General features: G+C 42.3%; 1 protein-coding gene across 3 annotated transcripts; it reads right to left on the bottom strand.

Annotated features, from left to right (window-relative positions):
* Nucleotides 1-54,750: 54,750 nt before the first annotated feature.
* On the bottom strand, nucleotides 54,751-141,810 carry PHKG2 (phosphorylase kinase catalytic subunit gamma 2). Of its 3 annotated transcripts, none has more exons than XM_053694733.1 (9): nucleotides 141,605-141,810; nucleotides 123,394-123,569; nucleotides 112,824-112,878; nucleotides 112,590-112,655; nucleotides 102,023-102,186; nucleotides 101,720-101,810; nucleotides 98,163-98,316; nucleotides 83,760-83,885; nucleotides 54,751-55,334 (listed from the first exon to the last, which is right to left on the bottom strand). In XM_053694733.1, exons 1-9 carry the CDS (start codon nucleotides 141,697-141,699, stop codon nucleotides 55,074-55,076), a joined length of 1,188 nt encoding a protein of 395 aa, XP_053550708.1. In that variant the 5' UTR covers nucleotides 141,700-141,810; the 3' UTR covers nucleotides 54,751-55,073. The 3 variants fall into 3 exon arrangements, with proteins under 3 accessions (XP_053550708.1, XP_053550710.1, XP_053550709.1); XM_053694735.1 differs by lacking the exon at nucleotides 141,605-141,810 and adding an exon at nucleotides 141,439-141,509; XM_053694734.1 differs by having other exon boundaries at nucleotides 55,116-55,330.
* Between the last annotated feature and the right edge of the window lie 2,369 nt (nucleotides 141,811-144,179).

Genomic DNA, 144,179 nt, shown 5'->3' with positions numbered 1-144,179 from the left:
AATTATTCCTATTTAAAACTAAATACTTACCTGTAAAATAAACCCTAAGATAGCTACAATGTAATTAAGAATTACATTGTAGCTATTTTAGGATTTATATTTATTTTACAGGTAACTTTGTATTTATTTTAGCTAGTTAGAATAGTTATTAAATAGTTATTAACTATTTAATAACTACCTAGCTAAAAGAAATACAAAATTACCTGTAAAATAAATCCTAACCTAAGTTACAATTAAACCTAACACTACACTATCATTACATTAATTAAATAAATTAACTACAAATAACTACAATTAAATACAATTACATAAACTAACTAAAGTACAAAAAATAAAAAAAGCTAAGTTACAAAAAATTAAAAAAATAAGTTACAAACATTTAAAAAATATTACAACAATTTTAAGCTAATTACACCTAATCTAAGCCCCCTAATAAAATAACAAAGCCCCCCAAAATAAATTTCCTACCCTATTCTACATTAAAAAAGTTCAAAGCTCTTTTACCTTACCAGCCCTTAAAAGGGCCTTTTGTGGGGCATGCCCCAAAGAAAACTGCTCTTTTGCCTGTAAAAGAAAAATACAACCCCCCCAACATTAAAACCCACCACCCACATACCCCTAATCTAACCCAAACCCCCCTTAAAATAACCTAACACTAATCCCCTGAAGATCATCCTACCTTGAGTCGTCTTCACTCAGCCGAGCCACCGATGGAACTGAAGAGGAGATCCGGAGCGGCAGAAGTGATCCTCCAAGGGGCGCTGAAGAAGTCTTCCATCCGATGAAGTGGTCCTCCAAGCGGCGCAGAAGAAGTCTTCCATCCGGGCGATGTCATCTTCCAAGCGGCGCTGAAGATCATCTTCCATCCGGGCAATGTCATCTTCCAAGCGGGGTCTTCAATCTTCTTGCTTCAGGATCCATCTTCATCCCGCCGACGCGGAACATCCTTCTTCCCCGACGAACTAACGACGAATAAAGGCTCCTTTAAGGGACGTCATCCAAGATGGCGTCCCTTCAATTCCGATTGGCTGATAGGATTCTATCAGCCAATCGGAATTAAGGTAGGAAAAATCTGATTGGCTGATTGAATCAGCCAATCAGATTGAGATCGCATTCTATTGGCTGTTCCGATCAGCCAATAGAATGCGATCTCAATCTGATTGGCTGATTCAATCAGCCAATCAGATTTTTCCTACCTTAATTCCGATTGGCTGATAGAATCCTATCAGCCAATCGGAATTGAAGGGACGACATCTTGGATGACGTCCCTTAAAGGAGCCTTCATTCCTCGTTAGTCCGTCGGGGAAGAAGGATGTTCCGCGTCGGCGGGATGAAGATGGATCCTAAAGCAAGAAGATTGAAGACCCCGCTTGGAAGATGACATCGCCCGGATGGAAGATGATCTTCAGCGCCGCTTGGAAGATGACATCGCCCGGATGGAAGACTTCTTCAGTGCCGCTTGGAGGATCACTTCATCGGATGGAAGACTTCTTCAGCGCCCCTTGGAGGATCACTTCTGCCGCTCCGGATCTCCTCTTCAGTTCCATCGGTGGCTCGGCTGAGTGAAGACGACTCAAGGTAGGATTATCTTCAGGGGATTAGTGTTAGGTTATTTTAAGGGGGGTTTGGGTTAGATTAGGGGTATGTGGGTGGTGGGTTTTAATGTTGGGGGGGTTGTATTTTTCTTTTACAGGCAAAAGAGCAGTTTTCTTTGGGGCATGCCCCACAAAAGGCCCTTTTAAGGGCTGGTAAGGTAAAAGAGCTTTGAACTTTTTTTAATGTAGAATAGGGTAGGGAATTTATTTTGGGGGGCTTTGTTATTTTATTAGGGGACTTAGATTAGGTGTAATTAGCTTAAAATTGTTGTAATATTTTTTAAATGTTTGTAACTTATTTTTTTTATTTTTTGTAACTTAGCTTTTTTTATTTTTTGTACTTTAGTTAGTTTATGTAATTGTATTTAATTGTAGTTATTTGTAGTTAATTTATTTAATTAATTTAATGATAGTGTAGTGTTAGGTTTAATTGTAACTTAGGTTAGGATTTATTTTACAGGTAATTTTGTATTTCTTTTAGCTAGGTAGTTATTAAATAGTTAATAACTATTTAATAACTATTCTAACTAGCTAAAATAAATACAAAGTTACCTGTAAAATAAATATAAATCCTAAAATAGCTACAATGTAATTATTAATTATATTGTAGCTATCTTAGGGTTTATTTTACAGGTAAGTATTTAGTTTTAAATAGGAATAATTTATTAAAGTATAGTGTAGTGTTAGGTGTAATTGTAACTTAGGTTAGTTTTTATTTTACAGGTAAATTTCTCTTTATTTTAGCTAGGTAAGCTATTAAATAGTTAAAAACTATTTAATAGCTATTGTACCTAGTTAAAATAAATTGAAAGTTACCTATAAAATAAAAATAAATCCTAAGATAGCTATAATATAATTATTATTTATATTGTAGCTATATTAGGCTTTATTTTAAAGGTAAGTATTTAGTTTTAAATAGGATTAATTTAGTTAATAATAGAAATATTATTTAGATTTATTTAATATTTAAGTTAGGGGGGTGTTAGGGTTAGTGTTAGACTTAGGTTTAGGGGTTAATAAATTTATTACAGTGGCGGCGGTGTAGTGGGGGGCAGGATAGGGGTTAATAAATGTATTATAGGTGGCGACGGTGTAGGGGAGGCAGATTAGGGGTTAATAAATTTAATATAGGTTGCGGCAGGGTCCGGGAGCGGCGGTTTAGGGGTTAAACTATTTATTTAGTTGCGGTGAGGTGCGGGATCAGCAGGATAGGGGTTAATAACTTTATTATAGAGGGCGGCGGTATAGGGGGGGCAGGATAGGGGTTACTAGGTATAATGTAGGTTGCGGCGGTGTCCGGGAGCAGCGGTTTAGGGGTTAATACATTTATAAGAGTTGCGGCGGGGTCTAGGAGCGGCGGTTTAGGGGTTAATACATTTATAAGAGTTGCAGTGGGGTCTAGGAGCGGCGGTTTAGGGGTTAATACATTTATAAGAGTTGTGGCGGGGTCTAGGAGCGGTGGTTTAGGGGTTAATACATTTATAAGCGTTGCGGCGGGGTCTAGGAGCGGCGGTTTAGGGGTTAGTAACTTTATTGAGTTGCGGGGGGCTCCGGAGGCGCCGGTATAGGGGTTAGAACAGTGTAGTTTAGTGTGAGTGCTTAGTGACAGGCTAGCAATAAAGCTGTCAAAAAGCCGAAGAGCAGCGAGATCGGATGAGTGATAAGTCTCACAGTCCGCTGCTCATCGCCCCGTACTTGGTGCGCGGCTTTTTGACAGATTTATTGATAACTTAGGCGTATTTTTTCAGGTCCGCGGCGGCGAAGGTAGGCGAGCTTAGGCGGGCGTATTGAACCGGCGAAGGCAGTAAAGTTGACACGTTGATAAGTACCCCTCACTGTCTCTGCGCGACCCCGTCTGTATTAATAACATGTCTGCGTGACCCCGTCTGTAGTAACAACCTGTGTCTGCATGACCCCCGTCTGTAGTAACAACCTGTGTCTGCGTGACCCCCGTATGTAGAAACAACCTGTGTCTGCACGACCCTCGACCCTCGTCTGTAGTAACAACCTGTGTCTGCGCTGCCCCCGTCTGTAGTAACAACCTGTGTCTGCGCGACCCCCGTCTGTAGAAACAACCTGTGTCTGCGCGACCCCCGTCTGTAGAAACAACCTGTGTCTGCACGACCCTCGACCCTCGTCTGTAGTAACAACCTGTGTCTGCGCTGCCCCCGTCTGTAGTAACAACCTGTGTCTGCGCGACCCCCGTCTGTAGAAACAACCTGTGTCTGCGCGACCCCCGTCTGTAGAAACAACCTGTCTGCACGACCCCCGTCTGTAGAAACCTGTGTCTGCACGACCCCCGTCTGTAGTAACAACCTGTGTCTGCGTGATCCCCGTCTGTAGTAACAACCTGCGTCTGCGTGACCCCCGTCTGTAGTAACAACCTGTGTCTGCGTGACCCCCGTCTGTAGTAACAACCTGTGTCTGCGTGACCCCTGTCTGTAGTAACAACCTGTGTCTGCGTGATCCCTGTCTGTAGTAACAACCTGTGTCTGCGTGATCCCCGTCTGTAGTAACAACCTGTGTCTGCGTGATCCCCGTCTGTAGTAACAACCTGTGTTTTTGTGTCACAAGTGGGAAATTTCCTTTTGAGCTAAAGTGCCGGTAGCCATAGTAACTGTCTGTGCTGTGACACTTTATTTCTCCCAGCTCCTGAGCACAGCCTGTACAGTTGGTGTATAACACGTAGCTAATTTGTAACAAGCCATCTGTGTTGCCAGGAACAGACCAAATGATCACGCAGGGCCACTGTACCTATATGCATTGCTGCACAGTCAGTTTATTATCGGTGTATTTACTGCCGTCATGCGGGGAGTAGAGGGGGTTACTTTCGGAGCTCATCACGCCCCCCCCCCCCCCTGCACTCGTACCTAATCCCTTGAGGTCTAGGACTTCGGCATTGCTTGGGGAATCTGGGGATGCTGGTCATGTCACCAAGTCCTGGAACTGGCGGAAAGATGAAGAGGGCTTAAAGGGATAGAAAAGTTAAAATTAAACTTGCATGATTCAGATAGATGTCACACACATTTGTCTCTTGTGATTGGCTGACTAGATGTGTTCAGATAGCCACCAGTAGTGCAATGCTGTTCCTTCAGCAAAGGATAACAAGAGAATGAAGCACATTTTTATAATAGAAGTAAATTGGAAAGCTGTTTATAATTGTATGTTCTATCTAAATCATGAAAGAAAATTTTGGGGTTTCCTGTCCCTTTAAAGGGAAATAAAATCATACATTTTTCTTTCACGATTCAGATAGAGAATACAATTTTACACAACTTTCCATAATTATAAAATGTTCTTTGCTTTCTTGTTATCCTTTGTTTGAAAGCAGACATTTAAGTTCAGGAGTGTGCACGTTTGCAGCAGTTTTACATTAGCAAGAGCACTAGATGGCAGCACTATTTCCTGTCATGTAGAACTTCATGCATGTGCACACTACCTACCTACGTATCTCTTCAACAAAGATTAACATAAGAACAAAGCAAATTTGATAATAAAAGTAAATTGGACACCTTTTCTGAGTCATGAAAGAAAAATTTTGATTTTCGTATCCCTTTAAACTCTTACACCTAGATTATGAGTCTTGCGTTAGGGTTAAAAAGCAGCGTTGAGAGGTCCTAACGCTGCTTTTTAACGCCCGCTGGTATTACGAGTCTTGCAGGTACAGGTGTACCGCTCACTTTTTCGGCCAGACTCGTAAATACCACAAATCCACTTCTGTCAATTGCGTATTCTATTTTTTCAATGGGATTTGCCTAATGCCTGTATTACGAGTCTTCCTAAAAGTGAGCGGTAGACCCTCTCCTGTCAAGACTGGTACAGCATTTGAAAGTCAGTTTTATGGGCTAACGCCGTAGTATAAAACTCTTAACTAAAGTGCTAAAAAGTACACTAACACCCATAAACTACCTATTAACCCCTAAACCGAGGCCCCCCACATCGCAAACACTAGTTAAATTTTATTAACCCCTAATCTGCCGTCCCTAACATCACCGACACCTACCTACATTTATTAACCCCTAATCTGCCGCCCCCAACGTCGCCGCCACTATACTAAACTTATTAACCCCTAAATCTAAGTCTAACCCTAACACCCCCCTAACTTAAATATAATTTAAATAAATCTAAATAAAATTACTATCATTAACTAAATTATTCCTATTTAAAACTAAATACTTACCTATAAAATAAACCCTAAGCTAGCTACAATATAACTAATAATTACATTGTAGCTAGCTTAGGGTTTATTTTTATTTTACAGGCAACTTTGTATTTATTTTAACTAGGTATAATAGTTATTAAATAGTTATTAACTATTTAATAGCTACCTAGTTAAAATAAAGACAAATTTACCTGTAAAATAAAACCTAACCTAAGTTACAATTACACCTAACACTACACTATAATTAAATTAATTACCTAAATTAAATTAATTACAATTAAATAAAATAAACTAAAGTACCAAAAAAAACCCCACTAAATTACAGAAAATAATAAAATAATTACAAGGTTTTTAAACTAATTGCACCTACTAATCCCCCTAATAAAATAAAAAATCGCCCCAAAATAAAAAAGCCCTACCCTATACTAAATTACAAATAGCCCTTAAAAGGGCTTTTTGCGGGGCATTGCCCCAAAGTAATCAGCTCTTTTACCTGTAAAAAAAAATACAATAACCCCCCAACATTAAAACCCACCACCCAACCCTACTCTAAAACCCACCCAATCCCCCCTTAATAAAACCTAACACTAACCCCTTGAAGATCACCCTACCTTGAGAAGTCTTCACCCAACCGTGCCGAAGTCCTCAACGAAGCTGGGCGAAGTGGTCCTCCAGATGGGCAGAAGTCTTCATCGAAGCCGGGCAGAAGAGGTCCTCCAGACGGGCAGAAGTCTTCATCCAGACGGCATCTTCTATCTTCATCCATCTGGCGCGGAGCGGGTCCATCTTGAAGCCATCTGACGCGGAGCATCCATCTTGGCCGACGACTAATGACGAATGAAGGTTCCTTTAAATGACGTCATCCAAGATGGCGTCCCTTGAATTCCGATTGGCTGATAGAATTCTATCAGCCAATCGGAATTAAGGTAGGAAAAATTAGAACAGCCAGTAGAATGTGAGCTCAATCCTATTGGCTGATTGCATCAGCCAATAGGATTTTTCCTACCTTAATTCCGATTGGCTGATAGAATTCTATCAGCCAATCGGAATTCAAGGGACGCCATCTTGGATGACATCATTTAAAGGAACCTTCATTCGTCGTTAGTCGTCGGCTGAAATGGATGCTCCGCGTCGGATTTCTTGAAGATGGACCCGCTCCGCACCGGATGGATGAAGACTTCTGCCCGTCTGGAGGACCTCTTCTGCCCGGCTTCGATGAAGACATCTGCCCATCTGGAGGACCACTTCGCCCGGCTTCGTTGAGGACTTCGGCCCGGTTGGGTGAAGACTTCTCAAGGTAGGGTGATCTTCAAGGGGTTAGTGTTAGGTTTTTTTAAGGGGGGATTGGGTGGGGTTTAGAGTAGGGTTGGGTGTGTGGGTGGTGGGTTTTAATGTTGGGGGGGTATTGTACTTTTTTTTACAGGTAAAAGAGCTGATTACTTTGGGGCAATGCCCCGCAAAAAAGGAAATTTATGCTTACCTGATAAATTTGTTTCTTTTACGATATGACGAGTCCACGGATTTCATCCTTACTTATGGGATATCGCCTCCTGGTCAGCAGGAGGAGGCAAAGAGCACCACAGCAGAGCTGTATAAATAGCTCCTCCCTTCCCTCCCACTCCAGTCATTCGACCGAAGTTAGGAAGAGAAAGGAAAAGCCAAAAGTGCAGAGATGACTGAAGTTTAATAAAAAAAAAAGACCTGTCTTTAGAAAATGACATGGTGGGCCGTGGACTCGTCATATCGTAAAAGAAACAAATTTATCAGGTAAGCATAAATTTCCTTTTCTTTTACAAGATATGACGAGTCCACGGATTTCATCCTTACTTATGGGATACAATACCAAACCTATAGGACACGGATGAAAGGGAGGGACAAGACAGGAACCTAAACAGAAGGCACCACTGCTTAAAGAACCTTTCTCCTAAAAATAGCCTCGGCCAAGGAAAAAGTATCAAATTTGTAAAATTTAGAAAAAGTGTGAAAAGACAACCAAGTTGCAGCCTTGCAAATCTGTTCAACAGAAGCATCATTTTTAAATGCCCATGAGGAAGCCACCGCCCTAGTGGAATGAGCTGTAATTCGTTCAGGAGGCTGCTGTCCAGCAGTCTCATATGCAAAATGAATGATACTCTTCAGCCAAAAAGAAATATAGGTAGCCGTAGCTTCAGGGCACGGACTACGTCCAAATTATGTAACAGACGCTCCTTCTTAGAAGAAGGATTAGGACACAATGAAGGAACAACAATTTCCTGATTAATATTCTTGTTAGAAACAACCTTAGGAAGAAAACCAGGTTCGGTACTCAACACTACCTTATCGGAATGAAAAATAAGGTAAGGAAAATCACATTGTAATGCTGAAAGCGCGGAAACTCTGCGAGCAGAAGAAATAGCAACCAAAAATAAAACTTTCCAAGATAACAACTTAATATCTATGGAATGCATAGGTTCAAATGGAACCCCTTGAAGAACATTAAGAACTAAATTCAAAGTCCAAGGAGGAGCAATTGGTCTAAACACAGGCTTGATTCTAGTCAGAGCCTGGCAAAAAGGTTGAACATCCGGAGCATCTGCCAGACGTTTGTCTAACAAAATAGATAGAGCAGAAATCTGTCCCTTTAAGGAACTTGCTGACAATCCTAATCTTACTCCATGAGTAGCCCTTGGATTTGCAACAATAAAGATATTTACGCCATATCTTATGGTAAATTTTTCTAGTAACAGGCTTACGTGCCTGACTCAAAGTATCAATGACCGAATCAGAGAACCCTCGCTTAGATAAAATCAAGCGTTCAATCTCCAAGCAGTCAGCTGTAGAGAAATTAGATTTGGATGATGGAAGGGTCCCTGAATGAGAAGGTCCTGCCTCAATGGAAGCTTCCACGGTGGCAGAGAGGACATGTCCACCAGATCGGCATACCAAGTCCTGCGAGGCCACGCAGAAGCGATGAGAATTACTGAAGCCCTCTCCTGTTTGATCCGAGCAATCACCCGAGGAAGGAGAGCAAACGGTGGAAAAACATAAGCTAGGTTGAAAGACCAAGGCACTGCCAAGGCATCTATCAGTTCGGCCTGAGGATCCCTTGACCTTGATCTGTATCTCGGGAGCTTGGCATTCTGACAAGATGCCGTGAGATCCAGCTCCGGCCTGCCCCATCTGAGAATCAGGTCAGCAAAGACCTCCAGATGGAGTTCCCATTCCCCCGGATTAAACGTCTGCTCAAAAAATCCGCTTCCCAGTTGTACACTCCTGGGATGTATTGATGTTGAGAGTGTGGTATAACCCAGCATAAACCACACCCTTAGGGGGCGCCTCCAAACACAAATGACAAAAAATAGTAGTGTGAAAGGAAAAAGAGAAAATGGATATACAACTCTATAAGCACTATATCTACCAAACAATGTCCATAGGAGATATGTGAAAAACAAGTTCCAATGTACAATAGTCCAAAAAAGTGTGGCAGCGCTCGGTTGTAGGATGGTCTTCCTATGATGTTAGATAACTGAAAAAAGAAAAAACAGAGGCACCGACATGGCCTAGTAATGCAAAGATAAGTGGCTCCAATAAACACAAATCCAGATGTATACTCACAAGAGCAGCGCACCCTGTGGTGCTATTGATGCAGGCCGGAGCCTCGCAGTGGTCCAGCTCACTGTGGGATTGAAGTGGATACCCAGAAGATGTCCCTGAGGGGATTGATAGTAGATATGCTATGTGGACACAAAGTATATGCACATAGCCCAGTATTGTTAAGACAGAGAGACAAGTAAGTAAAGAATAAACTTACAAGATCCAATGCACCTCTAGGTGCATTAACAGCAGGCTGGGACCTAACAGTCGCCCAGCAGACTGGAAAACTCCCAGCAGGTCCTGGTCTTCCTCAGGTGGCTAATAGCAGCACAGCCCAATTATGTACTCACAAAAAATACACCAAAGGGCAAGCAAGTGTATTAAAATGTATAAAACTTTAATAAAAAGCGACGCGTTTCTCAGCTGACTAAGAGCTGTTTCCTCAGGCTAAAAAATATATCTCATAATGAAAATACACTTGCTATTTAAAGGGACAGTATACTGTAAAATAGTTTTTCCCTTAATGTGTTTACAATTGCTTTTTTACCAACTGCAGAGTAAAAAATGTATGAAAATTAGCTTTTTAAGGTTTATTTCTGTATATTAAAACTCTGATTTTGTGTTTTGAAGCCACAGCCTAATAAAATAGGTTGAGCTTGTAGGTATAATCAGATCTCATTACTGTATCACATTGTGCACATATACCTGCTTCTTTATCTTATATCTGTCCTTAAAACAATCACCAATACTTTGAGAGAACAATGGAAAATCAACATTTTATTACCTTATCACTACTTTATCACACTGGGAGTGTAATTTCTTCTGCTGGCTGTGTTTACAAAGCTTATCTATAGCTGGTACGCGCGGCCACAAACTTTCAGAATAGGTGGGGATACCACATGCTAAATTAACAATTTCAAATGCCAATATAAGGGTAAAGGAGCTACTTGTAAACAATTTAATACACTCCAGCAGGTAAAGTGGGAACAAATTAAAGGGGAGAAATTTTTTGAGTAAACTGTCCCTTTAACAGGATATGCATAATGAGAACACAATCTGATAGGTGCAACAATTAAGACAATTCATTCGTCACAACTGTGTATAATTAGTTGGTATGGTAACCTTTGTAAACAATCCATTCACTGCAGTCTTCAAAAACATAAGCAGACAAAAGTTATCCCATTTAAATGCACACAATTATTCAGAGATGTCATAAATACATAACATTTGGTAATTGTGCAGAGCCCCACTACCAGTGCTATTCTGAGAGCCAATCAAACAAATATTTTTGTACATAATAAAGGTAAATATATACAAAGGAGTGAATATATAAAAATAAATACACAAGACCAAAGTGTGATGTAACATAACATCACTAGAAAACATTGTTTTAACATCAAGCACACTATGAGCTTCTAGTGATGTTATGTTACATCACACTTTGGTCTTGTGTATTTATACTTGTATTTATTTTTATATATTCACTCCTTTGTATATATTTACCTTTATTATGTACAAAAATATTTGTTTGATTGGCTCTCAGAATAGCACTGGATGTGGGGCCCGGCACAATTACCAAATGATATTTATTTATGTCATCTCTGAATAATTGTGTGCATTTAAATGGGAAAACTTTTGTCTGCTTATATGTTTTTGAAGACTGCAGTGAATGGATTGTTTACAAAGGTTACCATACCAACTAATTATACACAGTTGTGACAAATGAATTGTCTTAATTAGATTCTATGAGGAAGTAAGTAAAAATATAGATAAAGGGGAATCAGTTGATGTGATATACTTAGATTTTGCAAAGGCATTTGATACAGTGCCACATGAGAGATTAATGCACAAAATTAAGGGACTGGGAATAGCTGAAAATGTTAGCTCATGGATAAATAACTGGATAAAAGATAGGGAGCAACGAGTAGTAGTAAATGGATCATACTCAGATTGGACAAAGGTAATCAGTGGCGTCCCCCAGGGATCAGTACTGGGCCCTGTTCTTTTTAATATTTTTATAAATGACTTGGAGCAAGGATTAAATAGCGACATCTCTATTTTTGCAGATGATACTAAGTTAAGTAAGGTCATTAGGTCAGAGCAGGACGAACTCTCTTTACAAAGGGATTTGCTAAAATTAGAACTATGGGCAAGTGAATGGAAAATGAGATTTAATACAGAAAAATGCAAGGTTCTACATTTTGGAAGTAAAAATAAGCAGGCTACGTATTTTTTAAATGGGACAAGACTTAGCCAAACACAGGAGGAAAGGGATTTGGGAGTAGTAATAGATAACAAGCTAAAGATGGGTGCACAATGCAGGGCAGCGGCTTCAAAGGCTAATAAGATACTAGCATGTATTAAAAGAGGCATTGATTCAAGGGAGGAAAGCATAATTCTGTCATTATATAAAGCCCTGGTAAGACCTCACCTTGAGTTTGGAGTGCAGTTCTGGGGACCGATTGCTAAAAAAGATATTGCAGAACTAGAAAAAGTTCAGAGAAGGGCCACAAAGCTAATAAGGGGATTGGAGAAATTAACCTATGAGGAGAGGCTAGCCAAACTGGGTCTGTTTTCTTTAGAAAAAAGGCGCTTGAGAGGTGACATGATTACTTTATATAAATATATTCAAGGCCCATATACAGAGATGGCAGAAGCTCTGATTATTCCAAGAAAATTGTTTCTGACAAGAGGTCATAATTTAAGGTTGGAGGAAAGGAGATTTAATCTCCTGCAACAGAAACGTTTTTTCACTGTAAGAGCAATAAAATTGTGGAACTCATTACCAAAGGAGGTAGTGAATGCCAATACCATAGATACATTTAAAAATAGTCTGGATACATTTCTGTATATAAACAAAATTCATGGATATGATTGCTAGTATTAAATGGGTCACATTTTAATGGGGTTATTTAAGCTTAACTGGAGCTTTTTGTAAGTATTTTAGATTTGTATAGGTTGAACTCGATGGACTTCAGTCTTTTTTCAACCTTATCTACTATGTTACTATGTTAATTGTTGCACCTATCAGATTGTGTTCTCATTATGCATATCCTGTTAAATAGCAAGTGTATTTTCATTATGAAATATATTTTTTAGCCTGAGGAAACAGCTCTTAGCTGAGAAACGCGTCGCTTTTTATTAAAGTTTGATACATTTTAATACACTTGCTTGCCCTTTGGTGTATTTTTTGTGAGTACATAATTGGGCTGTGCTGCTATTAGTCACCTGAGGAAGACCAGGACCTGCTGGGAGTTTTCCAGTCTGCTGGGCGACTGTTAGGTCCCAGCCTGCTGTTAATGCACCTGGAGGTGCATTGGATCTTGTAAGTTTATTCTTTACTTACTTGTCTCTCTGTCTTAACAATACTGGGCTATGTGCATATACTTTGTGTCCACATAGGATATCTACTATCAATCCCCTCAGGGACATCTTCTGGGTATCCACTTCAATCCCACAGTGAGCTGGACCACTGCGAGGCTCCGGCCTGCATCAATAGCACCACAGGGTGCGCTGCTCTTGTGAGTATACATCTGGATTTGTGTTTATTGGAGCCACTTATCTTTGCATTACTAGGCCATGTCGGCGCCTCTGTTTTTTCTTTTTTCAGTTATCTAACATCATAGGAAGACCATCCTACAACCGAGAGCTGCCACACTTTTTTGGACTATTGTACATTGGAACTTGTTTTTCACATATCTTCTATGGACATTGTTTGGTAGATATAGTGCTTATAGAGTTGTATATCCATTTTCTCTTTTTCCTTTCACACTACTATTTTTTGTCATTTGTGTTTGGAGGCGCCCCCTAAGGGTGTGGTTTATGCTGGGTTATACCACACTCTCAACATCAATATTTAGTATTAGGTCACCAATAGGGGCTGCTGTACTCCATGATTTGATTTAGGTTTATTTTATAGTTGCAGTAATTATTGTGGAGAATACTTCTAACACTATATATACTTCTCTTTTCACATATATCTCTACGAGCAAAAATTGTTTTATAATGTTATCTTGCTCTGAACGAGCTAATAAGAGGGCATGTGCTGAACAATATGGCTCGGGGGTGTCCAACCCACCTCAGTCTCTACAGTCCTCCTTTAACAAACTAGAGGTATTGTTGAACACTTGTTCCATGACACTCATGGATATTCTGATCAAACACAGACAAGTATTGGTTAATGAAGTGGGTGTAGAAATTGACGATTTACAAAAAGAGATTGATGTGCACAAACTATCACCACAATTTGAGAATCTTATGAAAAGCACATATGACAAAGCTGACGAGTATCAACAACAAATTATTCTAAATAAAAATAAAAAAATGGATAGGGATAATGAGGATTATTCCAAAGGTCAAGTATTTACCTATAATCGGAATAATCGTACATCGAGATCCAATCATCATATGGATCAGACAAATAACAGGTCTGGTCACCATAATAGGGAACATATACATGGGAGGGGATACTCAAATAGAGAAACTAGTTCCCCAGGTCCCCAAGTATACCACCAGACTAGTGGTGGCAGGGCACCATTGAATTTTAATAATTCACATACCTCCCACTATACCAATCCCCGTTATAGAGAACCTTACTCCAATCAATCACAATATAGGAATAGGGCATTGATGAACATCTCTAACACACACCAGACATATGTAGAGGGTGCACAGAATATTCCACCACCCAGTCATTATAATGACAACAAACCACCACAACAACATTATAGGAATAGAGATTCAATGCGCACTCCTAATATGCACCAGACTTGTGCAGAGGGAGTACCCAATACCACACCACATAGTTATTACAACGAGAACAGACAACTACTACAACACAATACTCCAGTGTTACAGGATACTGATCAGAGAGTACAGCAACATAACTATGTACACCCCAATAGATACCAAGCATTACAACACATCGGGAATGAAGTGGATAATGCAAACACTAACATCTCACATGGGACTTTTTTAGGGGTGGGCAGTCAACATCAGGACCCCCCGGTATGGCAAGGCCCTTTGGGACCTCCCCTTTCCCAAAGACACAAAAGGCCATTCGGAAACGAGGAACTAGAGGCAAATCCATCACTCGCAAAAAGGAAAGAGAAACTAGAGAAACTTAAAAAAGCTATTTTTAATCTTTCATCACACACCCTCTCTGAGGATGAAATTCGAGTACTGGGTAGGGGGCTATCCTTCAGTCCATCTAACCATTTTAATATGTATGAGATGTTTGTCGATATTAACAGCTATGTCAGGAAACAGTCATTGCAAAAATACTTCGCAGAGAAAAAGATCAAAAATGATAACCTTAGACCTATCGTAACTGATCTAATGGATTCCCATCTAAATGAGGGATTCCTCACTTATGAACCTTCCTTGCTTGTGGAGGATTTATTTGATGGTTATATCCATACTAATTTGAGACCTAAATCCTCCTTTGTTCTTCCCAAAACTAATGGTAGCCATATTGATATTTTTTCCAACCTAGTCCTTGAAGATTTAGAGAAATTGGCTAAGAAACAGAAAAAACTAAAATATAAGAATAATCTAAATTATAATGAACAGAAAGCTTTGGCTAACCTTATCAAGAGATCAGACCTGGTCATCAGACAGGCTAACAAGGGTGGGGGGGGGGTTGTCTTGCAAGATATGCAGGACTATCTGATGGAAGCAGATCGGATTCTTAATGATAGGGTCTATTATAAAACTCTGTGTGGTGACCCCGCAATCAGTTTCCAAAATCAACTTCAAGATCTCCTGCAAAAAGGTCTAAATATGGGCATTATGACAAAATCAGAAAGACTATTGTCTCCCAAAATACCCCTGTACTGCCTTTTATTACCACCTGCCCAAGGTCCACAAGGACCCCCTGAAACCCCAAGGGAGACCGATTATAGCAGGGATTGGTAGCCTCACAGACTCTTTATCAGCCTACACTGACCAATTTCTTCAAAAATTTGTAATCTCTTTACCTTCCTATATAAGAGACTCCTCTGATCTATTGACCAAACTAAATGATTGCACTTTGGATGAACATTGCTGGTGGGTGACCTGCGATGTTGGAGCATTATACTCCAACATCCAACATGAGTTGGGGACCAGAGCAGTGCGGTCCTATCTTGTGCAAGATCAATACATGCCATCATCACAAGTGGATTTTCTTATTGATCTCATTAGTTTTATATTAACACACAATTACTTTCTGTATCAGAGTAAATATTATCTGCAGATCAAGGGAACGGCCATGGGCACCAGGTTCGCTCCAAGCTTTGCTAACCTGTTTATGGGTAGCTTTGAAAACACTTAAATTTATAACTCTCAGTTTGCAGCGAGCCTGGTGTTCTATGGCCGTTACATTGACGATCTCCTCTTTATCTTTAAAGGATCTAAAGAAGATATTTCTTCATTTATTGATCACCTTAATAATAACAATTTTGGAATCTCTTTTACACATAACATTCAACAGGACCAAATTGAATTTCTAGATCTGGTTTTGGGCAAAACCTCAGATTGTCGGGTTTCATCGAAAACCTTTTTCAAGACTGTCGATTGTAACAGTTTCCTTCACTACCAAAGTAATCATTACAAGTGTTGGAAAACTAATGTCCCTTATGGACAATTTAGGAGAATTAGGAGGAACTGTTCCTCAATTGAAGATTATGATGCACAAGCATTGGTTATTGGAAATAGATTTCTTGAGAAGGGTTATCCTCTGGACCTTATTACCCGTGAAATCAAAAGAGTAAGAAATGAGGATAGGTCTAATTACTTTAAGAAAAAAAGTAAAGATCAAGGTGTGTTCAAATAATTAAATTCCCCTTTATCTATCCTTACCAATGATCCGGTCTTGAAGGGAATTTTGGGTGATAAACCAAAAGTTGTTTATAGGAGAGCAACCACTCTGAAAACGGCTTTAGCCCCCAGTAAAATTGTCAGAGACAAATATTCCAATAGAAAGATTCCAATACCTAACCTTATGGGCTGTAACAAACAGAAGTATATGATCTCTAAATGTTATAAGAAACGGTGTGGGATGTGTAGTTTCATTTCCCATAGAACTTCCACCTTTACATCTTTTACGACTGGTGAAATCTTTACGATTAAAAGACACATGACATGTGAAATCTCTTTTGTAATTTACTTATTAAATTGCAGTTGTGGGGTCCAATATGTGGGCCGTACCTGCCGTAAGGTCAAGAAAAGATCAAAAAACTTTCCAAATCCCATAGTGTATCTAGACACTGTCGGCATTACCATAGGACCCAGATGAACCCTATGAGTATACTACCAATTGAAATGGTCTCTAGATTTAATAGGGATGCGTTTGTCACCCTTAGGAGGAGAGAATCCTTCTGGATCAAGCAGTTGGGAACCCTCCAACCTAGAGGGCTAAACGAGAATATGGGCATGGCATCATTTTGATGTGACAAGTCCTGGTACTATCAGCACTTTGGAATATTGATGCCGTCCTTTTGGCATGTGTCTCTGAATCACATGGGGTGTGAGACATCCTTTTTTTCTCACTATTCTCTTGTATTAGCTATTTTGAAGAATACCTGGAGAAGGTAATATCAAATATTACTTAATCCATCAGTTCATATTAGATTAGGAAATGTTAATAAATTCTTCTGCATCTTTAACACTATCCTTCTATTATCATTACACAATTGTTTAAATATTGACCATTAAATAATGATCATGATCAGCTAGCTCACACTGATTAGCTAGCTCACACTGTGTATTTATTATATGAACACTTTCATTTTTTCTTTTTAGTTAACACACTTTTACCTCTATTCACAATATTTTATAATTTCACGACTGCTCACTGGCAGTCTCTTAATAATGATGCTGCAATAGGGTTAGACTAACTATCTCACACTATTTGAATCAGAATCCATTAGTTCATATGAGATTAGGAAATGTTAATACATTCCTCTACATCTTTAACACTTTCTTTCCATGATTGTTACACAATTGTTCAAATATTGACCACTAAATAATGATCACGATCAGCTTGCTCACACTGATCAGCTAGCTCACACTGCATATTATATGAATATTCTCATCTTTTCTCATGAGATTAGGAAATGTTAATACATTCCTCTACATCTTTAACACTTTCTTTCCATGATTGTTACACAATTGTTCAAATATTGACCACTAAATAATGATCACGATCAGCTTGCTCACACTGATCAGCTAGCTCACACTGCATATTATATGAATATTCTCATCTTTTCTCATGAGATTAGGAAATGTTAATACATTCCTCTGCATCTTTAACACTTTCTTTCCATTATTGTTACACAATTGTTCAAATATTGACCACTAAATAATGATCACGATCAGCTAGCTCACACTGATCAGCTAGCTGCATATTATATGAACATTCTCATCTTTTCTCATGAGATTAGGAAATGTTAATACATTCCTCTACATCTTTAACACTTTCTTTCCATGATTGTTACACAATTGTTCAAATATTGACCACTAAATAATGATCACGATCAGCTTGTTCACACTGATCAGCTAGCTCACACTGCATATTATATGAATATTCTCATCTTTTCTCATGAGATTAGGAAATGTTAATACATTCCTCTGCATCTTTAACACTTTCTTTCCACTATTGTTACACAAATGTTCAAATATTGACCACTAAATAATGATCACGATCAGCTAGATCACACTGCATATGATATGATCATTCTCATCTTTTCTCATGAGATTAGGAAATGTTAATACATTCCTCTGCATCTTTAACACTTTCTTTCCATTATTGTTACACAAATGTTCACGATCAGCTTGCTCACACTGATCAGCTAGCTCATATTGCATATTTATTTTATGAACATTCTCATCTTATCTTTTTAGTCAACACACTTTTACTTTCATTCACCATACACACATTATTTAACAATTTTACGACTGCCTACCGGCAGTCTATTAATCACGATGCTGTAATAGGGGGAGCCCAACTATCTCACACTATCTGATTATTGGATTATCCATGTCTTTAATGTCACATACGTACACAGTATAATGTGAGCCCACTTTGAACATTAAGTGTCTCATATTTAGTACATTTTTATCACATTTAGCCTCTTTATTTAGTTGCACAAATTACTGAATATATCCCCACGATGATTATGAGAGTAACACTTAGGGAGAGGCCCATGTACGATCAATCTATAGGGCACCTATATCTATACATACCTGTCAAGTGTTATGTGGGGGCGGATTCCTTCCATGACAACAGCATACATAAGGTTCTGATTGGTGGATGGTTATCCACCCATCCACATACGACCTATGAGAGGAGCTCATTACCTAGAGCATAACCATATCATCAGGTTGGTTCTGATGGCTACTAAATATATTAGTTGAAATAAATAGAGCCATTGTATCGTATTTTAATATCAAATAAAAACAGTTATATAACATATAACATCTATTGCTACATAGCTATCAATACAGGGCTAATAATAATAATACATATGAAAAAAACGTGCAGTCACTGCACTATTCATAATCAAGTAGCTGGGCTGCACACATACCAGCGTCTCCCCACAGGGCCTGTCATTTGCAAGCTGAAAAGCAAGGTCAGTGTTATAGTTTGTCTGGTCTCATCATGCTTTGGATCTCTATTAGGATTTTTTTACTATGTTTTTAAATATATTGTATTTATTCATTGTTTTAACATCAAGAACACTATGAGCTTCTAGTGATGTTTTGTTACATCACACTTTGGTCTTGTGTATTTATTTTTATATATTCACTCCTATGTATATATTTACCTTTATTATGTACAAAAATATTTGTTTGGCTCTCAGAATAGCACTGGTAGTGGGGCTCTGCACAATTACCAAATGATATTTATTTATGTCATCTCTGAATAATTGTGTGCATTTAAATGGGATAACTTTTGTCTGCTTATGTTTTTGAAGACTGCAGTGAATGGATTGTTTACAAAGGTTACCATACCAACTAATTATACACAGTTGTGACGAATGAATTGTCTTAATTGTTGCACCTATCAGATTGTGTTCTCATTATGCAAATCCTGTTAAATAGCAAGTGTATTTTCATTATGAAATATATTTTTTAGCCTGAGGAAACAGCTCTTAGTCAGCTGAGAAACGCGTCGCTTTTTATTAAAGTTTGATACATTTTAATACACTTGCTTGCCCTTTGGTGTATTTTTTGTGAGTACATAATTGGGCTGTGCTGCTATTAGTCACCTGAGGAAGACCAGGACCTGCTGGGAGTTTTCCAGTCTGCTGGGCGACTGTTAGGTCCCAGCCTGCTGTTAATGCACCTGGAGGTGCATTGGATCTTGTAAGTTTATTCTTTACTTACTTGTCTCTCTGTCTTAACAATACTGGGCTATGTGCATATACTTTGTGTCCACATAGGATATCTACTATCAATCCCCTCAGGGACATCTTCTGGGTATCCACTTCAATCCCACAGTGAGCTGGACCACTGCGAGGCTCCGGCCTGCATCAATAGCACCACAGGGTGCGCTGCTCTTGTGAGTATACATCTGGATTTGTGTTTATTGGAGCCACTTATCTTTGCATTACTAGGCCATGTCGGCGCCTCTGTTTTTTCTTTTTTCACTCCTGGGATGTAGATTGCTGACAGATAACAAGAGTGAGCCTCCGCCCACCAAATTATCTTGGGTACTTCTGTCATCGCTAAGGAACTCCTTGTTCCTCCCTTATGATTGATGTAAGCCACAGTCGTGATGTTGTCCGACTGAAAACGGATGAATTTGGCCGAAGCCAACTGAGGCCAAGCCTGAAGAGCGTTGAATATTGCCATCAACTCCAGAATATTGATTGGAAGTAGAGACTCCGACCGAGTCCACACACCCTGAGCCTTCAGGGAATTCCAGACTGCACTCCATCCTAGTAGACTGGTGTCCGTTGTCACTATCACCCATGAGGGTCTGAGGAAGCACATCGCTTGGGACAGATGATTCTGCGACAACCACCAAAGAAGAGAGTCTCTTGTCTCCTGATCTAGATCTATCTGAGGGGACAAATTTGCATAATCTCCATTCCACTGTCTGAGCATGCTCAGTTGTAGAGGCCTGAGATGAAAACGAGCAAATGGAATGATGTCCATTGACAACACCATTAATCCAATTACCTCCATGCACTGAACCACTGATGGCCGAGGATTGGACTAAAGGGATCGGCATGTATTCAGAATCTTTAACTTCCTGACTTCCGTCAAGAAGATTTTCATGGATACAGAGTCTATCAGAGTTCCTAGGAAAGGAACCCTTGTCTGTGGAATTAGTGAACTCTTTTCTAGATTCACCTTCCACCAGTGAGTCCTTAGAAAGGATAGGACCATGTCGGTATGAGACTTTGTCAGCTGATAAGACGACGCCTGGATCAGAATATCGTCCAGATAAGGCGCCACTGCAATGCCCCGCGGCCTGAGAACCGCCAGCAGAGACCCTAGAACCTTTGTGAAGATCCTGGGTGCCGTGGCCAGCCCGAAAGGAAGGGCCACAAACTGAAAATGTCTGTCCAGAAAGGCAAACCTCAGGAACTGGTGATGATCTCTGTGGATAGGAATATAAAGATAGTCATATATTGACCCTCCTGGATCCATGGAAGAATTGTCCGAATAGTCTCCATCTTGAAGGATGGGACTCTGAGAAACTTGTTTAGACTCTTGAGATCTAAAATGAGTCGGAACGTTCCCTCTTTTTTGGGAAACACAAAAAGATTTGAATAAAATCCCTGCCCCTGTTCCTGCTTTGGAACGGGACAAATTACTCCCATAGTGGAGAGGTTTTATACACAACGTAAGAACGCCTCTTTCTCTTGTTAAGTGTATTCAGTCCACGGGTCATCCATTACTTATGGGATATATTCCCTTCCCAACAGGAAGTTGCAAGAGGATCACCCAAGCAGAGCTGCTATATAGCTCCTCCCCTCACATGTCATACCCAGTCATTCTCTTGCAACTTAACTAGATAGGGCGTTGTGAGAGGTCTGTGGTGTTTTTATACTTAGTTTATTTCTTCAATCAAAAGTTTGTTATTTTAAATGGCACCGGAGTGTGCTGTTTGTTCTCAGGCAGTATTTGGAAGAAGAATCTGCCTGCGTTTTCTATGATCTTAGCAGAAGTAACTAAGATCCACTGGCTGTTCTCGCACATTCTGAGGAGTGGGGTAACTTTCAGAAAGGGAATAGCGTGCGGGGAACCCTGCAAACAAGGTATGTGCAGTAAATTATTTTTCTAAGGAATGGAATTGACTAAGAAAATACTGCTGATACCGATGTAATGTAAGTAAAAGCCTTTAATACAGTGAGAGCGACTGTTAGCAGGCTGATTTAAATATATACAGTAAAGTAATTTTCTAAGGAATGGAATTTGACTGAGAAAATGCTATTAATCCTGAAGGGATGTTATAAGCCTTAAATGCAGAGGACTGGTATCAGGCTTATCAATAGAGATACATACTCCTTAAAAAAAGGATGTTTAAAACGATTTTGCTGGCATGTTTAATCGTTTTGTGAGGTACATTAGTGATAAAACTTATTGGGGCATACATTTTTTCCACATGGCTGACCGGTATTTCTGCATAGAAACAGTTAACTGAAACTCCCAATGTTGTAATATTGAGTAGGAGGGGCCTATTTTAGCGCTTTTTTCACGCAGTAAAAATTCAGGCTCAGTCTTCCTGCTTCCTCCTGCATGACCCAGGTCGTCTCCAGAGAGCTTAAGGGACTTCAAAAGTCATTTTGAGGGAGGTAATCAGTCACAGCAGACCTGTGACAGTGGTTTTTGACTGTATTAAAAAACGTTTTTTTGCTTATAAAAAACGTTTGGGTATTGAGGGGTTAATCATCCATTTGCAAGTGGGTGCAATGCTCTGCTAACTTAATACATTTACTGTGAAAATTTGATTGCTATAACTGATTTGGTTCATTGTTATTTCAACTGTGACAGTTTTTTGTGCTTCTTAAAGGCACAGTAGCGTTTTCTTTATTGCTTGTAAAATTATTTACAGTGTTTTCCAAGTCTGCTAGTTTTATTGCTAGTCTGTTTAAACATGTCTGACACAGATGAATCTGTTTGTTCACTATGTTTAAAGGCCAGTGTGGAGCCCCATAGAAATATGTGTACTAAATGTATTGATTTCACTTTAAATAATAAAGGTCAGTCTTTATCTATAAAGGAATTATCACCAGACAACGAGGGGGAAGTTATGCCGACTAACTCTCCTCACGTGTCAGTACCTTCGCCTCCCGCTCAGGAGGCGCGTGATATTGTGGCGCCAAGTGCATCAGGGACGGCCATACAAATCACCTTACAAGACATGGCTAATATTATGAATAATACCCTGACAGAAGTATTATCTAAATTGCCAGAATTAAGAGGCAAGCGCGATTGCTCTGGGGTAAGAATAGAGCGCGCTGGTGCTACAAGAGCCATGTCCGATACTGCGTCACAGTTTGCAGAACATGAGGACGGAGAGCTTCATTCTGTAGGTGACGGATCTGATCCAGGGAAACCGGATTCAGAGATCTCTAATTTTAAATTTAAGCTTGAGAACCTCTGTGTATTGCTAGGGGAGGTTTTAGCGGCTCTGAATGACTGTAACACAGTTGCAATTCCAGAGAAATTATGTAGGCTGGATAGATACTATGCAGTACCGGTGTGTACTGATGTTTTTCCTATACCTAAAAGGCTTACAGAGATTATTAGCAAGGAGTGGGATAGACCTGGTGTGCCCTTTTCCCCACCTCCTATATTTAGAAAAATGTTTCCAATAGACGCCACTACGCGGGACTTATGGCAGACGGTCCCTAAGGTGGAGGGAGCAGTTTCTACTTTAGCTAAGCGTACCACTATCCCGGTGGAAGATAGTTGTGCTTTTTCGGATCCAATGGATAAAAAATTGGAAGGTTACCTTAAGAAAATGTTTGTTCAACAAGGTTTTATCTTACAGCCCCTTGCATGCATTGCGCCTGTCACTGCTGCTGTGGCATTCTAGTTTGAGTCTCTAGAAGAGGCCATTCACTCAGCTCCATTGGATGAAATTATGGACAACCTTAAAGCACTTAAGCTAGCTAATGCATTTGTTTCTGATGCCATTGTACATTTAACTAAACTAACGGCTAAGAATTCTGGATTTGCCATTCAAGCGCGCAGAGCGTTATGGCTTAAATCCTGGTCAGCTGATGTGACTTCTAAATCTAAATTGCTTAATATTCCTTTCAAGGGGCAAACCTTATTCGGGCCCGGCTTGAAAGAAATTATCGCTGACATTACGGGAGGTAAGGGTCATACTCTTCCTCAGGACAAGGCCAAATCAAAGGCCAAACAGTCTAATTTTCGTGCCTTTCGAAACTTCAAGGCAGGAGCAACGTCAACTTCCTCCGCCCCAAAACAGGAAGGAACCGTTGCTCGTTACAGACAGACCTGGAAAACTAACCAGTCCTGGAACAAGGGCAAGCAGGCCAGAAAACCTGCTACTGCCCCTAAGACAGCATGAAGGGATGGCCCCCTATCTGGAAACGGATCTAGTGGGGGGCAGACTTTCTCTCTTCGCCCAGGTGTGGGCAAGAGATGTCCAGGATCCCTGGGCGTTGGAGATCATATCTCAGGGATATCTTCTGGACTTCAAGGCTTCTCCTCCTCAAGGGAGATTTCATCTTTCAAGGTTATCAGAAAACCAGATAAAGAAAGAGGCATTCCTACGTTGCATACAAGACCTCCTAGTAATGGGGGTGATCCACCCAGTTCCGCGGACGGAACAAGGACAGGGTTTTTATTCAAATCTGTTCGTGGTTCCCAAGAAAGAGGGTACCTTCAGACCAATTTTGGACCTAAAGATCTTAAACAAATTCCTAAGAGTTCCATCATTCAAAATGGAAACTATTCGGACTATCCTACCCATGATCCAAGAGGGTCAGTACATGACCACAGTGGATTTAAAGGATGCCTACCTTCACATACCGATTCACAAAGATCATCATCGGTTCCTAAGATTTGCCTTCCTAGACAGGCATTACCAGTTTGTAGCTCTCCCCTTCGGGTTGGCTACGGCCCCGAGAATCTTTACAAAGGTGCTGGGCTCTCTTCTGGCGGTTCTAAGACCGCGAGGCATAGCGGTGGCTCCGTATCTAGACGACATCCTGATACAGGCGTCAAGCTTGCAAATTGCCAAGTCTCATACAGAGATAGTTCTGGCATTTCTAAGGTCGCATGGGTGGAAGGTGAACATGGAAAAGAGTTCTCTATCACCACTCACAAGAGTCTCCTTCCTAGGGACTCTGATAGATTCTGTAGAAATGAAAATCTACCTGACGGAGACCAGGTTATCAAAACTCTTAAATGCTTGCCGGGTCCTTCATTCCATTCCACGCCCGTCAGTGGCTCAGTGCATGGAAGTAATCGGCTTAATGGTAGCGGCAATGGACATAGTGCCTTTTGCGCGCCTGCATCTCAGACCGCTGCAATTGTGCATGCTAGGTCAGTGGAATGGGGATTACTCAGATTTGTCCCCCCTACTAAATCTGGATCAAGAGACCAGAGATTCTCTTCTCTGGTGGTTATCTCGGGTCCATCTGTCCAGGGGCATGACCTTTCGCAGACCAGATTGGACGATTGTAACAACAGATGCCAGCCTCCTAGGCTGGGGCGCAGTCTGGAATTCCCTGAAGGCTCAGGGATCTTGGACTCAAGAGGAGAAACTCCTCCCAATAAATATTCTGGAGCTAAGGGCAATATTCAATGCTCTTCTAGCTTGGCCTCAGTTAGCAACACTGAGGTTCATCAGATTTCACGACTGTGGCTTATATCAACCATCAAGGGGGAACCAGGAGCTCCCTAGCGATGTTAGAAGTCTCAAAGATAATTCGCTGGGCAGAGTCTCACTCTTGCCACTTGTCAGCGATCCACATCCCAGGCGTGGAGAACTGGGAGGCAGACTTTCTAAGTCGTCAGACTTTTCATCCGGGGGAGTGGGAACTCCATCCGGAGGTATTTGCTCAACTGGTCCATCGTTGGGGCAAACCAGAACTGGATCTCATGGCGTCTTGCCAGAACGCCAAACTTCCTCTTTACGGATCCAGGTCCAGGGACCCGGGAGCGACGCTGATAGATGCTCTAGCAGCTCCTTGGTTCTTCAACATGGCTTATGTGTTTCCACCGTTTCCTCTGCTCCCTCGACTGATTGCCAAGATCAAACAGGAGAGAGCATCGGTGATTCTGATAGCGCCTGCGTGGCCACGCAGGACCTGGTATGCAGACCTAGTGGACATGTCGTCCTGTCCACCATGGACTCTACCTTTGAGGAAAGACCTTCTAATACAAGGTCCTTTCAATCATCCAAATCTAATTTCTCTGAGACTGACTGCGTGGAGATTGAACGCTTGATCCTATCAAAGCGTGGCTTCTCCGAGTCAGTTATTGATACCTTGATAACAGCCTGTTACCAGAAAAATCTACCATAAGATATGACGTAAATACCTGTATTGGTGCGAATCCAAGAGTTACTCATGGAGTAAGGTTAGGATTCCAAGGATATTGTCCTTTCTCCAAGAGGGTTTGGAAAAAGGCTTATCAGCTAGTTCTTTAAAGGGACAGATTTCTGCTCTGTCTATTCTTTTGCACAAACGTCTGGCAGAAGTTCCAGACGTCCAGGCCTTTTGTCAAGCCTTGGCTAGGATTAAGCCTGTGTTTAAAACTGTTGCTCCTCCGTGGAGCTTAAACTTGGTTCTTAAAGTTCTTCAAGGAGTTCCGTTTGAACCCCTTCATTCCGTTGATATTAAACTTCTATCTTGGAAGGTTCTGTTTTTGATGGCTATTTCCTCGGCTCGAAGAGTCTCGGAGTTATCCGCCTTACATTGTGACTCTCCTTATCTGATTTTCCCTTCAGACAAGGTAGTTCTGCGTACTAAACCGGGGTTTTTACCTAAGGTAGTCTCTAACAGGAATATCAATCAGGAGATTGTTGTTCCGTCATTATGTCCTAATCCTTCTTCAAAGAAGGAACGACTTTTGCATAATCTGGACGTAGTCCGTGCCCTGAAATTCTATTTACAGGCAACTAAAGATTTTCGTCAAACTTCTTCCCTGTTTGTCGTTTACTCTGGGCAGAGGAGAGGTCAAAAAGCTTCGGCAACCTCTCTCTCCTTTTGGCTTAGAAGCATAATACGCTTAGCCTATGAGACTGCTGGACAGCAGCCCCCTGAAAGAATTACAGCTCATTCCACTAGAGCTGTGGCTTCCACCTGGGCCTTTAAGAATGAGGCCTCTGTTGAACAGATTTGCAAGGCTGCGACTTAGTCTTCGCTTCACACTTTTTCAAAATTTTACAAATTTGACACTTTTGCTTCTTCGGAGGCTGTTTTTGGGAGAAAGGTTCTACAGGCAGTGGTTCCTTCCGTTTAAGTTCCTGCCTTGTCCCTCCCATCATCCGTGTACTTAGCTTTGGTATTGGTATCCCATAAGTAATGGATGACCCGTGGACTGAATACACTTAACAAGAGAAAACATAATTTATGCTTACCTGATAAATTTATTTATCTTGTAGTGTATTCAGTCCACGGCCCGCCCTGTCTTTTTAAGGCAGATCTAAATTTTAATTAATACTCCAGTCACCACTGCACCCTATGGTTTCTCCTTTCTCGTCTTGTTTCGGTCGAATGACTGGATATGACATGTGAGGGGAGGAGCTATACAGCAGCTCTGCTTGGGTGATCCTCTTGCAACTTCCTGTTGGGAAGGGAATATATCCCATAAGTAATGGATGACCCGTGGACTGAATACACTACAAGAGAAATAAATTTATCAGGTAAGCATAAATTATGTTTTTTTTATCTAGTCTACAGACAATTGAGAAAGAAGAAACCTTCCCCTTGGGAAGGAATTTTTTAACTCTAACTGATACCCCTGAGACACGATTTCTAGTGTCCAGGGATCCTGAACGTCTCTTATCCAAGCCTGGACAAAGAGAGAAAGTCTGCCCCCTACTAGATCCGGTCCCGGGCCGGATCGGGGGCCGCCCCTTCATGCTGATTTGTGAGCAGCAGCTGGCTTCTTGGGTTGTTTACCCTTGGACCAAGCCTGGTTGGGTCTCCAGGTGGACTTGGTTTGTGCAAAATTCCCTTCCTGTTTAGCGGAAGAGGAAGAGGGGACTCCCTTGAAATTTCGAAAGGAACGAAAATTGCTCTGTCTACCCCTTTGCCTAGATGTTTTATCCTGAGGTAGTAGATGACCCTTACCTCCCGTTATGTCAGAAATGATCTCTTTCAAGTCAGGCCCGAACAGGATCTTTCCTTTGAAAGGAATAGCCAAAAGCTTGGATTTAGAGGACGCATCCGCAAACCAAGATTTTAACCATAAGGCTCTGCGTGCTAAAATGGAAAATCCTGCATTCTTAGCCGCCAATTTGGAGATCTGAAAGGCGGCATCCGTAACAAAAGAATTAGCCAGCTTAAGGGCCTTAATTCTATCCATTATTTCCTCTAAAGAAGTCTCAGTCTTAAAAGACTCTTCTAAGGCGTCAAACCAAAAGGCAGCAGCAGTTGTGACTGGCACAATGCAGGCCGTCGGTTGTAATAGAAAACCTTGATGAACAAAAAGCTTCTTTAGAAGACCCTCCAACTTTTTAACCATAGGGTCTTTGAAAGCACAACTGTCTTCAATAGGGATAGTCGTACGCTTAGCCAGGGTAGAAATAGCTCCCTCCACCTTAGGGATCATTTGCCAAGAGTCCCGAACGGTGTCAGCTATAGGGTACAATTTCTTAAAAATAGGGGAAGGTGAGAACGGGATACCCGGTCTTTCCCATTCCCGTGTAACAATTTCCGAAATTCTCTTAGGAACCAGAAAGACATCAGAATAAGAAGGAACTGCTAAGTATTTGTCCATCTTACACAATTTCTCTGGCGGTACCACAATAGAGTCACAGTCGTCCCGAGCCATCAAAACCTCCCGCAGCAACAGACGGAGGTGTTCAAGTTTAAATCTGAAAGACATGACATCCAAATCTGTCTGGGGCAAAGCACTTCCTGAGTCAGATAGTTCCCCCTCGGACAGGTTCTCCCTACCCCCCAATTCAGAGCCCTGGGAGGGTACATCGGAGATAGCCATCAAGGCATCAGATGTTGCAGGAACCACATGGGCTTCTGTCCTGCTACGTTTGCCTTGTAACACTGGCAACTTAGATAACACTTCTAATTACAATAGGAGTAGAACAATATTAACAAACGGCAGTGGATCCACGCATAAAATAACACAGACTCTTGATAAAGGCCTAGAGAGGGCCGAAACGCGTGGACCTGCACTGGTAAGCCTTATTTCAGTTGGAGGACTTATTTTTGATTATTCTACACATTTGTTTTTATCTTTTTTTCCACAGGTTTTTCCTCACAGTATCTTTTTTAATTTGGCCCAGCACCTGTTGGTATCGACAGCAGTAGGGGCAGCCATCATCACCATTGGACACAATAATTAAGATTGATTTATTCAACATTTTTTTGGATTTCACTCTTTTGAAATTTTTTGTACACTACACTACCCCACAGGATTGACACCACTTAATATCACATACATTTATTGTGGACCATTTTTTTGGATCTTTTCTGGTATTTTTTGGACTATTTTTTAAGTCATTGTTTTGTCATTTCTTTTTGTGATTTTTTCACCAATATTTTGTACATCTACACGCACTTATACACTTTGCCCTGTATTCTCATTTTGGTTTTATCTTTATCCATTGTTGCAGGATTTTATCTAACTGTTTTACATTTATTTTATATTGTCAATTTTATGCATTTCTGTGTTATTTTATGCGTGGATCCACTGCCGTTTGTTAATATTGTTCTACTCCTATTGTAATTATTGTGTATTAAATATCACTTATTTTAAACCTACCTTAGCCTGCACCTGTCGTAGTATGAAAACGACTCAGGCAGTGACACGGTAGTCGCAAAACAATTACCCCCTTATCTATTCTTGTTACGGTATAAACACCCAAATAAACCACAACTGACCCCAGCGTCCACAACACAACAATGTACCCCGTAATGTGAACGGGCTAGTGATTTAACAGCCCGCAACGTCGCACAGCTGAATTAAGCACACATAATACAGGGGGGAAAAACGTTCATGCACACCATCACACTTGCAGGTTGATTACCCCTTCCTGTTGCAGCAAAGTATGGCCAGTCTGTTCTGAGCTTGCATCGATTCCCCAGAAAGCAATAAAAGACTGCACATACCTCAATGCTGGTGCAGTCTGCACTGGTCCCACACAAATAAGAGGTCCTTCTTTCATCTCCTCTTGCAAATCTGTGGGGACAAATAGGGCTAATAACCGCTAAGACCATCAGCAGGGCAGCAACAGAATGGGAGACACGTAACACAGCAGCCTCTCCTCAATTCCCATTGTTGAAAACCTTGTAGCTTTGCCCCTGAGTAAAATAGTACTCACTGGTACCATTATAAAATAATAAACTCTTGATTGAAGAATCGAAATTAACACCTCACTTTACCTCTCTCCTATTACTAACACAGGCAAAGAGAATGACTGGGGTAGGAGGGAAGGGGGAAGCTATTTATACAGCTCTGCTATGGTGCTCTTTGCCTTCTCCTGCTGACCAGGAGGCGATATCCCATAAGTAAGGATGAAATCCGTGGACTCGTCATATCTTGTAAAAGAAAGCCCTTTTAAGGGCTATTTGTAATTTAGTATAGGGTAGGGCTTTTTTTTATTTTGGGGGGGCTTTTTTATTTTATTAGGGGGATTAGATTAGCTGTAATTAGTTTAAAAAACTTGTAATTATTTTATTATTTTCTGTAATTTAGTGTTTATTTTTTTTCGTAATTTAGTTTAGTGAATTTAATTGTAGGTAGTTTAGGTAATTAGTTTAATGATAGTGTAGTGTTAGGTGTAATTGTAACTTAGGTTAGGTTTTATTTTACAGGTAAATGTGTCTTTTATTTTAACTAGGTAGCTATTAAATAGTTAATAACTATTTAATAACTATTGTACCTAGTTAAAATAAATACAAACTTGCCTGTAAAATAAAAATAAACCCTAAGCTAGCTACAATGTAACTATTAGTTATATTGTAGCTAGCTTAGGGTTTATTTTATAGGTATTTAGTTTTAAATAGGAATTATTTAGTTATTAATATTAGGTTTTATTTAGATTTATTTTAATTATATTTAAGTTAGGGGGTGTTAGGGTTAGACTTAGGTTTAGGGGTTAATAACTTTATTATAGTGGCGGCGACGTTGGGGGCGGCAGATTAGGGGTTAATAAGTGTAGGTAGGTTGCGGTGACATTGGGGCGGCAGATTAGGGGTATATAAGTGTAATATTAGGGGTGTTTAGACTCGGGGTTCATGTTAGGGTGTTAGGTGTAGACATAAATGTTATATCCCCATAGGAATCAATGGGGCTGCGTTAGGAGCTGAACGCTGCTTTTTTGCAGGTGTTAGTTTTTTTTTTAAGCCGACTCTCCCCCATTGATTGCTATGGGGAAATCATGCACAAGAACGTTTAGCCAGCTCACCCCTACCATAAGCAGCGCTGGTATTGAAATGGGATGTGGAGCTAAATTTTGCTCTCCGCTCACTTTTCTGCGGCTAACTCCGGGTTTGTAAAAACCCGTAATACCAGCGTTGTTTGTAGGTGAGCGGTGAGCATAAACTGCCTGTTAGACCCGCACAGCTTTGCCGACAAAACTCGTAATCTAGCCGTTAGTGACCAGACCATTTTTCAATTTTCTTACCCTTAAAGGGACAGTATACATCTATTTACGTATAACTGCATGTTATAGACACTACTATACAGGGACAGTATACACCTATTTACATATAACTGCATGTTATAGACACTACTATACAGGGACAGTATACACCTATTTACATATAACTGCATGTTATAGACACTACTATACAGGTACAGTATACACCTATTTACATATAACTGCATGTAATAGACACTACTATACAGGGACAGTATACACCTATTTACATATAACTGTATGTAATAGACACTACTATACAGGGACAGTATACACCTATTTACATAGAACTGCATGTAATAGACACTACTATACAGGGACAGTATACACCTATTTACATATAACTGCATGTAATAGAAACTACTATACAGGGACAGTATATACCTATTTACATAGAACTGCATGTAATAGACACTACTATACAGGGACAGTATACACCTATTTACATATAACTGCATGTAATAGACACTACTATACAGGGACAGTATACACCTATTTACATATAACTGCATGTAATAGAAACTACTATACAGGGACAGTATATACCTATTTACATAGAACTGCATGTAATAGAAACTACTATACAGGGACAGTATATACCTATTTACATAGAACTGCATGAAATAGACACTACTATACAGGGACAGTATACACCTATTTACATATAACTGCATGTAATAGACACTACTATACAGGGACAGTATACACCTATTTACATATAACTGCATGTAATAGACACTACTATACAGGGACAGTATAAACCTATTTACATATAACTGCATGTAATAGACACTACTATACAGGGACAGTATATACCTATTTACATATAACTGCATGTAATAGACACTACTATACAGGGACACTATACACCTATTTACATATAACTGCATGTAATAGACACTACTATACAGGGACAGTATACACCTATTTACATATAACTGTATGTAATAGACACTACTATACAGGGACAGTATACACCTATTTACATATAACTGCATGTAATAGACACTACTATACAGGGACAGTATGCACCTATTTACATATAACTGCATGTAATAGACACTACTATACAGGGACAGTATACACCTATTTACATATAACTGCATGTAATAGACACTACTATATAGGTACAGTATACACCTATTTACATATAACTGCATGTAATAGACACTACTATACAGGGACAGTATACACCTATTTACATATAACTGCATGTAATAGACACTACTATACAGGGACAGTATACACCTATTTACATGTAACTGCATGTAATAGACACTACTATACAGGGACAGTATACACCTATTTACATGTAACTGCATGTAATAGACACTACTATACAGGGACAGTATACACCTATTTACATATAACTGCATGTAATAGACACTACTATACAGGGACAGTATACACCTATTTACATATAACTGCATGTAATAGACACTACTATACAGGGACAGTATACACCTATTTACATATAACTGCATGTAATAGACACTACTATACAGGGACAGTATACACCTATTTACATGTAACTGCATGTAATAGACACTACTATACAGGGACAGTATACACCTATTTACATATAACTGCATGTAATAGACACTACTATACAGGGACAGTATACACCTATTTACATATAACTGCATGTAATAGACACTACTATACAGGGACAGTATACACCTATTTACATATAACTGCATGTAATAGACACTACTATACAGGGTCAGTATACATCTATTTACATATAACTGCATGTAATAGACACTACTATACAGGGTCAGTATACATCTATTTACATATAACTGCATGTAATAGACACTACTATACAGGGTCAGTATACATCTATTTACATATAACTGCATGTAATAGACACTACTATACAGGGACAGTATACACCTATTTACATATAACTGCATGTAATAGACACTACTATACAGATACAGTATACACCTATTTACATATAACTGCATGTAATAGACACTACTATACAGGGACAGTATACACCTATTTACATATAACTGCATGTAATAGACACTACTATACAGGGACAGTATACACCTATTTACATGTAACTGCATGTAATAGACACTACTATACAGGGACAGTATACACCTATTTACATATAACTGCATGTAATAGACACTACTATACAGGGACAGTATACACCTATTTACATGTAACTGCATGTAATAGACACTACTATACAGGGACAGTATACACCTATTTACATATAACTGCATGTAATAGACACTACTATACAGGGACAGTATACACCTATTTACATATAACTGCATGTAATAGACACTACTATACAGGGACAGTATACACCTATTTACATATAACTGCATGTAATAGACACTACTATACAGGTACAGTATACACCTATTTACATATAACTGCATGTAATAGACACTACTATACAGGGACAGTATACACCTATTTACATAGAACTGCATATAATAGACACTACTATACAGGGACAGTATACACCTATTTACATATAACTGCATGTAATAGACACTATTATACAGGGACAGTATACACCTATTTACATATAACTGCATGTAATAGACACTACTATACAGGGACAGTATACACCTATTTACATAGAACTGCATATAATAGACACTACTATACAGGGACAGTATACACCTATTTACATATAACTGCATGTAATAGACACTATTATACAGGGACAGTATACACCTATTTACATATAACTGCATGTAATAGACACTACTATACAGGGACAGTATACACCTATTTACATATAACTGCATGTAATAGACACTACTATACAGGGACAGTATACACCTATTTACATGTAACTGCATGTAATAGACACTACTATACAGGGACAGTATACACCTATTTACATATAACTGCATGTAATAGACACTACTATACAGGGACAGTATACACCTATTTACATATAACTGCATGTAATAGACACTACTATACAGGGATAGTATACACCTATTTACATATAACTGCATGTAATAGATGCTACTATACAGGGACAGAATACACCTATTTACATATAACTGCATGTAATAGACGCTACTATAAAGGGACAGTATACACCTATTTACATATAACTGCATGTAATACACTACTATACAGGGACAGTATACACCTATTTACATGTAACTGCATGTAATAGACACTACTATACAGGGACAGTATACACCTATTTACATATAACTGCATGTAATAGACACTACTATACAGGGACAGTATACACCTATTTACATATAACTGCATGTAATAGACACTACTATACAGGGACAGTATACACCTATTTACATGTAACTGCATGTAATAGACACTACTATACAGGGACAGTATACACCTATTTACATATAACTGCATGTAATAGACACTACTATACAGGGACAGTATACACCTATTTACATGTAACTGCATGTAATAGACACTACTATACAGGGACAGTATACACCTATTTACATATAACTGCATGTGATAGACACTACTATACAGGGACAGTATACACCTATTTACATATAACTGCATGTAATAGACACTACTATACAGGGACAGTATACACCTATTTACATATAACTGCATGTAATAGACACTACTATACAGGGACAGTATACACCTATTTACATATAACTGCATATAATAGACACTACTATACAGGGACAGTATAAACCTATTTACATATAACTGCATATAATAGACACTACTATACAGGGACAGTATACACCTATTTACATATAACTGCATGTAATAGACACTACTATACAGGGACAGTATACACCTATTTACATATAACTGCATGTAATAGATACTACTATACAGGTACAGTATACACCTATTTACATATAACTGCATGTAATAGACACTACTATACAGGGACAGTATACACCTATTTACATATAACTGCATGTAATAGACACTACTATACAGGGACAGTATACACCTATTTACATGTAACTGCATGTAATAGACACTACTATACAGGGACAGTATACACCTATTTACATATAACTGCATGTATTAGACACTACTATACAGGGACAGTATACACCTATTTACATATAACTGCATGTAATAGACACTACTATACAGGGACAGTATACACCTATTTACATATAACTGCATGTAATAGACACTACTATACAGGGACAGTATACACCTATTTACATATAACTGCATGTATTAGACACTACTATACAGGGACAGTATACACCTATTTACATATAACTGCATGTAATAGACACTACTATACAGGGACAGTATACACCTATTTACATATAACTGCATGTAATAGACACTACTATACAGGGACAGTATACATCTATTTACATATAACTGCATGTATTAGACACTACTATACAGGGACAGTATACACCTATTTACATATAACTGCATGTATTAGACACTACTATACAGGGACAGTATACACCTATTTACATATAACTGCATGTAATAGATACTACTATACAGAGACAGTATACACCTATTTACATATAACTGCATGTAATAGACATAAGGGATTAAATGCCATATCCTCCTCTGTGGAAAGAATAACTTATAACTATATACATTCTTGGTTTAACATAAACTCAACTTAGTTTCTAAACGTAGAAATAAATAACACAACAAAATAACGACACAACAACTTTTTATGGTTAGAGAAAACCCGCAGGTCACGTTTATTGTGGCAACACAAGAACTAACGACCGTCTGAATAAACATGGACCAGGGGGGCGGCAATCAGGTACTAGCTAAACGTAGTAACCCATGCTAACAAGATGGGCAGTACCAGGGCGCAGGAGAAGAAGCAGAGCGTAGCTCAATACTATAAAAAACAGGGAATTCTCGGCATCGGAATCACACGGGCAGGGAACACCCCAGACGCGCGTCTGGGGACTTCATCCCTGGCCGGAAGTGCCGTCACTCTACCTCGATCACATCCTGCCCCCGGACACTGTCCACCCGCCAGCCCAGGGTGCAAACCACCACTCCGTACCAGTAAGGGCCAGGATCAAAAAGGTGCGTAAACCAGATTGAAATACCTGGGGAGCTGAAACTTAACGTCCTTGGACTTACAGAAATAGGCTGGTTAGCCCTCATCAAGCCTTCGGATAGCCCTAGTCCCTGGGGACCACCATAAGGACGGATCCCCCTACTGATTGCAAAATAATAAACAAAGGGAGGGAAGGGTGGGGAAAACTTTGAGAAAAACAGCAGAAAGAGGACATGTGCTTCCTGTACTGGGCTTAAAAAGGTAAGCTGGAACCCCTCCTCTCTTTCTGCAACATTGTTTCACACACACAACACAACACTCCCCTCCTCCGTCTTGGCCTTATCCCTTATGTGCATTCCAGGCAATTTGCCTTACATTTCCTTAAGGGATTAAATGCCATATCCTCCTCTGTGGAAAGAATAACTTATAACTATATACATTCTTGGTTTAACATAAACTCAACTTAGTTTCTAAACGTAGAAATAAATAACACAACAAAATAACGACACAACAACTTTTTATGGTTAGAGAAAACCCGCAGGTCACGTTTATTGTGGCAACACAAGAACTAACGACCGTCTGAATAAACATGGACCAGGGGGGCGGCAATCAGGTACTAGCTAAACGTAGTAACCCATGCTAACAAGTTCATTACGTGCATTGCTTGTCCTGGAATTTCCAACAAACCCCAGCTGGGCGTCTGCGAAATCTATTTGCGGGTCGAAACTGTGTTGCACCCGCCGGGGCACCAGAAGTACCTAGCGTTTTCTCGGGGCCCAGCCGGGCCCAGAGTTGCATTTCTACGCACCCGAAATCCAACAGTGGATTACCCACCATCTTTCTGCGGAACTCCTCATCATAATCCCGCCAGGCACCATCGCGATAATTATCAGCAATGATCTCCATGTTTTCCATGTATTTCAACACGGCTAAACACTGGTCCGGCCATTTTTGCAAATAGCAGGACGCATAGATCCTGAAACACCGGCGCCATTCGTGAAATGTATCTGGGCGCTGGTACTTCTTGGGGCCTGTCCCATCCTCCGCTCTCGCTTTCTGCCTTAGGGCTTCCACCGAGAGCTCGAAGATGTTAACAAATTTACCCTCTTGAATTCTCCGTACTGTCTTAGTCTTCAAATGCTCGTGCAGATCATAAGAAGACCAGGATCTAGTGTCCCCTTGGAGTGCCACCTTCCGATTAACGGGCCTCCCCACCCCACTTATGCGAAGTCTGGGTGGGGCAGCCCTGTCGGACCTGCCAGAGGCAATATAGTCATAACGGTCACGCAAACCCCCTTTTTCTGATCTCTTCTCTTCAGTTAACCATCTAAGCATCTTATACATTCGTTTATTGCCCTTCCCATGCAACCCCAGTTCCTTGTCATTTTCTGACCCAGAATCATCCGAGGATGAGGTAAAACCCCGCAACCCCACTGAAACTGAGGACTCACCATCTCTCACACCGGTCCTGTTTGGAATCGCCACGACTCCCGAAGTAGGACGCTCATCCTCTGACACCATGGAGTCCTGGCCGCTCTCAGCACCTCTCTCCAACCCGCTGCCTGAATCTCCTGACGTAGCCATGTCGTTTTCCTGCAAAAGAGATTGCCAGAGAGGAGTACCACGAAGGGGAAGGTCTGCTCTACCCCTCCCCCTTGTGCCCAGACCGCTCATGCATCCCCTCACACACATCATGGTTGCCTTCGCCACTTGCAAGGTCATCATACACACCCTGCTCATCTTCTGTAAAGTCCTCTATCTCTTCACTAAAATGTACTGACTTCTGAGTGATAGGGGTGGCTTTCTTACGCCTAGTGGACGCAACCGCTAAATCTAAACTCTGAAACTGTTCTGGTGAACCATGTTTGGTAGAAGACCTAGTTACTACCTTCCTCGCTGCTGCCGGGGATGCGCCCGGAGCCTGAGGCCTAGCCCCTACACTCCCACCAATTTGCGCGCCAAAAGCGCCGCCTGCACGGGCGCCGCCTTTGCCCACAGAAACCTCACTATTACTGCCAGCGCTCTTAGGCATACTCCTAGCGTGCCCAATAGGTGCTGCGCCACCTTTATAATTGCCCGATGGGGCCTTTGCCCCTTGACGAGGATTACTACCCGACGGGGCCTTTGCCCCTTGCCGGGCCGCAATACCCTTTGCAACCTGCTCACGGGGGCCTCCAACGGGGACCCCCGGGTTCATTTGGCTAGAGAAATGCCCCCCCTGAGGTAATTCCTCCATTGATTCACAATTAGCCCCCTCGTGAAAATCATCCCCCACAAGTGCGGCCCCTGTAGGCCCCATTGCATCAGCAGAATTGCCCCCCGGAGCATAAGTTCCCCCCCGCGGCACTCCTCTCTTACCTTGGACGCCGCGCGGGGAACTCGACCTGCTCCGCTTCGATGACCGCTGACAAATGGCGGGACCGGCAGTGAAGTCATCGGAAATGACGTCACCGGAAGTCCCGCCCTCGGAGGACCGCAAACCGGAAGTCGCCGCCGATGGAGGAACAGTCGACGCGGGAGCCTGCGCAACCACCGCCGGAGGACCAAGGACCACGTGGGACGCACCCGGAGACCCCGACAAAGACGATGCCCACATCTGAAAAAGGGATACCGCGGCCGCGATGGAGTCTTGAGACACCGGAGACGACGTCGGAGGTAAGGCCGAACTGCTCCCACTAAAACTACCAACTATTGGGGCAAAAGAGCAAGGCCCGTAGGGGCCGGGGACCGGAACGCCACAAGGCCGAGAAGGGCCCGCCGCGACCACGCAAGGGGAGGGAGGCCTAACCAGGGGGACCGGAGAGCAGGGAACTGAGGAGCTAGCGGCTGGAGACCGTATAGCGGGCCTAGCGGGAGGCCCAGCTTTACCTGCAACTTTAGGCGGACAAGTGGGCCTGCGAAGGCCAGAAACGGGCCCGGCAGGGCCCGACATAGTTACTAAATTGGGGCCTGTGTCAGCACTGACCCCCCGTAAAGAGGGCTCACTCCCGGCCGCATGGCCGACGGGCTCAGACGCACCATCTGGTTGCCCAGCACCACCCCCCATATTGCTCACTAACGCCAGCACCTCCAGTAGGGCCCTATCTGAAATTTCCCCACTACTACCCCCAACCTCCCCCGAAGATTGATCAAGTGAAGGGGAAAGGGAGGGAAGTAAAGGGGTTCGACCCACCGTTTCTGGCGATGGAGGAATCCACTCAGCTGCTTCATCGCTGTCTTCAACCACTTCTCTCTCTGCAGGTTCCTCCCCAGCCTCCATGATTCGCTTTGGAGGTGCTTTAGATCTCCTTGAACGTCTCATGTGAAAACTTTGAGAAAAACAGCAGAAAGAGGACATGTGCTTCCTGTACTGGGCTTAAAAAGGTAAGCTGGAACCCCTCCTCTCTTTCTGCAACATTGTTTCACACACACAACACAACACTCCCCTCCTCCGTCTTGGCCTTAACCCTTATGTGCATTCCAGGCAATTTGCCTTACATTTCCTATACTATACAGAGACAGTATACACCTATTTACATATAACTGCATGTAATAGACACTACTATACAGGGACAGTATACACCTATTTACATATAACTGCATGTAATAGACACTACTATACAGGGACAGTATACACCTATTTACATATAACTGCATGTAATACACTGCTATACAGGGACAATATACACCTATTTACATATAACTGCATGTAATAGACACTACTATACAGGGACAGTATACACCTATTTACATATAACTGCATGTAATAGACACTACTATACAGGGACAGTATACACCTATTTACATATAACTGCATGTAATAGACACTACTATACAGGAACAGTATACACCTATTTACATATAACTGCATGTAATAGACACTACTATACAGGGACAGTATACACCTATTTACATATAACTGCATGTAATAGACACTACTATACAGGGACAGTATACACCTATTTACATATAACTGCATGTAATAGACACTACTATACAGGGACAGTATACACCTATTTACATATAACTGCATGTAATAGACACTACTATACAGGTACAGTATACACCTATTTACATATAACTGCATGTATTAGACACTACTATACAGGGACAGTATACACCTATTTACATATAACTGCATTTAATAGACACTACTATACAGGTACAGTATACACCTATTTACATATAACTGCATGTAATAGACACTACTATACAGGGACAGTATACACCTATTTACATATAACTGCATGTAATAGACACTAATATACAGGGACAGTATACACCTATTTACATATAACTGCATGTAATAGACACTACTATACAGGGACAGTATACACCTATTTACATATAACTGCATGTAATAGACACTACTATACAGGGACAGTATACACCTATTTACATATAACTGCATGTAATAGATACTACTATACAGGTACAGTATACACCTATTTACATATAACTGCATGTAATAGACACTACTATACAGGGACAGTATACACCTATTTACATATAACTGCATGTAATAGACACTACTATACAGGTACAGTATACACCTATTTACATATAACTGCATGTAATAGACACTACTATACAGGTACAGTATACACCTATTTACATATAACTGCATGTAATAGACACTAATATACAGGTACAGTATACACCTATTTACATATAACTGCATGTAATAGACATTACTATACAGGGACAGTATACACCTATTTACATATAACTGCATGTAATAGACACTACTATACAGGGACAGTATACACCTATTTACATATAACTGCATGTAATAGACACTACTATAAAGGTACAGTATACACCTATTTACATATAACTGCATGTAATAGACACTACTATACAGGTACAGTATACACCTATTTACATATAACTGCATGTAATAGATACTACTATACAGGGACAGTACACACCTATTTACATATAACTGCATGTAATATACACTACTATACAGGGACAGTACACACCTATTTACATATAACTGCATGTAATAGACACTACTATACAGGGACAGTATACACCTATTTACATATAACTGCATGTAATAGACACTACTATACAGGGACAGTATACACCTATTTACATATAACTGCATGTAATAGACACTACTATACAGGGACAGTATACACCTATTTACATATAACTGCATGTAATAGACACTACTATACAGGGACAGTATACACCTATTTACATATAACTGCATGTAATAGACACTACTATACAGGGACAGTATACACCTATTTACATATAACTGCATGTAATAGACACTACTATATAGGGACAGTATACACCTATTTACATATAACTGCATGTAATAGACACTACTATACAGGTACAGTATACACCTATTTACATATAACTGCATGTAATAGACACTACTATAAAGGTACAGTATACACCTATTTACATATAACTGCATGTAATAGACACTACTATACAGGGACAGTATACACCTATTTACATATAACTGCATGTAATAGACACTACTATATAGGGACAGTATACACCTATTTACATATAACTGCATGTAATAGACACTACTATACAGGGACAGTATACACCTATTTACATATAACTGCATGTAATAGACACTACTATACAGGGACAGTATACACCTATTTACATATAACTGCATGTAATAGACACTACTATACAGGGACAGTACTCACCTATTTACATATAACTGCATGTAATAGACACTACTATACAGGGACAGTATACACCTATTTACATATAACTGCATGTAATAGACACTACTATACAGGGACAGTATACACCTATTTACATATAACTGCATGTAATAGACACTACTATACAGGGACAGTATATACCTATTTACATATAACTGCATGTAATAGACACTACTATACAGGGACAGTATACACCTATTTACATATAACTGCATGTAATAGACACTACTATACAGGGACAGTATATACCTATTTACATATAACTGCATGTAATAGACACTACTATACAGGGACAGTATATACCTATTTACATATAACTGCATGTAATAGACACTACTATACAGGGACAGTATATACCTATTTACATATAACTGCATGTAATAGACACTACTATACAGGGACAGAATACACCTATTTACATATAACTGCATGTAATAGACATTACTATACAGGGACAGTATACACCTATTTACATATAACTGCATGTAATAGACACTACTATACTCTTTATCTGGATAGTGCACGTCTGAAGTTTTATCTCGCATATATCCATATTCCTAATGAGCAGCACGTAGTAAATACTGCCACCATCACAAGTATGAGAACAAATAGGTGTGTATGACCTAGGCATGAGATTGGACAAACAAATGATGATGCAAACCAATCACTAGGTACCAAGGATAACCACACGCCCACGTACTAAACGACTCTGATTGGTGAATTAGGGGGCGTGTATGTGAATCAACACGCCATTGGTGTAATTACGGCTACCTAAGCTTTAAAAGCTGCAAGATTACGGCATCCGGTTTTTAAAAAAAAATCCTTTCTGATCACATTGAAAAAGGCCAGAGTGCAACGGCCAAAACGCGCTTGTGTACCGATTTTAAAGTTTTTTTTCCTCTAATTGTTGATATTAGACCATTCTAGCGCACTGTTTAAGCTACCCCTGGCACCTGAAGCTGAAGTTTCCAGTTATCGGCTAGTGTCAGGTTACTACTAGCGTCAGTACGTCCATTTGATATTAGTGTCAGGTTACTACTAGTGTCAGTACGTCCATTTGTTATTAGTGTCAGGTTACTACTAGTGTCAGTACGTCCAATTGATATTAGTGTCAGGTTACTACTAGTCTCAGTACGTTCATTTGTTATTAGTGTCAGGTTACTACTAACGTCAGTATGTCCATTTGATATTAGTGTCAGGTTACTACTAGTGTCAGTACGTCCATTTGTTATTAGTGTCAGGTTACTACTAGTCTCAGTAAGTCCAGTTGATATTAGTGTCAGGTTACTACTAGTTTCAGTACGTCCATTTGATATAAGTGTCAGGTTACTACTAACGTCAGTATGTCCATTTGATATTAGTGTCAGGTTACTACTAGTCTCAGTACGTCCATTTGTTATTAGAGTCAGGTTACTACTAACGTCAGTATGTCCATTTGATATTAGTGTCAGGTTACTACTAGTGTTAGTACGTCTATTTGTTATTAGTTTCAGGTTACTACTAGTCTCAGTACGTCCATTTGATATTAGTGTCAGGTTACTACTAGTCTCAGTACGTCCATTTGATATTAGTGTCAGGTTACTACTAGCGTCAGTATGTCCATTTGATATTAGTGTCAGGTTACTGCTAGTGTCAGTACGTCCATTAGATATTAGTGTCAGGTTACTACTAGCGTTAGTACGTCCATTTGATATTAGTGTCAGGTTACTACTAGCGTCAGTACGTCCATTTGATATTAGTGTCAGGTTACTACTAGTCTCAGTACGTCCATTTGATATTAGTGTCAGGTTACTACTAACGTCAGTACGTCCATTTAATATTAGTGTCAGGTCACTACTAATGTCAGTATGTCCATTTTATATTAGTGCCAGGTCACTACTAACGTCAGTATGTCCATTTGATATTAGTGTCAGGTTACTACTAGTCTCAGTACATCCATTTGATGTTAGTGTCAGGTCACTACTAACGTCAGTACGTCCATTTAATATTAGTGTCAGGTCACTACTGTCAGTATGTCCATTTGATAGGTCACTAATAACGTCAGTATGTCCATTTGATATTAGTGTCAGGTTACTACTAGTCTCAGTACATCCATTTAATATTAGTGTCAGGTCACTACTAACGTCAGTATGTCCATTTGATATTAGTGTCAGGTTACTACTAGTGTCAGTACGTCCATTTGATATTAGTGTCAGGTTACTACTAGTGTCAGTACGTCCATTTGATATTAGTGTCAGGTTACTACTAACGTCAGTATGTCCATTTGATATTAGTGTCAGGTTACTACTAGTCTCAGTACGTCCATTTGATATTAGTGTCAGGTCACTACTAACGTCAGTATGTCCATTTGATATTAGTGTCAGGTTACTACTAGCGTCAGTACGTCCATTTGATATTAGTGTCAGGTTACTACTAGTGTCAGTACGTCCATTTGATATTAGTGTCAGGTTACTACTAGCGTCAGTACATCCATTTGATATTAGTGTCAGGTCACTACTAGTCTCAGTACGTCCATTTGATATTAGTGTCAGGTTACTACTAACGTCAGTACGTCCATTTAATATTAGTGTCAGGTTACTACTAGTCTCAGTATGTCCATTTGATATTAGTGTCAGGTTACTACTAGTGTCAGTATGTCCATTTGATATTAGTGTCAGGTTACTACTAGTGTCAGTACGTCCATTTGATATTAGTGTCAGGTTACTACTAGTGTCAGTAAGTCCATTTGATATTAGTGTCAGGTTACTACTAGTGTCAGAACGTCCATTTGATATTAGTGTCAGGTTACTACTAGTGTCAGTACATCCATTTGATATTAGTGTCAGGTTACTATTAGTGTCAGTACATCCATTTGATATTAGTGTCAGGTTACTACTAGTCTCAGTACGTCCATTTGATATTAGTGTCAGGTTACTACTAGTGTCAGTACGTCTATTTGATATTAGTGTCAGGTTACTACTAGTGTCAGTACGTCCATTTGATATTAGTGTCAGGTTACTACTAGTATCAGTACGTCCATTTGATATTAGTGTCAGGTTACTACTAGTGTCAGTACGTCCATTTGATATTAGTGTCAGTACGTCCATTTGATATTAGTGTCCGGTTACTACTAGTCTCAGTACGTCCATTTGATATTAGTGTCAGGTTACTGCTAGTGTCAGTATGTCCATTTGATATTAGTGTCAGGTTACTACTAGTGTCAGTACGTCCATTTGATATTAGTGTCAGGTTACTACTAGTCCCAGTACGTCCATTTGATATTAGTGTCAGGTTACTGCTAGTGTCAGTTTTACAGTCTTTTGCTTTTATTCACAGCATTTAGGGACATATAATATACTATACCAATTATTTTATGATCATATAAGAAAAGTTTGAAAATGTGCTAGTCTCAGTACTTCCATTTGATATTAGTGTCAGGTTACTACTAGTGTCAGTACGTCCATTTGATATTAGTGTCAGGTTACTGCTAGTGTCAGTACGTCCATTTGATATTAGTGTCAGGTTACTGCTAGTGTCAGTACGTCCATTTGATATTAGTGTCAGGTTACTACTAGTGTCAGTACGTCCATTTAATATTAGTGTCAGGTTACTACTAGTGTCAGTACGTCCATTTGATATTAGTGTCAGGTTACTACTACTGTCAGTACGTCCATTTGATATTAGTGTTAGGTTACTACTAGTGTCAGTACGTCCATTTGATATTAGTGTTAGGTTACTACTACTGTCAGTACGTCCATTTGATATTAGTGTCAGGTTACTACTAGTGTCAGTACATCCATTTGATATTAGTGTCAGGTTACTACTAGTGTCAGTACGTCCATTTGATATTAGTGTCAGGTTACTACTAGTGTCAGTACGTCCATTTGATATTAGTGTCAGGTTACTACTAGTGTTAGTACGTCCATTTGATATTAGTGTCAGGTTACTACTAGTGTCAGTACGTCCATTTGATATTAGTGTCAGGTTACTACTAGTGTTAGTACGTCCATTTGATATTAGTGTCAGGTTACTACTAGTGTCAGTACGTCCATTTGATATTAGTGTCAGGTTACTACTAGTCTCAGTACATCCATTTGATATTAGTGTCAGGTTACTACTAGTGTCAGTACGTCCATTTGATATTAGTATCAGGTTACTACTAGTCTCAGTACGTCCATTTGATATTAGTGTCAGGTTACTGCTAGTCTCAGTACGTCCATTTGATATTAGTGTCAGGTTACTACTAGTGTCAGTACGTCCATTTGATATTAGTGTCAGGTTACTACTAGTGTCAGTACGTCCATTTGATATTAGTGTCAGGTTACTTCTAGTGTCAGTACGTCCATTTGATATTAGTGTCAGGTTACTACTAGTGTCAGTACGTCCATTTGATATTAGTGTCAGGTTACTACTAGTGTTAGTACGTCCATTTGATATTAGTGTCAGGTTACTACTAGTGTCAGTACGTCCATTTGATATTAGTGTCAGGTTACTACTAGTCTCAGTACATCCATTTGATATTAGTGTCAGGTTACTACTAGTGTCAGTACGTCCATTTGATATTAGTATCAGGTTACTACTAGTCTCAGTACGTCCATTTGATATTAGTGTCAGGTTACTGCTAGTCTCAGTACGTCCATTTGATATTAGTGTCAGGTTACTACTAGTGTCAGTACGTCCATTTGATATTAGTGTCAGGTTACTACTAGTGTCAGTACGTCCATTTGATATTAGTGTCAGGTTACTGCTAGTGTCAGTTTTACAGTCTTTTGCTTTTATTCACACCATTTAGGGACATATAATATACTATACCAATTATTTTATGATCATATCAGAAAAGTTTGAAAATTTCTTGAATATATTAAAGGACCAGTAAATACAGTAGATTTGCATAAACAACAACTGCATAATAAAAAGACAACACATTAGCATTTAGTCTGATCTTCAAATGAGTAGTAGATTTTTTTCTGACAAATGTCAAAGTTATGTATATTTCCACTCCTCCTGTATCATGTGACAGCCATCAGCCAATCACAAATGCATAGACGTATATTCTGTGTGTATAAATATAAAAAGACTGAGCACATTTTGTTAATGGAAGTAAATAAATTGTTGCTTAAAATTGCAGATTCTATCTGAATCATGAACGTTTAATTTTGACTTGAATGTCTCTTTAAAAAGGACAGTGTAGAGGGGGCGGAGCCGAGCAGCGCACATAGATGGATGTGAGAACTGAGCTCCGGTGAGGTATATACAAAGAAAGGTGGCCAAAGCTCTAGAATCGAGATGTGAGAGATAAACCCATACTATTCTGGTTGTGGACATTACCTCCTACTGATATTGGGGAGATTAAGGCGCAGGACTCCACGCAAGAAGCAACAAGTGGCGATCTGGAGAAAGTGATAACGCAAGCAAGCGCCATCTTTGGGAGCCTACGCAGTTAGCTTAAAGTTACAACGGGACAACTCAGAAGTCGATAGTGACGGTTGTGAACACGGCGGACACCCCAGAGCAAATTTACACTAATCGGACACCATATGGTAAGCTGCTTTATTGGGGGAGATATGATTAATGCATAGAGGATACAAGAGAGGCTGAGAGGCCCTGAATGAAAAGCGCTACGAAAAGCGCTATTACAATAAAAATCATTCCATAATAGGAAAAGACACTCTCCTATTTTGGCTGCAACACAGGCATTATGCATGCAAATATGCATACCCGCTATGAAACCTATGTCCATGAATATAAAGAGACAGGAGGGCACTAGCAGAATGTCTGCAGCATACATCTGACAAATAACGTTGGATAGCTAGAAACTTCTATAACAGGCCATGTGAAAGTTGTGTAACGTGTTTTGAGGGGCAGACCTTAACAGAGGATAGAGGAATAGCAACGGCAACAACAATAAGTGTTTTTAAAGTGGCAACTCCAGCTATTTCCTTACTAAATGAGAGAAGGCTGTAACTGAGCCCCTAAGACAACAGGCATTACATTGTTCTTTGAAGGGCACTAGGGTGCTTCACTACACCTCAAGCACAAATAGACATTAGAATCAGGTTACTCTGCCATTATACAAGCATACAGAATGTCTTCCAGAAGAGTTAAAGCAGATAAACCAGCTAAACCTAATTCTATGGACACATATCTTAAACCCACCACAACTCATAAATAACCAGATTCCATAATAATGGATACAGAAGACGAATCTCTTTCAGATCCTGTTCTAGGCGACTCATTGGATGCCCAAACAGCCGCGACCAAGGCAGATCTTCACATTTTGGTGTCAAAACAGGACATTGCTACTAATTTTGAGAAATTGTGGGATAAAATTGATAATCTCCATGCTACTGTTACCAGCAGTTTGTCTGATCTTAAAACTGAGATGCTTGAAATTGGGAACAGAGTAGAATCTTTAGAAAATGACAAAGATGACCTAGCGGAGAATGTGTTTGTCATGTCGCAAGCTGTGTCCTCTCAAAAGCAACAACTGATAGATCTTCAAGATAAGATAGAAGATATTTAGAATCGTGATAGAAGATCTAATATCCGATTAAAAAGTTTACCAGAGATTATCAATTCAATAGATCTGCTCCCCTATTTGCAAAATCTCTTTAAAGCTATCACATTGGGCACAGAAGATGCAGATTACCAGATTGAGAGAGCCCACAGAGCATTGAGGGCCAGACCTCAAAGAGATTTACCACCGAGGGACGTGATAGTCAAATTTCTCAGGTTTACTGATAAAGAAAAAATCTTAACTGCGGCAAGGAAGAGTCCCACGTTTAAATTTCAGGGGAATGTGGTGTAGTTCTTTCAAGATCTAAGCATAAGGACTTTGCAGATTACGCCCCTTAACATCACTAATTAGAAAACATCAAATTCCATATTGATGGGGTTTTCCCTTTGGCCTCAACATACTTAAAGACGGGAAAATTACTTCAATCAAGACAATCACCGAGATTCCTGAGGTATGCAGAATATTTGGTATGGAGATTCCGGAAATCCCCCCAGATACGGGTCCTATGGAAAAAACAGGAGAGTTGGCTCCAACCCAAAACCACAAAAAGTCAAATTGGACAAAAGTTAACAACAAGCGTCCTAAAACCTGACTTTACATTTAAAAGGGAGCTGAACAGAACCGCATCAAGAACAGCACTAAGCCAAGGATGGGGACTGGGAAGAAAATCTCACAACTAATACAAAAGATAATGCGAATAATGATATTTTCAGAGAATTGTAAGGAACTATTTGAATTTGCTATATGTTTACTAGATGACCTATAGAGACATAATTTAATATAATAAGAAGAGTTATATCACCTCCTACACTGGATTATATGTTATGTATTGTTATTTCCACGGTTCGATGTTATGCACTGATTTATGTTCATTAATGTTACTGTTTTGAATTGTACCAGTATCACTGTACGCCAAATAGAGGTTCCACTGAGAGACCAGTGGACAAATGATAGAAGAATGTTTGTTTTACAGAGATATAGTGAGTTAGACTGTTTGGTCGAGGGGGTAGAGGCTGACGGACAGGCTTTAGGTAAGAATCAACATGAAACCAATCGACGGCCATGGTATTAGTTCTCCCTGGAATTAACCTAGTCTCACATAATGTGAGAGGTCTCAATTCAGACATAAAGAGGAGAACAGCTTTAACACAATATAAAAAACTCAAAGCTAATATTCTGTATCTACAGGAGACTCATTTCTTGAAGGCTCAGATACCAAAATACTGGTCCAGGGAGTACTCACAGTACTTTCATGCAACATCAAACACTAAGACCAAGGGAGTATCCATATTGGTGCACACATCTCTAAACTTTGAACACAGGGACACAATAAGAGACAAAGAGGGTCGATATATAATCTTGAGGGGATGCATGCAGAGTATAGAAATCTTACTGTACAACATTTATGCGCCAAATGAAAAACAGGTTTTCTTTAGACATATATCTAACTTACTTACAAATTGGTCTAAAACAAGAATCATTTTGGCAGGGGACTTTAATATAGATTTAGCGACATTGGGGAAATCAGGGCTCGCGGGTTTAACAAAGAAGAAACTGCAACAGCAGAGTATAGCCAAAAAAATTGCCGAGCTAATCTCGTCACATGGTTTACAGGATGCATGGGTGACGTTATACGGAGACACAACGGACACTACATACTACTCCTCGGCACACAAATGCAACACAAAAATTGATTATGTATTTATCAGCCAAAAATTGCAACCTATATTACACTCTGCAAACATACATATGTGTGTTTGGTCAGATCACTCCATCACACAACTTTAGTTAGGGTCTATTGCAGAACCAGGAAGGGCTAAGACGTGGTCCTTTGACCCAGCGTGTTTGAAAAGCCCCATGACTAAAGCTAACTTGTTAAAGGAGATGAGTGATTACTGGAGGATTAACACAGACTCGACCGAGAATCTGATCTCTGTTTGGGCAGCACATAAATTAGTGATTAGAGGACTTTTAATCAAAGAAAAAGCTACCTATAGGAAAAAGACTAACACACAACTTACAAACCTTCAAATTGAAATAAATCTCTTGGAGAGAGAACACAAACAGACTAACTCCCAACTTATCTTACAAACTTTGCTAAAGAAAAAGAAAGACTTACTTACATTATTAAATGATAATTCAATTAGGACAGCCCAAAGACTTAAAACAAATTACTTCATATACGCAAACATACCAAATAAATACCTAGCTAGTAGAATCAGAGATGAATACCAAACAATGTCTATCCCTAACATACAAACTGAAACAGGACACATTACATCTCACCCACAAAAAATTGTAGACACCTTTGCCAAGTACTATAGAGACTTATATGACGGGAAAAAGGTTAAATTTAATGACCATACACATGCATCCCTTGGAAGTTTCATAAAGCAAGCCAAATTACCACATTTGACCACAGAAGACCAAGATACATTGAATGCTAGCGTAACACAGGCTGAAGTGGTGACAGCTATAAAAGAACTTAAACCAGGGAAAGCCCCGGGCCCTGATGGACTTACGGGAAAATATTATAGGCTTTTCAGACACATTTTGATCCCCCATATAGTCAAATTCGCTAATCATATTCTAGAAGGCCAGTCGATACTAGACGACCTCCTTCAGGCCAAAATAATAGGAATACCAAAGAAAGGTAGGAATGCTACAGTATGCTCTAGTTATAGGCCTATATCATTAATACATCAAGATATTAAAATTGTGACCAAAATCTTAGCTAATCGCCTGAAACATATATTGCCCTCAATCATTCACCCAGATCAAGTAGGATTTATTAAAAATAGGGAAGCCCCAGACAACATAAGACGAATGATCACGATTCTTGACTATTTACACCATAAAAGGATTCCTTCTCTGGTCCTCTCTCGTTCGAGAGAGTATATTGGATATATATGAATACTGTTCTCACAAAACTAGGATTTAGTGGATCGTTCATGACAGCACTTAGGGGGTTATACTCAAATCCTACGGCACACATTAGAGCAATTGGTCATCAATCTAAAACTTTCAGAATTCTAAATGGAACAAGATAGGGCTGTCCGCTATCACCCCTCCTCAATGCGATCTGTATTGAACCATTGGCGGCAATATCCGAAATTCCCCAGATATTACTGGGCTGCACTTGCAGGATTTTCATCATAAAATCACCCTATTTGCTGACGATTTATTATTAACGGTAACTAAGCCACTCATTTCTCTCCCTAACCTATACAAGATCATACAACAGTATTCTGATATTTCGGGATATAAAATAAACTTAGACAAATGTGAAGCGCTACTGATAAACCTACCAAATCATACTGCCAAATTGATAGAAATGAATTTTGATTTTAAATGGGTAAAGGATGATATAAAATATTTGGGGATCAAATTAACGAAACAGTCCACACAATTATACAAGGCAAACTACATCCCTATGTTTAAATCAATACGGTCAGACTTACTAAAATGGAAGAAATATAACTTCTCCTGGTATGGTAGAATGTCATCAATTAAGATGAATATCCTCCCGAGAATCTTGTATTTGTTTCAAACTTTACCCGTTAAAATAGATAAATCTGACCTTAAAAATCTTCAAGTAGATTTGCATAAATTTTTTAGAGACTCTAGACACGCGAGGATTCCTCAAGATGTGCTTACCCGACATAGACAACTGGGGGGAGTGGGAGTTCCCAGTTTGGCAGACTATTATTTGGTGCCAGACTAGCACAAAATTCCTTACTGATTAGGACACAAGATGATGTACTATGGCCCAAACTAGAAGCTTTTATAGAGGGGTTGGACTCCCCAGAGGATGTCGTATGGAATAAGGAAATTTATAAGAGTAAAAAGGGCTACCAACACCCGACTAGTAAGACAGCGATTAAGCAAATAGAAATGGCTAATAGAAATGGAGTGTTACTACCCATCAATTCTTTAAGTAAACCTCTGAAATACATATTGCCAGAGGAGTCCAGACGACTGATAGACAAATGGGCACACAAGGATCTATACCGCATAGCTGACTTTCTTGACGGTCAGAAGACTATGACTTTTAATCAACTACAACAGAAACTCGACCCCATACGCTTACCATGGTTTCTATATTTACAGATAACATCGGCTATTCGTACATATACTAGTGGTAGACCAGAACTTAAGATTAAGACCACCTTCGAGAAGTTATGCAGTGCAACACACAGGCAAAAACAGGCAGTCTCACAGCTATATTTCTCCACTCAGGGGACTCGTGCAACATCGAAATCTGCTGTTATCCTCCAATGGGAAGCTGATATAGGCAAAGTATTAGATCTAGAGGAATGGAACCAAATTTTCTTTAATTCCAACAGGGGTTTGCTTGGTGCTGATCTAAGGGAGAATACCATCAAAACTACATTTCGTTGGTACTTGACGCCTTTAAAAACAGCACATATGGTTAGGGGGGGTACTAGGCAATGCTATAGGGGCTGTTTACAACTTGGACATATTTTCATATGTGGTGGGAGTGTCCCAGAGTACAGAGAGTGTGGCTTGACCTTTCTGAGCTGTTAACTTCCATTCTAGATGACCAGATAATGTTAACTCCGATGCAGGCTTTGCTGAATGACAGAGACCCAAGATTTAACTCATCCATAAACACGTTTATTAGAATTTTATGTACAGTGACTCATATTTCTATAGCTAAGCACTGGAAAGTGGGGGTGCCTGAATGGCTGGAGGTGTTGGGTAAGATTAAGAATATATTTCGTATGTACTGTCAGGGTGCCAGGAATCAGACTGAGATGAGAAGTGCAAAAATAATCACACCTTTATTAATAGCAAAAAATAATAAAAAGTCCACAAGTCAAATAACAAGCCAGAAGTCAAAACCAGAGCTGGTAGTCAGACGAGCAGAGTCAGGAGCCAAAGCGAATAGTCAGACGAGCCGGAATCAGGAACAAGGAAAACAGCAGAGTCAGGAACAAGCCAGGGATCAGGAACCAGGAAGGACATCAGGCAGCCAGGTAATACACAGGAACTCTCACAAACAGGTCTGAGACAACACAAAGGCAAAGCATACTGAACAGAGGCCCTTTAAATAATAAGTGATGACATCACAATTCTGAGACTACATCCAGTCTCACATGGATGATGCACACCAGTCTGGTCATAAAAGGAAGTGCAGGAATTGAGCAGCATCCCCCACAATGCACCATAGTCAGCAAGAGAGGTGAGTAAAATGGCTGCCAGCAGCACATGGCAAACACAACAGGGAAAAAACCCTGACATATACGAATCAGCTGCATATATACAGGATACAGTGGAGTCTTTCAACAAAGTTTGGTTCTACTGAATTTTACATGAAAAACGTATATAGGATAGGTTTGCATATATATGAGGCGGGGATAGCAGGTATCATGTGGATGTTAATAGAAGAGAAGTGAAGGTGAGCTCAGTGGATGTTTTATGAACACACAGTTATTGAAATATGTTTAATGATAAATAATTAGATGTAGGCGTACAGTGAATCAGGTTATTGTTATTTTACGTAGAACATACAGAGTATAAATTTATGCTCTTATTAGAGCTCTAGCTTGAAATACACAATGTTGATCAACTAAAGGAGCAATTAGCATGGAGATGCGATAACCTTATACAGACTGAGAAATGGATCTGAACTATTTGTATTTTATATACTGTATTTCCGCTCCTACTAATTGTGTATTGAAAAGAATGTTCAATAAAAAATATTTCAATTAAAAAGGACAGTGTAGTCAAAATTAAACTTTCATGATTATCATGATATCATTTGATAAACAACTTTACTTTTATCATACAATTTTCTTTGTTCTCTTGGTATTCTTAGTTGAAAGCTAAACCTAGGAGGTTCATATGCTAATTTCCAAGCCCTTGAAGGCCACCCCTTATCTGAATGCATTTCATAGTTTTTCACAGCAAGAGGGCATTAGTTCATGTGTGTCATATAGATAACATTGTGGTCACGCCAGTGGCTAAAATTTAAGTCTGTCAGAAGATTTGAGATAAGGGGGCAGTTTGCAGAGGCTTAGATACAAGTTAAATCACAGAGGTAAAAAGTATATTAATATAACTGTGTTTTTTGTGCAAAACTGGGGAATGGGTAATAAAGGGATTAATATCTATTTTTTTAAACAATACAAATTCTGGAGTAGACTGTCCCTTTAACATCTTGTTTGATTAAATTGCTTTTGAATCACCAAACTCATTTTAACATTTATTTGTAGCAGCCAATTCACACGTGGTAGTGGAGTAGACACATTTTGCCACGGTTTCACTGATTTGCAGCATCTGCTAGGGTCAGTTAGGGTCAGGTATATGTGGCAGGGTTAGCCTTGTGAAGTCTGCACCTCCTATTCTGAAAACTGGAAAAACTGACAGTATACTGCAAGGAAGCAGAATTTGTAGTGATTCACAAAGCCGCTGTAATCTGGACAATTTATTTATATTACAGAAGAACAATGCCACAAATTAAATACAAAAAATACATAACATAAAAATAAGTCACTGAGGTCTACACCATGTGATAGGTCCATTGCCCCGCCCATGGTCAGTAGATACTCAGGGTCTGCCCCATCATGAGACAGACAATCTCTGGAAGTCACCAGTTCTTTTCCCTAAAATTATGAGGAAATAACAGTTGCAAGAGAGCTGCTCTCCTCCGTACCATCAGCAGCAGCACCCTGTAACAACTCTCGCTCCACGGACAAAAATACGAGTTGGTTCTGAATGAAGAAATCCTGTTACTCAGAACTCCGCATCTCGATCGTCTTCGTCACCCATGGTCAATAAGAGCGCTTTAGGCTGGTTCTGAAAGAGTGCAGCCCGGTTCTGCCGCTCTCCTTTCTTCACCCAGTGGCCATAGATACGAAATGCACAGGCATCAATTAGCCTCCGTACACCCTTCACCCCATATGGGTCGCGGGTTAGTAGTTCACTGGTCACAGGCCGAGCTCGTCGCCACCGGACCAAGATGTGCACACAGGCGAGTGCTGCCCACGCTGCTATCTGGAACAAATAGAGAGGGGACAGTCAGTGACCATACACACAAAACTCTATCGTCTGTGCTATTAGACTAACACCCTCTTCTACTCCTATCTTATTGGATTTCATTTACTAAAATTCACTAATTTCTCCATTTATTGATATGGATCAGAGGGGAGACTGGTGTCAGAGGAGCCTGAGGGAGTGAACAGGAGAGAGTCCATGGGTCAGTGATTACTGCAGGATCTATTTAATGGGCACACCAACTGTCTGATTTTACTGACCACCAGCCTAAAATCAATATTAAAAGGGACATGAAACCCAAAAAAACAGAATTTATGCTTACCTGATAAATTACTTTCTCTTGCGGTGTATCCAGTCCACAGATTCATCCTTTACTTGTGGGATATTCTCCTTCCCTACAGGGAGTAGCAAAGAGAGCACACAGCAAAGCTGTCCATATAGCTCCCCCTCTAGCTCCACCCCCCAGTCATTCGACCAAAGGTTAGGAAGAAAAAGGAGAAACCATAGGGTGCAGTGGTGACTGTAGTTTAAACAAAAAAATCTATCTGACTAATAGCCAGGGTGGGCCGTGGACTGGATACACCGCAAGAGAAAGTAATTTATCAGGTAAGCATAAATTCTGTTTTCTCTTGCAAGGTGTATCCAGTCCACGGATTCATCCTTTACTTGTGGGATACCAATACCAAAGCTTTAGGACACGGATGAAGGGAGGGAACAAGACAGGTACCTTAAACGGAAGGCACCACTGCTTGCAAAACCTTTCTCCCAAAAATAGCCTCCGAAGAAGCAAAAGTATTGAATTTGTAAAATTTGGAAAAAGTATGCAGTGAAGACCAAGTCGCTGCCTTACAAATCTGTTCAACAGAAGCCTCATTTTTGAAAGCCCATGTGGAAGCCACTGCTCTGGTAGAATGAGCAGTAATTGTTTCAGGAGGCTGCTGGCCAGCAGTCTCATAGGCCAAACGGATGATGCTTTTCAGCCAAAAGGAAAGAGAGGTAGCAGTCGCTTTCTGACCTATCCTCTTACCAGAATAGATAACAAACAAGGAGGATGTTTGTCTGAAATCCTTAGTTGCTTTTAAATAGAACTTTAAAGCACGAACTACATCAAGATTGTGTAACAGACGTTCCTTCTTCGAAGAAGGATTAGGACACAGAGAAGGAACAACTATTTCCTGGTTAATATTCTTGTTAGAAACAACTTTAGGAAGAAAACCGGGTTTGGTACGCAAAACTACCTTATCTGCGTGGAACACCAGGTAAGGTGAATCACACTGTAAGGCAGATAATTCTGAAACTCTTCGAGCAGAAGAGATAGCTACCAGAAACAAAACTTTCCAAGATAACAACTTAATGTCTATGGAATGTAAGGGTTCAAATGGAACCCCTTGAAGAACTGAAAGAACTAGATTTAGACTCCATGGCGGAGTCACAGGTTTATAGATAGGCTTGATTCTGACTAAAGCCTGAGCAAACGCTTGAACGTCTGGTACCTCTGCCAGACGCTTGTGTAAAAGAATAGACAGAGCAGATATCTGTCCCTTTAAGGAACTAGCGGACAATCCTTTCTCCAATCCTTCTTGGAGGAAAGACAATATCCTGGGAATCCTAATCTTACTCCATGAGTAACCCTTGGATTCACACCAACCCAGATATTTCCGCCATATTTTATGGTAGATTTTCCTGGTGACAGGCTTTCTAGCCTGAATCAGAGTATCTATAATTGACTCAGAGAAACCACGTTTTGATAGAATTAAGCGTTCAATCTCCAAGCAGTCAGACGTAGAGAAACTAGATCTGGATGCTTGAACGGACCCTGTATTAGAAGATCCTGCCTCATTGGCAGTGTCCATGGTGGGACAGATGACATGTCCACTAGGTCTGCATACCAAGTCCTGCGTGGCCACGCAGGCGCTATCAGATTCACCGAAGCCTTCTCCTGCTTGATTCTGGCGACCAGACGAGGGAGAAGGGGAAACGGTGGAAAAACATAAGCCAGATTGAAGGACCAAGGCGCTGCTAGAGCATCTATCAATACCACCTTGGGGTCCCGGGACCTGGACCCGTAGAGAGGAAGTTTGGTGTTCTGACGGGACGCCATCAGATCCAACTCTGGAGTGCCCCATAGCTGAGTCGGCTGGGCAAACACCTCCGGGTGGAGTTCCCACTCCCCCGGGTGAAAAGTCTGACGACTTAGGAAATCCGCCTCCCAGTTGTCTACTCCTGGGATGTGAATTGCTGAGAGCTGGCAGGAGTGATCCTCCGCCCACTTTATTATCTTGGTTACTTCCGTCATCGCTAGGAAACTCTTTGTTCCCCCCTGATGATTGACGTAAGCTACAGTCGTGATGTTGTCCGACTGAAATCTGATGAATTTGGCCGCAGCTAGTTGAGGCCATGCCTGAAGAGCGTTGAATATCGCCCTCAGTTCCAGAATGTTTATCGGGAGAAGCTTTTCTTCCCGAGACCATAAGCCCTGAGCTTTCAGGGAGTCCCAGACCGCTCCCCAGCCTAACAGACTGGCGTCGGTCGTTACAATGATCCACTCTGGTCTGTGGAAACATATTCCCTGAGACAGGTGATCCTGAGACAACCACCAGAGAAGAGAATCTCTGGTCTCCTGGTCCAACTGAATTTGAGGAGACAAATCTGCATAATCCCCATTCCACTGTTTGAGCATGCATAGTTGCAGTGGTCTGAGGTGTATCCGAGCAAAAGGGACTATGTCTATTGCCACTACCATTAATCAGATTGTCTCCATGCACTGAGCCACAGATGGCCGGGGAATGGAATGAAGAACTCGGCAAGTAGTTAAGAGTTTTAATTTTCTGACCTCCGTCAGAAATATTTTCATTTCTACCGAGTCTATTAGAGTCCCTAAGAAGGGAACCCTTGTGAGAGGGGAAAGGGAACTCTTTTTGATGTTCACTTTCCACCCGTGAGACCTCAGAAAGGCCAATACAATCTCTGTGTGAGACTTGGCTCTTTGGAAAGACGGCGCCTGAATTAAGATGTCGTCTAGGTAAGGCGCCACTGCTATGCCCCGCGGTCTTAGAACCGCCAGGAGGGACCCTAGCACCTTTGTGAAAATTCTGGGAGCAGTGGCTAAGCCGAAAGGAAGAGCCACAAACTGGTAATGCTTGTCCAGAAAGGCGAACCTGAGAAACTGGTGATGATCTTTGTGGATAGGAATGTGTAGGTATGCATCCTTTAGATCCACGGTAGTCATATATTAACCTTCCTGGATCATTGGTAAGATTGTCCGAATGGTCTCCATTTTGAATGATGGGACTCTTAGGAATCTGTTTAGAATTTTTAGATCCAGGATGGGTCTGAAAGTTCCCTCTTTTTTGGGAACCACAAACAGGTTTGAGTAAAAACCCAGCCCTTGTTCCATGATTGGAACTGGGTGGATCACTCCCATAGTATGTAGATCTTCTACACAGCGTAAAAACGCCTCTTTCTTTGTCTGATCTGTAGACAGACGAGAAATGTGGAACCTCCCCCTTGGAGGAGAACCCTTGAATTCTAGATGATATCCCTGGGCTACAATATCTAACGCCCAAGGATCGTGTACATCTCTTGCCCAGGCCTGAGCGAAGAGAGAGAGTCTGCCCCCTACTAGATTCGGTCCCGGATCGGGGGCTACCCCTTCATGCTGTCTTGTTGGCAGCTGCAGGCATTTTGGCCTGTTTACCCTTATTCCAGCCCTGGTAAGGTTTCCAGGTTGCCTTAGGCTGTGAAGCGTTACCCTCTTGATTTGCAGCCGGAGTGGATGAAGCGGGTCGTTCCTGAAATTACGAAAGGAACGAAAATTAGCTTTGTTCTTTGTCTTAAAGGACTTGTCCTGAGGGAGAGCATGGCATTTTCCTCCGGTGATTTCTGAAATAATCTCTTTCAATTCAGGCCCGAAGAGGGTCTTTCCTTTGAAAGGGATGTTCAAAAGCTTGGATTTAGACGACACATCGGCCGACCAGGACTTTAGCCATAGCGCCCTGCGCGCCAAAATGGCGAAACCTGAATTTTTTGCAGCTAACTTAGCTATTTGGAAAGGGGCGTCAGTGATAAAAGAATTAGCTAGCTTTAGAGCCTTAATTCTATCCATAATTTCCTCATATGAGGTCTCCGTCTGGAGCGAGTCTTCCAGCGCCTCAAACCAGAAAGCAGCTGCAGTAGTTACAGGAATAATGCAGGTAATAGGCTGGAGAAGAAAACCTTGTTGAACAAAAAATTTCTTAAGTAAACCCTCTAACTTCTTATCCATAGGGTCTTTAAAAACACAACTGTCTTCAATTGGTATGGTTGTGCGTTTAGCAAGTGAAGAAACAGCCCCCTCCACCTTAGGGACCGTCTGCCACGAGTCCCGCACAGGGTCAGGTATGGGGAACATTTTCTTAAAAACAGGAGGGGGAACAAAGGGAACACCTGGTCTATCCCACTCCCTAGTAACGATATCCGCAATCCTCTTAGGGACCGGAAACGTATCCGTGTAAACAGGGACCTCTAGGTACTTGTCCATTTTACACAATTTCTCTGGGATCACCAAAGGGTCGCAGTCATCCAGAGTAGCTAATATCTCCCTAAGCAAAACGTGGAGGTGTTCTAGTTTAAATTTAAAAGCCAATGTATCTGAATCTGTCTGAGGAGGAACCCTTCCTGAATCAGAGACTTCTCCCTCAGACATCAAATCCCTCGCTCCCACTTCAGAGCGTTGTGAGGGTATATCGGATACGGCTACCAAAGCGTCAGAATGCTCATAATCTGTTCTTAAAACGGAGCTATCACGCTTTGCAGGTAACGCGGGCAGTTTAGATAAGAAGGCTGTAAGAGAATTATCCATGACTGCCGCTAAGTCTTGTAATGTAAAAGGGTTAGACGCACTAGAGGTACTAGACGTCGCTTGCGCGGGCGTAACTGGTTGTGACACTTGGGGAGAGGCAGACGGGCTACCCTCGTTACCTTCAGTCTGAGAATCATCTTGGGCCACATTCTTAAGTGCAACAATATGATCTTTAAAGTGTATAGACATATCAGTACAAGTGGGACACATTCTGAGAGGGGGTTCCACCATGGCTTCTAAACACATTGAACAAGGATTTTCCTTAGTGTCAGACATGTTTAACAGACTAGTAGTATACACATGCAGGCTTGGAAATCACTTTAATCAAATAAAAAACACAATTTGAAAAAAACGTTACTGTGCCTTTAAGAGATAAAAAGAGCACACAATTTTACAAAACAGTGAAAAATGTATGTACCTAAAGCCTTAATAAGATTGCACCACAAGTTGCAAAACGATTAACCCCTTAAGCCCAAACCGGTGCAGCCTAAAGCTAACACCTGGTTAAAATTAGTACAGCACCTTGCCACAGCCTTGCTGTGGCCCTACCTGCCCTTAGGGATCAGATTTGGGGGAATATAGCTTCTATAAGGCCCTCAAACAGCAGCAGGACCCTCCATGAGAAGCAGCATGAACTTCTCTGCAATTCTAACTGCGCATCTGAGGCGCAAAATTAGGCTCCTCCCACTCTATTCCGGAGCTGTGAGGCCTAAGAAATCACTTCTAAGTGAATAAAAAATAGCCATGTGGGTAATAACCCCAGAAAGAACCCAAAAGGGCTTTCCAAGTGTCTTGCAAACGATATTTTCCTTAGCTAAACAATCGATTGCCCTGAATAAGTGTCAACCAGCATAATTAGCCCTATTATGTAAGCATTCAATTCCTTACTAAGTCTCTGAACATAGCTTACCCTCCCCTCATGGGGATATTGTCAGTCTCTTCTAGCATTATCTCAGTCTTGTCTAGAAATAAATGACTGAACATACCTTATTGCAGTTCACCCTGCAAACTGTTCCCTCCAACTGAAGTTTTCTGGTACTCCTCAGTCCTGTGTGGGAACAGCAGTGGATTTTTGTTACAACATGCTAAAATCATTTTCCTCTCAGCAGAAATCTTCATCACTTTTCTGCTAGAGAGTAAATAGTACAAACCGGTACCATTTAAAATAACAAACTTTTGATTGAAGATAATAAAAACTACAATTCTAACACCACATTCACTTTACCCTCCCGAGAGAGACCCTAGTGGTTAGAGCCGGCAAAGAGAATGACTGGGGGGTGGAGCTAGAGGGGGAGCTATATGGACAGCTCTGTTGTGTGCTCTCTTTGCCACTTCCTGTAGGGAAGGAGAATATCCCACAAGGACTGGATACACCTTGCAAGAGAAATGTATTTCATCATTCAGGTAGCGAATACAATTTTTAAACAAATTTGCTTCATTCTCTTGGTATCATTTGTTGAAGGAGCAGCAATGCACTACTGGTTTCTAACTAAACACATGGGTGAGCTAATGACAATCAATATATATATGCAGCCACCAATCAACAGCTAGAACCTAGGTTATTTGCTGCTCCTGAGCTTACCTAGATAAGTCTTTCAGCAAAGGATAACAAGAGAAATAAGCTAATTAAATAATATAAGTAAATGGGAATGTTGTTTAAAAATTGTATGTTCTGTCTAAATCATGAATGTCCAATTATGACTTTATTGTCCCTTTCATCTAAAATTAGCTAATAACTTAAATTATGCTTACCTGATAATTTTATTTTCTTCAAACGGAAAGAGTCCACAGCTGCATTCATTACTTTTGTGAATTCAGAACCTGGCCACCAGGAGGAGGCAAAGACACCCCAGCCAAAGGCTTAAATACCTCCCCCACTTCCCCCATCCCCCAGTCATTCTGCCGAGGAACAAGGAACAGTAGAAGAAACATAGGGTGAAAAGGTGCCAGAAGAACAAAAATAACAGACGCCCCCCCCAGAAAAATTACGGGGGGGGGGGAGCTGTGGACTCTTTCTGTCTGAAGAAAAGAAAATGATCAGGTAAGCATAATTTAAGTTATTAGCTAATTTTAGATGAAAGGGACAATAAAGTTATAATTGGACATTCATGATTTAATTTTTTCTTCATAAACAGAAAGAGTCCACAGCTGCATTAATTACTTTTGGGAAAACAATACCCAAGCTATAGAGGACACAATGCTAAAACGGGAGGGTACAAAAGGCGGCCCATTCTGAGGGCACCAGGCCTAAAACCCCTACTCAACAAAACCCAGCTTCGTCCAAAGCAGAGAAAAAAAACTTTGAAAAAAGGAAAAGGCCCATGGACACTGACCTGTAGATAGTCCATAAGCCTTGCTAGAGACCGCAGGAACTAGACTCAATTGAGCCAACAAGCCTCCAAGAGACACCGTCAACCGGCAGTCTCCGAATAACACACACCTTACCAGAGAAAGGGATCAAACAACCCTATACTCCAAAAGGAGAAAGGACACAGAGAAGACATCCAATAAAGAACCCTAAGCAGCGCACAAACGAAGACCATAAATAGGGCCCAAACAAGCCCCAAAGAACACAAGGCGAAAAACCCTAAGAACCAGGGCCAAGCCAACAGAGACACAACCGGTCTCGCAGAACAAGGGAGGCAACGCCCAGACCCCAGTTTGCACAGAATCCACGGGATCAAAACCCAGAGACAGAAACAGAGAAGAAAATCTTCCCCTAACAAAGTGCATTTGCACCCTAGAAGGTAACTGAAGATGAAGGACCCCCAAAACCGTTAAGACAGCACAGAATATCTAAATATTCAGAAACAGTAAACCTCGTGCAGCAAGCTCAGATAGGAAAACACCTGACGGCAACACCTGAAGAATCAACACTGCACGCTGCTGTCATTCAAAGATGACTCTAGAATCTTGAATACTTGCAAGCAAGTGAAAGCAGATGAGGTTAGATTCAAACCCTAACCTACCGCTTGCTAGGCATCCAGCTAACCAGTGGACGCCGCCAGTCCTTCCTACAAGATCCTGAACGTGGAAAGGAAGCAGAGACCCCAAAGAAGGCTCACCAAACCTCAAAGACCCGAGGACTAATTTAGAAGAGCAACAGATCTCAAATCCTGCTCCAAAACACTGGACCAGCCCAAGCGACAGGCATGTCAGATAGACAGGGGAAACAAAATGACCCCAAGCCCCCCAGGGAATGGAAGAATGGGGGGAAATCACCCACCTCAACAGAGCTTGGGTGCCAACCAATTCGCTCCTCCAATATGTAAGGCACTTCCAAGGAGAACCCCCAAGGACTTGGTATAGAGAAAAGTGCAAAAGAGATCCTTAGGAAGACCTGGCACAACTCTCTATGACAGTCTCAACACGGAGAGTTCACTTCTCCAAACAATTGGTCAAACAAGCCACAGAGCAGCAGACTGCTGCCTCTACATAAATAAAAGACACTTGCTCCGAGAACAAGTGCTTTGTTAGAGGCCTAAACACACGACCTTCAGATTATGAGACTGCCACGCTAACTTGTGCGCTAACAAGGTCCAGCTCCTCCTGAACACAAGGCAGGATAACAACCCTCCAGAGAGAGGAGACCCCACTTCTGAAGAAGTCAAACAACCCCCCCAAAGGGGAGGACACAAATAAGGAACAGCACACATGCCCGCAAGGACGTGAGAGGCCGTAATCTAATCAGTCGAAGACCGAATGAAGAATTACCCAGACACAACTGTTGATACAAACAGAGAAAAACTCCCCGTAAAAGGGAGCACACTCCATCCGAAGGACAAATCAGCCCCCATTAAAATACTGGGTCGTCCTGAACCAGTCCACAGGATCATAAGTCTCCAGACATCCATAAGGATCTGATACAAGAACCCTGGACCCAGAGCCGTCGTAAAACGAACGAAACCTCCAGGGAGCACAAGATACCCTGTCTGAAGAAATCAGACCTCACAGGGGACAAAATCCGGGCTAACCCGGAGAAATGGGTACAGGACTCACTCATAAATTCCCAGCCCAAAGGGAAGAGAATACCCCTAGCAGGAGGCCAACTCCCCACCATAAGGTTCTAGGCCGTAGTCACGCAACTACTCTAGAGCTCAAGGCACCAAAGACCACACACACGAAGTCCAAGACTAAGGGGAATAATTACGAGAATAGAGTTCACCCGAAGGGAGAGTAGAAATAGGATTAGTCTCCATAATCCTCTCAGATTAGTCTACCAGAGGACCACCCCCAAGGAAAGTATGTTGAGCATCCCGCACCCTGGCGGAAAAAATCCCCTAAGCGAAAGCTTGGCAAAGGGGGAAGACAACAGTCTATCGTCCCTAATATAGACAAACTCCCGGAAGCAGAAAAGAGCCGCATGGCCAACTTCCTAACTTAAAACGGCAAAAAAACTGCCAAAAAAGTGGGCGAAGTCCAGACAGTCTGGACACGAAGAAAGAGAACTCAATAGGAACAAGTCCTAAAAAGGACAATCCCAAGGAACCTTGAAAGGCAAGACCGCCAGAAAACTGTCAGCATGAAGGATCTAAGTCCTTCAACTTCTAACCCACTACGGGAAGTAAACACTCTAGATCACGCAAAATCGGGACCAACAGAGTATGTCGCAGCGGATCTCAACAGAGTCCCGGCCGACTAGATTGAAAGGCTAATGAGGATTGAACACAATCCCCCATGCCCCTAGGCAAACCACGGACTCAAATCCTCTCGGAATGCTAGCTGAAACTTGTAAAATAAAAGCAAATAGAAGTGGAAACCACTCGGCGCCCTAACCGGACCAGCCAGGCATAGCAGGCGCCACGTGTCTAAAATAGGCCTTAAAGATAGAAGGATTTGTACCCAGTCAGGACCAGCCTGAAACCAAGGGCCCCCAGCACTGACAATGCCACACAAAGTCACCCCCAAAGAGGGAGAGATAAACAACAGACAAACATAAGAATAAAACACATCCTCATGAACAAACTTCTGTAGAAGCAATCACAAAATCGTGAGTATCGATTCCAGAGAAGAAAATTCTTAAAGGAAATATTATAACAAACATGAGCTTTAAACCAAATAAAATCCAATAAGGCAACCCGTAGGTTATCGCCCAGGAAGAATGGACACTCCCGCAGGACCAGCCCAACAGGAATCCGAGTCTTCCAAGCTCAGAACTGAAAAGATACTCCATAAACAAGACTATAAGAAGATTACTTCATCCCCTTATGTCTTTTCATGCATGCCATTCGCAGCGGAAGACTGAGGATCCACCACCTCATAAAGAGTGGGATCCTCCAGCATCGACAAAACGTGCCTCAGTAGAACACGAAGGCGCGCCAGTCTACAACGAAAGGCAAAACTTACCTCCGCCGGGGCAAAAGCTAACCCTGGCCCCGAAGGTTGACCCCCTGACGCCTCAGGGACAGTCACTCCCTCAGAGGGCTGAACTGGACCAGGCGATCCCATACCTGACGAGCCCTGGTTAACGGAACATGGACAATATCGTAAACACACTCCTGGGAGATGTAAATGCGCCAGCGCCAAAGATATGGCCATGCGGAACCGTGTTGTAACCTCCGGAGGAAACGAGCCACCCTCCAGAGAAGAATAGGCCGCTTTTGGGTTACCCGCATGCGTCTTTTTGCCCATACACTAACACCAATTTCTTTGAGCTTAATAGGGACTTACAAAAGTTTTTTAGAAATGTAAAATTGAAATTATGGTTCCAGCATAACAATTGTGATGGGTATACAACAAAAAATACCGATACAGATTGGACGCTAAAAGAGTTGTCATTAAGAAATAAAAGTGCCTTTAACCCAGTGCTAGTAAACCATAGCATTAGCACATTTATGGAGTTATTGTGTAATGATGTAGAAAAATTGAAGGATAAAACTGAAAGGAAAAATAAAAATTGTTATTTACAACATAAGAATTTTAATTTGACACAAGGGGAATGTAAAGCGATTAAAACCCTGAAAGAGAAATCTAAGGAGGTGACCATTAAAAAAGCTGATAAGGGTGGAGCTACGGTAGTCTTGGATAGAACATATTATATTAAGGAAATTGAAAGTCAGTTGGGAGATAAGGAGACTTATAAGATACTAAACTTTAACCCCATTAATAACATACAGAAAGAAATCGAAAGAATCTTAAATAAGGCTTATGAGAACAAATTAATAGACAAAAAATTGAGGGAGTATCTATTTAATAAAGACCAAGAAATCCAATCTTTTATATTGTGCCGAAAGTACACAAAGATCTAGCTAGACCACCAGGGAGACCAATAATCTCTAGTGTAAACTCTACATTCACAAACATTTCTATATTTCTAGATAAGTTGTTACAGCCAGAGGTTATACAAATCTTGTATTTTGAATCTAATACATTTTTGTTGTATACAATGGATGTAAAGAGCCTTTACACAGCTATTAAACATGAGACAGGGATTGGAATAATAAAGAAGACATTGAAGCTCAATAAGAAGTGTTCTGAAGTACAGATTGAATTTATTTAAGACTTATGGAGACGAATACTTTATTGGAACCATTTCATCTTTCAAGATGACTGGTATATTCAGGTAAAAGGAACTGCTATGGGGACCAACGTTGCCCCATCATATGCCAATCTGTTTATGAATGAGATAGAAGAAAGGGTCATCTATGAAAATGAGAAATTCATAAAATATGGAGCCACATGGTGGCGGCTTCATAGATGACGTGTTTGGCAAATGGTGGGGCAGTGTTGAGTCCCTTGAAGATTATGTTAAGGAAATAAATGCAGCAGTCAGAGGTCTAGAATTTTCTGTAGAATATAGTGAAGAGTCTGTCACCTTTCTAGACACTAGAGTATTGAAGGAAGGTAACAAATTGATATTTCATTTGTACAAGAAAGATACAGACAGAAATACTAAGTTATAAAAGTTTCCACCCCAGATGGTTGGTAAATTCCTTACCAAAAAGCCAGTTATTAAGAGTTGATAGAATAGTTAGTTATAGCAATATTAAGAATTTAAAGGGACACTGAACCCAAATTTTTTCTTTCATGATTCAGATAGAGCATGCACATTTAAGCAACTTTCTAATTTACTCCCATTATAAATTATTCTTCGTTCTCTTGCTTTCTTTATTTCAAAAAGAAGGCATCTAAGCAATTTTTTTTGGTTCAGGACCATGGAAAGCACTTGTTTATTGGTGGGTGAATTTATCCACCAATCAGCAAGAACAGTGTGTTCACCAAAAATGGGCCGGCATCTAAACTTACATTCTTGCATTTCAAATAAAGATACCAAGAGAATGAAGAAAATGTGATAACAGGAGTAAATTAGAAAGTTGCTTAAAATGGCTGCACTATCTGAATCATAAAAGAAAAAAATTGGGTTCAGTGTCCCTTTAAGGGTGAAAGAAATGCAACAAAAATTTCTTAATAAAGGCTACCCCAAAGATCTAGTCAGTAAACATGTAACTGGTTTAAAAGAGAATAAAACAGCTAAAAAGAAAGATACATCTAATGATAGATTAGTTCTGGTTACACAGTTTAACCCAAATAGTGAGACAAATATCACGTATTGTGAAAAAACATACTGAAAGAGTGCAATAAAGATATGGAGATTCTCAGCAATCCCCCACTTATGGCGTATAGGAGAGTGAAAAACCTTAGAGATCAATTAACCAGCACAGATGTAGGGTCAAAAAATAAGGGGAAACAGATGTTTTTGAATAAAAATAATTTATGGTGCTATCCATTTAGGCTGCATGAGCTGTAACTCTATGATAAAAGGAAAATATTTTTCTTTTGCAAGATGTACCGAGTCCACGGATTCATCCTTACTTGTAGGATATTATCCTTCCTAACAGGAAGTGGCAAAGAGAGCACCACAGCAGAGCTGTCTATATAGCTCCCCCCTTAACTCCACCCCTCAGTCATTCTCTTTGCCGGCTCTAAGCAGAAAGGGTAAAGTGAAAGAGGTGATAAACTGTTAGTTTTATTTCATCTTCAATCAAGAGTTGGTTATTTTTAAATTGTACCGGTGTTGTACTATTTACTCTCAGGCAGGACATAGATGAAGATTTCTGCCTGGAGGATTATGATCTTAGCATTTGTAACTAAGGTTACAGAAAGGCTGACAGTATCCCCATTAGGGGAAGGGTAAGCAGTAATCCTAGTTTATAAGGGGCATTACTAGCTTGCATAATGGGCTAATTTCATTGGCAGTCAGTTTGATGATATATTGGCCAAACGTTTGTGTGTCTGGGAGTAAAACGTTTTTATTTTATGATGGGACATCTGTTTGAGGGTTCATTTGGCTTATTTAGGGTTTTTTATAACCCACATGGTTTACAAACAGGGTTTGATGGATTTAGTGTAGGCCCCAGCAACATCGAGTGAGATGGGAGGGGCCTATTTTCGCGCCTCAGTTGCGCATTTAGTTTATACAGACAAGCAGCAAGCAGCATTTCCAGAGGTCCTGGTACTCTTCTGGAGTCTAAACGAAGCTTTATCCTCATATTTTCGTCCCCTAAGGGCAGGTAGGCGCCACAGCAAGGTGCTGACGGGGTTTTTTACCGGTTGGGGCATTTATCAATCCGGTTTGCTCATTTTGGGGTTTATTGCCTATTTACTTGTGGTGCAATCTTTCTAAAGCTTAGTGGGTACACTGTTAAAATTTCAGAAAATTTGAAGCAATTTTAACCTGTTTTGCAGTTTGTGTTTTTTTCATTAAATAAAGTGTTTTTCAAGCTTGCTTGTGTCATTACTAGCCTGTTTAACACGTCTGACATTGAGGAAACTCATTGCTCAATTTGTTTAGAAACCATTGTGGAACCCCCTCTTAGAATGTGTCCCACTTGTACTGATATGTCTATAACTTGCAAACAGCATATTTTGACTTATAAGAGTTTGGCATTGGATGATTCTCAGACAGAAGGAAATAAGGTTTTGCCATCTAGTTCTCTCCAAGTGTCACAACCAGTAACGCCCGCACAAGCGACGCCAAGTACTTCTAGTGCATCTAATTCTTTTACCTTGCAAGATATGGCTTCAGTTATGAATACTACCCTCACAGAGGTTTTATCTAAACTGCCAGGGTTGCAAGGGAAGCGCAGTAGCTCTGGGTTAAGAATAAATGCTGAGCCTTCTGACGCTTTAGTAGCCGTATCCGATATTCCCTCACAATGTTCTGTGGTAGGGATGAGGGATTTGCTATCTGAGGTAGAGATTTCTGATTCAGGAAGGATCTTCCCTCAGACAGATTCAGATGTGACGGCATTTAAATTTAAGCTAGAACACCTCCGTTTATTGCTCAGGGAGGTTTTAGCGACTCTGGATGATTGTGACCCTATTGTAGTTCCAGAGAAATTGTGTAAAATGGACAAATATTTAGAGGTTCCTGTTTACACTGATGTTTTTCCGGTCCCTAAGAGGATTTCGGACATTGTTACTAAGGAGTGGGATAGACCAGGTATTCCGTTCGCTCCCCCTCCTGTTTTTAAGAAAATGTTTCCCATATCTGACACCATGAGGGACTCATGGCAGACGGTCCCTAAGGTGGAGGGAGCTATTTCTACTCTGGCTAAGCGTACAACTATACCTATTGAAGACAGTTGTGCTTTCATAGATCCTATGGATAAAAAATTAGAGGGTCTCCTAAAGAACATTTTTGTTCATCAAGGTTTTCTTCTTCAACCTATAGCATGCATTGTTCCTGTAACCACTGCAGCTGCCTTTTGGTTTGAGGCTCTAGAAGAGGCTCTTCAGGTGGAGACCCCACTAGATGATATTCTGGACAGAATTAAGGCTCTTAAGCTAGCTAATTCTTTTATTACAGACGCCGCTTTTCATCTCGCTAAGTTAGCGGCAAATAATTCAGGTTTTGCCATTTTAGCGCGTAGAGCGTTATGGCTTAAGTCCTGGTCGGCTGACGTGTCATCTAAATCTAAGCTTTTGACCATCCCTTTCAAAGGTAAGACCCTATTCAGGCCTGCACTGAAAGAGATAATTTCGGACATCACTGGGGGGAAGGGTCATGCCCTCCCTCAAGATAAGTCAAATAAGACAAGGACCAAACAAAATAATTTTCGTTCCTTTCGAAACTTCAAGGGTGGTCCCGCTTCCTCTTCCCCTGCTGCAAAGCAAGAGGGGAACTTTGCTCAATCCAAACCAACCTGGAGACCTAACCAGGCTTGGAACAAGGGTAAACAGGCCAAAAAGCCTGCTGCTGCCACTAAGATAGCACGAAGGGGTAGCCCCCGATCCGGGACCGGATCTAGTAGGGGGCAGACTCTCTCTCTTTGCTCAGGCCTGGGCAAGAGTTGTTCAGGACTCCTGGGCCGTAGAAATGGTAACCCAGGGGTATCTCCTAGATTTCAAAGATTCTCCTCCAAGGGGGAGATTCCATCTTTCTCAATTGTCTGTAAACCAGACAAAAAGAGGCGTTCTTACGCTGTGTAGAAGACCTTTTTACCATGGGAGTGATCTGCCCAGTTTCGAAAGCAGAACAGGGGCAAGGTTTCTACTCCAATCTGTTTGTGGTTCCCAAAAAAGAGGGAACCTTCAGACCAATTCTAGATCTCAAGATTCTAAACCAATTCCTAAGAGTTCCATCCTTCAAGATGGAGACGATTCGGACTATTTTACCAATGATCCAGGAGGGTCAATATATGACTACCGTGGATCTAAAGGATGCGTATCTACACATTCCTATCCACAAAGATCATCACCAGTTCCTCAGGTTTGCCTTTCTGGACAGGCATTACCAGTTTGTGGCTCTTCCCTTCGGGTTGGCCTCGGCACCAAAAATCTTCACAAAGGTGCTAGGGTCCCTTCTGGCGGTCCTAAGGCCGCGGGGCATAGCAGTTGCGCCTTATCTAGACGACATCCTAATTCAATCGTCAACTTTCCAACTAGCCAAGTCCCACACGGACTTAGTGTTGGCCTTTCTAAGCGTTCATGGGTGAAAGGTGAACGTGAAAAAGAGTTCTCTTATTCCTCTCACAAGAGTTCCATTCCTGGGAACCCTGATAGATTCGGTGGACATGAAAATTTTTCTGACGGAGGTCAGAAAATCAAAGATTTTAACCACCTGCCGAGCTCTTTATTCCATTCCTCGGCCGTCAGTGGCTCAGTGAATGGAGGTAATCGGACTTATGGTAGCGGCAATGGACATAGTTCCGTTTGCTTGCTTGCATCTCAGACCACTGCAACTATGCATGCTCAAACAGTGGAATGGGGATTATGCAGATTTATCTCCTCAGATACATCTGGATCAGGAGACCAGAGATTCTCTTCTCTTGTGGTTGTCACAGGTTCACCTGTCCCAGGGAATGTGTTTCCGCAGGCCAGAGTGGGTCATAGTAACGACAGATGCCAGCCGGCTGTGGTGCAGTCTGGAACTCCCTGAAAGCACAGGGTTTATGGACTCAGGAGGAGGCTCTCCTCCCGATAAACATTCTAGAACTGAGAGCGATATTCAATGCGCTTCAGGCGTGGCCTCAACTGGCTACGGCCAAATTCATCCGATTTCAGTCGGACAACATCACGACTGTAGCTTATATCAATCATCAGGGGGGAACAAGGAGTTCCTTGGCGATGATGGAAGTTTCCAGGATAATCCGATGGGCAGAGACTCACTCTTGCCATCTATCAGCGATCTATATCCCAGGGGTAGAAAACTGTGAGGCAGATTTTCTAAGTCGTCAGACTTTTCATCCGGGGGAGTGGGAGCTCCATCCGGAGGTGTTTGCTCAACTGGTTCGGCTGTGGAGCACCCCAGAATTGGATCTGATGGCGTCTCGTCAGAATGCCAAACTTCCTTGTTACGGATTCAGGTCCAGGGATCCTCAGGCAGTACTGATAGATGCTCTAGCAGTACCCTGGTCGTTCAACCTGGCTTATGTGTTTCCACCTTTCCCTCTCCTTCCGCGTCTGATTGCCAGAATCAAACAGGAGAGAGCTTCAGTGATTTTGATAGCGCCTGCGTGGCCATGCAGGACTTGGTATGCAGACCTGGTGGACATGTCATCTCTGCCACCATGGACTCTGCCACTGCGACGGGACCTTCTGATTCAAGGTCCGTTCAAGCATCCAAATCTAATTTCTCTGCAACTGACTGCTTGGAGATTGAACGCTTGATTTTATCAAAGCGGGGTTTCTCTGAATCGGTCATAGATACCTTGATTCAGGCTAGAAAGCCTGTCACCAGGAAAATCTATCATAAGATATGGCGTAAATATCTTTTTTGGTGCGAATCCAAAGGCTACTCATGGAGTAAGATCAGGATTCCTAGGATTTTGTCCTTTCTTCAAGAAGGATTGGAGAAAGGATTGTGAGCTAGTTCCTTAAAAGGACAGATATCGGCTCTGTCTGTTCTATTGCACAAGTGTCTGGCAGATGTCCCAGATGTTCGGGCTTTTTGTCAGGCTTTAGTTAGAATCAAGCCTGTGTTTAAACCTGTTGCTCCGCCTTGGAGTCTAAATTTAGTTCTTAATGTTCTTCAGGGGTTTCGGTTTAAACCCATGCATTCCATAGATATTAAAATTCTATCTTGGAAAGTTCTGTTTCTAGTTGCTATCTCTTCAGCTTGAAGGGTTTCTGAATTATCTGCATTACAATGTGACTCGCCTTATATTGTTTTCCATGCTGATAAGGTGGTTTTGCGTACCAAACCTGGGTTCCTCCCTAAGGTGGTTACTAACAGGAATATCAATCAGGAGATTGATGTTCCCTCTTTGTGTCCTAATCCTTCTTCTAAGAAGGAACGTTTATTGCACAACTTGGACGTGGTTCGTGCTTTGACGTTCTATTTGCAGGCAACCAAAGATTTTCGTCAATCATCTTCTTTGTTTGTTGTTTATTCTGGGAAACGTAGGGGTCAAAAGGCTACTGCTACCTCTCTTTCCTTTTGGCTGAAAAGCATCATCCGTTTGGCTTATGAGACTGCTGTACAGCAGCCTCCTGAAAGAATTACTGCTCACTCTACTAGAGCGGTGGCTTCCACATGGGCTTTTAAAAATTATGCTTCTATTGAACAGATTTGCAAGGCTGCAACTTGGTCTTCGCTTCATACATTTTCCAATTTTTACAAATTTGATACTTTTGCTTCTTCGGAGGCTATTTTTGGGAGAAAGGTTTTGCAAGCAGTGGTGCCTTCCGTTTATAGTTTCTCCTTTTTCTTCCTTGGCCTTCGGTCGAATGACTGGGGGGTGGAGTTAAGGGGGGAGCTATATAGACAGCTCTGCTGTGGTGCTCTCTTTGCCACTTCCTGTTAGGAAGGACAATATCCCACAAGTAAGGATGAATCCGTGGACTTGGTACATCGCAAAAGAAAGAAATTTATCAGGTAAGCATAAATTTTGTTTTTTCACCCTAGAAAGGGTAAAAAATATGAGATTAAGGAATACTACACATGTGGTATTACCTTATTAAATGTTCCTGTTCCCTGATCTATGTAGGGGAAACCACCCGCATGATCAGGTACAGGATATGTCAACACCAACACAGAAGCCCTTGTTTCCTACCACTTCTTAAAATGTGGACTTCAAATCAGCCAATTGAGATGGCAAATAATAGATAGTGCAAGTCCTCAAAGAAGTGCGGTTAATAGGGAAAAGCTTCTGAAACTGAAAGAAATGTTTTGGATTTATGAATTGGGCAGTATGATCCCTAAAGGTCTTAACAGAGACTATGATTGGTCAGTTTTCCTTTAATGTAATGTATTTACCCCAAATGTATTTACTTGGATAAGAGGCATAAAGTATATAAATTACTAAGATTAAAGGTATAATAACCATAGAATGATACTGTGTAAGCTATACATATTTGGTTACATTTTTTCATGTATTTGTGAATAAGGTTTTAAATATGTGTAATTAGTGTTTCTTTTTAATGACACGATGAGTCCACGGATCATCTAATTACTATTGGGAATATCACTCCTGTCCAGCAGGAGGCGGCAAAAAGCACCACAGCAAAGCTGTTAAATATCAATTCCCTTCCCTCCCAACCCAGTCATTCTCTTTGCCTACGTTAAGAGCAAGGAGGTTGTAAATTAGGTGTTCGAAAAGATTCTTCAATCAAGAGTTTATTATTTTTTGAGAAGTGCAAGATTGTGCTGCTTTGTTCTAGGGTGTAGCCGTAGTCCATATCAGTCTCTTCAGTAGAGCAGTGGTGGCTTTAGAGCAATGTTAACTGGTGGGACATAATTCTCACTGCGCCACCCATATATTGATGCTGCCCTAACTCTGAAAAACTGAGACATCTTACTCAGTCCTTTCTTTTTTGTCACAGGTCCATGTGAGGGAGAGGACCTCGCAAACCTTGGATCTGCCTTGCTGTCAGGCAGAATATGAGGTAAGTGCTGATTTTCTGGGATAAGGGAGCTCAGAAAAAGTTGGGCACATTACTTTATAGGAGGGACAGTCTTTATTAAAAAATGGGCACTTTATATTGTAACACATAAATTCTCTTTGTTATCAGGAGACACTATGGGGACTGCAGAGTCGCAGGCACTGGGGCAGGTAATTCTTTTGGCGGTGATTATATCTCCCGGCATTTACTTAAACAAGTATGCCGACCGGGTATCTTTGCATTGGCTACGCCCACGATGGGCGGGACAAGAGGAGGCGGCAATTGTGTTGCACGCCTTTTTCCCTTCACTTCCAACAATGGAGGGTGCTGGTCTCTTTCTAATACGCATCTCAGAATTCATATGCGTTTTTAGATAGAGACCGTCTTCTGCTGCTGCGAGTTCTGGATCTGACAGTGTGGGAACGGCTCCTTCTCAGAGGGTTCAACGGTCAGGTAGGCACCTCAGCAAAGTATTGCTGAGATGTAGAGGTGCTCTGCAGTGTTAGTTAAGCCTTCTATCCTGTCTAGCTTTAATAAATAATTAAAAGGAAAAAAAAAAAAAAAGTTACCGTTTAAAATTTAAAGGGACAGTAACGTTTTTTTTTGTATGCTTGATTTTATTAAAAGATTTTTACCTTTTATGAAACATTGGTGAGTCAGAATGAACCAAGATGCCAATGTTGAACCACCAATCCCTTTCTGTTCCTCATGCATTGAGAGAACTTTAAACTATAGGGATAGACTTTTTTCTGAGCCAACATTTTCCAAAGAGGATCCTGTTCAGAAATCCAATGACAATGCTCAATATATGCATTGTCTGCTTTCCCTATGTTGCAGGGAAAGCGTAAGAGGAAAACCAGACATTCAGTAAGTGAGATTTCTGACGCAGTTATTGCTATTGCAGATGCCCCCTCCCAGAAGCCTGAGGAGGGGATACCGTAGTAGCATCTGAAGGTGAAATTTCAGATTCTGACAGTGTAATTGCTCTTACTGATACTGAAGTGGTATCCTTCAGGTTTAAGCTAGAACACCTCCGTCTGCTACTTAATGAGGTTTTAGCTACATTGGACGACAACGACTCCACGGTCGTTATTAATACTAAGAAATACAGTAAGCTTAACAAATATTTCGAGGTCCCTTCCTCGAAAGATGTTTTCCGGTACCAGACCGAGCTTCTGAGACCATTACTAAGGAGTGGGAGAGACCGGGTATCCCTTTTTCTCCATCTCCTATATTTAAAAAGATGTTCCCCATAGCCGACTCTTTCAAGGAGGTTTGGCAAACAGTCCCCAAGGTGGAAGGAGCGGTTTCCACTCTGGCTAAGAGAACTACTACACCCATAGAGAATAGTTGTGCTTTTAAAGATCCTATGGACAAAAAAATTACACCAGGGTTTACAATGGCAACCAGCTGTGTGCATTGCTACCGTCACAAGTGCGGCAGCATATTGGTTTGATGCGTTGTCTGATGCTATTAGGACAGACACTCCCCTGGATGAGATCTAGGATAGGATAAAAGCTCTTAAATTGGCTTTATTACAGATGCATCCCTTCAAGTTATCAAACTGGGAGCAAGATTTCAGGTTTCTCTGTTCTAGCTCGCAGAGCCTTATGGTTAAAACCTTGGTCTGCGGATGTCTCTTCCAAGTCTAAGCTTTTAGAGATTCCTTACAAGGGGAAGACCTTGTTTGGACCGGGCTTGACGGAAATAATCTCTGATATTACGAGAGGTAAGGGTCATCTTCTCCCGCAGGATAAGAGAAACAAACAAAAAGGGACGTCAGAGTAATTTTCGTTCCTTTTGAAATTTCAAGGCAAATTCTTCCTCTTCCGCTTCCAAGCAGGAACAGTCTAAACCGTCATGGAGACCCAATCAGTCTTGGAATAAGGGGAAACAATCCAAGAAGCCTGCTGTTGAATCAAAGACAGCATGAAGGACATGCTCCCTATGGTCCAAGAGGGTCAATTATGACAAAAGTGGATTTAAAGGACGCATACCTGAATGTTCCCATTCACAAGAATCATCACAAGTTTCTGAGGTTTGCCTTTCTAGACAAACACTTCCAATTTGTGGCTCTTCCCTTCAGTCTTGCCACAGCTCCCAGAATTTTCTCAAAGGTTCTGGGATCGCTGTTGGAGGTGCTTCGGTTACGGGGCATTGCAGTGGCGCCCCATCTGGACGACATCCTGGTCCAGGCGCCATCATTACAACAAGCAAGATTCCACACAGAAATGTTGTTATCCTTCCTGCGATCTCACGGTTGGAAGGTAAATTTGGAAAAGAGCTCCTTAGTTCCAAATACAAGGGTAACTTTCTTGGGAACCATAATAGATTCCCTATCAATGAAGATTTTTCTGACAGAAGTCAGGAAATCAAAGATTATCAAAACTTGTCTAGTTCTGCAGTCCACTCCTCGGCCATCAGTGGCTCAGTGCATGGAGGTAATCGGGCTGATGGTGGCAGCAATGGACATCATCCCTTTTGCTCGGTTCCACCTCAGACCTCTGCAGTTAAACATGCTCAGGCAATGGAATGGAGATTATGCAGACTTGTCTCTTTGAATACTACTAGAGCAGAAGACAAGGGATTCTCTGCAATGGTGCTTGTCTCTGGATCATCTCTCCCAGGGGACCTGCTTTCGCAGACCATCTTGGGTGATTGTGACAACAGACGCCAGCCTTCTAAGATGGGGAGCAGTCTGAGGCTCCCTAAAGGCTCAGGGAGTATGGACTCAGTCAGAGTCTGTTCTACCTATAAACATTTTGGAGCTGAGAGCGATCTTCAATGCTCTTCTGGTCTGGCCCCAATTAGACTCGGTCCAGTTTATCAGGTTCCAGTCGGACAACATAACTTCAGTGGCTTACATCAATCATCAGGGAGGAACGAGGAGTTCCTTAGCGATGACAGAGGTAACCAAAATAATTCAGTGGGCGGAAGCCCACTCTCGTTGTCTGTCAGCGATCCACATCCCAGGGGTGGACAACTGGGAGGCGGACTTCCTGAGCAGGCAGACTTTTCATCCGGGCTAGTGGGAACTCCATCCGGAAGTGTTTTCCAGCCCGATTCTCAAATGGGGTCAGCCGGAATTAGATCTCATGGCATCTCGGCAGATTGCCAAGCTTCCGAGGTACGGGTCGAGGTCCAGGGACCCTCAGGCGGTACTGATAGACGCCCTGGCGGTACCTTGGACCTTCAGTCTAGCATACCTATTTCCTCAGTTTGCTCTTCTTCCTCGGGTCATTGCTCGAATCAAGCAGGAGAGGGCCTTGGTGATCCTCATTGCACCGGCTTGGCCTCGCAGGATTTGGTATGGAGATCTGATGGACATGTCGTCTCTGCCACTGTGGAGACTTCCGTTGAGGAAGGACCTTCTATTTCATGGGCCCTTCCTTCACCTAAATCTAGTTTCTCTGAAGCCGACTGCTTGGAGATTGAACGCTTAATTTTATCCAAGTGGGGCTTTTCAGACTCGGTCATAGAGACCATGATTCAGGCTTGTAAACCTGTAACTAGAAAGATTTACCATAAGATATGGCGTAAATATCTCTATTCATGTGATCCAAGGGCTACTCCTGGAGTAGAGTTAGGATTCCTAGAATTTTGTCTTTTCTCCAAGAGGGTTTGGAGAAAGGATTATCGACAAGTTCCCTAAAGGGTCAAATTTCTGCCTTATCTATTTTGTTACACAAACGACTGGCAGATGTTCCAGATGTAAAATTATTTTGTCAGGCCTTGGTCAGGATCAGGCCTGTGTTCAAGCCAGTTACTCCTCCATGGAGTCTTAATTTAGTTCTTAAAGTTCTTCAAGGGGCTCCGTTTGAGCCTATGCATTCCTTAGATATTAAGTTGTTCTCTTGGAAAGTTTTATTTCTTGTTGCTATTTCTTCTGCTCGCAGAGCTCTCGTCATTGCAGTATGAGTCCCCTTACCTTATTTTTCATTTGGATAAGGTAGTTTTACGTACTAAATTAGGATTTCTTCCTAAAGTAGTTTCTGATCTGAACATTAATCAGGAGATTGTTGTTCCTTCCTTGTGTCCTAATCCTTCCTCTCAGAAGGAACGGCTTCTGCACAATTTGGACGTGGTTCGTGCCTTAAAGTTTTACCTGCATGCGACTAAGGATTTTCGTCAGTCTTCTGCCTTGTTTGTGGTTTTCTCAGGAAAACATAAGGGACAGAAAGCTACGGCTACTTCTCTTTCTTTTTGGCTGAAGAGTATCATACGTTTTGCCTATGAGGCTGCTGGACAGCAGCATCCAGAGAGAATACGGCTCATTCCACGAGGGCTGTTGCTTCCTCATGGGCATTCAAGAATGATGCTTCAGTGGAACAGATTTACAAGGCTGCTACTTGGTCCTCTCTTCACACTTTTTCAAAGTTCTACAAATTTGACACTTTTGCCTCGGCTGAGGCCGCTTTTGGAAGAAAGGTTCTTCAAGCAGTGGTGCCTTCAGTTTAGGTTCCCTGTCTAGTCCCTCCCGTATCATCTGTGTACTCTAGCTTGGGTATTGATTCCCAATAGTAATTAGATGATCCGTGGACTCATTGTGTCATTAAAAAGAAAAGAAAATTGATGCTTACCTGATAAATTTATTTCTTTTTTTACACAATGAGTCCACGGCCCACCCTGTTTTTGATAGACAGGCTGTTGGTTATTATAAATTTCAGACACCTCTGCACCTTGTTACTTCCTTTCTCTCCTTTACTTCGATCGAATGACTGGGTTGGGAGGGAAAGGAGGTGATATTTAACGGCTTTGCTGTGGTGCTCTTTGCCGCCTCCTGATGGAGAGGAGTGATATTCCCAATAGTAATTAGATGATCCGTGGACTCAACGTGTCAAAAAAGAAATACATTTATCAGGTAAGCATATATTTTCTTTTTTCATCAGTAGATGGCAGCAGAGCCACATTGTTTGGTGGTTGGCGCAAAACTGAATTGTTTTAAAAGAGTGTAATAGAACACAATGTAACTAGCATGATTAAGAGTTAATATACTCGAAACGTCGCTATTTTTATGTCTGTACTTTAACAGAAAATAAAGAGATTAAAGAAGAAACACAGTGCTGTGGACATCCCTTATTGCAATATTGTGACTGGGGGAATTTGGCAGAATCCCCGTCTTCATGTGCACTAACTCACAGTGTTGCGGTTTTAAGTTGCTATACACTGTTGAATGCGTAGTAAGAGTTGGTTGTAGGGAACGCGCATTGCAGGAAGCAGAATCCCCAGAGGCGGATGGCTCAGCGGGCCCCTGGTTCCCTGATCCCGGGGGAACAGAGCACTCTAAAACGGCAGTCGGAACATAACTGATGGACATGTATCACCCGGGCCAATTCATATTCTTCGCAAGAAGTAGAATCCGAATCAGAGACATCCGTCTCCAAAAAAATTAGAATCCCCCATAACTGGATATTGATAAAAAAAAATGGAACAATAAGAAAAATCTAAAATGGCACCATACATCCCCAATGGCTGGGGCTCTCACCACCACTCCCATGAACTAGACACAGCGAACCAGAATTTCTCCATCACCACACGGTCAGGAATGCGGAAATGGAGAGCCAAAACATGACCACGCCTGGTCACAAGGTGTACCGCGCAGTCCATGAAAAAGCGCGCCCTACCGTAAAGGCTGCGTCACTTGCAATAGACCGTTATGTTCCAAATCCAAAATAGCCATGAGCCAAGTATCACTACACATTAGCAGACAGAATCGCATAACAAACATAATTAAAAAAACCTCTGTACAATAACCCCCTCAGGAGATATTAACCCTTGATTCAAAGGTACAAAAGGAGCCTCACTGAGACCCTGTGTTTAAGATATTTCCCGCATGGTTGTAGCCTCTCGGATAAACAGTCATAATTACAAGACACCCATGATGAAGAAAAATGAAAGAATCTTACCGGAATCTACGCCGTGGAACAGGAACACGGCCCTTCAAGTGTGACAGGGAGTAGCATGGACTTGAGAGAAGCAGGCAGCAAAACTCGTCAACGCTGATTGCTTATGGAGCTGTTAATGAGTCGGGATGGTTTCGCAGCAAGACTCTCCCTGCATCTCCGGTCTTTCATCCATGCTCTTACTGAGAGGCTGACAGGACTACTTAAAACTCCAGTCTCATTCCGAAGAGTACTACCCTCCATAAGAGACTATCAAAAGAACTTCTGACACTTCTCTGCCAACTTCCTGGGATGAAAGGCAAAGAATGACTGGGGAATGAGGGGAGTGGGAGGAGTATTTAAGCCTTTGGCTGGGGTGTTTTTGCCTCCTCCTGGTGGCCAGGTTCTGAATTCCCAAAAGTAATGAATGCAGCTGTGGACTCTTTACGTTTATGAAGAAAATTAAATGTTTTCAATGTTTGTTGCACAAATTATCATTAAATCAAATTATATTAAATGATGCAATTAATTAGTGCTTTGGATAGCTTAAAGGGACAGTATACACTCGTTTTCATATAACTGCATGTAATAGACACTACTATAAAGAATAATATGTACAGATACTGATATAAAAATCCAGTATAAAACTGTTTGAAAACTTACTTAGAAGCTCTCAGTTTAGCTCTGTTTAAAAGGTTACTGGAGCACCCGCTGCAAGTGGCAAATAAGACCCTCCCCCTTCCTCTGCATATGAAAAGACCCTTTACACAAACAGGAGCAAGCTGGAGTAGGTATACGTCGGTATTCTCCTAAAACCTTGGGGCTTGGTTAGGAGTCTGAAAATCAGAGCAATGTTATTTAAAAATAAGCAAAACTATACATTTATAGGCTATATAAATAGATCATCAACAAAACATTTATGCAAAGAAAAAATGAGTGTATAATGTCCCTTTAAGTAAAATTTATTTATAACACTAAGGGCTAGATTATGAGTGGAGCACAAACGCTTGCGCTTATCAGGCTTACCGTTCATGTTACAAGTTGAAAGTAAACGCGATCGTGTGAACGCAATTGCAATTTACTTTACAATCATTACCGTGACTTTTGAGCTCTGGTTAACTGATTTGAGAAACTTAAACGTTCAAAAATACACTACAAAAGTACAGTTACACTCATAAAAAACATCTAAATAAAAATTATTACAAAAAAATATTGCACACAAAAATAATAAGGGATGAGATCTCAGGTGTTGGGAAAAGAAAGGCATCCAAAAGGGCTTTAACAATGAGATACATAAATACATAAATATACAGATGTTTGAAGGTTCAGATGTAGGAAGGTTCCCTGGGTCTGAGTTTGATGGTTCAGCTGAGGAAGGTTCCCTGGGTTCGAGTTTTAAGGATCAGATGTAGGAAGGTTCCCTGGGTCCATGGAACCTTCCTTTATCTAAACCATCAAACTTGGACCCAGGAAACCTTCCTTCATCCCAGGGAACCTTCTTTAATCTGAACCATCAAACTCGGACCAAGGGAACCTTCCTTCATCTGAACCATCAAACTCGGACCCAGGGAACCTTCCTTCATCTGAACCATCAAACTCGGACCCAGGGAACCTTCCTCAGCTGAACCATCAAACTCAAACCCAGGGAACCTTCCTTCATCTGAACCATCAAACTCTGACCCAGGGAACCTTCCTTCATCTGAACCATCAAACTCAAACCCAGGGAACCTTCCTTCATCTGAACCATCAAACTCAAACCCAGGGAACCTTCCTTCATCTGAACCATCAAACTCAGACCCAGGGAACCTTCCTCCATCTGAAACATCAAACTCAGACCCAGGGAACCTTCCTTCATCTGAACCATCAAACTCAGACCCAGGGAACCTTCCTTCATCTGAACCATCAAACTCGGACCCAGGGAACCTTCCTCCATCTGAACCATCAAACTCGGACCCAGGGAACCTTCCTTCATCTGAACCATCAAACTCAAACCCAGGGAACCTTCCTTCATCTGAACCATCAAACTCAGACCCAGGGAACCTTCCTTCATCTGAACCATCAAACTCGGACCCAGGGAACCTTCCTTCATCTGAACCATCAAACTCAGACCCAGGGAACCTTCCTTCATCTGAACCATCAAACTCAGACCCAGGGAACCTTCCTTCATCTGAAACATCAAACTCAGACCCAGGGAACCTTCCTTCATCTGAACCATCAAACTCGGACCCAGGGAACCTTCCTTCATCTGAACCATCAAACTCGGACCCAGGGAACCTTCCTTCATCTGAACCATCAAACTCCGACCCAACCCTGGGTAAGAACCTGAAGATTAAGGTGATAGAATGGGCCCTGGGTCACAAGGCAAAGGTTAAAGTGAATGAATTGTTTATTTCAAACTCCTTTATAAAGTTACATAACTTTGTAGAAAGTTTCACCAGTTAACCTTTTGTTTGATAAATACAAAACTTCCTTTCCTCTAGAGTTAAAGGGACAGTAAAGTCAAAATGAAACGGTAATGTTCCAGATAGAAAACATGCAATGCTATACAAATGTACAATTTACACCTATAATCAAATTAGTTTTGTTCTGTTGGTATTGTTTGTTAAAGAGTAGGCTCAGAAGCAGTAATGTACTACTGATCTGCAGCTGAGTCTATGAAAAGAGGCATACATGTGTAGTCACCAATCAGCAACTAGTGCCCAGTGGTACATTACTGCTCCTGAGTAGGTGTTCTCTTCAATAAAGGATACCAAGAGAATGAAGCAAATTGGATAATATAATAGGAAAGTGGTTTCAAATTGAATGCGCTACCTGAATCATGAAAGTCCCTTTAACACATATTGTTGTACTCAGGGCTAGGTTCTTACAGTAGGACTTCCCATTCTTGCTACTCCGAGCTGTTTTATAACAATGTTTTCAGTATAGTCATCATTTATAGTTTAATAGGAGAGGAAGTGGTCAGGGACCTGCGATATTGCTCATGTAAAGTAGAATGTAACAAAGGCCTTTAGTAAACGCTCACTTCAAATTCACAACCAAACCTACCATCTCATTGCACTAATACTGTCAACTATTTATTTTACATCTCTCATGTTTCTGTGCTATATAAGCAGTTGTAACCAAGAGATCTAACAGATGAGATGCTGGAGACAGCCGGCGTTGTGACCATATTATGTGACAACAGCAAGGAGGCGAGTTGGTTTATTTATGTGCCACTTACTGAGCACCAAAGCAAAACGCAAGTCACACAGAGCACAAGTGAATCAGAAAGAGCACACATTACAAGGTGTGTGCAGGTTACAGAGAACATGACAGTTATCTTTAGAAACAAAAACATAAGAAAGAGGGACAGTGAAGAAAGGGGTAACAAGCACTAACCCGGAAGCGACGCAGTGGATAACGTGGACAGAGCTGCTCTATCTGGTGACTTTGGAAGAACGGATGCTGAAGAGCCTGCTCCGCTGTCAGACGCTTATCTGGGTCAACCTCCAGAAGACGAGAAATCTGTGTGGGAGACGGAATCAGAGACAAACTATGCTGTTTATCAGAGCCAAGGGGATCTGGTTTGTTCATTCTGAGGGGCTGAGGGCAACAAGAGAAAAGGGGTGGAAGAGAAAGACAGGAAAAGAAAAGTTCCAGCAAGAAAAGGCCGAGCAATAGAAAACAGTCAGGATAGGAACAGAAACAGAAGGAGCTGAGAGAAAATGTTGTAGCATAAGTACCAAAAGGAGGAAGAGTAAGAAATACCAAGAAAAAAAAAAAAAAGATAAGAGGAGAGTGGAGGCTTGCAGAAAAACACAAGGTCAGTGAAAAGGGAGGTGATGAATAAAGAAGAGAGACCAAGTGATTAGGGGTGAAGAACTTCAATAGATGGTGATAAGAAAAGAGAGATTAAAAAAAGAAAATTTATGTTTACCTGATAAATGTATTTCTTTTCTGACACAATGAGTCCACAGATCATCTTAATTACTAATGGGATATTCACCTCCTGGTCAGCAGGAGGCGGCAAAGAGAACCACAGCAAAGCTGTTAAATAGCTCCTCCCTTCCCTCCCACTCCAGTCATTCGACCGAAGTTAAGGATAGAAAGGAAAAACCAAGGTGCAGAGTTTTCTAACGTTTTTAATAACCAACAACCTGTCTTACAAGAACAGGGCGGGCCGTGGACTCATCGTGTCAAAAAATAAATAAATTTATCAGGTAAGCATAAATTTTCTTTTTTATGACACGATGAGTCCACGGATCATCTTAATTACTAATGGGATTCAATACCCAAGCTAGAGTACACAGATGATACGGGAGGGACAAGACAGGGAACCTAAACGGAAGGCATCACTGCTTGAAGAAACTTTCTCCCAAAAGCGGCCTCAGCCGAGGCAAGAGAGTCAATTTTGTAAAACTTTGAAAAAGTGTGAAGAGAGGACCAAGTTGCAGCCTTGCAAATCTTTCCACAGAAGCTTCATTCTTGAATGCCCATGAGGAAGCAACAGCCCTTGTGGAATGAGCCGTAACTTTCTCTGGAGGCTGCTGTCCAGCAGTCTCATATGCAAAACGTATGATATTCTTTAGCCAAAAATAAAGAGAAGAAGCCGTAGCTTTCTGTCCCTTACGTTTTCCTGAGAAAATCACAAACAAAAAAAGAAGACTGACGAAAGTCCTTAGTCGCCTGCAGGTAAAACTTTAAAGCACGGACCACGTCCAAATTGTGCAGAAGTCGTACTTTCTGAGAAGAAGGATTAGGACACAAAGAAGGAACAACAATCTCCTGATTAATGTTCTGATCAGAAACAACCTTAGGAAGAAATCCTAATTTAGTACGTAAAACTACCTTATCTGAATGGAAAATAAGGTAAGGAGACTCATACTGCAATGCCGAGAGCTCTGACACTCTACGAGTAGAAGAAATAGCAACAAGAAATAAAACTTTCCAAGATAACAACTTAATATCTAAGGAATGCATAGGCTCAAACGAAGCCCCTTGAAGAACTTTGAGAACTAAATTAAGACTCCATGGAGGAGTAACTGGCTTGAACACAGGCCTGATCCTGACCAAGGCCTGACAAAATGTTTGTACATCTGGGACATCCGCCAGACGTTTGTGTAACAAAATAGATAAGGCCGAGATTTGACCCTTTAGGGAACTTGTCGATAAACCTTTCTCCAAACCTTCTTGGAGAAAAGACAAAATTCTAGGAATCCTAACTCTACTCCATGAGTAGCCCTTGGATTCACACCAATAAAGATATTTACGCCAAATCTTATGGTAAATCTTTCTAGTTACAGGCTTACAAGCCTGAATCATGGTCTCTATGACACAGTCAGAAAGCCCCGCTTGGATAAAATTAAGCGTTCAATCTCCAAGGAGTCAGCTTCAGAGAAACTAGATTTGGGTGAAGGAAGGGCCCTTGAATTAGAAGGTCCTTCATCAACGGAAGTCTCCAAGGTGGCAGAGATGACATGTCCACCAGATCTGCATACCAAATCCTGCAAAGCCAAGCAGGAGCAATGAGGATTACCAACACCCTCTCCTGCTTGATTCGAGCAATAACCTGAGGAAGAAGAGCAAATGGAGGAAATAGGTATGCTAGACTGAAGGTCCAAGGAACCGCCAGAGCATCTATCAGTTCCGCCTGGGGGTCCCTGGACCTCAACCCGTATCTCGGGAGCTTGGCATTCTGTCGAGATGCCATGAGATCTAATTCCAGGCTGACCCCACTTGAGAATCAGGCTGGAAAACACTTCCGTATGGAGTTCCCACTCCCCCGGATGAAAGGTCTGCCTGCTCAGGAAGTCCGCCTCCCAGTTGTCCACCCCTGGGATGTGGATCGCCGACAGGTAGCAAGAATGGGCCTCTGGCCACTGAATTATCTTGGTTAACTCTGTCATCGCTAAGGAATTCCTTGTTCCTCCCTGATGATTGATGTAAGCCACTGAAGTTATGTTGTCCGACTGGAACCTGATAAACTGGACCGAAGCTAACTGAGGCCAGGCTAGAAGAGCATTGAAGATCGCTCTCAGCTCCAGGATGTTTATAGGAAGAACCGACTCTGACTGATTCCAAACTCCCTGAGCCTTTAAGGAACCACAGAAGGCTGACGTCTGTTGTCACAATCACCCAAGATGGTCTGCGAAAGTAGGTTCCCTGGGAAAGATGATCCAGAGACAACCATCATTGAAGAGAATCCCTTGTCTCCTGCTCCAGTAGTATTCGAGGAGACAAATCCACATAATCTCCGTTCCATTGCCTGAGCATGCTTAACTGCAGAGGTCTGAGGTGAAACCGAGCAAATGGGATGATGTCCATTGCCGCCACCATCAGTCCGATTATCTCCATGCACTGAGCCACTGATGGCCGAGGAGTGGACTGAAGGACTAGACAACTATCGATAATCTTTGATTTCCTGACTTCTGTCAGAAAAATCTTCATTGATAGGGAATCTAATATAGTTCCTAAGAAAGTTACCCTTGTATTTGGGACTAATGAACTCTTTTCCAGATTTACCTTCCACCCGTGAGATCGCAGGAAAGATACCTCCATATCCGTGTGGGATCTTGCTTGTTGTAATGATGGCGCCTGGACTAGGAGGTCATCCAAATAGGGTGCCACTGCAATGCCCCGTAACAGAAGCACAGCCAATAGCGATCCCAAAAATGTTGTAAAAATTCTGGGAGCTGTGGCAAGACCGAAGGGAAGAGCTACGAACTGGTAGTGTGTTTGTCCAGAAAGGCAAACCTTAGGAACTTGTGAATGGGAACATGCAGGTACGCGTCCTTTAAATCCACTGTCGTCATAAATTGACCCTCTTGGATCAAAGGGAGAATGGAACGAATAGTTTCCATCTTGAAGGACGGTACTCTGAGAAATTTGTTTAAACTTTTGAGATCTAAGATCGGCCTGAAGGTTCCCTCTTTTTTGGGAACCACGAACAGATTGGAATAAAATCCCAGACCCTGTTCCTGTACCGCCTCTCTCTTTGTCTGGTCTGCAGAAAATCTTGAAAGCAGAAACCTGCCTCTGGGAGGAAAACTTTTGAATTCTAACTTGTATCCCTGGGACACGATTTGTATCGCACAGGGATCCTGAACATCTCGAACCCAAGCCTGAGCGAAGAAGGTAAGTCTGCCACCTACAAGATCCGGTCCCAGATCGGGGGCATGCCCTTCATGCTGTCTTTGATTCAACAGCAGGCTTTTTAGAATGTTTTCCCTTATTCCAGGATTGATTGGATCTCCATGCAGGTTCAGTTTGTTCCTGTTTGGATGCAGTAGAGGAAAAATTTCCCTTGAAATTTCGAAAGGAACGTAAATTACTCTGTCGTCCTTTTTGTTTCTCTTATTCTGGGGAAAAGATAACCCTTACCTCCTGTGATATCAGAGATAATCTCAGACAAGCCAGGTCAAAACAAGGTTTTCCCCTTGTAAGGAATAGCTAGAAGCTTAGACTTAGAGGACACATCCGCAGACCAAGGCTTTAACCATAAGGCTCTGCGGGCTAGAATAGAGAAATCCGAAATCTTTGCTCCCAGTTTAACTTGAAGGGAAGCATCCGTAATAAAGGAATTAGCTAGTTTAAGAGATTTTATCCTATCCTGAGAAGTTTCCGTCCTGATGGCATCAGACAATGCATCGAACCAATATGCTGCCGCACTAGTGACGGTAGCAATGCACACAGCTGGTTGCCATTGCAAGCCCTGGTGAACATACATCTTCTTGAGTAAACCCTCTAACTTCTTGTCCATAGGGTCTTTGAAGGCTCAACTATCCTCTATGGGAATAGTAGTTCTCTTAGCTAAGGTGGAAATGGCTCCTTCCACCTTGGGAACCGTTTGCCAAGCCTCCTTAATAGAGTCGGCTATGGGAAACATCTTTTTAAATATAGGAGATGGAGAAAAAGGAATACCCGGCCTTTTCCACTTCTTAGCAATGATCTCAGAAGCTCGGTCTGGGACCGGAAACACGTCTGTCGAGGAAGGAACCTCTAAATATTTGTTCAGCTTACTGGACTTCTTAGGAACAACAACTACCGTGGAGTCGCTTAAGCCTGAAAGATACAACCTCAGTATCAGCAAGGGAAATTACACTTTCCGAATCTGAAATTTCGCCTTCAGATGCTACTACGGTATACTCCTCCTTAGGCTTCTGGGAGGGGACCTCCGAAATCTCAACAACTGCGTCAGAAACCATGCTTACTGATCTGATTTTCCTCTTACGCTTTCCCTGCAACATTGGAAAAGCAGACAATGCATCAGAAATTGTAGAAGACATGAGAGAAGTGATGTCTCTTAAAGTCACTCCAGCAGGAGCTATAGAGGAAGCGCAGGGCACTGCTTGTGAGGGCGGTAAAATTTGGGACGCTTGAGGAGACAGAAGCGGCATATATTGAACCTCGTCATTAGACTCCTGGACAACATCCGCTTTAGAAAAAGTTGGCTCAGAAAAAATCTTTTCCCTATAATTTAGAGTCCTCTCAATACATGAGGAACAGAAAGGGATTGGTGGTTCCACATTTGCATCAAAACACAAGGAGCAAGTGACATCTTAAAAGGCCTCTTGGTCCATTCTGAATCACAATAACACAATTATGAATTAAAAACTTTAATTTTGTTACAAAAAATGTTTAAGTGCAAAAACGTTACTGTGCCTATAAATTGAAAAGTGTAACTTTTTTACTGTGTATTTAAAAACGTACTTAAATGCCTAGAAAAAAAAAATATTGACACCCCTACACCTCAGCAGCCTTGCCTGACTCCAAGACCTGAGAACCTCTTTCTCTCTTATCCAACGATCCGGAATCGACAGGGGAACGTCAGCTCTATCCGTTCCTAGAAACGCATGTATATCAAGAACCATGCGCTTCTAGGCAAAGACTGAAATTTTCTGCCCCGTTTGTATATGTACACCGAGGCGCAGTGAAAAGGCACGCAATCGGAAGCTCCGCCCATCGTGGGCATTTTTAACAGTAACATCCTCTCTTGGTCGGCATTTTGTTCAGATAAGCCACGTGAGAGTAAAAACCACCAGAGCCATAAAAACCTGCGTCTCCTAGTCCCAGTGCCTGCTTAATGCTGTTCTGTTCCCTCAGACTCTGAGAGTTTACGTGTCACAACAATAAAGAGCATATCCTATGAGCCCTTGTATTGTCTGTGTGTAGAAGTAAAGTGCTCCCTTTTTCTCTGAGTGACTTTTAGCCCCAGAATAAAAAGTGGCACTTACCTCATATGTCTGCCATACAGCAAGGCAGCTCACCAGGTATGAGAGGTCCTCTCCCTCCCATGGACCTGTGAAAAAAGGAGAAATTCCTGAGTAAATATTCCTCAGGTATTCATGATTTAGGGCAGCATCAATATATGGGACGTGCAGTGAGAATTATGTCCCACCAGTTCCCATTGCTCTAAAGCCACCACTGCCCACTGAAGAGACTGATATGGACTACGGCTACACCCTAGAACAAAGCAGCACAATCTTGCACTACTCAAAAAAACATAATTTATGCTTACCTGATAAATTTATTTCTCTTGTAGTGTATCCAGTCCACGGATCATCTATTACTTGTGGGATATTCTCCTTCCCAACAGGAAGTTGCAAGAGGATCACCCACAGCAGAGCTGCTATATAGCTCCTCCCCTCACTGCCATATCCAGTCATTCGACCGAAACAAGCCGAGAAAGGAGAAACCATAGGGTGCAGTGGTGACTGTAGTTTAATTAAAATTTAGACCTGCCTGAAAAGGACAGGGCGGGCCGTGGACTGGATACACTACAAGAGAAATAAATTTATCAGGTAAGCATAAATTATGTTTTCTCTTGTTAAGTGTATCCAGTCCACGGATCATCCATTACTTGTGGGATACCAATACCAAAGCTAAAGTACACGGATGATGGGAGGGACAAGGCAGGAACTTAAACGGAAGGAACCACTGCCTGTAGAACCTTTCTCCCAAAAACAGCCTCCGAAGAAGCAAAAGGATCAAATTTGGAAAATTTGGAAAAAGTATGAAGCGAAGACCAAGTTGCAGCCTTGCAAATCTGTTCAACAGAGGCCTCATTTTTAAAAGCCCAGGTGGAAGCCACAGCTCTAGTAGAATGAGCTGTAATCCTTTCAGGAGGCTGCTGTCCAGCAGTCTCATAGGCTAAACGGATTATACTCCGAAGCCAAAAAGAAAGAGAGGTTGCCGAGGCCTTCTGACCTCTCCTCTGTCCAGAGTAAACAACAAACAGGTTAGATGTTTGGCAAAAATCTTTAGTAGCCTGTAAGTAAAACTTCAAGGCACGGACTACGTCTAGATTATGCAAAAGACGTTCCTTCTTTGAAGAAGGATTAGGACATAATGATGGAACAACAATCTCTTGATTGATATTCTTGTTAGAAACCACCTTAGGTAAAAACCCAGGTTTTGTACGCAGAACAACTTTATCTGAATGAAAGATCAGATAAGGAGAATCACAATGTAAGGCAGATAACTCCGAGACTCTTCAAGCCGAGGAAATAGCCATCAGAAAAAGAACTTTAAGAACCAAGTTTAAGCTCCATGAAGGAGCAACAGGTTTAAACACAGGCTTAATTCTAACTAAAGCCTGACAAAATGCCTGAACGTCTGGAACTTCTGCCAGACGCTTGTGTAAAAGAATAGACAGAGCAGAAATCTGTCCCTTTAAAGAACTAGCTGATAATCCTGTGTCCAAACCCTCTTGGAGGAAGGACAATATCCTAGGAATCCTAACCCTACTCCATGAGTAATTCTTGGATTCACACCAATGAAGATATTTACGCCATATCTTGTGGTAAATTTTCCTGGTGACAGGCTTTCGTGCCTGTATTAAGGTATCAATTACTGACTCGGAGAAGCCACGCTTTGATAGGATCAAGCGTTCAATCTCCATGCAGTCAGTCTCAGAGAAAGTAGATTCGGATGATTGAAAGGACCTTGTATTAGAAGGTCTTGTCTCAGAGGCAGAGTCCATGGTGGAAAGGATGACATGACCACTAGGTCTGCATACCAGGTCCTGCGTGGCCACGCAGGCGCTATCAATATCACCAATGCTCTTTCCTGTTTGAGCAAAGGAAACGGTGGAAACACATAAGCCAGGTTGAAGAACCAAGGCGCTGCTAGAGCATCTATCAGTGCCGCTTCTGGGTCCCTGGACCTGGATCCGTAACAAGGAAGCTTGGCGTTCTGGCGAGACGCCATGAGATCCAATTCTGGTTTGCCCCAACGGAGAACCAATTGAGCAAACACCTCCGGATGGAGTTCCCATTCCCCCGGATGAAAAGTCTGACGACTTAGAAAATCCGCCTCCCAGTTCTCTACACATGGGATATGGATCGCTGACAGGTGTCAAGAGTGAGTCTCTGCCCAGCGAATTATCTTGGAGACTTCTGACATCGCTAGGGAACTCCTGGTTCCCCCTTGATGGTTGATGTAAGCCACAGTCGTGATGTTGTCTGACTGAAATCTGATGAACCTCAGTGTTGCTAGCTGAGGCCAAGCCAGAAGAGCATTGAATATTGCTCTTAACTCCAGAATATTTATTGGGAGGAGTTTCTCCTCCTGAGTCCATGAACCCTGAGCCTTCAGGGAGTTCCAGACTGCACCCCAGCCTAGAAGGCTGGCATCTGTTGTTACAATTGTCCAATCTGGTCTGCGAAAGGTCATACCCTTGGACAGATGGGCCTGAGATAACCACCAGAGAAGAGAATCTCTGGTTTCCTGACCCAGATTTAGTAGAGGGGACAAATCTGTGTAATCCCCATTCCACTGACTGAGCATGCATAATTGCAGCGGTCTGAGATGCAGGCGCGCGAATGGCACTATGTCCATCGCCGCTACCATTAAGCCGATTACTTCCATGCACTGAGCCACCGTGGGGCGCGGAATGGAGTGAAGAACACGGCAAGCATTTAGAAGTTTTGATAACCTGGACTCCGTCAGGTAAATTTTCATTTCTACAGAATCTATTAGAGTCCCTAGGAAGGAAACCCTTGTGAGAGGAGATAGAGAACTCTTTTCTTCGTTCACTTTCCACCCATGCGATCTCAGGAATGCCAGAACTATCTCTGTATGAGATTTGGCAATTTGAAAGCTTGACGCCTGTATCAGGATGTCGTCCAGGTAAGGAGCCACCGCTATGCCTCGCGGTCTTAGGACCGCCAGAAGTGAGCCCAGAACCTTTGTAAAAATTCTTGGGGCTGTAGCCAACCCGAATGGAAGAGCCACAAATTGGTAATGCCTGTCTAGAAAAGGCAAACCTCAGGAACTGATGATGATTCTTGTGAATCGGAATGTGAAGGTAGGCATCCTTTAAGTCCACTGTGGTCATGTACTGACCCTCTTGGATCATGGGAAAATGGTTCGAATAGTTTCCATCTTGAATGATGGAACTCTGAGGAATTTGTTTAGGATCTTTAAATCCAAAATTGGTCTGAAGGTTCCCTCTTTTTTGGGAACCACAAACAGATTTGAATAAAACCCCTGTCCTTGTTCCGTCCGCGGAACTGGATGGATCACTCCCATTACAAGGAGATCTTGTACGCAGCTTAGGAATGCCTCTTTCTTTATCTGGTTTGCAGATAATCTTGAAAGGTGAAATCTCCCTTGTGGAGGAGAAGCTTTGAAGTCCAGAAGATATCCCTGAGATATGATCTCCAACGCCCAGGGATCCTGAACATCTCTTGCCCACGCCTGGGCGAAGAGAGAGAGTCTGCCCCCTACTAGATCCGTTGTCGGATAGGGGGCCGCTCCTTCATGCTGTCTTAGAGGCAGCAGCAGGCTTTCTGGCCTGCTTGCCCTTGTTCCAGGACTGGTTAGGTGTCCAGGCCTGCTTGGATTGAGCAAAAGTTCCCTCTTGTTTTGAAGCAGAGGAAGTTGATGCTGCACCTGCCTTGAAATTTCGAAAGGCACGAAAATTAGACTGTTTGGCCTTTGATTTGGCCCTGTCCTGAGGAAGGGTATGACCCTTACCTCCAGTAATGTCAGCAATAATTTCTTTCAAACCAGGCCCGAATAAGGTCTGCCCCTTGAAAGGAATGTTGAGTAATTTAGACTTTGAAGTCACATCAGCTGACCAGGATTTGAGCCATAGCGCCCTACGCGCCTGGATGGCGAATCCGGAATTCTTAGCCGTTAGTTTAGTCAAATGAACAATGGCATCAGAAACAAATGTTGAATTAGCTAGCTTAAGAGTTCTAAGCTTGTCAACAATTTCAGTCAATGGAGCTGTATGGATGGCCTCTTCCAGGGCCTCAAACCAGAATGCCGCCGCAGCAGTGACAGGCGCAATGCATGCAAGGGGCTGTAAAATAAAACCTTGTTGAATAAACATTTTCTTAAGGTAACCCTCTAATTTTTTATCCATTGGATCTGAAAAAGCACAACTGTCCTCAACCGGGATAGTGGTACGCTAAAGTAGAAACTGCTCCCTCCACCTTAGGGACAGTCTGCCATAAGTCCCGTGTAGTGGCACCTATTGGAAACATTTTTCTAAATATAGGAGGTGGGGAAAAGGGCACCCCGGGCCTATCCCACTCCTTACTAATAATTTCTGTAAGCCTTTTAGGTATTGGAAAAACATCAGTACTCACCGGCACTGCATAGTATTTATCCAGCCTACACAATTTCTCTGGCACTGCAATTGTGTCACAGTCATTCAGAGCAGCTAATACCTCCCCAAGCAATACACAGAGGTTCTCAAGCTTAAATTTAAAATTAGAAATCTCTGAATCAGGTCTCCCCGATTCAGAGACGTCACCCACAGACTGAAGCTCTCCGTCCTCAGGTTCTGCATATTGTGACGCTGTATCAGACATGGCTCTTACAGCATCTACGCGCTCTGTATCTCGTCTAACCCCAGAGCTATCGCGCTTGCCTCTCAATTCAGGCAATCTGGATAATACCTCTGACAGGGTATTATTCATGATTGCAGCCATGTCCTGCAAAGTAATCGCTATGGGCGTCCCTGATGTACTTGGCGCCATATTAGCGCGCGTCCCTTGAGCGGGAGGCGAAGGGTCCGACACGTGGGGAGAGTTAGTCGGCATAACTTCCCCCTCGACAGACCCCTCTGGTGACAATTCTTTTATAGATAAAGACTGATCTTTACTGTTTAAGGTGAAATCAATACATTTAGTACAACATTCTCCTATGGGGCTCCACCATGGCTTTTAAACATAATGAACAAGTATCCTCTGTTTCAGACATGTTTGTACAGACTAGCAATGAGACTAGCAAGCTTGGAAAACACTTTAAAGCAAGTTAACAAGCAATATAAAAAACGTTACTGTGCCTTTAAGAGAAACAAATTTTGACAAAATTTGAAATAACAGTGAAAAAAGGCAGTTACACTAACAAAGTTTTTACAGTGTATGTAACAAGTCAGCAGAGCATTGCACCCACTTGCAAATGGATGATTAACCCCTTAATAACAAAAACAGAATAATAAATGACAAAAACATTTTTTTTTATTTTTTTTGTTTTTTAACCCCTTAACGACCGAGGACGTGCAGGGTACGTCCTCAAAAAAAGGCAGTTAATGCCTGAGAACGTACCCTGCACGTCCTCGGTGTGGAAAGCAGCTGGAAGCGATCCTGCTCGCTTCCAGCTGCTTTCCGGTTATTGCAGTGATGCCTCGATATGGAGGCATCCTGCAATAACCCCCCTTGGCCATCCGATGCAGAGAGAGCCACTCTGTGGCCCTCTCTGCACCGGACATCGGTGGCCGGTATCGTTGGTGGGTGGGAGCAAGTCTGGGAGGCGGGTGGGCGGCCATCGATGTGCCCAGTGGAGTGGAGGGGGGCGGGATCGGGGGCGGGAGGGGCGGGAGCGCGCACGGGGGGCGGCGGGCGGGCGCGTGCACGGGGCGGGAGCGGGAGGGAACCGCTACACTACAGAAAAATCAAGTTTCAAAAGTACATCAAATAACTTTTTGAAAGCTGTAAATAACAGCTAAGAGATGTGGAAGGGGTGGGGGGTTGATCTTGGGGGGGGGGGAAGCTACACTGCAGAAAAGGGTTTTTTTTTTTAAAAAAGGCAAATTTTTTCACTAAACTGGGTACTGGCAGACAGCTGCCAGTACCCAAGATGGCGCCCATTAAGGCAGAGGGGGAGGGTTAGAGAGCTCTTTGGTGGGGGATCAGTAAGGCTGGGGGCTAAGGGGGGATCCTACACAGCAGCATATGTAAATATGCTAAAAAAAAAAAAAAACCAAATATAGCTTTTATTTTAGTACTGGCAGAGTTTCTGCCAGTACTTAAGATGGCGGGGACAATTGGGGGGTGGGGGAGGGAAGAGAGCTGTTTGGGAGAGATCAGGGGGTCTCATGTTTCAGGTGGGAGGCTGAGCTCTACACTAAAGCTAAAATTAACCCTGCAAGCTCCCTACAAGCTACATAATTAACCCCTTCACTGCTAGCCATAATACACGAGTGAAATGCAGCGGCATTTGGCGGCCTTCTAATTACCAAAAAGCAACGCCAAAGCCATATATGTCTGCTATTTCTGAACAAAGGGGATCCCAGAGAAGCATTTACAACCATTTGTGCCATAATTGCACAAGCTGTTTGTAAATGATTTCAGTGAGAAACCTAAAATTGTGAAAAATTTAACGTTTTTTTTAATTTGATCGCATTTGGCGGTGAAATGGTGGCATGAAATATACCAAAATGGGCCTAGATCAATACTTGGGGTTGTCTACTACACTACACTAAAGCTAAAATTAACCCTAGAAGCTCCCTACATGCTCCATAATTAACCCCTTCACTGCTGGGCATAATACACGTGTAGTGCGCAGTGGCATTTAGCAGCCTTCTAATTACTAAAAAGCAACGCCAAAGCCATATATGTCTGCTATTTCTGAACAAAGGGGATCCCAGAGAAGAATTTACAACCATTTAAGCCATAATTGCACAAGCTGTTTGTAAATAATTTCAGTGAGAAACCAAAAGTTTGTGAAAAAATTTGTAAAAAAGTGAACGATTTTTTGTATTTAATCGCATTTGGCGGTGAAATGGTGGCATGAAATATACCAAAATGGGCCTAGATCAATACTTTGGGATGTCTACTAAAAAAAATTATATACATGTCAATGGATATTCAGAGATTCCTGAAAGATATTAGTGTTCTAATGTAACTAGCGCTAATTTTGAAAAATAATGGTTTGGAAATAGTAAAGTGCAACTTGTATTTATGGCCCTATAACTTACAAAAAAAGCAAAGAAGATGTAAACATTGGGTATTTCTAAACTCAGGACAAAATTTAGAAACTATTTAGCATGGGTGTTTTTTGGTGGTTGTAGATGTGTAACAGATTTTGGGGGTCAAAGTTAGAAAAAGTGTGTTTTTTTCAATTTTTTCCTCATATTTTATAATTTTTTTTATAGTAAATTATAAGATATGATGAAAATAATGGTATCTTTAGAAAGTCCATTTAATGGCGAGAAAAACGGTATATAATATGTGTGGGTACAGTAAATGAGTAAGATGAAAATTACAGCTAAACACAAACACCGCAAAAATGTAAAAATAGCCTTGGTCCCAAACGGACAGAAAATGGAAAAGTGCTGTGGTCATTAAGGGGTTAAACACAGTCACAACAACTGCCACAGTCTACTGTGGTTGTTACCCTCCTCAAACACGACTTTGAAGCCTTTTGAGCCCTTCAGAGATGTCCTGTATCATGCAGAGGGAAGCTGAATGTCTCTGTCAGTATTTTTATCTGAACAGAAAAGCACTAAAAAAGGCCCCTCCCACTCATATTACAACAGTGGAAAGCCTCAGGAAACTGTTTCTAGGCAAAAATCAAGCCAGCCATGTGGAAAAAAACTAGGCCCCAATAAGTTTTGTCACCAAACATATATAAAAATGATTAACATGCCAGCAAACGTTTTATATTACACTTTTATAAGAGTATGTATCTCTGTTAATAAGCCTGATACCAGTCGCTATCACTGCATTTAAGGCTTAACTTACATTAATCCGGTATCAGCAGCATTTTTCTAGCAAATTCCATCCCTAGAAATATGTTAACTGCACATACCTTATTGCAGGAAAACCTGCACTCCATTCCCCCTCTGAAGTTACCTCACTCCTCAGAATATGTGAGAACGGCAGTGGATCTTAGTTACTTCTGCTAAGATCATAGAAATCACAGGCAGATTCTTCTTCTAATGCTGCCTGAGATGAAACAGTACACTCCGGTACCATTTAAAAATAACAAACTTTTGATTGAAGTTAAAAAACTAACTATAATACACCACTCTCCTCTTACTACGTCCATCTTTGTTGAGAGTTGCAAGAGAATGACTGGATATGGCAGTGAGGGGAGGAGCTATATAGCAGCTCTGCTGTGGGTGATCCTCTTGCAACTTCCTGTTGGGAAGGAGAATATCCCACAACTAATGGCTGATCCGTGGACTGGATACACTTAACAAGAGTAATAATAAACTCTTGATTGAAGAATCTTTTCTAACACCTCACTTTACCTCTTCCTATCACTAACGTAGGCAAAGAGAATGACTGGAGTGGGAGGGGAGGAGCTATTTAACAGCTTTGCTGTGATGCTCTTTGCCGCCTCCTGCTGACCAGGAGGTGAATATCCCATTAGTAATTAAGATGATCCGTGGACTCATCGTGTCATAAAAAGAAAGGACCCAGTGAGGAGATGAGGAACTAATGAAGGAAAAGCCTGAAGATGGGGAGACCAAGGGAGGGCAGATGAGAGGCTAGGTCTTGAAGAACAAAAGCATGAACAATGAAGCTGGTACGTTTAGGATTGGGTAACGTGTTTATGTACCAGATCTTTTACAGTAGCTGATCGGTCATCCCACTCAGGAGAACTGAACTGGAATCGTCCATCCATGATCATCCGAAGCATCAACATCTGTCTGCGGTGCCAGAAAGGAGGAGAACCAGCCAGAAGTGTGAATATGATCACTCCACATGCCCACCTAACGGGATAATGAGCACAGCAAGGAATTGAGTTCCCGTTTCACACATGTAAGACTAGAGGACAGTAGACGCACTTCAATTCTCTCTCTTTCTAACAGACCCACTTAAATCCTCTCTCTCCCACTCACAGACCCACTTAAATCCCCTCTCCCACTCACAGACCCACTTAAATCCCCTCTCCCACTCACAGACCCACTTAAATCCCCTCTCTCTCCCACTCACAGACCCACTTAAATCCCCTCTCTCCCACTCACAGACCCACTTAAATCCCCTCTCTCTCCCACTCACAGACCCACTTAAATCCCCTCTCCCACTCACAGACCCACTTAAATCTCCTCTCTCCCACTCAGACCCACTTAAATCCCCTCTCTCTCCCACTAAGACCCACTTAAATCCCCTCTCCCTCCCACTCAAAGACCCACTTTCCACCTGTCTCTCCCACTCAGACCCACTTAAATCCCCTCTCCCTCCCACTCACAGACCCACTTTCCACCTGTGTCTCCCACTCACAGACCCACTTTCCACCTGTCTCTCCCACTCACAGACCCACTTTCCACCTGTCTCTCCCACTCAGACCCACTTAAATCCCCTCTCCCTCCCACTCACAGACCCACTTTCCACCTGTCTCTCCCACTCACAGATCCACTTTCCACCTGTCTCTCCCACTCACAGACCCACTTTCCACCTGTCTCTCCCACTCACAGACCCACTTCCCACCTGTCTCTCACACTCACAGACCCACTTCCCACCTGTATCTCACACTCACAGACTCACTTCTCACCTGTATCTCACTCACAGACCCACTTCCCACCTGTCTCTCACACTCACAGATCCACTTCCCACCTGTCTCTCACACTCACAGATCCACTTCCCACCTGTCTCTCACACTCACAGATCCACTTCCCTCCTGTCTCTCACAGACTCACTTCCCACCTGTCTCTCACACTCACAGACTCACTTCCACACCTGTCTCTCACAGACTCACTTCCCACCTGTCTCTCACACTCACAGACTCACTTCCCACCTGTCTCTCACACTCACAGACCCACCTGTCTCTCACACTCACAGACCCACTTCTCACCTGTCTCTCACACTCACAGACCCACTTCCCACCTGTCTCACACTCACAGGCTTACTTCCCACCTGTATCTCACACTCACAGATCCACTTCCCACCTGTCTCTCACACTCACAGATCCACTTCCCACCTGTCTCTCACACTCACAGATCCACTTCCCACCTGTCTCTCACACTCACAGACTCACTTCCCACCTGTCTCTCACACTCACAGACTCACTTCTCACCTGTCTCTCACACTCACAGACTCACTTCCCACCTGTCTCTCACACTCACAGACTCACTTCCCACCTGTCTCTCACACTCACAGACTCACTTCCCACCTGTCTCTCACACTCACAGACTCACTTCCCACCTGTCTCTCACACTCACAGACCAACTTCCCACCTGTCTCTCACACTCACAGACCCACTTCCCACCTGTCTCTCACACTCACAGACCCACTTCCCACCTGTCTCTCACACTCACAGACCCACTTCCCACCTGTCTCTCACACTCACAGACCCACTTCCCACCTGTCTCTCACACTCACAGACCCACTTCCCACCTGTCTCTCACACTCACAGACCCACTTCCCACCTGTCTCTCACACTCACAGACCCACTTCCCACCTGTCTCTCACACTCACAGACCCTCTTCCCACCTGTCTCTCACACTCACAGACCCACTTCTCACCTGTCTCTCACACTCACAGACCCACTTCTCACCTGTCTCTCACACTCACAGACTCACTTCCCACCTGTATCTCACACTCACAGATCCACTTCCCACCTGTCTCTCACACTCACAGATCCACTTCCCACCTGTCTCTCACACTCACAGACTCACTTCCCACCTGTATCTCACACTCACAGACTCACTTCCCACCTGTATCTCACACTCACAGACTCACTTCCCACCTGTCTCTCACACTCACAGACTCACTTCCCACCTTTATCTCACACTCACAGACTCACTTCTCACCTGTCTCTCACAATCACAGACCCACTTCCCACCTGTATCTCACACTCACAGACTCACTTCCCACCTGTCTCTCACACTCACAGATCCACTTCCCACCTGTCTCTCACACTCACAGACTCACTTCCCACCTGTCTCTCACACTCACAGATCCACTTCTCACCTGTCTCACACTCACAGATCCACTTCCCACCTGTCTCTCACACTCACAGATCCACTTCCCACCTGTCTCTCACACTCACAGATCCACTTCCCACCTGTATCTCACACTCACAGACTCACTTCCCACCTGTATCTCACACTCACAGACTCCCTTCTCACCTGTCTCTCACACTCACAGACTCACTTCCCACCTTTATCTCACACTCACAGACTCACTTCTCACCTGTCTCTCACAATCACAGACCCACTTCCCACCTGTATCTCACACTCACAGACTCACTTCCCACCTGTCTCTCACAGTCACAGACCCACTTCCCACCTGTCTCTCACACTCACAGATCCACTTCCCACCTGTCTCTCACACTCACAGATCCACTTCCCACCTGTCTCTCACACTCACAGACTCACTTCTCACCTGTCTCACACTCACAGACTCACTTCCCACCTGTCTCTCACACTCACAGATCCACTTCCCACCTGTCTCTCACACTCACAGATCCACTTCCCACCTGTCTCTCACACTCACAAACTCACTTCCCACCTGTCTCTCACACTCACAGACTCACTTCCCACCTGTCTCTCACAGACTCACTTCCCACCTGTCTCTCACAGACTCACTTCCCACCTGTCTCTCACACTCACAGACTCACTTCCACACCTGTCTCTCACAGACTCACTTCCCACCTGTCTCTCACACTCACAGACTCACTTCCCACCTGTCTCTCACACTCACAGACTCACTTCCCACCTGTCTCTCACACTCACAGACCCACCTGTCTCTCACACTCACAGACCCACTTCTCACCTGTCTCACACTCACAGACTCACTTCTCACCTGTATCTCACACTCACAGATCCACTTCCCACCTGTCTCTCACACTCACAGACTCACTTCCCACCTGTCTCTCACACTCACAGACTCACTTCCCACCTGTATCTCACACTCACAGATCCACTTCCCACCTGTCTCTCACACTCACAGACCCACTTCCCACCTGTCTCTCACACTCACAGACTCCCTTCCCACCTGTCTCTCACACTCACAGACCCACTTCCCACCTGTCTCTCACACTCACAGACTCCCTTCCCACCTGTCTCTCACACTCACAGACCCACTTCCCACCTGTCTCTCACACTCACAGACTCCCTTCCCACCTGTCTCTCACACTCACAGACTCACTTCCCACCTGTCTCTCACACTCACAGATCCACTTCCTGGCTGTATCCTGGGTGTGTTTCATCCATTGAGCATTTGAGTATCTCAGGAGCCAAATAACCTGGGGTCCCACAGAGCTCTTTGAGACAGAGACACAGAGAGAGACAGACATAATGAACGTCATTATTAGCTCTACACTTGTTGTGCCGTCTGTGATATTTTTCATTCTCAGCGAATGATACAGATTAACAAGGTGGGAAAACACAATACAGACAGAGACAATGAATACATAACTAACGAGAGTGGAGACCAGGAAGGAAAAGAGAATACATGACTGACGACTAGATTCACCTCGCAGCTTGTTTGGCGGATGCAAGACACAGCTGAAACCAAAGTCAGAGAGCTTGATGTTGAGTGAATCATCCATGAGAATGTTTTCTGGCTTTAGGTCACGATGCACAATGTTATTACGATGTAAGAAAGCTACCGCCTCTAACAGAGATCGCATGATACACCTAAAACACAGTAAACAGATCATAATCAGGCCGACGGGTAAGGATTAAATGCTTAATTATTGGTTTTGTATCCAAGTAGGCTTGGGACAGAATATGACACATCTGGTAGTATTAGATGAGGCTAAGCAGGCTGGTGACAACATGCCATGTGTCTAGTGGCTTTACCTGAGGGTGATCAGGCTGGTGACAACATGACATATGTCTAGTGGTGTTATATGAGGGTGATCAGGCTGGTGACAACATGACATATGTCTAGTGGTGTTATATGAGGGTGATCAGGCTGGTGACAACATGACATATGTCTAGTGGTGTTATATGAGGGTGATCAGGCTGGTGACAACATGACATATGTCTAGTGGTGTTATATGAGGGTGATCAGGCTGGTGACAACATGACATATGTCTAGTGGTGTTATATGAGGGTGATCAGGCTGGTGACAACATGACATATGTCTAGTAGCGTTACATGAGGGTGATCAGGCTGGTGACAACATGACATATGTCTAGTAGAGTTACATGAGGGTGATCAGGCTGGTGACAACATGACATATGTCTAGTAGAGTTACATGAGGGTGATCAGGCAGGTGACAACATGACATATGTCTAGTGGTGTTATATGAGGGTGATCAGGCAGGTGACAACATGACATATGTCTAGTAGCGTTACATGAGGGTGATCAGGCTGGTGACAACATGACATATGTCTAGTAGAGTTACATGAGGGTGATCAGGCTGGTGACAACATGACATATGTCTAGTAGCGTTACATGAGGGTGATCAGGCTGGTGACAACATGACATATGTCTAGTAGCGTTACATGAGGGTGAACAGGCTGGTGACAACATGACATATGTCTAGTAGCGTTACATGAGGGTGATCAGGCTGGTGACAACATGACATATGTCTAGTAGCGTTACATGATGGTGATCAGGCTGGTGACAACATGACATATGTCTAGTAGCGTTACATGAGGGTGATCAGGCTGGTGACAACATGACATATGTCTAGTAGCGTTACATGAGGGTGAACAGGCTGGTGACAACATGACATATGTCTAGTAGCGTTACATGAGGGTGAACAGGCTGGTGACAACATGACATATGTCTAGTAGCGTTACATGAGGGTGATCAGGCTGGTGACAACATGACATATGTCTAGTAGCGTTACATGAGGGTGATCAGGCTGGTGACAACATGACATATGTCTAGTAGCGTTACATGAGGGTGATTATGCAGGTGCTAACATGACATATGTCTAGTAGCGTTACATGAGGGTGATCAGGCTGGTGACAACATGACATGTCTAGTAGCGTTACATGAGGGTGATCAGGCTGGTCACAACATGACATATGTCTAGTAGAGTTACATGAGGGTGATCAGGCTGGTGACAACATGACATATGTCTAGTAGCGTTACCTGAGGGTGATCAGGCTGGTGGCAACATGACATATGTCTAGTGGCTTTACATGAGGGTGATCAGGCTGGTGACAACATGACATATGTCTAGTAGCGTTACATGAGGGTGATCAGGCTGGTGACAACATGACATATGTCTAGTGGTGTTATATGAGGGTGATCAGGCTGGTGACAACATGACATATGTCTAGTAGCGTTACATGAGGGTGATCAGGCAGGTGACAACATGACATATGTCTAGTAGCGTTACATGAGGGTGATCAGGCTGGTGACAACATGACATATGTCTAGTGGTGTTATATGAGGGTGATCAGGCAGGTGACAACATGACATATGTCTAGTGGCGTTACATGAGGGTGATCAGGCTGGTGACAACATGACATATGTCTAGTGGTGTTATATGAGGGTAATCAGGCTGGTGACAACATGACATATGTCTAGTAGCGTTACATGAGGGTGATCAGGCTGGTGACAACATGACATATGTCTAGTAGAGTTACATGAGGGTAATCAGGCTGGTGACAACATGACATATGTCTAGTAGAGTTACATGAGGGTGATCAGGCTGGTGACAACATGACATATGTCTAGTAGAGTTACATGAGGGTGATCAGGCTGGTGACAACATGACATATGTCTAGTGGTGTTATATGAGGGTGATCAGGCTGGTGACAACATGACATATGTCTAGTGGTGTTATATGAGGGTGATCAGGCAGGTGACAACATGACATATGTCTAGTGGTGTTATATGAGGGTGATCAGGCTGGTGACAACATGACATATGTCTAGTGGTGTTATATGAGGGTGATCAGGCAGGTGACAACATGACATATGTCTAGTAGCGTTACATGATGGTGATCAGGCTGGTGACAACATGACATATGTCTAGTGGCTTTACATGAGGGTGATCAGGTAGGTGACAACATGACATATGTCTAGTAGCGTTATATGAGGGTGATCAGGCTGGTGACAACATGACATATGTCTAGTAGCGTTACATGATGGTGATCAGGCTGGTGACAACATGACATATGTCTAGTGGCTTTACATGAGGGTGATCAGGTAGGTGACAACATGACATATGTCTAGTAGCGTTACATGAGGGTGATCAGGCAGGTGACAACATGACATATGTCTAGTAGCGTTACATGAGGGTGATCAGGCTGGTGACAACATGACATATGTCTAGTAGAGTTACATGAGGGTGATCAGGCTGGTGACAACATGACATATGTCTAGTAGCGTTACATGAGGGTGATCAGGCTGGTGACAACATGACATATGTCTAGTAGAGTTACATGAGGGTGATCAGGCTGGTGACAACATGACATATGTCTAGTGGTGTTATATGAGGGTGATCAGGCTGGTGACAACATGACATATGTCTAGTAGCGTTACATGAGGGTGATCAGGCTGGTGACAACATGACATATGTCTAGTGGTGTTATATGAGGGTGATCAGGCTGGTGACAACCTGACATATGTCTAGTGGTGTTATATGAGGGTGATCAGGCAGGTGACAACATGACATATGTCTAGTGGTGTTATATGAGGGTGATCAGGCAGGTGACAACATGACATATGTCTAGTAGCGTTACATGATGGTGATCAGGCTGGTGACAACATGACATATGTCTAGTAGCGTTACATGAGGGTGATCAGGCTGGTGACAACATGACATATGTCTAGTAGCGTTACATGAGGGTGATCAGGCTGGTGACAACATGACATATGTCTAGTAGAGTTACATGAGGGTGATCAGGCTGGTGACAACATGACATATGTCTAGTGGTGTTATATGAGGGTGATCAGGCTGGTGACAACATGACATATGTCTAGTAGCGTTACATGAGGGTGATCAGGCTGGTGACAACATGACATATGTCTAGTAGCGTTACATGAGGGTGATCAGGCAGGTGACAACATGACATATGTCTAGTGGTGTTATATGAGGGTGATCAGGCTGGTGACAACATGACATATGTCTAGTAGCGTTACATGTTGGTGATCAGGCAGGTGACAACATGACATATGTCTAGTGGCGTTATATGAGGTTGAGTAGGCTGGTGACAACATGACATATGTCTAGTAGCGTTACATGATAGTGAACAGGCGGGTGACAACATGACAGTAGTGTTACATGTTGGTGATTAGGCTGGTGACAACATGACATATGTCTAGTAGTGTTACATGTTGGTGATCAGGCTGGTGACAACATGACATATGTCTAGTGGTGTTATATGATGGTGATCAGGCTGGTGACAACATGACAAATGTCCAAAGGCGTTATATGAGGGTGATCAGGCTGGTGACAACATGGCATATGTCTAGTAGCGTTACATTAGGGTGATCAGGCTGACAACATGACATATGTCTAGTAGCGTTACATGAGGGTGATCAGGCTGGTGCTAACATGACATATGTCTAGTAGCGTTACATGAGGGTGATCAGGCTGGTGACAACATGACATATGTCTAGTAGCGTTACATGAGGGTGATCAGGCTGGTGACAACATGACATATGTCTAGTAGCGTTACATGAGGGTGATCAGGCTGGTGACAACATGACATATGTCTAGTGGTGTTATATGAGGGTGATCAGGCTGGTGACAACATGACATATGTCTAGTAGCGTTACATGAGGGTGATCAGGCTGGTGACAACATGACATATGTCTAGTAGCGTTACATGAGGGTGATTATGCAGGTGCTAACATGACATATGTCTAGTAGCGTTACATGAGGGTGATCAGGCTGGTGACAACATGACATATGTCTAGTAGCGTTACATTAGGGTGATCAGGCAGGTGACAACATAACATATGTCTAGTAGCGTTACATTAGGGTGATCAGGCTGACAACAAGACATATGTCTAGTAGCGTTACATTAGGGTGATCAGGCAGGTGACAACATAACATATGTCTAGTAGCGTTACATTAGGGTGATCAGGCTGACAACATGACATATGTCTAGTAGCGTTACATGAGGGTGATCAGGCTGGTGACAACATGACATATGTCTAGTAGCGTTACATGAGGGTGATCAGGCTGGTGACAACATGACATATGTCTAGTAGCGTTACATGAGGGTGAGCAGGCGGGTGACAACATGACATATGTCTGGTTGGGTTACATGATGGTGAGCAGGCTGGTGACAACATGACATATGTCTAGTAGCGTTACATGAGGGTGATCAGGCTGGTGACAACATGACATATGTCTAGTAGCGTTACATGAGGGTGATCAGGCTGGTGACAACATGACATATGTCTAGTAGAGTTACATGAGGGTGATCAGGCTGGTGACAACCTGACATATGTCTAGTAGCGTTGCATGAGGGTGATCAGGCTGGTGACAACATGACATGTCTAGTAGCGTTACATGAGGGTGATCAGGCTGGTGACAACATGACATATGTCTAGTAGCGTTACATGAGGGTGAACAGGCTGGTGACAACATGACATATGTCTAGTAGCGTTACATGAGGGTGATCAGGCTGGTGCTAACATGACATATGTCTAGTAGCGTTACATGAGGGTGATCATGCGGGTGCTAACATGACATATGTCTAGTAGCGTTACATGAGGGTGAACAGGCTGGTGACAACCTGACATATGTCTAGTAGCGTTACATGAGGGTGAACAGGCTGGTGACAACATGACATATGTCTAGTAGCGTTACATGAGGGTGATCAGGCTGGTGACAACATGACATATGTCTAGTAGCGTTACATGAGGGTGATCAGGCTGGTGACAACATGACATATGTCTAGTAGCGTTACATGAGGGTGATCAGGCTGGTGACAACATGACATATGTCTAGTAGCGTTACATGAGGGTGATCAGGCTGGTGACAACATGACATATGTCTAGTAGCGTTACATGAGGGTGATCAGGCTGGTGACAACATGACATATGTCTAGTAGCGTTACATTAGGGTGATCAGGCAGGTGACAACATAACATATGTCTAGTAGCGTTACATGAGGGTGATCAGGCGGGTGACAACATGACATATGTCTAGTAGCGTTACATTAGGGTGATCAGGCGGGTGACAACATGACATATGTCTAGTGGTGTTATATGAGGGTGATCAGGCTGGTGACAACCTGACATATGTCTAGTAGCGTTACATGAGGGTGATTATGCAGGTGCTAACATGACATATGTCTAGTAGCGTTACATGAGGGTGATCAGGCGGGTGACAACATGACATATGTCTAGTAGCGTTACATGAGGGTGATCTAGTAGCGTTACATGAGGGTGATCAGGCAGGTGACAACATGACATATGTCTAGTAGCGTTACATGAGGGTGATCAGGCTGGTGACAACATGACATATGTCTAGTAGCGTTACATGAGGGTGATCAGGCTGACAACATGACATATGTCTAGTAGCGTTACATGAGGGTGATCAGGCAGGTGACAACATAACATATGTCTAGTAGCGTTACATGAGGGTGATCAGGCTGGTGACAACATGACATATGTCTAGTAGCGTTACATGAGGGTGATCAGGCTGGTGACAACATGACATATGTCTAGTAGCGTTACATGAGGGTGATCAGGCTGGTGACAACATGACATATGTCTAGTAGCGTTACATGAGGGTGATCAGGCTGGTGACAACCTGACATATGTCTAGTAGCGTTACATGAGGGTGATCAGGCTGGTGACAACATGACATATGTCTAGTAGCGTTACATGAGGGTGATCAGGCTGGTGACAACCTGACATATGTCTAGTAGCGTTACATGAGGGTGATCAGGCTGGTGACAACATGACATATGTCTAGTAGCGTTACATGAGGGTGATCAGGCTGGTGACAACATGACATATGTCTAGTAGCGTTACATGAGGGTGATCAGGCTGGTGACAACATGACATATGTCTAGTAGCGTTACATGAGGGTGATCAGGCTGGTGACAACATGACATATGTCTAGTAGCGTTACATGAGGGTGATCAGGCTGGTGACAACATGACATATGTCTAGTAGCGTTACATGAGGGTGATCAGGCTGGTGACAACATGACATATGTCTAGTAGCGTTACATGAGGGTGATCAGGCTGGTGACAACATGACATATGTCTAGTAGCGTTACATGAGGGTGATCAGGCTGGTGACAACATGACATATGTCTAGTAGCGTTACATGAGGGTGATCAGGCTGGTGACAACATGACATATGTCTAGTAGCGTTACATGAGGGTTGATCAGGCTGGTGACAACATGACATATGTCTAGTAGCGTTACATGAGGGTGATCAGGCTGGTGACAACATGACATATGTCTAGTAGCGTTACATGAGGGTGATCAGGCTGGTGACAACATGACATATGTCTAGTAGCGTTACATGAGGGTGATCAGGCTGGTGACAACATGACATATGTCTAGTAGCGTTACATGAGGGTGATCAGGCTGGTGACAACATGACATATGTCTAGTAGGGTTACATGAGGGTGATCCAGGGCTGGTGACAACATGACATATGTCTAGTAGCGTTACATGAGGGTGATCAGGCTGGTGACAACATGACATATGTCTAGTAGCGTTACATGAGGGTGATCAGGCTGGTGACAACATGACATATGTCTAGTAGCGTTACATGAGGGTGATCAGGCTGGTGACAACATGACATATGTCTAGTAGCGTTACATGAGGGTGATCAGGCTGGTGACAACATGAATATGTCTAGTAGCGTTACATGAGGGTGATCAGGCTGGTGACAACATGACATATGTCTAGTAGCGTTACATGAGGGTGATCAGGCTGGTGACAACATGACATATGTCTAGTAGCGTTACATGAGGGTGATCAGGCAGGTGACAACATGACATATGTCTAGTAGCGTTACATGAGGGTGATCAGGCTGGTGACAAACATGACATATGTCTAGTAGCGTTACATGAGGGTGATCAGGTGGTGACAACATGACATATGTCTAGTAGCGTTACATGAGGGTGATCAGGCTGGTGACAACATGACATATGTCTAGTAGCGTTACATGAGGGTGATCAGGCTGGTGACAACATGACATATGTCTAGTAGTGTTACATGAGGGTGATCAGGCTGGTGACAACATGACATATGTCTAGTAGTTTTACATGAGGGTGATCAGGCTGGTGACAACATGACATATGTCTAGTAGCGTTACATGAGGGTGATCAGGCTGGTGACAACATGACATATGTCTAGTAGCGTTACATGAGGGTGATCAGGCTGGTGACAACATGACATATGTCTAGTAGCGTTACATGAGGGTGAACAGGCTGGTGACAACATGACATATGTCTAGTAGCGTTACATGAGGGTGATCAGGCTGGTGACAACATGACATATGTCTAGTAGCGTTACATGAGGGTGATCAGGCTGGTGACAACATGACATATGTCTAGTAGCGTTACATGAGGGTGATCAGGCTGGTGACAACATGACATATGTCTAGTAGAGTTACATGAGGGTGATCAGGCTGGTGACAACATGACATATGTCTAGTAGCGTTACATGAGGGTGATCAGGCTGGTGACAACATGACATATGTCTAGTAGCGTTACATGAGGGTGATCAGGCTGGTGACAACATGACATATGTCTAGTAGCGTTACATGAGGGTGATCAGGCTGGTGACAACATGACATATGTCTAGTAGCGTTACATGAGGGTGATCAGGCTGGTGACAACATGACATATGTCTAGTAGCGTTACATGAGGGTGATCAGGCTGGTGACAACATGACATATGTCTAGTAGCGTTACATGAGGGTGATCAGGCTGGTGACAACATGACATATGTCTAGTAGCGTTACATGAGGGTGATCAGGCTGGTGACAACATGACATATGTCTAGTAGCGTTACATGAGGGTGAACAGGCTGGTGACAACATGACATATGTCTAGTAGCGTTACATGAGGGTGATCAGGCTGGTGACAACATGACATATGTCTAGTAGCGTTACATGAGGGTGATCAGGCTGGTGACAACATGACATATGTCTAGTAGCGTTACATGAGGGTGATCAGGCTGGTGACAACATGACATATGTCTAGTAGCGTTACATGAGGGTGATCAGGCTGGTGACAACATGACATATGTCTAGTAGCGTTACATGAGGGTGATCAGGCTGGTGACAACATGACATATGTCTAGTAGCGTTACATGAGGGTGATCAGGCTGGTGACAACATGACATATGTCTAGTAGAGTTACATGAGGGTGATCAGGCTGGTGACAACATGACATATGTCTAGTAGCGTTACATGAGGGTGATCAGGCTGGTGACAACATGACATATGTCTAGTGGCTTTACATGAGGGTGATCAGGCTGGTGACAACATGACATATGTCTAGTAGCGTTACATTAGGGTGATCAGGCTGACAACATGACATATGTCTAGTGGCTTTACATGAGGGTGATCAGGCTGGTGACAACATGACATATGTCTAGTAGCTTTACATGAGGGTGATCAGGCTGGTGACAACATGACATGTCTAGTAGCGTTACATGAGGGTGATCAGGCTGGTGACAACATGACATATGTCTAGTAGCGTTACATGAGGGTGATCAGGCTGGTGACAAAATGACATATGTCTAGTAGCGTTACATGAGGGTGATCAGGTAGGTCACAACATGACATATGTCTAGTAGAGTTACATGAGGGTGATCAGGCTGGTGACAACATGACATATGTCTAGTAGCGTTACATGAGGGTGATCAGGCTGGTGACAACATAACATATGTCTAGTAGCTTTACATGAGGGTGATCAGGCTGGTGACAACATGACATATGTCTAGTAGCGTTACATGAGGGTGATCAGGCTGGTGACAACATGACATATGTCTAGTAGCGTTACATGAGGGTGATCAGGCTGGTGACAACATGACATATGTCTAGTAGCGTTACATTAGGGTGATCAGGCTGGTGACAACATGACATATGTCTAGTAGCGTTACATGAGGGTGATCAGGCTGGTGACAACATGACATATGTCTAGTAGCGTTACATGAGGGTGATCAGGCTGGTGACAACATAACATATGTCTAGTAGCTTTACATGAGGGTGATCAGGCTGGTGACAACATGACATATGTCTAGTAGTTTTACATGAGGGTGATCAGGCTGGTGACAACATGACATATGTCTAGTAGTTTTACATGAGGGTGATCAGGCTGGTGACAACATGACATATGTCTAGTAGAGTTACATGATGATGAGCAACCTGGTGACAACATGACATATGTCTAGTGGTGTTATATGAGGGTGATCAGGAAGGTGACAACATGACATGTCTAGTGGTGTTATATGAGGGTGATTAGGCTGGTGACAACATGACATGTCTAGTACCGTTACATGATGATGAGCAACCTGGTGACAACATGACATATGTCTAGTGGTGTTATATGAGGGTGATCAGGCAGGTGACAACATGACATGTCTAGTACCGTTACATGATGATGAGCAACCTGGTGACAACATGACATATGTCTAGTGGTGTTGCATAATAATGAGCAACCTGGTGAAAACATGATATATGTCTAGTGGTATTATATAAGGGTGATCAGGAAGGTGACAACATGACATGTCTAGTAGCGTTACAGGAGGGTGAGCAGGCGGGTGACAACATGACATATGTCTAGTAGCATTACATGATAGTGAGCAGGCGGGTGACATGACATATGTCTAGTAGCGTTACATGATGGTGAGCAGGCGGGTGACAACATGACATATGTCTGGTTGGGTTACATGATGGTGAGCAGGCTGGTGACAACATGACATATGTCTGGTTGGGTTACATGATGGTGAGCAGGCTGGTGACAACATGACATATGTCTGGTAGCGTTACATGATGGTGAGCAGGCGGGTGACAACATGACATATGTCTAGTTGGGTTACATGATGGTGAGCAAGCGGGTAACATAACGAGTCTACTAACTTTACATGATGGTGCGTGCAGTGCGGGTAGTACAGTGTGAATGATTACGTATCTCTCTGTACCTTGTCTCTTTTTCGCTGAGTGTTACTTTCTCAGTCAGATAGTCAAACAGCTCCCCCCGCTTCATCCTGCAAGTGCAAAACACAAGAGAGAGATAAGAGGAAACAAAAAGAGAAGAGATAACACCCCAGAAACTGAGCTAAACCAGGAGAAACAGACTGACAGCTCACTCACAGAGAGACTGCAGAGCCTCTTATTCTATACCCTCTCCCCGTGCCCTAAATCATTATACTCACAAGTCAAATACAAGGAATATAAACGTGGAGGATTCATACGAATCAATCAGGGAGACTGCAAGAGAGAAAATCATTGTAAGACAGAGAATAAGGACGCCGATAATCTCAAGCTCTCTAATCTGGATCTAAAACATCTCATCAGTGCTGTGAGGTTAGTCAAACAATTATATAAACGGCAAATGTTGGCTTGAAAGCTATTTATCTTGCTTTACAACAGGGGTCAATAAATCTGTTTAAAATGTAAGAGCCAGAGAGTGGTATTTATATATAGATATATGGAGAATAACCCAAAAAGCTAGAAGCTGGGGTAACGTTCTAGGAGCCAATGGTTCCCTGGCTCCTGGGTTTCTCAAGACCTACTGGTTTCAATACATTTCAATTTTGTGCTCAAAAACCTCAATAAATTGGCACAGAGGACAAGAGCAGAAGGGGAAGAGCAGGCACAGAGGACAAGAGCAGAAGGGGAAGAGCAGGCAAAGAGGACAAGAGCAGAAGGGGAAGAGCAGGCACAGAGGACAAGAGCAGAAGGGGAAGAGCAGGCACAGAGGACAAGAGCAGAAGGGGAAGAGCAGGCACAGAGGACAAGAGCAGAAGGGAAAGAGCAGGCAAAGAGGAGGAGAGCAGAAGGAGAAGATCAGGCACAGAGGAGGAGAGCAGAAGGGGAAGAGCAGGCAAAGAGGACAAGAGCAGAAGGGGAAGAGCAGGCAAAGAGGAGGAGAGCAGAAGGAGAAGATCAGGCACAGAGGACAAGAGCAGAAGGAGAAGAGCAGGCACAGAGGACAAGAGCAGAAGGGGAAGAGCAGGCAAAGAGGACAAGAGCAGAAGGGGAAGAGCAGGCAAAGAGGACAAGAGCAGAAGGGGAAGAGCAGGCACAGAGGACAAGAGCAGAAGGGGAAGAGCAGGCACAGAGGACAAGAGCAGAAGGGGAAGAGCAGGCACAGAGGACAAGAGCAGAAGGGGAAGAGCAGGCACAGAGGACAAGAGCAGAAGGGGAAGAGCAGGCAAAGAGGACAAGAGAAGGCAAAGTGGACAAGAACAGAAGGGCAAGAGCAGGCACAGAGGAGGACAGCAGAAGGGGAAGAGCAGGCAAAGAGGACAAGAGCAGAAGGGGAAGAGAAGGCACAGAGGACAAGAACAGAAGGGCAAGAGCAGGCACAGAGGACAAGAGCAGAAAGGGAAGAGCAGGCACAGAAGAAGACAAGAGCAGAAGGGGAAGAGCAGGCAAAGAGGACAAGAGCAGAAGAGGAAGTGAAGGCACAGAGGACAAGAGCAGAAGAGGAAATGAAGGCACAGAGGACAAGAGCAGAAGAGGAAGAGAAGACAAAGAGGACAAGAGCAGAAGAGGAAGAGCAGGCACAGAGGAAAATAACAGAAGGGGAAGAGCAGGCAACAAAGACAAGAGCAGAAGGGGAAGATCAGGCACAGAGGAGGAGAGCAGAAGGGGAAGAGCAGGCACAGAGGACAAGAGCAGAAGGGGAAGAGCAGGCACAGAGGACAAGAGCAGGAGGGGAAGAGCCGGCTTAGAGGACAAGAGCAGAAGGGGAAGAGCAGGCACAGAGGACAAGAGCAGAAGGGGAATAGCAGGCACAGAGGACAAGAGCAGGAGGGGAAGAGCCGGCATAGAGGACAAGAGCAGAAGGGGAAGAGCAGGCACAGAGGAGGAGAGCAGAAGAGGAAGAGCAGGCACAGAGGACAAGAGCAGAAGGGGAAGAGCAGGCACAGAGGACAAGAGCAGAAGGGGAAGAGCAGGCACAGAGGAGAGAGCAGGCACAGAGGAGAGAGCAGGCACAGAGGACAGAGCAGGCACAGAGGACAAGAGCAGAAGAGCAGGCACAGAGGACAAGAGCAGAAGGGGAAGAGCAGGCACAGAGGACAAGAGCAGGAGGGGAAGAGCCGGCATAGAGGACAAGAGCAGAAGAGGAAGAGCAGGCACAGAGGAAGAGAAGGCAAAGAGGACAAGAGCAGAAGAGGAAGTGAAGGCACAGAGGACAAGAGCAGAAGAGGAAGAGAAGACAAAGAGGACAAGAGCAGAAGAGGAAGAGCAGGCACAGAGGAAAAGAGCAGGAGAGAAGATCGGGCACAGAGGAGAAGAACAGAAGGGGAAGAGCAGGCAACAAAGACAAGAGCAGAAGGGGAAGATCAGGCACAGAGGAGGAGAGCAGAAGGGGAAGAGCAGGCACAGAGGACAAGAGCAGAAGGGGAAGAGAAGGCACAGAGGACAAGGGCAGAAGGGGGAAGAGCAGGCACAGAGGAGAAGAGCAGAAGGGCAAGAGCAGGCACAGAGGACAAGGGCAGAAGGGGAAGAGCAGGCACAGAGGACAAGGGCAGAAGGGGAAGAGCAGGCACAGAGGAGAAGAGCAGAAGGGGAAGAGCAGGCACAGAGGACAAGAGCAGAAGGGGAAGATCAGGCACAGAGGACAAGAGCAGAAGGGGAAGATCTGCCACAGTGGACAAGAGCAGAAGGGGAAGATCTGCCACAGTGGACAAGAGCAGAAGGGGAAGATCAAGCACAGAGGAGGAGAGCAGAAGGGGAAGAGCAGGCACAGAGGAGGGGAACAGAAGGGGAAGAGCAGAGAAAGAGGACAAGAGCAGAAGAGGAAGATCAGGCACAGAGGACAAGAGCAGAAGGGGAAGAGCAGGCACAGAGGACAAGAGCAGAAGGGGAAGAGCAGGCAAAGAGGACAAGAGCAGAAGGGGAAGAGCAGGCACAGAGGACAAGAGCAGAAGGGGAAGAGCAGGCACAGAGGACAAGAGCAGAAGGGGAAGAGCAGGCACAGAGGACAAGAGCAGAAGGGAAAGAGCAGGCAAAGAGGAGGAGAGCAGAAGGAGAAGATCAGGCACAGAGGAGGAGAGCAGAAGGGGAAGAGCAGGCAAAGAGGACAAGAGCAGAAGGGGAAGAGCAGGCAAAGAGGAGGAGAGCAGAAGGAGAAGATCAGGCACAGAGGACAAGAGCAGAAGGGGAAGAGCAGGCACAGAGGACAAGAGCAGAAGGGGAAGAGCAGGCACAGAGGACAAGAGCAGAAGGGGAAGAGCAGGCACAGAGGACAACAGCAGAAGGGGAAGAGCAGGCACAGAGGACAAGAGCAGAAGGGGAAGAGCAGGCACAGAGGACAAGAGCAGAAGGGGAAGAGCAGGCACAGAGGACAAGAGCAGAAGGGGAAGAGCAGGCACAGAGGACAAGAGCAGAAGGGGAAGAGCAGGCACAGAGGACAAAAGCAGAAGGGGAAGAGCAGGCAAAGAGGACAAGAGAAGGCAAAGTGGACAAGAACAGAAGGGCAAGAGCAGGCACAGAGGAGGACAGCAGAAGGGGAAGAGCAGGCAAAGAGGACAACAGCAGAAGGGGAAGAGCAGGCAAAGAGGACAAGAGCAGAAGGGGAAGAGCAGGCACAGAGGACAAGAGCAGAAGGGGAAGAGCAGGCACAGAGGACAAGAGCAGAAGGGCAAGAGCAGGCACAGTGGACAAAAGCAGAAGGGGAAGAGCAGGCAAAGAGGACAAGAGAAGGCAAAGTGGACAAGAACAGAAGGGCAAGAGCAGGCACAGAGGAGGACAGCAGAAGGGGGAGAGCAGGCAAAGAGGACAAGAGCAGAAGGGGAAGAGAAGGCACAGAGGACAAGAACAGAAGGGCAAGAGCAGGCACAGAGGACAAGAGCAGAAAGGGAAGAGCAGGCACAGAGGACAAGAGCAGAAGAGGAAGATCAGACACAGAGGACAAGAGCAGAAGGGGAAAAGCAGGCACAGAGGACAAGAGCAGAAGGGGAAGATCAGGCACAGAGGAAAAGAGCAGGAGAGAAGATCGGGCACTGAGGAGAAGAACAGAAGGGGAAGAGCAGGCACATAGGACAAGAGCAGAAGGGGGAAGATCAGGCACAGAGGAGGAGAGCAGAAGGGGAAGAGCAGGCAAAGAGGACAAGAGCAGAAGAGGAAGTGAAGGCACTGAGGACGAGAGCAGAAGAGGAAGAGAAGATAAAGAGGACAAGAGCAGAAGAGGAAGAGCAGACACAGAGGAAAAAAGCAGGAGAGAAGATCGGGCACAGAGGACAAGAGCAGAAGGGGAAGATCAGGCACAGAGGAGGAGAGCAGAAGGGGAAGAGCAGGCACAGAGGACAAGGGCAGAAGGGGCAGAGCAGGCACAGAGGACAAGAGCAGAAGGGGAAGAGCAGGCACAGAGGACAAGAGCAGAAGGGGAAGAGCAGGCACAGAGGACAAGGGCAGAAGGGGAAGATCAGACACAAAGGACAAGGGCAGAAGGGGAAGAGCAGGCACATAGAACAGAGCAGGCACAGAGGAGAAGAGCAGAAGGGGAAGAGCAGGCACAGAGTACAAGAGCAGAAGGGGAAGAGCAGGCACAGAGGAAGAGAAGGCAAAGAGGACAAGAGCAGAAGAGGAAGTGAAGGCACAGAGGACAAGAGCAGAAGAGGAAGAGAAGACAAAGAGGACAAGAGCAGAAGAGGAAGAGCAGGCACAGAGGAAAAGAGCAGGAGAGAAGATCGGGCACAGAGGAGAAGAACAGAAGGGGAAGAGCAGGCAACAAAGACAAGAGCAGAAGGGGAAGATCAGGCACAGAGGAGGAGAGCAGAAGGGGAAGAGCAGGCACAGAGGACAAGAGCAGAAGGGGAAGAGAAGGCACAGAGGACAAGGGCAGAAGGGGAAAGAGCAGGCACAGAGGAGAAGAGCAGAAGGGGAAGAGCAGGCACAGAGGAGAAGAGCAGAAGGGCAAGAGCAGGCACAGAGGACAAGGGCAGAAGGGGAAGAGCAGGCACAGAGGACAAGGGCAGAAGGGGAAGAGCAGGCACAGAGGAGAAGAGCAGAAGGGGAAGAGCAGGCACAGAGGACAAGAGCAGAAGGGGAAGATCAGGCACAGAGGACAAGAGCAGAAGGGGAAGATCTGCCACAGTGGACAAGAGCAGAAGGGGAAGATCTGCCACAGTGGACAAGAGCAGAAGGGGAAGATCAGGCACAGAGGAGGAGAGCAGAAGGGGAAGAGCAGGCACAGAGGACAAGGGCAGAAGGCGAGGAGCAGGCACAGAGGAGGGGAACAGAAGGGGAAGAGCAGAGAAAGAGGACAAGAGCAGAAGAGGAAGATCAGGCACAGAGGACAAGAGCAGAAGGGGAAGAGCAGGCACAGAGGACAAGAGCAGAAGAGGAAGATCAGACACAGAGGACAAGAGCAGAAGGGGAAAAGCAGGCACAGAGGACAAGAGCAGAACGGGAAGATCAGGCACAGAGGAAAAGAGCAGGAGAGAAGATCGGGCACTGAGGAGAAGAGCAGAAGGGGGAAGATCAGGCACAGAGGAGGAGAGCAGAAGGGGAAGAGTAGGCAAAGAGGACAAGAGCAGAAGAGGAAGTGAAGGCACAGAGGACAAGAGCAGAAGAGGAAGTGAAGGCACAGAGGACGAGAGCAGAAGAGGAAGAGAAGATAAAGAGGACAAGAGCAGAAGAGGAAGAGCAGACACAGAGGAAAAAAGCAGGAGAGAAGATCGGGCACAGAGGACAAGAGCAGAAGGGGAAGATCAGGCACAGAGGAGGAGAGCAGAAGGGGAAGAGCAGGCACAGAGGACAAGGGCAGAAGGGGCAGAGCAGGCACAGAGGACAAGAGCAGAAGGGGAAGAGCAGGCACAGAGGACAAGAGCAGAAGGGGAAGAGCAGGCACAGAGGACAAGGGCAGAAGGGGAAGATCAGACACAAAGGACAAGGGCAGAAGGGGAAGAGCAGGCACATAGAACAGAGCAGGCACAGAGGAGAAGAGCAGAAGGGGAAGAGCAGGCACAGAGTACAAGAGCAGAAGGGGAAGAGCAGGCACAGAGGACAAGAGCAGGAGGGGAAGAGCAGGCACAGAGGACAAGAGTAGAAGGGGAAGATTAGGCACAGAGGACAGAAAAGGCCCAGAGGACAAGAGCAGACGCGGAAGAGCAGGCACATAGGACAAGAGCAGAAGCGGAAGAGCAGGCACAGAGGACAAGAGCAGAAGGGGAAGAGCAGGAACAGAGGACAAGAGCAGAAGCGGAAGAGCAGGCACAGAGGACAAGGGCATAAGGGGAAGAGCAGGCACAGAGGACAGAGCAGGCACAGAGGACAAGAGCAGAAGGGCAAGAACAGGCACAGAGGACTAGAGCAGAAGGGGAAGATTAGGCACAGAGGACAGAGAAGGCCCAGAGGACAAGAGCAGAAGGGGAAGAGCAGGCACAGAGGACTAGAGCAGAAGGGGAAGATCAGGAACAGAGGACTAGAGCAGAAGGGGAAGATCAGGCACAGAGGACAAGAGCAGAAGGGGAAGAGCAGGCACAGAGGACAAGAGCAGGCGCAGAACACAAGAGCAGAAGGGGAAGAGCAGGCACAGAGGAGGGGAGCAGAAGGGGAAGAGCAGGCACAGAGGACAAGAGCAGAGGGGGAAGAGCAGGCACAGAGGAGGGGAGCAGAAGGGGAAGAGCAGGCACCGAGGACAAGAGCAGAGGGGGAAGAGCAGGCACAGAGGAGGGGAGCAGAAGGGGAAGAGCAGGCACAGAGGAGGGGAGCAGAAGGGGAAGAGCAGGCACAGAGGACAAGAGCAGAAGGGAAAAAGCAGGCAAAGAGGACATGAACAGAAGGGGAAGAGCAGGCACAGAGGAGGAGAGCAGAAGGGGAAGAGCAGGCACAGAGGAGGACAGAAGAAGGGAAGAGCAGGCAAAGAGGACAGAGAAGGCCCAGAGGACAAGAGCAGAAGGGTAAGATCAGGCACACAGGACAAGAGCAGAAGGGGAAGAGCAGGCACAGAGGACAAGAGCAGAAGGGGAAGAGCAGGCACAGAAGACAAGAGCAGAAGGGGAAGAGCAGGCAAAGAGGAAGAGAAGGCAAAGAGGACAAGAGCAGAAGAGGAAGAGAAGACAAAGAGGACAAGAGCAGAAGAGGAAGATCAGGCACAGAGGAAAAGAGCAGGAGAGAAGATCGGGCACAGAGGAGAAGAACAGAAGGGGAAGAGCAGGCACAGAGGAGGAGAGCAGAAGGGGAAGAGCAGGCACAGAGGACAAGAGCAGAAGGGGAAGAGCAGGCACAGAGGACAAGAGCAGAAGGGGAAGAGCAGGCACAGAGGAAGAGAAGGCAAAGAGGACAAGAGCAGAAGAGGAAGAGAAGACAAAGAGGACAAGAGCAGAAGAGGAAGAGAAGACAAAGAGGACAAGAGCAGAAGAGGAAGATCAGGCACAGAGGAAAAGAGCAGGAGAGAAGATCGGGCACAGAGGAGAAGAGCAGGAGGACAAGAGCCGGCATAGAGGACAAGAGCAGAAGGGGAAGAGCAGGCGCAGAGGACAAGAGCAGGAGGGGAAGAGCTGGCATAGAGGACAAGAGCAGAAGGGGAAGAGCCGGCATAGAGGACAAGAGAAGAAGGGGAAGAGCAAGCACAGAAGACAAGAGCAGAAGAGCAGGCACAGAAGACAAGAGCAGAAGGGGAAGAGCAGGCACAGAAGACAAGAGCAGAAGAGCAGGCACAGAAGACAAGAGCAGAAGGGTAAGAGCAGGCACAGAGGACAAAAGCAGAAGGGGAAGAGCAGGCAAAGAGGACAAGAGAAGGCAAAGCGGACAAGAACAGAAGGGCAAGAACAGGCAAAGAGGACAAGAGCAGAAGGGGAAGAGCAGGCACAGAGGAGGACAGCAGAAGGGGAAGAGCAGGCAAAGAGGACAAGAGCAGGCACAGAGGAGGAGAGCAGAAGAGGAAGAGCAGGCACAGAGGACAAGAGCAGAAGGGGAAGAGCAGGCACAGAGGAGGACAGCAGAAGGGGAAGAGCAGGCACAGAGGACAGAGCAGGCACAGAGGAGGAGAGCAGAAGAGGAAGAGCAGGCACAGAGAACAAGAGCAGAAGGGGAAGAGCAGGCACAGAGGACAGAGCAGGCACAGAGCACAAGAGCAGAAGGGGAAGAGCAGGCACAGAGGACAAGAGTAGAAGGGGAAGATTAGGCACAGAGGACAGAAAAGGCCCAGAGGACAAGAGCAGACGCGGAAGAGCAGGCACATAGGACAAGAGCAGAAGCGGAAGAGCAGGCACAGAGGACAAGAGCAGAAGGGGAAGAGCAGGAACAGAGGACAAGAGCAGAAGCGGAAGAGCAGGCACAGAGGACAAGGGCATAAGGGGAAGAGCAGGCACAGAGGACAGAGCAGGCACAGAGGACAAGAGCAGAAGGGCAAGAACAGGCACAGAGGATAAGAGCAGATGGGGAAGATTAGGCACAGAGGACAGAGAAGGCCCAGAGGACAAGAGCAGAAGGGGAAGAGCAGGCACAGAGGACTAGAGCAGAAGGGGAAGATCAGGAACAGAGGACTAGAGCAGAAGGGGAAGATCAGGCACAGAGGACAAGAGCAGAAGGGGAAGAGCAGGCACAGAGGACAAGAGCAGGCGCAGAACACAAGAGCAGAAGGGGAAGAGCAGGCACAGAGGAGGGGAGCAGAAGGGGAAGAGCAGGCACAGAGGACAAGAGCAGAGGGGGAAGAGCAGGCACAGAGGAGGGGAGCAGAAGGGGAAGAGCAGGCACCGAGGACAAGAGCAGAGGGGGAAGAGCAGGCACAGAGGAGGGGAGCAGAAGGGGAAGAGCAGGCACAGAGGAGGGGAGCAGAAGGGGAAGAGCAGGCACAGAGGACAAGAGCAGAAGGGAAAAAGCAGGCAAAGAGGACATGAACAGAAGGGGAAGAGCAGGCACAGAGGAGGAGAGCAGAAGGGGAAGAGCAGGCACAGAGGAGGACAGAAGAAGGGAAGAGCAGGCAAAGAGGACAGAGAAGGCCCAGAGGACAAGAGCAGAAGGGTAAGAGCAGGCACACAGGACAAGAGCAGAAGGGGAAGAGCAGGCACAGAGGACAAGAGCAGAAGGGGAAGAGCAGGCACAGAAGACAAGAGCAGAAGGGGAAGAGCAGGCAAAGAGGAAGAGAAGGCAAAGAGGACAAGAGCAGAAGAGGAAGAGAAGACAAAGAGGACAAGAGCAGAAGAGGAAGATCAGGCACAGAGGAAAAGAGCAGGAGAGAAGATCGGGCACAGAGGAGAAGAACAGAAGGGGAAGAGCAGGCACAGAGGAGGAAAGCAGAAGGGGAAGAGCAGGCACAGAGGACAAGAGCAGAAGGGGAAGAGCAGGCACAGAGGACAAGAGCAGAAGGGGAAGAGCAGGCACAGAGGAAGAGAAGGCAAAGAGGACAAGAGCAGAAGAGGAAGAGAAGACAAAGAGGACAAGAGCAGAAGAGGAAGAGAAGACAAAGAGGACAAGAGCAGAAGAGGAAGATCAGGCACAGAGGAAAAGAGCAGGAGAGAAGATCGGGCACAGAGGAGAAGAGCAGGAGGACAAGAGCCGGCATAGAGGACAAGAGCAGAAGGGGAAGAGCAGGCGCAGAGGACAAGAGCAGGAGGGGAAGAGCTGGCATAGAGGACAAGAGCAGAAGGGGAAGAGCCGGCATAGAGGACAAGAGAAGAAGGGGAAGAGCAAGCACAGAAGACAAGAGCAGAAGAGCAGGCACAGAAGACAAGAGCAGAAGGGGAAGAGCAGGCACAGAAGACAAGAGCAGAAGAGCAGGCACAGAAGACAAGAGCAGAAGGGTAAGAGCAGGCACAGAGGACAAAAGCAGAAGGGGAAGAGCAGGCAAAGAGGACAAGAGAAGGCAAAGCGGACAAGAACAGAAGGGCAAGAACAGGCAAAGAGGACAAGAGCAGAAGGGGAAGAGCAGGCACAGAGGAGGACAGCAGAAGGGGAAGAGCAGGCAAAGAGGACAAGAGCAGGCACAGAGGAGGAGAGCAGAAGAGGAAGAGCAGGCACAGAGGACAAGAGCAGAAGGGGAAGAGCAGGCACAGAGGAGGACAGCAGAAGGGGAAGAGCAGGCACAGAGGACAGAGCAGGCACAGAGGAGGAGAGCAGAAGAGGAAGAGCAGGCACAGAGAACAAGAGCAGAAGGGGAAGAGCAGGCACAGAGGACAGAGCAGGCACAGAGCACAAGAGCAGAAGGGGAAGAGCAGGCACAGAGGACAAGAGCAGAAGGGGAATAGCATGCACAGAGGACAAGGGCAGAAGGGGGAGAGCAGGCACAGAGGACAAGAGCAGGCAAAGAGGACAAGTGCAGGAGGAGAGGAGCAGGCACAGAGGAAAAGAGCAGAAGGGGAAGATCAGGCAAAGAGGAAAAGAGCAGAAGGGGAAGATCAGGCAAAGAGGAAAAGAGCAGAAGGGGAAGATCAGGCAAAGAGGAAAAGAGCAGAAGGGGAAGAGCAGGCACAGAGGAGAGCAGAAGGGGAAGAGCAGGCACAGAGGACAAGAGCAGAAGGGGAAGAGCAGGCAAAGAGGACAAGAGCAGAAGGGGAAGAGCAGGCAAAGAGGACAAGAGCAGAAGGGGAAGACCAGGCACAGAGGACAAGAGCAGAAAGGAGAAGAGAATACAAGGACAACGAGAGCGGAAGGGGAAGAAAATGCACAAGAAAGCATGGATATCGAGATCGGCAGGAAGGTGAGAGTGTGAGGAGGTAGAGAGAATGGGGGAGGAAGTGAAAGTGATAAGGGGGGGGAGAATCATGTAAGGAGAAGACAACACTAGGATGGGGAGGTGTGCGCACTGATGGAGCAGAGCACACTCACTTATAGACGGATGATGAGACACGTGTTTAAGGATCTCCATCTCCTTGGCAGTGCTCGTCCTCACTTCTCTCAGCTGTTCTGGGCTGAGTCTCTCTGGAGTAACCTCTATAATCTTCACAGCAAACTGGCGCCCAGTCTCTCTGTGTATACATCGCCGAACTGTGCTGGAGATGCCCCTGAAAGGGAAAAAAAGGTGGTGTTACTATTTTATGCAAACCATGTGCATTCAACAATGTGATGTCACAACAACAAAGCCCTTTATTGTATATATAAATGTTACATCATGTGATAGATCAGACTGACGTGCTGAGACACCTGACACGGCGTGTGATCTAATGGCATGTAATTCTTTGTGTAATCTAACAAACAGACACCTGATGCAGCATGCGTTCTAGTGGCGTGTAAGGCTTTGTGTAATGCAGCATGTGATCTAGTGGTGTGTAAGGCTTTGTGTAATGCAGCATGTGATCTAGTGGTGTGTAAGGCTTTGTGTAATGCAGCATGTGATCTGGTGGTGTGTAAGGCTTTGTGTAATGCAGCATGTGATCTAGTGGTGTGTAAGGCTTTGTGTAATGCAGCATGTGATCTAGTGGTGTGTAAGGCTTTGTGTAATGCAGCATGTGATCTAGTGGTGTGTAAGGCTTTGTGTAATGCAGCATGTGATCTAGTGGTGTGTAAGGCTTTGTGTAATGCAGCATGTGATCTAGTGGTGTGTAAGGCTTTGTGTAATGCAGCATGTGATCTAGTGGTGTGTAAGGCTTTGTGTAATGCAGCATGTGATCTAGTGGTGTATAAGGCTTTGTGTAATGCAGCATGTGATCTAGTGGTGTGTAAGGCTTTGTGTAATGCAGCATATGATCTAGTGGTGTATAAGGCTTTGTGTAATGCAGCATGTGATCTAGTGGTGGGTAAGGCTTTGTGTAATGCAGCATGTGATCTAGTGGTGTATAAGGCTTTGTGTAATGCAGCATGTGATCTAGTGGTGTGTAAGGCTTTATGTAATGCAGCATGTGATCTAGTGGTGGGTAAGGCTTTGTGTAATGCAGCATGTGATCTAGTGGTGTGTAAGGCTTTGTGTAATGCAGCATCTGATCTAGTGGTGTGTAAGGCTTTGTGTAATGCAGCATGTGATCTAGTGGTGTGTAAGGCTTTGTGTAATGCAGCATGTGATCTAGTGGTGTGTAAGGCTTTGTGTAATGCAGCATGTGATCTAGTGGTGTGTAAGGCTTTGTGTAATGCAGCATGTGATCTAGTGGTGTGTAAGGCTTTGTGTAATGCAGCATGTGATTTAGTGGTGGGTAAGGCTTTGTGTAATGCAGCATGTGATCTAGTGGTGGGTAAGGCTTTATGTAATGCAGCATGTGATCTAGTGGTGGGTAAGGCTTTGTGTAATGCAGCATGTGATCTAGTGGTGTGTAAGGCTTTGTGTAATGCAGCATGTGATCTAGTGGTGTGTAAGGCTTTGTGTAATGCAGCATGTGATTTAGTGGTGGGTAAGGCTTTGTGTAATGCAGCATGTGATCTAGTGGTGGGTAAGGCTTTATGTAATGCAGCATGTGATCTAGTGGTGGGTAAGGCTTTGTGTAATGCAGCATGTGATCTAGTGGTGGGTAAGGCTTTATGTAATGCAGCATGTGATCTAGTGGTGGGTAAGGCTTTGTGTAATGCAGCATGTGATCTAGTGGTGTAATGCAGCATGTGATTATATTATATATATATATATATATATATATATATATATATATATATATATAGTTGAGTTTCAGAGTTCAGCGCACATAGAATGGAGAAAAACAAAAACAAACCTAAATTATGGTGCAGTATGTCAGTACTAGGCAATCAAAAACTAAATGTGAGATTTAAATGTGCTCACCTTGTTTAACCTCAAACATGTGAGGTATGTTGGAAGCATGGCGGGGATGTAATCCCTATCTGTGGTAAAGATGTTTCCAGCTGGTATGCAGAAACTTTTAGCAGGTGGAAATCTTGATATCCCTGGAGTAGAAATGTGTTGGTATTTCAGACAAACTTCTCCTCTCACATCTCAATTGATCTCATAGTATGTAAACTGAGCACTAATTGGTTAAGGTTTGCATACATAAAGTTTATACCATACTCCAGAGAGGAGAAGCCTTTCAAGTATAAAGAAGGGGGAAAAAAATAAACAGCAACAAGGAAAGAAATCCAGCAAAAAGAATTAAAGTGTCTCTACCTAACTCCAGAAAGGAGAAGTTTGTCTGAAATACCAACATATTTCTACTCCAGGGATATCAAGATTTCCACCTGCTAAAAGTTTCTGCATACCAGCTGGAAACATCTTTACCACATATAGGGATTACATCCCCTCCATGCTTCCAACATACTTCACATGTTTGAGGTTAAACAAGGTGAGCACATTTAAATCTCACGTTTAGTTTTTGATTGCCTAGTACTGACATACTGCATCATAATTTGGTTTTGTTTTTCTCCATTCAATGTGCGCTGAACTCTGAAACTCAACTCCATACCTTTTTCCTTCACATTCCATTTGATGATAGTGGAATATTCAAAAACTAGCTGCCATTGAAATCAGTGGAGGCTCCTCCATATGTGCACTGTCGCACGTGAACCCCCAGGGGGCAGAGGAGGGGGGGAAATGAGCAGAAGAGAAAAAAAAAATTATGAAAATATTTATTTTTATTTATATTATTTTATATTATATTTATTAATAAATGTATTATTTTCCTGTGTGCTGTCTGTGTCTGTGAGACTGTGCAGTGTAACTATCATCATGCATATATTAGGCTGAAACCTGAAAGTGGAAAGGGCTGTTTTGCCTATACTTCTATGTATCGCACATGCTGTGCAGTGCGATACATAGAAGTATAGGCAAAAGCACTTTCCACTTTAAAACTGCATTGACTGCAGCGCCACCTACAGGCCAGCCCACAGCCTTCCTGTTCGCACAGCTCTTAGTGTGTGGGAGCCAGCTGTCACGTGACACTCGCACACTAAGAGCTGAGCTGACTAGAGATTCTCCTACCTAACTGAGCTCTGTACTACAAAGTCCAGCATACATTGCGGAGTTTCCAGGAAGTACAGTGGCCATATTGGATCCCATTGAGATCGCTCCTGATTGAATCAATTGATTCATAAGCAAGCAGATTGCGAGACGACTGGTGGCAGAAGCATTCACCAAAGCATTATGGCTGCGATTGATGTAGAGAGGGCTTCTGTAAGTACCCATTATGCTAAATATAAATGTACCGCAAAGGCAGGGGTAGCAGTCACCCATGTTTAATCCAACCTCTGAAGGAGCGGAGCTGGCAGCTGAATTAACTTTCTATAAGTTGTTATATGAGTACTACTAGAAAGTTAATTCAGCTGCCAGCTCCGCTCCTTCAGAGGTTGGATTAAACATGGGTGACTGCTACCCCTGCCTTTGCGGTAAACTACATTTCCCATATTGTATAGGAAATTGAGCCTGCACAAGTGCAAAGGCGCCACCTACAGACCACCCTTTTGCAGCTTCTTTTGAAGTTCATCGTAAATGCTAGCCGGCAAGTAGTTTATTTTATTTATTGTGAAATGATATAACACTACCCCAGCTCTGTATTACTAAGGCCCAGATGGCAGCTATGCACTGAGAACACAGTACAGCAACCGGACTACCCACGCTGTACCTGCCTGAGCCCGCACACACAGCCTGCCGCACCTTCGTCATCATTGGGCAATGCTGAGGTGACACAGTGGGTCACGGGTGTAAAAATTGCACACTCTGAACTGGTTTGCCCTGTGCTGTGAGGCTTACTGTAGTCAAGGAGTACTGGGCACTGAGAGGCTGGCAGCGGCCAGACAGGAGCAGCTGTAGCAGGAAGCAGAGGGAGAGATGCAGTGCACTGGAGGTCTGTACCTAAGGGCTCACTGGGGTGGCTGACAGGTGTCATGGCACTTGCAGGAAGAGGGTTGTCGTGTCTTACATATTTCTCAGATAGTTGCAGCTGTACCCACTGTGCCAGACAACATGCAGTATTAAACACTAACCTTACAGTGCCAGTGTGTTATGTATATGTATATATAGATCTGTGTCTGCAGTGCATTTACTTTCTAAGATTTTTTTCTAAGATTTGTTGGCATTTTTTATTAGAAATCATCATTTTATATACATAAATTATATGTATTTCGTTTTATTTATGCTGAGAAAAGGAACATACTTTTCAAAACATTGAATACCTATATTTAGAATGTGAGTGTATACATAAATAAGATAAAAGTATAATATAATATATATATATAAAATATATGTATATATATATGTGTATATATATATATATATATATATATATATATATATATATATATATATATATATATATATATATATATATGTCAGGCTTACTGCTGCAGGGCATATCGTTGTGCCTGTTCCTTTAAATCACAAACTCTGTTTAACAACTTTCCCTATAAAACCTCTAACCTACTATACTACATTGCTTGTTATGACCGTCTGCCACCCACTGGTAGCTAAACGGTATTATCCTGAGCCTTACCTGTTTCCCTGCTTCTGACTGAAACTTGCCTGCTCAATCTCTCACAGTTTACCGGATCTACTTTTCATCACTCCGCGGTGACGTCACATGCTGTCCACGGAGTTACCTGAGCCCTGATCAAGCTCTCTACACCGGACCAGCTTATTCTCCAGTGGGCTTCCTAAACCGGATTCCAGACCCCTCTCAAGGGAATAACTTCCCACTCAGGTACCATAAAAGCATCAGTTGTTATGAGATGTTTTCGTCTGCTACCGCTATTCACTGTGCAGTACACTCCAAAGAGCAACTTGTCAGTTTCCTCTAAGCCGTGCACATTATTCTTAACCTCTCTAAACTTTGTACATATATATATATACCTTAGTTGTACAACAATAATATACTTCATAGCTATGCTTTATGATATTTATATTACAAGGTTCTATTTATAATGTTTGCTTTTTATTTTGGGATTCATTGTGAGATACACTGCTATATAAAAACCAGTGTTAGTAACAAACACATGTGATAGCAATAGTGTCTCCTCACTTATTTCCCCTAACATTAATCTTGCCGACTGTTTAATCTGCTGTCTGACACTATCACTGTTGATAGTTTATGTCACACAGCAGTACTTCATTCTGCTACAATTATTCATATATTTTAAGTACATAGTATAGATCTCAGCAGCTGTGGTTCACACAACTTATTATATGAATCTTATCACTTAGCTATCGTATCTGAGTCTGACAATATATATATATATATATATATATATATATATATATATATATATATATAATACTGCGGCTGCCCCAGTGACAGGACTCTTGTACCCAGTATATATATATAAAATGGGCGGAGCCATCTGAGGGGCGGGGCTAGTGCTCCCCCATCTTCAAAAGTCACCAGCCGCCACTGATTGAAATATACCAGGAGGAACTATTTAGAGCAAAATAACCATTTGTAACGTACACAGCGCAGATCAAGAAACACCCAAGCAACACTTTCTATCTCTCTATATATATATATATATATATATATATATATAATTTGTATTATTAAGTTATTAAATAAACTACAAAAGAAGAAAACAAACGGACATCCCAGGTAAGAATTAAAAATCTCTTTAATGATCCAACTTCAGTTAATATTATATAAACTACAGACACATACAACTCTATAGGTGCCAGAGATATTATATTATTAGGTACCTACTACATGACCTGTCAATCACAAGTTATTATATAAATTACAGACACATAAAACTCTATAGGTGCCAGACATATTATATTATTAGGTACCTACTACATGACCTGTCAATCACAAGTTATTATATAAATTACAGACACATACAACTCTATAGGTGCCAGACATATTATATTATTAGGTACCTACTACATGACCTGTCAATCACAAGTTATTATATAAACTACAGAGACATACAACTCTATAGGTGCCAGACATATTATATTGTTAGGTACCTACTACATGACCTGTCAATCACAAGTTATTATATAAACTACAGACACATACAACTCTATAGGTGCCAGACCCAGATGCAGAACTTTTTTTCACTTTCTGCAATCAGATTTTTTAAGTGAAACATTTTCTGCAGCTCAAAGAATGGGCTCAGTCTAAGCTCTGTAAGGTGCACCTTATGAGAAAAAAGGACCAAAAACAGTTTGTAATGAGACGTGTGTGCAGTATTCCAAAAAATGACGTGTTCCAGATGGTGATAGTGATGGATTAGAGTCGAATGGGTGTTCAAATGTATATAAAGTATTTTTTTTTTTTAAAACATAGAAAAAAATATATATGAAGTGGTGAAAAACGTCAAAAAAAACAAAAATGTATCAAAGATACTGTAAAAAACTCCAAAAGATAAAAATTTGATAAATAAGTGAAAAAAAGTTATTATAAGTGTTATTTGTAGATAGTAATCCCTCTGTGGGATGGTGAATTCCTCTTAGGTGATGAGTCGTGTTTTCCTGCTATTAACCTGTAAAACATATAGTAAAATAGTGCAATACAGCTAAAAACAAAGAACAAAAGAATGAAATAAGACTTACCAAAGACTGTCAACGCGTTTCAGCCCTCAATAGTGGGCCTTTATCAAGACTAAAGTACTGGTAATGCCTGGTTACCTTATATAGTGAATATGGTAAGTATATTTTGTCCTTACTTCCTGTAGGGGTAATGTTTGGGCGCAAAAGGTTACCAGAGGACAACCCCTTCCTGTGTTTCATTATTCTATTCCCCATCCTATGAGTTTACATTAACTACCGGAAGTGACGTCATATAACAACATCGCTTCCGTATTTGCTTAGAGGATCGTCAAACATTTAAGCTCATCTGTGACTAGTAGATAAGTGAAAGCTGTTAGGCATATTAAAAAATAATTTAAAGAGATATATTTCTTATTTAGTTCTGCTTTACTTATGTGGAATGTGCGACTCAGAGTATTGTCGGTATTATTGCGAACCAGAAGTGACGTTTCTAGTAAACGGCCGTGTATCAAATATCGCTATAATATGATTAGATTTGTTTTTAAATAATCATGTTAAACACAGAAGCTGGTAATATAATGTACATTAAGTATCATGCCATTTTGTATTCCAGATTGGATTTACCATTACTATACTCCTGTTTCGTTCAAAGTTATTATTGTTATGTTGCCATAGAAAACATACCATTTCTCTGGCATAGGGGCTTTTATATTTGAGTTTTTCATCAAGGATACATGTTGGCAACAATTGAATACATTGCCAGCATATATAAAATCTCTAGGGTTAGAAGCCTGATCTATAATGTTGTGTGAACACATGGGCTGTGGGAGCTACTCTATTATAGCTGATGTATACATTTCTCATATAATTGAATCTGATATAATAGATGAATACAAGGATAGAGAGTGAACAACATTTATGTAATACTTATAGGATAGCTTATTATTATCAACTTACATTATTTCAAATTATTATGTTACCCTGGGAGTGTAGCGTTTCTCTGGCATAGAGGCTTTTATATTCACGTGCAGCATCAAGGGTATGTATAATACAATGCTAACATATGTTGAATTTCCTTCATGTTACGATATTGTACAGACAAGTAAATTACTCAACGTGTTTATAAGAGAGAGAAAAAGAGAGAGAGAGAGAAAGAGAGAGAAAAAAAGAGAGAGAGAAAAAGAGAGAGAGAGAGAGAGAAAAAGAGAGAGAGAGAGAAAAAGAGAGAGAAAAAGAGAGAGAGAAAAAGAGAGAGAGAAAAAGAGAGAGAGAGAGAAAAAGAGAGAGAGAGAGAGAAAAAGAGAGAGAGAGAGAGAGAGAGAGAGAAAGAGAGAGAGAGAGAAAAAGAGAGAGAGAAAAAGAGAGAGAGAAAAAGAGACAGAGAGAGAGAGAGAGAGAGAGAAAGAGAGAGAGAAAAAGAGAGAGAGAAAGAGAGAGAGAAAAAGAGAGAGAGAGAGAAAAAGAGAGAGAAAAAGAGAGAGAGAGAGAAAAAGAGAGAGAGAGAGAAAAAGAGAGAGAGAGAGAGAGAGAAAAAGAGAGAGAGAAAAAGAGAGAGAGAAAAAGAGAGAGAGAAAAAGAGACAGAGAGAGAGAGAGAGAGAGAGAGAGAGAGAGAGAGAGAAAGAGAGAGAGAAAAAGAGAGAGAGGAAAAGAGACAGAGAGAGAGAGAGAGAGAGAGAGAGAGAGAGAGAAAGAGAGAGAGAAAAAGAGAGAGAGAGAGAGAGAGAGAGAGAAAGAGAGAGAGAAAAAGAGAGAGAGAGAGAGAGAGAAAGAGAGAGAGAGAAAGAGAGAGAGAGAGAGAAAAAGAGAGAGAGAGAGAGAGAGAGAGAGAAAGAGAGAGAGAGAGAGAAAAAGAGAGAGAGAAAAAGAGAGAGAGAAAAAGAGAGAGAGAAAAAGAGACAGAGAGAGAGAGAGAGAGAGAGAGAGAGAGAGAGAGAGAGAGAGAGAGAGAGAGAGAGAGAGAGAGAGAGAGAGAGAGAGAGAGAGAGAGAGAGAGAGAGAAAGAGAAAGAGACCTTTAGTGACCTCGATGTTTGCCCTATATATTGTAACCCACATAGGCATTGTATGAGGTATATTACCCCCTTGTCTTGACACCTGATAAGATCTTTAATTTCATATTTAATTTTCGTATTGCTAGAAATAAATTGACTAGCTTTTATCCCGCATTTGCATGCTTTACAGCTCGGGCAGCGGAAAAACCCTTTTATTCTTCTACCTGAGTAATCGCTCTTAGTTTATCTGTTTATTTTTGGTATACTTGGAGCTATAGAATTCCTCAAACTGTTTGTTTTCCGGTAGATGAACCTAGGTTGGTTGGCCAGTTGTTCCCCAATTATATCATCATTTTTAAGAAGTGGCCAATGTTTCTTAAATATCTTCTCGATTATATGTCTGTTTTCACTATACTCAGTGATGATTGGAATATTGATGGTCTCTATGTCTAAGCCTTGAGGAGTTATATCTTTATATCTTAGAAGATCTCTTCTATCTATATTCCTTACTTTATTAATTCTCATATCAAGTGCCTACTCATCGTATCATCTCTCAATAAATCTCTTTTTTAGGGCTATAGCTTGCTCTTCCCATTTCTCTTTGATTTGAGCAATTCTGTTTGATTCTAAGTAGTTGCGCTTTAGGGATATTTGACTTCCACTTTTCGTGGGGACAGCTCAACTTATGTATGTAATTATTACCATCGACTTCTTTAAAAAAAAATGTCGATGTTTCTAATTTCCCGTTTCTGATTTCTATTTTCAAATCTAAAAAGTTTATCTCCTTCTGGCTGTATTCATAAGTAAATTTCAAATTTGCTTCATTTTGGTTCATTACTTTTATAGTATATTTGAGATCTTCTAGTGTGCCTTTCCATATAATAATGATGTAATTTATGTATCTTTGATACAGAACCAGGTCTGCGCTCGCTGGGCAAGAGTCCCAAAAAATATGTTCCCATAACTTGGCGCGAACTTGGTCCCCATCACTGTCCCACATATCTGCCTGTAGTATTTGCCATCATTATTGAAATAATTATGGGTAAGGATATAATTTATACTATCCAAAATGAAGGAACATTGTGTTTTTGGTACATTAGTATCTTTCTGTAGAAAGTAGCCTATGGCATTTATACCTTCTGTGTGTGGAATACTTGTGTAGAGTGACACCACTTCACATGTGGCCATTATGTACTTGTTGTCCCAGGTACTATCTTCTAGGATTCTTAATATATGTGTGGAGTCTCTTAAATACGAAGGGAGGCTCGTAACATATTTTTGTAGGCTTTTATCTACGTATTCAGAAATATTGCATGTCAATGACCCTATACCGGAAATTATTGGTCTTCCCGGGTGGTTAAGTAGAGATTTGTGTATTTTCGGTAGGTAGTAGAACACTGGGGTAATGGGATGTTTCACTCCAATATATCTAAACTCTTTGTCGTTTAGAATCCCCAGTGTTCTAGCTTTTAATAGAATATTGTCAAACTCTTTCTTATAGGCGTTTACTGGGTTGTTATTCAAATGTTGGTATGTGGTGGTGTCACCTAATTTTCTATTACTCTCTTTGTCATAGTCAACTCTGTTTAAAATCACAATGCCTCCTCCTTTATCTGCAGGCTTAATGAAAATATTGTGATTTTTTTTAATGGTGTCAATTTGTGATTTAAAAAGATTATGTTTAAAATTCTTCAATTTATTGTTATTTATGTTTCTAATCTCGTTGCATACTACTGTTTCAAATGTGTCAATAGCATTACCTTTACTATAAAAAGGATTGAATATAGATTTGGGTTTCAAATCTGTATGGGCAAATTGATCTTGTGTTACTTCTGTGCTTTAGCTCCTACCTAGTGAGGAATTATTTTCGGAAGGTGTTTACATGAAGAATCTTTTCAATACTAGTTTCCTTACAAACTCTTTAGTATTCACAAATGTCTGGAATTTATCTAAACCCCTTTATAATGCAAAATTAAGCCCAAAGTTTAGTATTGATTTCTTCTTGTCGGATAACATCTTTGAACTAAGGTTATATGTGCCTTATATATGCCAGACATATTATATTATTATTAGGTCCCTACTACATGACCTGTCAATCACAAGTTATTATATAAATTACAGACACATACAACTCTATAGGTGCCAGACATATAATATTATTAGGACGTTACCTATTACATGACCTGTCAATCACAAGTTATTATATAAACCAGACATATACAAATCTATAGGTGCTAGACATATTATAATATTAGGTACCTATTATATGACCTGTCAGTCACAAATTATTATATAAATTACAGACACATACAACTATATAGGTGCCAGAAATATTATATTATTAGGTCCCTACTACATGACCTGTCAATCACAAGTTATTATATAAACCAGACACATACAACTCTATAGGTGCCAGACATATTATATTATTAGGTCCCTATTGCATGACCTGACAGTCACAAGTTATTATATAAAATAAAAACACATACAACTCTATAGGTGCCAGGCATATTATATTATTAGGTCCCTATTACATGACCTGTCAGTCACAAGTTATTATATAAATTACAGACACATACAACTCTATAGGTGCCAGGCATATTATATTATTAGGTCCCTATTACATGACCTGTCAGTCACAAGTTATTATATAAATTACAGACACATACAACTCTATAGGTGCCAGACATATTATATTATTAGGTACCTATTGCATGACCTGTCAGTCACAAGTTATTATATAAATTACAGAAACATACAACTATATAGGTCCCAGACATATTATATTATTAGGTACCTATTACATGACCTGTCAGTCACAAGTTATTATATAAACCAGACACATACAACTTTATAGGTGCCAGACATATTATATTATTAGGTACCTATTACATGACCTGTCAGTCACAAGTTATTATATAAACCAGACACATACAACTCTATAGGTGCCAGACATATTATATTATTAGGTCCCTATTACATGACCTGTCAGTCACAAGTTATTATATGAATTACAGAAACATACAACTATATAGGTCCCAGACATATTATATTATTAGGTCCCTATTACATGACCTGTCAGTCACACGTTATTATATACATTAGAGACACATACAACTCTATAAGTGCCAGACATATTATATTATTAGGTACCTATTACATGACCTGTCAATCACAAGTTATTATATAAACTACAGACACATACAACTCTATAGGTGCCAGACATATTATATTATTAGGTACCTACTACATGACCTGTCAATCACAAGTTATTATATAAACTACGGACACATACAGCTCTATAGGTGCCAGACATATTATATTATTAGGTACCTATTACATGACCTGTCAGTCACAAGTTATTATATAAACCAGACACATACAACTCTATAGGTGCAAGACATATTATATTATTAGGTACCTATTACATGCCCTGTCAATCACAAGTTATTATATAAACTACAGACACATACAACTCTATAGGTGCAAGACATATTATATTATTAGGTACCTATTACATGCCCTGTCAATCACAAGTTATTATATAAACTACGGACACATACAGCTCTATAGGTGCCAGACATATTATATTATTAGGTACCTATTACATGACCTGTCAGTCACAAGTTATTATATAAACCAGGCACATACAACTGTATAGGTGCCAGACATATTATATTATTAGGTACATATTACATGACCTGTCAATGACAAGTTATTATATAAACTACAGACACATACAACTCTATAGGTGCAAGACATATTATATTATTAGGTACTTATTACATGACCTGTCAGTCACAAGTTATTATATAAATTACAGACACATACAACTCTATAGGTGCCAGACATATTATATTATTAGGTACCTACTACATGACCTGTCAATCACAAGTTATTATATAAATTAGACACATACAACTCTATAGGTGCCAGACATATTATATTATTAGGTCCCTATTACATGACCTGTCAATCACAAGTTATTATATAAACTGAAAACACATACAACTCTATAGGTGCCAGACATATTATATTATTAGGTCCCTATTACATGACCTGTCAATCACAAGTTATTATATAAACTGAAAACACATACAACTCTATAGGTGCCAGACATATTATATTATTAGGTCCCTATTGCATGACCTGCCAGTCACAAGTTATTATATAAACTGAAAACACATACAACTCTATAGGTGCCAGACATATTATATTATTAGGTCCCTATTGCATGACCTGTCAATCACAAGTTATATGCATTACAGACACATACAACTCTATAGGTGCCAGGCATATTATATTATTAGGTACCTATTACATGACCTGTCAATCACAAGTTATTATATAAACCAGACACATACAACTCTATAGGTGCCAGACATATATTATTAGGTACCTATTACATGACCTGTCAGTCACAAGTTATTATATAAATTACACATACAACTAGGGCTGCAACTAACGATTATTTTCATAATCGATTAATCGGCCGATTATTTTTTCGATTAATCGACTAATCGGATTAAAAAAAGAATCAATAATGGTTTCCTATATTTTAAATAAAATCCACATACTGAGTGTTACAAATATAAACTTCTAGGGATGCACCGAAATTTCGGCCGCAGAAAGTTTCGGCCGAAAATTGCATTTTTGGCTGTTTCGGTTTTCGGTTTTTTTGCCTGTTATTTTCGGTAAAATTATTTTGTAGCATATTTCAAATTTGATGCTAGCCTATAGCTGCTGTTTAAGTTTATTACTTTACTTACTGTTCTGCATATAATGAGTTTTCTAGGACTATAATTGGTAAAAAAAAAACCCTGTTAAATATGATTATGTTACATAGAACTAAATGAAGAATAATACAGTATATTGATATTTATAATTGTTTTAAGTAGGGATGCACCAAAATTTTGGTCACAGAAACATTTTGGCCGAAAATGGTATTCTTTTTTGCCTGTTTTTTTTTTTTCTTGACTCTAATTATGCAAAAACAAAACAAAAAAAAAACACTAAAAAAAATAAATTTGAAAATAATTTGAAAAAATACATTTTCGGTATCAGTTTCGGTTTTCGGCCAAGTGCATCCTGGATTTTCGGATTCGGTTTCGGTCCAGAATTTCCATTTCGGTGCATCACTATAAACTTCAGACTAAAACTTTACATTAACACAACTGTTTGTCCAATTTTTAAGCATCAGAGAACAGTTTTATAATTAAACAAAACAAAACCTGTTTGAAAAGAGGTAGAACTAGAGACTATCACTGTTAATAACATTCTGTTATTCACTCTTTCAGAAACTTTGCATTGAAATGCAAAAATCTCAACATGTCCACATGCTTCTGACTAAGGCTGGTTCTCTGTTTGCAGCTATATTTCCTGCAGCAGAGAAAAGGCACTAAGATGGTGTTGAGGTGCTTGAGATGTATAAGTAGGGTTTTGCCAATTTCACCAAAGTGGGATATTTATCTTTGTTAGCTCTTCACCAATGCAAAGGGTTTTTCACCTTGGCAAGGGGCCTCTCAATAAAGTAACCCTTGACTTCATTCTTACATAAAAAAATATCTTGAATATCTATATGCAATGGTAAATAACCAGCTATAATGTTAGGGGGAAATATCTAGTCCGCTCTAAAAATAAGATATATACATATAGATTGAATCTGGTACATATCACAATATATTAAAAATATAAAAAAAACAATAAAAAACAAATCAAACGCGCTAAGGACTTTATATCAATAACAGGACAAAGCCTTACACATTTATTTATACAGTACATATAATCAGCAATAACAAGCAATACGCTAATAATTGTGCAAACAGATAATAGTGCACATCAATTTAAATAACTCCCATCAATCTAGGGGCTAGGTGTAAATAACAAGCTTGGCACTATATCATGAAAAGCATAGTTCCAAATCACCTGATTTAATATAAACAATCCAAATGATGACTATTATATCTGGGTTGCACATAAGCCAGGGGTAGTTGTAAACTTATACCGTCCTGAAAAAGTGAAAAGTAGACGTCTGTAGACGTCCTTTAGGCTAAGGACATAACCATAAAACACAATACCATGTGCAGGAGTTCATTGGAGTGAAGCAGCTGGTGTTGTGTACAGACCAACTAATTGCAAACCAACTAATCGATTAATCGATTATGAGATTCGTTGACAACTATTTTCATAATCGATTATTATCGATTATGACGATTAGTTGTTGCAGCTCTACATACAACTATATAGGTGCCAGATATATTATATTATTAGGTACCTATTACATCACTTGACCTGTCAGTCACAAGTTATTATATAAACTACAGACACATACAACTCTATAGGTGCCAGACATATTATATTATTAGGTCCCTATTACATGACCTGTCAGTCACAAGTTATTATATAAACTACAGAGACATACAACTCTATAGGTGCCAGACATATTATATTATTAGGTCCCTATTGCATGACCTGTCAGTCACAAGTTATTATATAAACTACAGACACATACAACTCTATAGGTGCCAGACATATTATATTACTAGGTCCCTATTGCATGACCTGTCAGTCACAAGTTATTATATAAACTACAGAGACATACAACTCTATAGGTGCCAGACATATTATATTATTAGGTCCCTATTGCATGACCTGTCAGTCACAAGTTATTATATAAACTACAGACACATACAACTCTATAGGTGCCAGACATATTATATTACTAGGTCCCTATTGCATGACCTGTCAGTCACAAGTTATTATATAAACTACAGAGACATACAACTCTATAGGTGCCAGACATATTATATTATTAGGTCCCTATTGCATGACCTGTCAGTCACAAGTTATTATATAAACTACAGACACATACAACTCTATAGGTGCCAGACATATTATATTACTAGGTCCCTATTACATGACCTGTCAGTCACAAGTTATTATATAAACTACAGAGACATACAACTCTATAGGTGCCAGACATATTATATTATTAGGTACCTATTACATCACTTGACCTGTCAGTCACAAGTTATTATATAAATTACAGACACATACAACTCTATAGGTGCCAGACATATTATATTACTAGGTCCCTATTGCATGACCTGTCAGTCACAAGTTATTATATAAACTACAGAGACATACAACTCTATAGGTGCCAGACATATTATATTATTAGGTACCTATTACATCACTTGACCTGTCAGTCACAAGTTATTATATAAATTACAGACACATACAACTCTATAGGTGCCAGACATATTATATTATTAGGTCCCTATTACATGACCTGTCAGTCACAAGTTATTATATAAACTACAGAGACATACAACTCTATAGGTGCCAGACATATTATATTATTAGGTCCCTATTGCATGACCTGTCAGTCACAAGTTATTATATAAATTACAGACACATACAACTCTATAGGTGCCAGACATATTATATTATTAGTTACCTATTGCATGACCTGTCAGTCACAAGTTATTATATAAATTACAGACACATACAACTCTATAGGTGCCAGACATATTATATTATTAGTTACCTATTGCATGACCTGTCAGTCACAAGTTATTATATAAACTACAGAGACATACAACTCTATAGGTGCCAGACATATTATATTATTAGGTCCCTATTGCATGACCTGTCAGTCACAAGTTATTATATAAACTACAGAGACATACAACTCTATAGGTGCCAGACATATTATATTATTAGGTCCCTATTGCATGACCTGTCAGTCACAAGTTATTATATAAACTACAGAGACATACAACTCTATAGGTGCCAGACATATTATATTACTAGGTCCCTATTGCATGACCTGTCAGTCACAAGTTATTATATAAATTACAGACACATACAACTCTATAGGTGCCAGACATATTATATTATTAGGTACCTATTGCATGACCTGTCAGTCACAAGTTATTATATAAACTACAGACACATACAACTCTATAGGTGCCAGACATATTATATTACTAGGTCCCTATTACATGACCTGTCAGTCACAAGTTATTATATAAACTACAGAGACATACAACTCTATAGGTGCCAGACATATTATATTATTAGGTACCTATTACATCACTTGACCTGTCAGTCACAAGTTATTATATAAATTACAGACACATACAACTCTATAGGTGCCAGACATATTATATTACTAGGTCCCTATTGCATGACCTGTCAGTCACAAGTTATTATATAAACTACAGAGACATACAACTCTATAGGTGCCAGACATATTATATTATTAGGTACCTATTACATCACTTGACCTGTCAGTCACAAGTTATTATATAAATTACAGACACATACAACTCTATAGGTGCCAGACATATTATATTATTAGGTCCCTATTACATGACCTGTCAGTCACAAGTTATTATATAAACTACAGAGACATACAACTCTATAGGTGCCAGACATATTATATTATTAGGTCCCTATTGCATGACCTGTCAGTCACAAGTTATTATATAAATTACAGACACATACAACTCTATAGGTGCCAGACATATTATATTATTAGTTACCTATTGCATGACCTGTCAGTCACAAGTTATTATATAAATTACAGACACATACAACTCTATAGGTGCCAGACATATTATATTATTAGTTACCTATTGCATGACCTGTCAGTCACAAGTTATTATATAAACTACAGAGACATACAACTCTATAGGTGCCAGACATATTATATTATTAGGTCCCTATTGCATGACCTGTCAGTCACAAGTTATTATATAAACTACAGAGACATACAACTCTATAGGTGCCAGACATATTATATTATTAGGTCCCTATTGCATGACCTGTCAGTCACAAGTTATTATATAAACTACAGAGACATACAACTCTATAGGTGCCAGACATATTATATTACTAGGTCCCTATTGCATGACCTGTCAGTCACAAGTTATTATATAAACTACAGAGACATACAACTCTATAGGTGCCAGACATATTATATTATTAGTTACCTATTGCATGACCTGTCAGTCACAAGTTATTATATAAACTACAGAGACATACAACTCTATAGGTGCCAGACATATTATATTATTAGTTACCTATTGCATGACCTGTCAGTCACAAGTTATTATATAAACTACAGAGACATACAACTCTATAGGTGCCAGACATATTATATTACTAGGTCCCTATTGCATGACCTGTCAGTCACAAGTTATTATATAAACTACAGAGACATACAACTCTATAGGTGCCAGACATATTATATTATTAGTTACCTATTGCATGACCTGTCAGTCACAAGTTATTATATAAACTACAGAGACATACAACTCTATAGGTGCCAGACATATTATATTACTAGGTCCCTATTGCATGACCTGTCAGTCACAAGTTATTATATAAATTACAGACACATACAACTCTATAGGTGCCAGACATATTATATTATTAGGTACCTATTGCATGACCTGTCAGTCACAAGTTATTATATAAATTACAGACACATACAACTCTATAGGTGCCAGACATATTATATTATTAGTTACCTATTGCATGACCTGTCAATCACAAGTTCTGAGGTGCTTTAACATGACAGTCACTGACCCCTCAGTCCTCGCCCCTGTGTTTCAGATACAACCAATCACTGTAGACTTCTTAGGTAAGAATTGCTATGTTGGCCCCGCCCATAAACATCTTACCACGCCCACTCACCTGCCAATAATTTCCTTAGGATCGTACTTCTGGTAAAACTCTTTAGCTCCGGCCCAGTCCGGGAGTTCGTCACGTGTTTCCGCCCCGCGCGTCATGACGTCATCATACAGCACCCGACGACATTATCTAACGTTTATTATGAAACGGTGCACTCGGTGCCTTCTGATGTATCCTGCTGTTTCCGGAAGTGATGTAACCACTTCCTGTCAGAGCAACTCCAATCAGCGGCACCGCAAGCAATCCCATGACTGACATATGGGTGGGGCAAGATCAAGCGCCTAGCGATAACTCCTCCAATCAGGTTGCGTTACTTGCCCTCACCGACCTGTGAAAGGAAAGGGGCGGGAATAACCTGATCCAATCAATTCGCTCGCCAGGTGGCTCATAAAGTGTGTGAGATTGAGCCTGTGTGCGCGCTCCCTATCAAGGCGCGATCATGTGTTTTTGCGCGTGTGATCAGTTCGTTGTGTCGGATTCTGCGACTATCTGACGTCATCGCATCCTCAGTGCATACGTCACCGTTACACAAACCAACAGAACAGGCTTGAGAGTGTGACACAAGGACTTAATGATACACAAGGACTTAATGTGACACAAGGACTTAATGATACACAAGGACTTAATGTGACACAAGGACTTAATGTGACACAAGGACTTAATGATACACAAGGACTTAATGTGACACAAGGACTTAATGATACACAAGGACTTAATGATACACAAGGACTTAATGAGACACAAGGACTTAATGATACACAAGGACTTAATGATACACAAGGACTTAATGTGACACAAGGACTTAATGTGACACAAGGACTTAATGATACACAAGGACTTAATGTGACACAAGGACTTAATGATACACAAGGACTTAATGAGACACAAGGACTTAATGAGACACAAGGACTTAATGAGACACAATGACTTAATGTGACACAAGGACTTAATGTGACACAAGGACTTAATGTGACACAAGGACTTAATGATACACAATGACTTAATGTGACACAAGGACTTAATGAGACACAAGGACTTAATGAGACACAATGACTTAATGTGACACAAGGACTTAATGTGACACAAGGACTTAATGTGACACAAGGACTTAATGATACACAATGACTTAATGTGACACAAGGACTTAATGAGACACAAGGATTTAATGATACACAAGGACTTAATGAGACACAATGACTTAATGTGACACAAGGACTTAATGAGACACAAGGATTTAATGATACACAAGGACTTAATGTGACACAAGGACTTAATGATACACAATGACTTAATGTGACACAAGGACTTAATGAGACACAAGGATTTAATGATACACAAGGACTTAATGAGACACAAGGACTTAATGAGACACAATGACTTAATGTGACACAAGGACTTAATGTGACACAAGGACCTAATGTGACACAAGGACTTAATGAGACACAAGGATTTAATGATACACAAGGACTTAATGAGACACAAGGACTTAATGAGACACAATGACTTAATGTGACACAAGGACTTAATGTGACACAAGGACCTAATGTGACACAAGGACTTAATGTGACACAAGGACCTAATGTGACACAAGGACTTAATGAGACACAAGGACCTAATGTGACACAAGGACTTAATGTGACACAAGGACTTAATGAGACACAAGGACCTAATGTGACACAAGGACTTAATGTGACACAAGGACCTAATGTGACACAAGGACCTAATGTGACACAAGGACCTAATGTGACACAAGGACTTAATGAGACACAAGGACCTAATGTGACACAAGGACCTAATGTGACACAAGGACTTAATGAGACACAATGACTTAATGTGACACAAGGACTTAATGTGACACAAGGACCTAATGTGACACAAGGACTTAATGATACACAAGGACCTAATGTGACACAAGGACTTAATGAGACACAAGGACCTAATGTGACACAAGGACTTAATGAGACACAAGGACTTAATGTGACACAAGGACTTAATGATACACAAGGACTTAATGAAACAGAAGGTGTTAATGATACACAAGGACTTAATGAGACAAAAGGACTTAATGATACACAATGACTTAATGTGACACAAGGACTTAATGAGACACAAGGATTTAATGAGACACAAGGACTTAATGATACACAAGGACTTAATGAGACACAAGGACTTAATGATACACAAGGACTTAATGAGACACAAGGACTTAATGAGACACAAGGACTTAATGATACACAAGGACTTAATGAGACACAAGGAGTTAATGAGACACAAGGACTTAATGAGACACAAGGAGTTAATGAGACACAAGGAGTTAATGAGACACAAGGACTTAATGTGACACAAGGACTTAATGAGACACAAGGATTTAATGAGACACAAGGACTTAATGATACACAAGGACTTAATGAGACAAAAGGACTTAATGAGACACAATGACTTAATGTGACACAAGGAGTTAATGAGACACAAGGACTTAATGAGACACAAGGAGTTAATGAGACACAAGGACTTAATGAGACACAAGGAGTTAATGAGACACAAGGAGTTAATGAGACACAAGGAGTTAATGAGACAC

This window comes from Bombina bombina, chromosome 11 (genome assembly GCF_027579735.1).
Source record: "Bombina bombina isolate aBomBom1 chromosome 11, aBomBom1.pri, whole genome shotgun sequence".
Taxonomy (NCBI): domain Eukaryota; kingdom Metazoa; phylum Chordata; class Amphibia; order Anura; family Bombinatoridae; genus Bombina; species Bombina bombina.
Note: the sequence above shows the minus strand (reverse complement) of the source record. Positions and strands in the feature narration are given on the sequence as shown.

Coding starts and splice junctions, on each gene's coding strand:
- PHKG2 (XM_053694733.1), bottom strand. CDS start 141,699: ATGACGCGCGGGGCGGAAACACGTGACGAACTCCCGGACTGGGCCGGA. Junction 112,656..112,823: donor ATATTCCTTGTATTTGACTT/GTGAGTATAATG, acceptor TTGCACTTGCAG/GATGAAGCGGGGGGAGCTGT. Junction 98,317..101,719: donor TACAGCCAGGAAGTGGATCT/GTGAGTGTGAGA, acceptor TTATCCCGTTAG/GTGGGCATGTGGAGTGATCA.